This window comes from Heterodontus francisci, chromosome 28 (genome assembly GCF_036365525.1).
Source record: "Heterodontus francisci isolate sHetFra1 chromosome 28, sHetFra1.hap1, whole genome shotgun sequence".
Taxonomy (NCBI): domain Eukaryota; kingdom Metazoa; phylum Chordata; class Chondrichthyes; order Heterodontiformes; family Heterodontidae; genus Heterodontus; species Heterodontus francisci.
In genome coordinates this window covers 6,752,024-6,896,202 of record NC_090398.1, presented here as the reverse complement: position 1 = coordinate 6,896,202, position 144,179 = coordinate 6,752,024, and the positions used below count along the sequence as shown (strand labels likewise).

General features: G+C 45.8%; 1 protein-coding gene across 1 annotated transcript; it reads left to right on the top strand.

Moving 5' to 3' along the window:
* Nucleotides 1-30,964: 30,964 nt before the first annotated feature.
* p2rx3b (purinergic receptor P2X, ligand-gated ion channel, 3b) lies at nt 30,965-139,018 on the top strand. The gene is given in 12 exon segments (XM_068008755.1): nt 30,965-31,083; nt 81,929-82,079; nt 96,529-96,600; nt 96,763-96,838; nt 99,087-99,192; nt 101,090-101,167; nt 104,578-104,719; nt 106,095-106,231; nt 106,801-106,894; nt 127,791-127,856; nt 135,759-135,836; nt 138,847-139,018. Coding segments are annotated over 12 exon segments (1,245 nt in total). The 3' UTR covers nt 138,973-139,018.
* The last annotated feature ends 5,161 nt before the right edge of the window (nt 139,019-144,179 follow it).

Below are 144,179 nucleotides of genomic sequence, written 5' to 3'. Positions count from 1 at the left end.
GTCTCTCCGTCTCTCCCAGCTGCAGCCTCTACAAACTCCTCTCGCATCTGATTTTTGAAAGAGTTTTTATTCTGTGATGCCTGCCCATCCCACGTTCTCTCTCTCCCTGTCATTCAGCTCTTGGGCTGCCTCTCTTTATCCCACAGTCATAGTCATAGAGTCATAGAGTTATACAGTACAGAAACAGGCCCTTCGGCCCATCGTGTCCGTGCAGGCCATCAAGCACCTATCTATTCGAATCCCATTTTCCAGCACTTGGCCCGTAGCTTTGTATACTGTGGCATTTCAAGTGCTCATCTAAATACTTCTTAAATGTTGTGAGGGTTCCTGCCTCTACCACCCCTTCAGGCAGTGCGTTCCAGATTCCAACCACCCTCTGGGTGAAAAATTCTTCCTCAAATCCCCTCTAAACCTCCTGCCCCTTACCTTAAATCTATGCCCCCTGGTTATTGACCCCTCCGCTAAGGGAAAAAGTTTCTTCCTATCTAACCTATCAATGCCCCTCATAATTTTGTATACCTCAATCATGTCTCCCCTCAGCCTTCTCAGCTCTAAGGAAAACAACCCTAGCCTATCCAGTCTCTCTTCATAGCTGAAATGCTCCAGCCCAGGCAACATCCTGGTGAATCTCCTCTGCACCCTCTCCAGTGCAATCACATCCTTCCTATAGTGTGGTGCCCAGAACTGTACACAGTATTCCAGCTGTGGCCTAACTAGTGTTTTATACAGCTCCATCATAACCTCCCTGCTCTTATATTCTATGCCTCGGCTAATAAAGGCAAGTATCCCATATGCCTTCCTAACCACCTTATCTACCTGTGCTGCTGCCTTCAGTGATCTATGGACAAGTACACCAAGGTCCCTCTGACCCTCTGTACTTCCGAGGGTCCTACCATCCATTGTATATTCCCTTGCCTTGCTAGTCCTCCCAAAATGCATCACCTCACACTTCTCAGGATTAAATTCCATTTGCCATAGCTCCACCCATCTTACCAGCCCATCTATATCGTCCTGTAATCTAAGGCTTTCCTCCTCACTATTTACGACACCACCAATTTTCGTGTCAGTCCTAGTCTTCACACCAGTATCCCAGTGCCAGTATCCCAGTATCAGAATTCCAGTGCCAATTTCCCAGTGTCAGAATCCCAGGATCAGAATCCCACTGTCAGAATCCCAGTGCCCATATCCCAATGCCTGTATCCCTGTGCCTGTATCCCTGTGCCAATTTCCCAGTGTCAGTATCACAGTGCTGTATCCCTGTGCCAGTATCCCAGTGTCAGAATCCCAGGATCAGAATCCCACTGTCAGAATCCCACTGTCAGTATGCCAGTGTCATAGAAACATAGAAAATTGGAGCAGGAGTAGGCCATTCGGCCCTTCGAGCCTGCTCCGCCATTCATTATGATCATGGCTGATCATCCAACTCAGTAACCTGTTCCCGCTTTCCCCACCCCCTTATCCTTTGATCTCTTTAGACCCAAGAGCTATATCTAACTCCTTCTTGAAAACATACAATGTTTTGGCCTCAACTGCTTTCTGTGGTAGCGAATTCCACAGGCTCACCACTCTCTGGGTGAAGAAATTTCTCATCTCAGTCCTGAAAGGTTTACCCGTATCCTTAGACTATGACCCCTGGTTCTGGACTCCCCCACCATCGGGAACATCCTTCCTGCATCTATCCTGTCAAGTCCTGTTAGAATTTTATAGGTTTCTATGAGATCCCCCCTCACTCTTCTGAACTCCAGCGAATATAATCCTAACCGACTCAATCTCTCCTCATACGTCAGTCCCGCCATCCCAGGAATCAGTCTGGTAAACCTTCGATGCACTCCCTCTATAGCAGGAACATCCTTCCTCAGATAAGGAGACCAAAACTGCACACAATATTCCAGGTGTGGCCTCACCAAGGCCCTGTATAATTGCAGCAAGACAGCCCTGCTCCTGTACTCGAATCCTCTCGCTATGAAGGCCAACATACCATTTGTCTTTTTTTCACTGCTTGTTGCACCTGCATGTTTACCTTCAGCGACTGGTGTATGAGAACACCCAGGTCTCGGTGCATATTCCCCTCTCTCAGTTTATAGCCGTTCAGATAATAATCTGCCTTCCTGTTTTTGCTACCAAAGTGGATAACCTCACATTTATCCACATTATACTGCATCTGCCATGCATTAGCCCACTCACTCAACTTGTCCAAATCACCCTGAAGCCTCTCTGCATCCTCATCACAACTCACCCTCCCACCCAGTTTTTAAAAAATTCATTCATGGGATGTGGGCGTCGCTGGCCAGGCCAGCATTTATTGCCCATCTCTAATTGCCCTTGAGAAGGTGGTCTTGAGCTGCCTTCTTGAACCGCTGCAGTCCATGTGGGGTAGGTACACCCGCAGTGCAGTTAGGAAGGGAGTTCCAGGATTTTGACCCAGCGACAGTGAAGGAACGGTGATATAGTTCCAAGTCAGGATGGTGTGTGACTTGGAGGGGAACTTTCAGGTGGTGGTGTTCCCATGCACCTGCTGCCCTTGTCCTTCTAGTTGGTACAGGTCACAGGTTTGGAAGGTGCTGTCTATGGAGCCTTGGTGCATTGCTGCAGTGCATCTTGTGGATGGTACACACTGCTGCCACTGTGCGTCGGTGGTGGAGGGAGTGAATGTTTGTAGATGCGGTGCCAATCAAGCGGGCTGCTTTGTCCTGGATGGTGTCGAGCTTCTTGAGTGTTGTTGGAGCTGCACCCATCCAGGGAAGTGGAGAGTATTCCATCACACTCCTGACTTGTGCCTTGTAGATGGTCAACAGGCTTTGGAGAGTCAGGAGGTGAGTTACTCACCGCAGGATTCCTAGCCTCTGACCTGCTCTTGTAGCCACGGTATTTATATGGCTACTCCAGTTCAGTTTCTGGTCAATGGTAGCCCTTCGGATGTTGATAGTGGGGGATTCAGTGATGGTGATGCCGTTGAATGTCAAGGGGAGATGGTTAGATTCTCTCTTGTCATTGCCTGGCACTTGTGTGGTGCAAATGTTACTTGCCACTTATCAGCCCAAGCCTGGATATTGTCCAGGTCTTGCTGCATTTCTACACGGACTGCTTCAGTATCTGAGGAGTCACGAATGGTGCTGAACCATTTGTGTCATCTGCAAATTTGGAGATATTACATTTATTTCCCGCATCTAAATCATTAATATATATTGTGACTAGCTGGGGTCCTAGCACCGATCCCTGTGATACCCCACTAGTCACTGCCTGCCATTCGGAAAAAGACCCATTTGTTCCTACTCTTTGTTTCCTGTCCACCAACCAATTTTCTATCCATCACAATACACTACCCCCAATCCCATGCGCTTTAATTTTACATTCTAATCTCTTATTTAGGACTTTGTCGAAATCCTTCTGAAAGTCCAAATAAACCACATCCACTGGCTCCCTGTCATCAACTCTACTAGTTACATCCTCGAAGAATTCTAGTAGATTTGTCAAGCATGATTTCCCTTTTGTAAATCCATGCTGACTCTGCTCGATTCTACCACTGTTCTCCAAGTGCTCTGCTATAAAATCTTTGATAATGGACTCTAGAATTTTCCCCACTACCGACGTCAGGCTGACTGGTCTATAATTCCCTGATTTCTCTCCACCTCCCCTTTTAAATAGTGGGGTTACATTAGCTACCCTCCAAACTGTAGGAACTGTTCCAGAGTCTATAGAATCTTGGAAGATGACCACCAATGCATCCACTATTCCTGGGGCCACTTCCTTAAGTACTCTGGGATGCAGACCATCAGGCCCTGGGGATTTATCAGCCTTCAATCCCATCAATTTCCCCAACACCATTTCTCTACTAATACTGATTTCTTTCAGTTCCTCTCTCTCACTAAGCCCTGTGTTCCCCAACATTTCTGCTATGATATTTGTGTCCTCCTTTGTGAAGACAGAACCAAAGTATGCATTTAGTTGGTCAGCCATTTCTTTGTTCCCCATAATAAATTCCCCTGTTTCTGACTGTAAGGGACCTACATTTGTCTTCACCAATCTTTTTCTATTCACATACCTATAGAAACTTTTAGTCAGTTTTTACGTTCCCCACAAGCTTGCTCTCGTACTCTATTTTCCCCTTCTTAATCAATCCCATGATCCTCCTTTGCTGAATTCTAAACTGCTCCCAATCCTCAGGTCTGTTGTTTTTTCTGGCGAATTTATATGCCTTTTCATTGGATCTAATGCTATCTCTAATTTCCCTTGTAAGCCATGGTTTGGCTACCTTTCCCGTTTTACTTTTGCGCCAGACAGGGATAAACAATTGTTGCAGTTCATCCATGCGCTCTTTGAATGTTTTCCATTGCCTATCCACCGTCACCCCTTGGAATAACATTTCCCAATCTGTCATCGCCAACTCGCGCCTCATACCTTTGTAGTTTCCTTTACTGAGATTCAGGGACCTTGTCTCAGAATCAAGTACATCACTCTCCATCTTGATGAAGAATTCTATCATATTATGGTCGCTCGTTCCCAAGGGGTCTCGCACCACTAGATTGTCAATTAATCCTCTCTCATTACACAATACCCAGTCTAGGATGGCCTGTTCTCTAGTTGGTCAGAATCCCAGTGTCAGAATCCCAGTGTCAGTATCCCAATGTCAGTATCCCAGTGTCAGAATCCCAGTGTCAGTATCCCTGTGTCAGAATCTCAGTGTCAGTATCCCAATGTCAGTATCCCAGTGTCAGAATCCCAGTGTCAGTATCCCAATGTCAGAATCTCAGTGTCAGAATCCCAGTGTCAGTATCCCAATGTCAGTATCCCAGTGTCAGAATCCCAGTGTCAGTATCCCTGTGTCAGAATCTCAGTGTCAGAATCTCAGTGTCAGAATCACAGTGTCAGAATCTCAGTGTCAGAATCTCAGTGTCAGTATCCCAGTGTCAGTATCCCTGTGTCAGAATCTCAGTGTCAGAATCTCAGTGTCAGTATCCCAGTGTCAGTATCCCTGTGTCAGAATCTCAGTGTCAGAATCTCAGTGTCAGTATCCCAATGTCAGTATCCCAGTGTCAGAATCCCAGTGTCAGAATCTCAGTGTCAGAATCTCAGTGTCAGTATCCCAGTGTCAGTATCCCTGTGTCAGCATCTCAGTGTCAGAATCTCAGTGTCAGTATCCCAGTGTCAGTATCCCTGTGTCAGAATCTCAGTGTCAGAATCTCAGTGTCAGTATCCCAATGTCAGTATCCCAGTGTCAGAATCCCAGTGTCAGAATCTCAGTGTCAGAATCTCAGTGTCAGTATCCCAGTGTCAGTATCCCTGTGTCAGCATCTCAGTGTCAGAATCTCAGTGTCAGTATCCCAGTGTCAGTATCCCTGTGTCAGAATCTCAGTGTCAGAATCTCAGTGTCAGTATCCCAATGTCAGTATCCCAGTGTCAGAATCCCAGTGTCAGAATCTCAGTGTCAGAATCTCAGTGTCAGTATCCCAGTGTCAGTATCCCTGTGTCAGCATCTCAGTGTCAGAATCTCAGTGTCAGTATCCCAGTGTCAGAATCCCAATGTCAGTATCCCAGTGTCAGTATCCCAGTGTCAGAATCCCAGTGTCAGTATCCCAGTGTCAGTATCCCAGTGTCAGAATCCCAATGTCAGTATCCCTGTGTCAGAATCCCAGTGTCAGAATCCCAGTGTCAGAATCCCAGTGTCAGTATCCCAGTGTCAGAATCTCAGTGTCAGTATCCCAGTGTCAGAATCCCAATGTCAGTATCCCAGTGTCAGAATCTCACTGTCAGAATCCCAGTGTCAGAATCCCAGTGTCAGAATCTCAGTGTCAGTATCCCAGTGTCAGAATCCCAATGTCAGTATCCCTGTGTCAGCATCCCAGTGTCAGTATCCCAGTGTCAGAATCCCAATGTCAGTATCCCTGTGTCAGAATCTCAGTGTCAGAATCCCAGTGTCAGTATCCCAGTGTCAGAATCTCAGTGTCAGTATCCCAGTGTCAGTATCCCAATGTCAGTATCCCAGTGTCAGAATCTCACTGTCAGAATCCCAGTGCCCGTATCCCAGTGTCAGAATCTCAGTTTCAGTATCCCTGTGTCAGAATCTCAGTGTCAGAATCTCAGTGTCAGTATCCCAGTGTCAGAATCCCAGTGTCAGTATCCCTGTGTCAAAATCTCAGTGTCAGAATCTCAGTGTCAGTATCCCAGTGTCAGAATCTCAGTGTCAGTATCCCAGTGTCAGTATCCCAATGTCAGTATCCCAGTGTCAGAATCCCAGTGTCAGAATCCCAGTGTCAGAATCCCAGTGTCAGAATCTCAGTGTCAGAATCCCAGTGTCAGAATCCCAGTGTCAGAATCTCAGTGTCAGAATCTCAGTGTCAGTATCCCTGTGTCAGAATCTCAGTGTCAGAATCTCAGTGTCAGTATCCCAGTGTCAGAATCCCAGTGTCAGTATCCCTGTGTCAGAATCTCAGTGTCAGAATCTCAGTGTCAGTATCCCAGTGTCAGAATCTCAGTGTCAGAATCCCAGTGTCAGAATCCCAGTGCCCGTATCCCAGTGTCAGAATCTCAGTGTCAGAATCCCAGTGTCAGTATCCCAATGTCAGTATCCCAGTGTCAGAATCTCACTGTCAGAATCCCAGTGTCAGTATCCCAGTGTCAGAATCTCAGTGTCAGAATCTCACTGTCAGAATCTCAGTGTCAGAATCCCAATGTCAGAATCTCAGTGTCAGAATCTCACTGTCAGAATCCCAGTGTCAGTATCCCAGTGTCAGAATCCCAGTGCCCATATCCCAGTGTCAGAATCCCAGTGCCTGTATCCCAGCGTCAGAATCCCAGCATCAGAATCCCAGTGTCAGTATCCCGGTGTCAGAATCCCAGTGTCAGAATCCCAGTGCCCGTATCCCAGTGTCAGAATCCCAGTGTCAGAATCCCAGTGTCAGAATCCCAGTGCCCGTATCCCAGTGTCAGACTCCCAGTGTCAGAATCCCAGTGCCCGTATCCCAGTGTCAGAATCCCAGTGTCAGAATCCCTGTGTCAGAATCCCAGTCTCATAATCCCGGTGCCCGTATCCCAGTGTCAGAATCCCAGTGTCAGAATCCCAGTGTCAGAATCTCAGTGCCTGTATCCCCATGTCAGAATCCCAGTGCCCATATCCCAGTGTCAGAATCCCAGTGCCCATATCCCTGTGTCAGAATCCCAGTGTCAGAATCCCAGTGCTCGTATCCCAGTGTCAGAATCCCAGTGCCCATATCCCAGTGCCCGTATGCCAATGTCAGAATCCCAGTGCCCGTACCCCAGTGTCAATATCCCCATGTCGCAATTCCAGTGCCTGTATTCCAGTGTCAGTATCCCAGTGTCAGAATCCCAGTGCCCGATTCCCAGTGTCAGAATCCCAGTGCCCGTATCCCAGTGTCAGTATCCCCATGTCAGAATCCCAGTGTCAGTATGCCAGTGTTAGAATCCCAGTGCCCGTACCCCAGTGTCAGTATCCCAGTGTCAGAATTCCAGTGCCTGTATCCCAGTGTCAGTATCCCAGTGTCAGAATTCTAGTGCCCATATCCCAGTGTCAGTATCCCAGTGTCAGAATTCCAGTGACTGTATCCCAGTGTCAATATCCCTGTGCCCATATACCAGTGTTAGTATCCCAGTATCAGTATCCCAGTGCCCATACTCCAGTGCCCGTATCCCAGTGTCAGTATCCCAGTGTCAGAATTCCAGTGCCTGTATCCCAGTGTCAGTATCCCAGTACCCGTATCCCAGTGTCAGTATCCCAGTGTCAGAATTCCAGTTCTTGTATCCCAGTGTCAGTATCCCAGTGTCAGAATTCCAGTGCCAGTATCCTAGTGCCTGTATCCCAGTGTCAGAATCCCAGTGCCAATTTCCCAATGTCAGTATCCCAGTGCCAATTTCCCAGTGCCTGTATCCCAGTGTCAGAATCCCAGTGCCAATTTCCCAGTGTCATGATCCCAGTGCCAGTTTCCCAGTGCCTGTATCCCAGTGCCTGTATCCCAGTGTCAGTATCCCAGTACCCATACCCCAGTGTCAGTATCCCAGTGTCAGTATCCCAGTGTCAGAATTCCAGTGCCTGCATTCCAGTGTCAGTATCCCAGTGCCCGTATCCCAGTGTCAGTATCCCAGTGTCAGAATTCCAGTGCCAGTATCCTAGTGCCTGTATCCCAGTGTCAGAATCCCAGTGCCAAATTTCCAGTGCCTGTATCCCAGTGTCAGAATCCCAGTGCCAATTTCCCAGTGTCAGTATCCCAGTGCCAATTTCCCAGTGTCAGTATCCCAGTGCTAGTTTCCCAGTGCCTGTATCCCAGTGACTATATCCCAGTGCCTGTATCCCAGTGTCAGTATCCCAGTGCCTGTGCTCTGGTGCCAATTTCCCAGTGCCTGTATCCTAGTACCTGTACTCCAGTGTCAGTATCCCAGTGTCTGTTTTCCTGTGTCAGTAACCCAGTGCCTGTACTCCAGTGCCAGTTTCCCAGTGCCTGTATCCCAGTACCTGTACTCCAGTGTCTGTATCCCAGTGTCAGTTTTCCTGTGTCAGTAACCCAGTGTCTGTATCCCAGTGTCAGTATCCCAGTTTCAGAATTCCATTGCCTGTATCCCAGTGTCAGTATCCCAGTGTCAGACTTCCAGTGCCAGTATCCTAGTGCCTGTATCCCAGTGTCAGTATCCCAGTGCCAAATTTCCAGTGCCTGTATCCCAGTGTCAGAATACCAGTGCCAATTTCCCAGTGTCATGATCCCAGTGCCAGTTTCCCAGTGCCAGTTTCCCATTGCCTGTATCCCAGTACCCATACCGCAGTGCCCGTATCCCAGTGCCCGTATCCCAGTGCCCGTATCCCAGTGTCAGTATCCCAGTGTCAGAATTCCAGTGCCTGCATCCCAGTGTCAGTATCCCAGTGCCCGTATCCCAGTGTCAGTATCCCAGTGTCAGAATTCCAGTGCCCGTATCCCAGTGTCAGAATTCCAGTGCCTGTATCCCAGTTTCAGTATCCCAGTGCCCATATCCCAGTGTCAGTATCCCAATGTCAGTATCCCAGTGTCAGAATTCCAGTGCCAATTTCCCAGTGTCAGTATCCCAGTGTCAGTATCACAGTATCAGAATTCCAGTGCCAGTATCCTAGTGCCTGTATCCCAGTGTCAGAATCCCAGTGCCAATTTCCCAGTGTCAGTATCCCAGTGCCAATTTCCAAGTGTCAGTATCCCAGTGTCAGTATCCCAGTGCCTGTATCCCAGTGCCTGTATCCCAGTGTCAGTATCCCAGTGCCTGTACTCCAGTGCCTGTATACCAGTGCCTGTATCCCAGTGTCAGTATCCCAGTGCCTGTACCCCAGTGCCAATTTCCCAGTGCCTGTATCCCAGTACCTGTACTCCAGTGCCTGTATCCCAGTGCTTGTATCCCAGTGTCAGTATCCCAGTGCCAGTTTCCCAGTGCCTGTACTCCAGTGCTGTACTCCAGTGCCAGTTTCCCAGTGCCTGTATCCCAGTGCCCGTATCCCAGTGTCAGAATTCCAGTACCTGTACTCCAGTGTCTGTATCCCAGTGTCAGTTTTCCTGTGTCAGTAACCCAGTGCCTGTACTCCAGTGCCAGTATAGGAACATAGGAATATAGGAAGTTAGGAACATGAGTAGGCCATTCAGCCCATCAAGCCTGCTCTTTCTTTCAATGAGATCATGGCTGATCATCTACCTCAATGCCACTTTCCCATGCTATCCCAATATGATGTCATTCATATCCAGATATCTATCGATTTCTGTCTCGAACATTCTGAATGACTGAGCTTCCACGGCTCTCTGAGGTAGAGAATTCCAAAGATTCACCACCCTCGGAATGAAGAAATTCCGACTCATCTCGTTTATACATGGCCTATCCCTTATTTTGAGACTGTGTCCCCTGGTTCTAGACTCACCAGCCAGGGGAAACATCCTCTCCACATCTACCCTGTCACACCCTGTATGATTTTGTAAGTTTCAATGAGATCGCATCTCATTCTTTGAAACTCTAGAGAATACAGTATCCCAGTGCCAGTATCTCACTGTCAGAATTCCAGTGTCTGTCTTCCAGCATTAGTATCCCTGTGCCAGTATTCCAGTGCCTGATCCCCAAACCCAGGAAAGCACTGCCATTTTCGCAGTGTTTGTATCCCACTGCCAGTATCTCCATGTCAGTATCCTAGTGTCTGTATCCCGGTGTCAGAATCCCAGTGTCAGTTTTTCAGTGTCAATATAACAGTGTCTAACTCATCGTGCCAGTACCCCAGTTCCACGGTTTCTCCGTTCTGCCGGTGTCCTTGTGTCTCTCCAAGTTGCGCGGTCAGTTGAAGCCTCGTCCACACACAGAACTCATGTATGGATTCTCCTCACTGGGAGCAGTGCAGTATATTTTAAAAAATTGGCAAGTCATGCTGCAGCGGTACAGAACTTTAGTTAGGCCACACTTAGAATATTGCGTGCAATTCTGGTCGCCACACTACCAGAAGGACGTGGAGGCTTTGGAGAGGGTACAGAAGAGGTTTACCAGGATATTGCCTGGTCTGGAGGGCATTAGCTATGAGGAGAGGTTGGATAAACTCGGATTGTTTTCACTGGAACAACGGAGGTGGAGGGGCGACATGATAGAGGTTTACAAAGTTATGAGCGGCATGGACAGAGTGGATAGTCAGAAGCTTTTTCCCAGGGTGGAAGAGTCAGTTACTCGGGGACATAGGTTTCAGGTGCGAGGGGCAAAGTTTAGAGGGGATGTGCGAGGCAAGTTCTTCACACAGAGGGCGGTGAGTGCCTGGAACTTGCTGCCAGGGGAGGTGGTGGAAGCAGGTACCATAGAGACGTTTAAGAGGCATCTTGACAAAGACATGAATAGGATGGGAATAGAGGGATATGGGCCCCGGGAGTGCAGAAGGTTTTAGTTTAGGCAGGCATCAAGATCGGCGCAGGCTTGGAGGGCCGAATGGCCTGTTCCTGTGCTGTACTGTTCTTTGTTCTTTGACTCCCAGGGCAACTCTCTCCTGACTGTATACCACTGTGCCGCCACCTCTGCTGGGTCTGTCCTGCCGGTGGGACAGGATATTGCTTCAGCAGAACAGGAGGAGGCCATTCAAGCCTATTCCCCATTCAGTTAGATCATGACTGATCTGTATCTTAACTCCATTTCCCCGCCTTGGTTTCACAGCCCTTAACCCCCTTACCCAACATCAAAATCTACCGATCTCAAGTTTGAAACTTCCAGTTGACTTCCCCCCGAAGCCTCAACAGCTCCAGGGGCGGCACAGTGGCGCAGTGGTTAGCACCGCAGCCTCACAGCTCCAGGGACCCGGGTTCGATTCTGGGTACTGCCTGTGTGGAGTTTGCAAGTTCTCCCTGTGTCTGCGTGGGTTTTCTCGGGGTTCTCCGGTTTCCTCCCACAGCCAAAAGACTTGCAGGTTGGTAGGTAAATTGGCCATTATAAATTGTCACTAGTATAGGTAGGTGGTAGGGAAATATAGGGAGAGGTGGAGATGTGGTAGGAATATGGGATTCGTGTAGGATTAGTACAAATGGGTGGTTGATGGTCGGCACAGACTCGGTGGGCCGAAGGGCCTGTTTCAGTGCTGTATATCTAAAAAATCTAAAGCTCTTTGGGAGAGAGAGTTCCAGATTTCCACTCCCCTTTGTCTGAAGAAGTGTTTCCTGACATCATCCTTGAACGGCCTGGCTCAAATTTTAAGGTTCTGCCCCCTAATTCTGGACTCCCCCCTCCTCGCTGTCTGTTTCTCGACATCTTTCTCTCTCTCTCTGGCCGTCTTTCTCACTCTGGCCGTCTTTCTCCGTCTCTCTCTCTCTCTCTCTCTGTCTTTATCTCTCTGGCCGTCTTTCTCCATCTCTCTCTCTCTCTGGCCGTCTTTCTCCGTCTTTCTCTCTCGCTCTCAATCTCTGTAGCATTCTCTGTCACTTGCCCTGTATGTCATTATCACTCGCTTTCTCTCTTTCTTTCTCTCTCTCTCCACTCTCTGTCTCTCTCAATCTGTTTTTTTCTCTCTCAGACTCTTGCTATGTCTCTCTCTCTGTCTGTCTCTGTCAGTCTCGCTGTCTCTCTCTTTCCCTCTGTCTCTCCCTGCCACTGTATATCTCTCTCTGCATGTGTATGTTTCTCTTTCAGTCTCTCTGTCTCTCTGTCTCTCTCTCTCTCTCTCTCTCTGTCTCTCTCTCTCTGTCTCTCTCTATCTCTCTCTCTGTCTCTCTATACCTCCCTCTCTGTCTCACTCTATCTCTCATCTCTCCTTCACTGTGTCTCTTTCTCTCTCAGTGTATCACACACCACTTCGCTGTGTGACTCCGTTGTACTCTTTCTCATTCTTTCTCTCTCACTCACTCTCACTTTGTCCTCAGAAGATCATAGGAGTACACCTCCCCTCTCAGAGAAACATGATCTGCTTCTATCACCTGCACATGTGAGCTACAAGTACAGCCCCAGAACAACAGACTGATTGAGGACACAGGGATTTCAATGTGTTCAAAGTAAAATCGATGGAATTGAGCTGAAAACCCACTCAGTCATTCCACAGCACAAGACAGAGTCTCTCTGACTGAATGAGAAAACAATTGCCTCATAGAAATTTGAGGGCGTCGTGAGCCCGGGTGTGAAGGAACACTCCTTTAATAGTGATTTCAGTGTTTGTGTGTGAGCCCGGGTGTGAAGGAACACTCCTTTAATAGTGATTTCACTGTGTGTGAGCCCGGGTGTGAAGGAACACTCCTTTAATAGTGATTTCAGTGTGTGTGTGAGCCTGGGTGCGAAGGAACACTCCTTTAATAGTGATTTCAGTGTGTGTGTGAGCCCGGGTGTGAAGGAACACTCCTTTAATAGTGATTTCAGTGTGTGTGTGAGCCCGGGTGTGAAGGAACACTCCTTTAATAGTGATTTCAGTGTGTGTGTGAGCCCGGGTGTGAAGGAACACTCCTTTAATAGTGATTTCAGTGTGTGTGAGCCCGGGTGCGAAGGAACACTCCTTTAATAGTGATTTCAGTGTGTGTGTGAGCCCGGGTGTGAAGGAACACTCCTTTAATAGTGATTTCAGTGTGTGTGTGAGCCCGGGTGTGAAGGAACACTCCTTTAATAAGGATTTCAGTGTGTGTGTGAGCCCGGGTGTGAAGGAACACTCCTTTAATAGTGATTTCAGTGTGTGTGTGAGCCCGGGTGTGAAGGAACACTCCTTTAATAAGGATTTCAGTGCGTGTGTGAGCCCGGGTGTGAAGGAACACTCCTTTAATAGTGATTTCAGTGTGTGTGTGAGCCCGGGTGTGAAGGAACACTCCTTTAATAGTGATTTCAGTGTGTGAGAGCCCGGGCGTGAAGGAACACTCCTTTAATAGTGATTTCAGTGTCTGTGAGCCCGGGTGTGAAGGAACTCTCCTTTTATAGTGATTTCAGTGTGTGTGAGCCCCGGTGTGAAGGAACACTCCTTTAATAGTGATTTCAGTGTGTGTGAGAGCCCGGGCGTGAAGGAACACTCCTTTAATAGTGATTTCAGTGTCTGTGAGCCTGGGTGTGAAGGAACTCTCCTTTAATAGTGATTTCAGTGTGTGAGAGCCCGGGCGTGAAGGAACACTCCTTTACTAGTGATTTCAGTGTGTGAGAGCCCGGGCGTGAAGGAACACTCCTTTAATAGTGATTTCAGTGTCTGTGAGCCCGGGTGTGAAGGAACACTCCTTTAATAGTGATTTCAGTGCGTGTGAGAGCCCAGGCGTGAAGGAACACTCCTTTAATAGTGATTTCAGTGTGTGTGAGCCCGGGTGTGAAGGAACACTCCTTTAATAGTGATTTCAGTGTGTGTGAGCCCGGGTGTGAAGGAACACTCCTTTAATAGTGATTTCAGTGTGTGTGAGAGCCCGAGCGTGACGGAACACTCCTTTAATAGTGATTTCAGTGTGTGTGAGCCCGGGTGTGAAGGAACACTCCTTTAATAGTGATTTCAGTGTGTGTGAGCCTGGGTGTGAAGGAACACTCCTTTAATAGTGATTTCAGTGTGTGTGAGAGCCCGGGCGTGAAGGAACACTCCTTTAATAGTGATTTCAGTGTGTGTGAGCCCGGGTGTGAAGGAACACTCCTTTAATAGTGATTTCAGTGTGTGTGAGCCCGGGTGTGAAGGAACACTCCTTTAAGAGTGATTTCAGTGTGTGTGTGCCCGGGTGTGAAGGAACACTCCTTTAATAGTGATTTCAGTGTGTGTGTGAGCCCGGGTGTGAAGGAACACTCCTTTAATAGTGATTTCAGTGTGTGTGTGAGCCCGGTGTGAAGGAACACTCCTTTAATAGTGATTTCAGTGTGTGTGTGAGTCCGGGTGTGAAGGAACACTCCTTTAATAGTGATTTCAGTGTGTGTGTGGTCCCGGGTGTGAAGGAACACTCCTTTAATAGTGATTTCAGTGTGTGTGGAGCCCGGGTGTGAAGGAACACTCCTTCAATAGTGATTTCAGTGTGTGTGAGAGCCCGGGCGTGAACGAACACTCCTTTAATAGTGATTTCAGTGCGTGTGAGAGCCCGGGTGTGAAGGAAAATTCCTTTCATAGTGATTTCAGTGTGTGTGTGAGCCCGGGTGTGAAGGAACACTCCTTTGATAGTGATTTCAGTGTGTGTGAGAGCCCGGGTGTGAAGGAACACTCCTTCAATAGTGATTTCAGTGTGTGGGAGAGCCCGGGTGTGAAGGAACAATCCTTTAATCGTGATTTCAGTGTGTGGGAGAGCCCGGGTGTGAAGGAGCATTCCTTTTATCGTGATTTCAGTGTGTGTGTGAGCCTGGGTGTGAAGGAACAATCCTTTCATAGTGATTTCAGTGTGTGTGAGCCCGGGTGTGAAGGAACACTCCTTTAATAGTAATTTCAGTGTGTGTGAGCCCGGGTGTGAAGGAACACTCCTTTAATAGTGATTTCAGTGTGTGTGTGTGTGAGCCCGGGTGTGAAGGAACACTCCTTTAACAGTGATTTCAGTGTGTGTGAGCCCGGGTGTGAAGGAACCCTCCTTTAATAGTGATTTCAGTGTGTGTGTGAGCCCGGGTGTGAAGGAACACTCCTTTAATAGTGATTTCAGTGTGTGTGTGAGCCCGGGTGTGAAGGAACACTCCTTCAATAGTGATTTCAGTGTGTGGGAGAGCCCGGGTGTGAAGGAACAATCCTTTAATCGTGATTTCAGTGTGTGGGAGAGCCCGGGTGTGAAGGAGCACTCCTTTTATCGTGATTTCAGTGTGTGTGTGAGCCTGGGTGTGAAGGAACAATCCTTTCATAGTGATTTCAGTGTGTGTGAGCCCGGGTGTGAAGGAACACTCCTTTAATAGTGATTTCAGTGTGTGTGTGTGAGCCTGGATGTGAAGGAACACTCTTTTAACAGTGATTTCAGTGTGTGTGAGAGAGCCCAGGTGTGAAGGAACTCTCCTTTAATAGTGATTTCAGTGTGTGTGTGAGCCCGGGTTTGAAGGAACACTCCTTTAATAGTGATTTCAGTGTGTGTGAGAGCCCGGGTGTGAAGGAACACTCCTTTAATAGTGATTTCAGTGTGTGTGAGCCCGTGTATGAAGGAACACTCCTTTAATAGTGATTTCAGTGTGTGTGTGTGCCCGGGCGTGAAGGAACACTCCTTTAATAGTGATTTCAGTGTGTGTGTGTGCCCGGGCGTGAAGGAACACTCCTTTAATAGTGATTTCAGTGTGTGTGTGTGAGCCCGGTGTGAAGGAATACTCCTTCAATAGTGATTTCACTGTGTGTGAGAGAGCCCGGGTGCGAAGGAACACTCCTTTAATAGTGATTTCAGTGTGTGTGAGAGCCCGGGTGTGAAGGAACACTCCTTTAATAGTGATTTCAGTGCGTGTGTGAGCCCGGTGTGAAGGAACACTCCTTTAATCGTGATTTCAGTGTGTGTGTGAGCCCGGGTGTGAAGGAACACTCCTTTAATAGTGATGTCAGTGTGTGTGAGCCCGGGTGTGAAGGAACACTCCTTTTATAGTGATTTCAGTGTGTGTGAGCCCGGGTGTGAAGGAACACTCCTTTAATCGTGATTTCAGTGTGTGTGTGAGACCGGTGTGAAGGAATACTCCTTTAATAGTGGTTTCAGTATGTGTGAGAGCCTGGGTGTGAAGGAACACTCCTTTAATATTGATTTCAGTGTGTGTGTGAGAGCCCGGGTGTGAAGGAACACTCCTTTAATCGTGATTTCACTGTGTGTGAGCCTGGGTGTGAAGGAACACTCCTTTAATACTGATTTCAGTGTGTGTGAGAGCCCGGGTGTGAAGGAACACTCCTTTAATAGTGATTTCAGTGTGTGTGAGCCCAGGTGTGAAGGAACACTCCTTTAATAGTGATTTCAGTGTGTGTGAGAGCCCGGGTGTGAAGGAACACTCCTTTAATAGTGATTTCAGTGTGTGTGTGAGTCCGGGTGTGAAGGAACACTCCTTTAATAGTGATTTCAGTGTGTGAGAGCCCGGGCGTGAAGGAACACTCCTTTAATAGTGATTTCAGTGTCTGTGAGCCCGGGTGTGAAGGAACTCTCCTTTTATAGTGATTTCAGTGTGTGTGAGCCCCGGTGTGAAGGAACACTCCTTTAATAGTGATTTCAGTGTGTGTGAGAGCCCGGGCGTGAAGGAACACTCCTTTAATAGTGATTTCAGTGTCTGTGAGCCTGGGTGTGAAGGAACTCTCCTTTAATAGTGATTTCAGTGTGTGAGAGCCCGGGCGTGAAGGAACACTCCTTTACTAGTGATTTCAGTGTGTGAGAGCCCGGGCGTGAAGGAACACTCCTTTAATAGTGATTTCAGTGTCTGTGAGCCCGGGTGTGAAGGAACACTCCTTTAATAGTGATTTCAGTGTGTGTGAGCCCGGGTGTGAAGGAACACTCCTTTAATAGTGATTTCAGTGCGTGTGAGAGCCCAGGCGTGAAGGAACACTCCTTTAATAGTGATTTCAGTGTGTGTGAGCCCGGGTGTGAAGGAACACTCCTTTAATAGTGATTTCAGTGTGTGTGAGCCCGGGTGTGAAGGAACACTCCTTTAATAGTGATTTCAGTGTGTGTGAGAGCCCGAGCGTGACGGAACACTCCTTTAATAGTGATTTCAGTGTGTGTGAGCCCGGGTGTGAAGGAACACTCCTTTAATAGTGATTTCAGTGTGTGTGAGCCTGGGTGTGAAGGAACACTCCTTTAATAGTGATTTCAGTGTGTGTGAGAGCCCGGGCGTGAAGGAACACTCCTTTAATAGTGATTTCAGTGTGTGTGAGCCCGGGTGTGAAGGAACACTCCTTTAATAGTGATTTCAGTGTGTGTGAGCCCGGGTGTGAAGGAACACTCCTTTAAGAGTGATTTCAGTGTGTGTGTGCCCGGGTGTGAAGGAACACTCCTTTAATAGTGATTTCAGTGTGTGTGTGAGCCCGGGTGTGAAGGAACACTCCTTTAATAGTGATTTCAGTGTGTGTGTGAGCCCGGTGTGAAGGAACACTCCTTTAATAGTGATTTCAGTGTGTGTGTGAGTCCGGGTGTGAAGGAACACTCCTTTAATAGTGATTTCAGTGTGTGTGTGGTCCCGGGTGTGAAGGAACACTCCTTTAATAGTGATTTCAGTGTGTGTGGAGCCCGGGTGTGAAGGAACACTCCTTCAATAGTGATTTCAGTGTGTGTGAGAGCCCGGGCGTGAACGAACACTCCTTTAATAGTGATTTCAGTGCGTGTGAGAGCCCGGGTGTGAAGGAAAATTCCTTTCATAGTGATTTCAGTGTGTGTGTGAGCCCGGGTGTGAAGGAACACTCCTTTGATAGTGATTTCAGTGTGTGTGAGAGCCCGGGTGTGAAGGAACACTCCTTCAATAGTGATTTCAGTGTGTGGGAGAGCCCGGGTGTGAAGGAACAATCCTTTAATCGTGATTTCAGTGTGTGGGAGAGCCCGGGTGTGAAGGAGCATTCCTTTTATCGTGATTTCAGTGTGTGTGTGAGCCTGGGTGTGAAGGAACAATCCTTTCATAGTGATTTCAGTGTGTGTGAGCCCGGGTGTGAAGGAACACTCCTTTAATAGTAATTTCAGTGTGTGTGAGCCCGGGTGTGAAGGAACACTCCTTTAATAGTGATTTCAGTGTGTGTGTGTGTGAGCCCGGGTGTGAAGGAACACTCCTTTAACAGTGATTTCAGTGTGTGTGAGCCCGGGTGTGAAGGAACCCTCCTTTAATAGTGATTTCAGTGTGTGTGTGAGCCCGGGTGTGAAGGAACACTCCTTTAATAGTGATTTCAGTGTGTGTGTGAGCCCGGGTGTGAAGGAACACTCCTTCAATAGTGATTTCAGTGTGTGGGAGAGCCCGGGTGTGAAGGAACAATCCTTTAATCGTGATTTCAGTGTGTGGGAGAGCCCGGGTGTGAAGGAGCACTCCTTTTATCGTGATTTCAGTGTGTGTGTGAGCCTGGGTGTGAAGGAACAATCCTTTCATAGTGATTTCAGTGTGTGTGAGCCCGGGTGTGAAGGAACACTCCTTTAATAGTGATTTCAGTGTGTGTGTGTGAGCCTGGATGTGAAGGAACACTCTTTTAACAGTGATTTCAGTGTGTGTGAGAGAGCCCAGGTGTGAAGGAACTCTCCTTTAATAGTGATTTCAGTGTGTGTGTGAGCCCGGGTTTGAAGGAACACTCCTTTAATAGTGATTTCAGTGTGTGTGAGAGCCCGGGTGTGAAGGAACACTCCTTTAATAGTGATTTCAGTGTGTGTGAGCCCGTGTATGAAGGAACACTCCTTTAATAGTGATTTCAGTGTGTGTGTGTGCCCGGGCGTGAAGGAACACTCCTTTAATAGTGATTTCAGTGTGTGTGTGTGCCCGGGCGTGAAGGAACACTCCTTTAATAGTGATTTCAGTGTGTGTGTGTGAGCCCGGTGTGAAGGAATACTCCTTCAATAGTGATTTCACTGTGTGTGAGAGAGCCCGGGTGCGAAGGAACACTCCTTTAATAGTGATTTCAGTGTGTGTGAGAGCCCGGGTGTGAAGGAACACTCCTTTAATAGTGATTTCAGTGCGTGTGTGAGCCCGGTGTGAAGGAACACTCCTTTAATCGTGATTTCAGTGTGTGTGTGAGCCCGGGTGTGAAGGAACACTCCTTTAATAGTGATGTCAGTGTGTGTGAGCCCGGGTGTGAAGGAACACTCCTTTTATAGTGATTTCAGTGTGTGTGAGCCCGGGTGTGAAGGAACACTCCTTTAATCGTGATTTCAGTGTGTGTGTGAGACCGGTGTGAAGGAATACTCCTTTAATAGTGGTTTCAGTATGTGTGAGAGCCTGGGTGTGAAGGAACACTCCTTTAATATTGATTTCAGTGTGTGTGTGAGAGCCCGGGTGTGAAGGAACACTCCTTTAATCGTGATTTCACTGTGTGTGAGCCTGGGTGTGAAGGAACACTCCTTTAATACTGATTTCAGTGTGTGTGAGAGCCCGGGTGTGAAGGAACACTCCTTTAATAGTGATTTCAGTGTGTGTGAGCCCAGGTGTGAAGGAACACTCCTTTAATAGTGATTTCAGTGTGTGTGAGAGCCCGGGTGTGAAGGAACACTCCTTTAATAGTGATTTCAGTGTGTGTGTGAGTCCGGGTGTGAAGGAACACTCCTTTAATAGTGATTTCAGTGTGTGAGAGCCCGGGCGTGAAGGAACACTCCTTTAATAGTGATTTCAGTGTCTGTGAGCCCGGGTGTGAAGGAACTCTCCTTTTATAGTGATTTCAGTGTGTGTGAGCCCCGGTGTGAAGGAACACTCCTTTAATAGTGATTTCAGTGTGTGTGAGAGCCCGGGCGTGAAGGAACACTCCTTTAATAGTGATTTCAGTGTCTGTGAGCCTGGGTGTGAAGGAACTCTCCTTTAATAGTGATTTCAGTGTGTGAGAGCCCGGGCGTGAAGGAACACTCCTTTACTAGTGATTTCAGTGTGTGAGAGCCCGGGCGTGAAGGAACACTCCTTTAATAGTGATTTCAGTGTCTGTGAGCCCGGGTGTGAAGGAACACTCCTTTAATAGTGATTTCAGTGCGTGTGAGAGCCCAGGCGTGAAGGAACACTCCTTTAATAGTGATTTCAGTGTGTGTGAGCCCGGGTGTGAAGGAACACTCCTTTAATAGTGATTTCAGTGTGTGTGAGCCCGGGTGTGAAGGAACACTCCTTTAATAGTGATTTCAGTGTGTGTGAGAGCCCGAGCGTGACGGAACACTCCTTTAATAGTGATTTCAGTGTGTGTGAGCCCGGGTGTGAAGGAACACTCCTTTAATAGTGATTTCAGTGTGTGTGAGCCTGGGTGTGAAGGAACACTCCTTTAATAGTGATTTCAGTGTGTGTGAGAGCCCGGGCGTGAAGGAACACTCCTTTAATAGTGATTTCAGTGTGTGTGAGCCCGGGTGTGAAGGAACACTCCTTTAATAGTGATTTCAGTGTGTGTGAGCCCGGGTGTGAAGGAACACTCCTTTAAGAGTGATTTCAGTGTGTGTGTGCCCGGGTGTGAAGGAACACTCCTTTAATAGTGATTTCAGTGTGTGTGTGAGCCCGGGTGTGAAGGAACACTCCTTTAATAGTGATTTCAGTGTGTGTGTGAGCCCGGTGTGAAGGAACACTCCTTTAATAGTGATTTCAGTGTGTGTGTGAGTCCGGGTGTGAAGGAACACTCCTTTAATAGTGATTTCAGTGTGTGTGTGGTCCCGGGTGTGAAGGAACACTCCTTTAATAGTGATTTCAGTGTGTGTGGAGCCCGGGTGTGAAGGAACACTCCTTCAATAGTGATTTCAGTGTGTGTGAGAGCCCGGGCGTGAACGAACACTCCTTTAATAGTGATTTCAGTGCGTGTGAGAGCCCGGGTGTGAAGGAAAATTCCTTTCATAGTGATTTCAGTGTGTGTGTGAGCCCGGGTGTGAAGGAACACTCCTTTGATAGTGATTTCAGTGTGTGTGAGAGCCCGGGTGTGAAGGAACACTCCTTCAATAGTGATTTCAGTGTGTGGGAGAGCCCGGGTGTGAAGGAACAATCCTTTAATCGTGATTTCAGTGTGTGGGAGAGCCCGGGTGTGAAGGAGCATTCCTTTTATCGTGATTTCAGTGTGTGTGTGAGCCTGGGTGTGAAGGAACAATCCTTTCATAGTGATTTCAGTGTGTGTGAGCCCGGGTGTGAAGGAACACTCCTTTAATAGTAATTTCAGTGTGTGTGAGCCCGGGTGTGAAGGAACACTCCTTTAATAGTGATTTCAGTGTGTGTGTGTGTGAGCCCGGGTGTGAAGGAACACTCCTTTAACAGTGATTTCAGTGTGTGTGAGCCCGGGTGTGAAGGAACCCTCCTTTAATAGTGATTTCAGTGTGTGTGTGAGCCCGGGTGTGAAGGAACACTCCTTTAATAGTGATTTCAGTGTGTGTGTGAGCCCGGGTGTGAAGGAACACTCCTTCAATAGTGATTTCAGTGTGTGGGAGAGCCCGGGTGTGAAGGAACAATCCTTTAATCGTGATTTCAGTGTGTGGGAGAGCCCGGGTGTGAAGGAGCACTCCTTTTATCGTGATTTCAGTGTGTGTGTGAGCCTGGGTGTGAAGGAACAATCCTTTCATAGTGATTTCAGTGTGTGTGAGCCCGGGTGTGAAGGAACACTCCTTTAATAGTGATTTCAGTGTGTGTGTGTGAGCCTGGATGTGAAGGAACACTCTTTTAACAGTGATTTCAGTGTGTGTGAGAGAGCCCAGGTGTGAAGGAACTCTCCTTTAATAGTGATTTCAGTGTGTGTGTGAGCCCGGGTTTGAAGGAACACTCCTTTAATAGTGATTTCAGTGTGTGTGAGAGCCCGGGTGTGAAGGAACACTCCTTTAATAGTGATTTCAGTGTGTGTGAGCCCGTGTATGAAGGAACACTCCTTTAATAGTGATTTCAGTGTGTGTGTGTGCCCGGGCGTGAAGGAACACTCCTTTAATAGTGATTTCAGTGTGTGTGTGTGCCCGGGCGTGAAGGAACACTCCTTTAATAGTGATTTCAGTGTGTGTGTGTGAGCCCGGTGTGAAGGAATACTCCTTCAATAGTGATTTCACTGTGTGTGAGAGAGCCCGGGTGCGAAGGAACACTCCTTTAATAGTGATTTCAGTGTGTGTGAGAGCCCGGGTGTGAAGGAACACTCCTTTAATAGTGATTTCAGTGCGTGTGTGAGCCCGGTGTGAAGGAACACTCCTTTAATCGTGATTTCAGTGTGTGTGTGAGCCCGGGTGTGAAGGAACACTCCTTTAATAGTGATGTCAGTGTGTGTGAGCCCGGGTGTGAAGGAACACTCCTTTTATAGTGATTTCAGTGTGTGTGAGCCCGGGTGTGAAGGAACACTCCTTTAATCGTGATTTCAGTGTGTGTGTGAGACCGGTGTGAAGGAATACTCCTTTAATAGTGGTTTCAGTATGTGTGAGAGCCTGGGTGTGAAGGAACACTCCTTTAATATTGATTTCAGTGTGTGTGTGAGAGCCCGGGTGTGAAGGAACACTCCTTTAATCGTGATTTCACTGTGTGTGAGCCTGGGTGTGAAGGAACACTCCTTTAATACTGATTTCAGTGTGTGTGAGAGCCCGGGTGTGAAGGAACACTCCTTTAATAGTGATTTCAGTGTGTGTGAGCCCAGGTGTGAAGGAACACTCCTTTAATAGTGATTTCAGTGTGTGTGAGAGCCCGGGTGTGAAGGAACACTCCTTTAATAGTGATTTCAGTGTGTGTGTGAGTCCGGGTGTGAAGGAACACTCCTTTAATAGTAATTTCAGTGTGTGTCGGAGCCCGGGTGTGAAGGAATACTCCTTCAATAGTGATTTCAGTGTGTGTGAGAGCCCGGGTGTGAAGGAACACTCCTTAAATAATTATTTCAGTGTGTGTGTGATCCCGGGTGTGAAGGAACACTCCTTCAATAGTGATTTCACTGTGTGTGAGCCCCGGAGTGAAGGAACACTCCTTTAATAGTGATTTCAGTGTGTGTGACCCCGGGTGTGAAGGAACACTCCTTTAATAGTGATTTCAGTGTGTGAGAGAGCCCGGGTGTGAAGGAACACTCCTTTAATAGTGATTTCAGTGTGTGTGAGCCCGGGTGCAATGGAACACTCCTTTAATAGTGATTTCAGTGTGTGAGAGAGCCCGGGTGTGAAGGAACACTCCTTTAATAGTGATTTCAGTGTGTGTGAGCCCGGGTGCAAAGGAACACTCCTTTAATAGTGATTTCAGTGTGTGTGAGCCCCGGAGTGAAGGAACACTCCTTTAATAGTGATTTCAGTGTGTGTGAGCCCGGGTGTGAAGGAACACTCCTTTAATAGTGATTTCAGTGTGTGAGAGAGCCCGGGAGTGAAGGAACACTCCTTTAATAGTGATTTCAGTGTGTGTGTGACCCCAGGTGTGAAGGAACTCTCCTTTAATAGTGACTACAGTGTGTGCGAGAGGCCGGGTGTGAAGGAACACTCCTTTAATAGTGATTTCACAGTGTGTGAGCCCGGGAGTGAAGGAACACTCCTTTAACAGTGATTTCAGTGTGTGTGAGAGCCCGGTTGTGAAGGAACACTCCTTCAATAGTGATTTCAGTGTGTGTGAGCCCGGGTGTGAAGGAACACTCCTTTAATAGTGATTTCACAGTGTGTGAGCCCGGGTGCAAAGGAACACTCCTTTAATAGTGATTTCAGTGTGTGAGAGAGCCCGGGTGTGAAGGAACACTCCTTTAATAGTGATTTCAGTGTGTGTGTGACCCCAGGTGTGAAGGAACTCTCCTTTAATAGTGACTACAGTGTGTGCGAGAGCCCGGGTGTGAAGGAACACTCCTTTAATAGTGATTTCACAGTGTGTGAGCCCGGGAGTGAAGGAACACTCCTTTAACAGTGATTTCAGTGTGTGTGAGAGCCCGGTTGTGAAGGAACACTCCTTTAATAGTGATTACAGTGTGTGCGAGAGCCCGGGTGTGAAGGAACACTCCTTAAATAGTGATTTCAGTGTGTGTGTGAGAGCCCGGGTGTGAAGGAACACTCCTTTAATAGTGATTTCAGTGTGTGTGACGCCAGGTGTGAAGGAACACTCCTTTAATAGTGATTTCAGCGTGTGTGTGAGCCCGGGAGTGAAGGAACACTCCTTTGATAGTGATTTCAGCGTGTGTGTGAGCCCGGGAGTGAAGGAACACTCGTTTAATAGTGATTTCAGCGTGTGTGTGAGCCCGGGAGTGAAGGAACACTCCTTTAATAGTGATTTCAGCGTGTGTGTGAGCCCGGGAGTGAAGGAACACTCCTTTAATAGTGATTTCAGTATGTGTGACGCCAGGTGTGAAGGAACACTCCTTTAATAGTGATTTCAGCGTGTGTGTGAGCCCGGGAGTGAAGGAACACTCCTTTAATAGTGATTTCAGTATGTGTGACGCCAGGTGTGAAGGAACACTCCTTTAATAGTGATTTCAGTGTGTGTGAGCCTGGGAGTGAAGGAACACTCCTTTCATTGTGATTTCAGCGTGTGTGTGAGCCCGGGAGTGAAGGAACACTCCTTCAATCGTGTTTTCAGTGTGTGTGAGAGCCCGGGTGTGAAGGAACACTCCTTTAATAGTGATTTCAGTGTGTGTGAGCCTGGGTGTGAAGGAACACTCCTTTAATAGTGATTTCAGTGTGTGTGTGAGCCCGGGTGTGAAGGAACACTCCTTTAATAGTGATTTCAGTGTGTGTGTGACCCCAGGTGTGAAGGAACTCTCCTTTAATAGTGACTACAGTGTGTGCGAGAGCCCGGGTGTGAAGGAACACTCCTTTAATAATGATTTCACAGTGTGTGAGCCCGGGAGTGAAGGAACACTCCTTTAATAGTGATTTCAGCGTGTGTGTGAGCCCGGGAGTGAAGGAACACTCCTTTCATTGTGATTTCAGTGTGTGTGTGAGCCCGGGAGTGAAGGAACACTCCTTTAATAGTGTTTTCAGTGTGTGTGAGAGCCCGGGTGTGAAGGAACACTCCTTTAATAGTGATTTCAGTGTGTGAGAGCCCGGGTGTGAAGGAACACTCCTTAAATAATGATTTCAGTGTGTGTGTGATCCCGGGTGTGAAGGAACTCTCCTTCAATAGTGATTTCACTGTGTGTGAGCCCCGGTGTGAAGGAACACTCCTTTAATAGTGATTTCAGTGTGTGTGAGAGCCCGGGTGTGAAGGAACACTCCTTTAATAGTGATTTCAGTGTGTGTGAGCCCGGGTGTGAAGGAACACTCCTTTAATAGTGATTTCAGTGTGAGAGAGCCCGGGTGTGAAGGAACACTCCTTTAATAGTGATTTCAGTGTGTGTGAGAGCCCGGGTGTGAAGGAACACTCCTTTAATAGTGATTTCAGTGTGTGTGTGAGCCCGGGTGTGAAGGAACACTCCTTTAATAGTGATTTCAGTGTGTGAGAGAGCCGGGTGTGAAGGAACACTCCTTTAATAGTGATTTCAGTGTGTGAGAGAGCCCGGGTGTGAAGGAACACTCCTTTAATAGTGATTTCAGTGTGTGTGTGAGCCCGGGTGTGAAGGAACTCTCCTTTAATAGTGATTTCAGTGTGTGTGAGAGCCCGGGTGTGAAGGAACACTCCTTTAATAGTGATTTCAGTGTGTGTGTGAGCCCGGGTGTGAAGGAACTCTCCTTTAATAAGGATTTCAGTGTGTGTGTGAGCCCCGGTGTGAAGGAACACTCCTTTAATAGTGATTTCAGTGTGTGTGAGCCTGGGTGTGAAGGAACACTCCTTTAATAGTGATTTCAGTGTGTGTGTGAGCCCGGGTGTGAAGGAACACTCCTTTAATAGTGATTTCAGTGTGTGTGTGAGCCCGGGTGTGAAGGAACTCTCCTTTAATAGTGATTTCAGTGTGTGTGAGAGCCCGGGTGTGAAGGAACACTCCTTTAATAGTGATTTCAGTGTGTGTGTGAGCCCGGGTGTGAAGGAACTCTCCTTTAATAAGGATTTCAGTGTGTGTGTGAGCCCCGGTGTGAAGGAACACTCCTTTAATAGTGATTTCAGTGTGTGTGAGCCTGGGTGTGAAGGAACACTCCTTTAATAGTGAGTCACCCCATCTGCAATCGGCACTGTCCCCGGACTGTGCACTAACCCAATTTGTTCCCATAACCTGGAATCAATAATCTATCCAGGATAAGTGGTTAGCTTAGCGAATATCTCCCAGCTGAACAGGCTGATTTAATTGAGCGGCCATTAGTGTTTGGGTCTTCAGCAGTTCCAATTGTATTTGGTGGATAACACGAGACATCAGTGAGATCTTTCCGCTCCCTGTCATACCCTCTCACCATAGTTAATGACTCCTCCTGCCCACAAAGTACTCAGTCGAACCACTTCAGTACAAAGACAATCCTATTTCCATCACTTTATCAGCAGTAATGGATTCCACTCCCCAAAGAAATCTTGGTCAAAATGTTCATTCCTGCACAAATTTACTCTTTCTGTTAACAGTCTGTTTGCTGGATATCGGGAGCATCAGTGAAAACTGGGTTGGAGAGAGAGAGGGAAATCAGCCAAGGTTCCTGCTCCTGATCACTGTCCAGTGATCCCTGGGTTAGAGAGAGAGGGAAATCAGCCAGGGTTCCTGCTCCTGATCACTGTCCAGTGACCCCTGGGTTAGAGAGAGAGGGGAAATCAGCCAGGGTTCCTGCTCCTGATCACTGTCCAGTGACTCCTGGGTGAGAGAGAGAGCGGGAAATCAGCCAGGGTTCCTGCTCCTGATCACTGTCCAGTGACTCCTGGGTTAGAGAGAGAGGGGAAATCAGCCAGGGTTCCTGTTCCTGATCACTGTCCAGTGACCCCTGGGTTAGAGAGAGAGGGGAAATCAGCCAGGGTTCCTGCACCTGATCACTGTCCAGTGACTCCTGGTTTAGTGAGAGCGGGAAATCAGCCAGGGTTCCTGTTCCTGATCACTGTCCAGTGACCCCTGGGTTAGAGAGAGAGGGAAATCAGCCAGGGTTCCTGTTCCTGATCACTGTCCAGTGACCCCTGGGTTAGAGAGAGAGGGAAATCAGCCAGGGTTCCTGTTCCTGATCACTGTCCAGTGACCCCTGGGTTAGAGAGAGAGAGGGGGGAAATCAGCCAGGGTTCCTGCTCCTGATCACTGTCCAGTGACCCCTGGGTTAGAGAGAGAGGGAAATCAGCCAGGGTTCCTGTTCCTGATCACTGTCCAGTGACCCCTGGGTTAGAGAGAGAGGGAAATCAGCCAGGGTTCCTGCTCCTGATCACTGTCCAGTGACCCCTGGGTTAGAGAGAGGGGGAAATCAGCCAGGGTTCCTGTTCCTGATCACTGTCCAGTGACCCCTGGGTTAGAGAGAGGGGGAAATCAGCCAGGGTTCCTGCTCCTGATCACTGTCCAGTGACCCCTGGGTTAGAGAGAGAGGGAAATCAGCCAGGGTTCCTGTTCCTGATCACTGTCCAGTGACCCCTGGGTTAGAGAGAGAGAGGGGGGAAATCAGCCAGGGTTCCTGCTCCTGATCACTGTCCAGTGACCCCTGGGTTAGAGAGAGAGGGAAATCAGCCAGGGTTCCTGTTCCTGATCACTGTCCAGTGACCCCTGGGTTAGAGAGAGAGAGGAAATCAGCCAGGGTTCCTGTTCCTGATCACTGTCCAGTGATCCCTGGGTTAGAGAGAGAGGGAAATCAGCCAGGGTTCCTGCTCCTGATCACTGTCCAGTGACCCCTGGGTTAGAGAGAGAGGGAAATCAGCCAGGGTTCCTGTTCCTGATCACTGTCCAGTGACCCCTGGGTTAGAGAGAGAGAGGGGGGAAATCAGCCAGGGTTCCTGCTCCTGATCACTGTCCAGTGACCCCTGGGTTAGAGAGAGAGGGAAATCAGCCAGGGTTCCTGTTCCTGATCACTGTCCAGTGACCCCTGGGTTAGAGAGAGAGAGGAAATCAGCCAGGGTTCCTGTTCCTGATCACTGTCCAGTGACCCCTGGGTTAGAGAGAGAGAGGGGGGAAATCAGCCAGGGTTCCTGCTCCTGATCACTGTCCAGTGACCCCTGGGTTAGAGAGAGAGAGGAAATCAGCCAGGGTTCCTGCTCCTGATCACTGTCCAGTGACCCCTGGGTTAGAGAGAGAGGGAAATCAGCCAGGGTTCCTGCTCCTGATCACTGTCCAGTGACTCCTGGGTTAGAGAGAGAGGGGAAATCAGCCAGAGTTCCTGCTCCTGATCACTGTCCAGTGACCCCTGGGTTAGAGAGAGGGAAATCAGCCAGGGTTCCTGTTCCTGATCACTGTCCAGTGATCCCTGGGTTAGAGAGAGAGGGAAATCAGCCAGGGTTCCTGCTCCTGATCACTGTCCAGTGACCCCTGGGTTAGAGAGAGAGAGGAAATCAGCCAGGGTTCCTGTTCCTGATCACTGTCCAGTGACTCCTGGGTTAGAGAGAGAGCGGGAAATCAGCCAGGGTTCCTGCTCCTGATCACTGTCCAGTGACCCCTGGGTTAGAGAGAGAGGGGGAAATCAGCCTTCTAATAATATGGTGCTGTCTGATGCAAGATATTTGGATTTTCTGAAGGCCCTCTGTCAGTTACTGCAATGTAACTTCACACTTCATGCCCCAGCCTTTGTAGTCTGCAGAATAGAGACCGAGTAAACAGTAAACAGCCATTCCTGGATACTCGGGTGGAGGGTGCAGTGTGCTTTTCCACTCGGACTATTGCGGGTTACCCCCTCGTTCACCATTCACAGAAGTGGTTTTCATTCTGGAACCAAGAAACAATTTCAAAATTCGCAGATGGCATCAAACTTGGGAGAGAGTTCATAACCTACAGGAATACAATGTTAAAGTGACAGAATGAGTGGGTAATTAGCATATGAATGTGAAGATGGGGTAGTGTGAGAGCTTGTATTTTGTTAAAACAAATAATCAGGATGCAATTTGCTTGGATAAACGGAGTTTAAATTGGATTGAGGAGCAGTAGGATCTGGGGTTACATCACTGAACGTAATGCCGTACGTTAATTAGAGCATTTAAAGAAAGCAAACCAAACACTGGGGTTAATTTCTATAGGGATAGAAAAGCAGAGCAGTCATGTTCAACTTGTATAGAACCTCGGTTAGACCACACTCGGAGCACTCTGTACTGTTCCAGTCTCCATATCCCTCAGTTAGACCACACTCGGAGCACTCTGTACTGTTCCAGTCTCCATATCCCTCAGTTAGACCACACTCGGAGCACTGTGCACAGTTCCGGTCTCCATCTCCCTCAGTTAGACCACACTCGGAGCACTGTGCACAGTTTCAGTCTCCATATCCCTCAGTTAGACCACACTCGGAGCACTGTGCACAGTTCCAGTCTCCATATCCCTCAGTTCGACCACACTCGGAGCACTGTGCACAGTTCCGGTCTCCATATCCCTCGGTTAGACCACACTCGGAGCACTGTGCACAGTTCCGGTCTCCATATCCCTCTGTTAGACCACACTCGGAGCACTGTGCACAGTTCCAGTCTCCATATCCCTCAGTTAGACCACACTCGGAGCACTGTGCACAGTTCCGGTCTCCATATCCCTCAGTTCGACCACACTCGGAGCACTGTGCACAGTTCCGGTCTCCATATCCCTCGGTTAGACCACACTCGGAGCACTGTGCACAGTTCCAGTCTCCATATCCCTCCGTTAGACCACACTTGGAGCACTGTGCACAGTTCCAGTCTCCATATCCCTCGGTTAGACCACACTTGGAGCACTGTGCACAGTTCCAGTCTCCATATCCCTCTGTTAGACCACACTCGGAGCAATGTGCACAGTTCCAGTCTCCATATCCCTCTGTTAGACCACACTCGGAGCACTGTGCACAGTTCCAGTCTCCATATCCCTCGGTTAGACCACACTCGGAGCACTGTGTACAGTTCCAGTCTCCGTATCGCTCGATTAGACCACACTCGGAGCACTGTGTACAGTTCCAGTCTCCATATCCCTCTGTTAGACCACACTCGGAGCACTGTGCACAGTTCCAGTCTCCATATCCCTCGGTTAGACCACACTCGGAGCACTGTGCACAGTTCCAGTCTCCATATCCCTCGGTTAGACCACACTCGGAGCACTGTGCACAGTTCCAGTCTCCATATCCCTCGGTTAGACCACAATCGGAGCACTGTGCCACTGTGTTTTGATAGGGCCGACGGAGAGATGATATTTCCATTTGTGGGCCAGTCCAGAACTAGGGGCCCATCAATATAAGACAGTCACTAATAAATCCAATGGGGAATTGAGGAGAAACCTCTTTCCCCAGAGAGTGGGGAGGATGTGGAACTCACTACCACAGGGAGTGGTTGAGATGAACAGCGTCGATGTATTTAAGGGGGAAGCTGGATAAACACAGGAGGGAGAAAGGAATGGAAGGATATGGTGATGGGGGGGTGGGGGAGAGATGGAGAGGGGGTTGGGAGGAGGCTCGTGCAGAGCAGGAACACCAGCACGGAGCGGATGGACCGAATGGCCTGTTTCTGCGCTGTGTATGTTTGGAAGTTGTTGTGGTATCACAGAGTGAGTGCAACAGCTACATGATAGCTGGTCGATTGAGTGTGAGAGACAGAGAGAGAGAGAGAGAGACAGAGACAGAGACAGAGATTGTGCCTGCGGGTGCCTTGGCTGTGAATCGGAGCCTGTCCATCCACTGGGAGTCGCAATTCTGCCCTGGTATTCCCGCAAGTGTGCGTGGAGGTCTCCAGATTCCAGCACAGATGTCTCCAACCTGACAACCACCTAATCTCACAGAGTCACAATTCCAGGAAGTAGATAAAGCCTGGGATAATTCCCACAGCTCGGACACAAATCGAAGGGGTTCAGAGCAGGCTTTCAAGCTATTTAATTATAGATAGCAGTGTCCGCAGAGACAGCTGTTAAATTGCACAGTCCATTTGTGACTAAATTGAATTAGAGCACGACCTCTCCAACACATTCGCAACTCCAACCCAGTCCTGACTACACATGTCAGAGTGAACATTTCCATCTCTCTCTCTCTCTATCTCTATCTGTTCTGTCTCTCTTCATCCGCCTCAATATTTTTAGCTGCTCTGAGGGAAAAAGCAAAGGAAGGAGATAATGGGCTTTGTGCAGGACTTCTTCACCTACGAAACGCCGAAATCGGTGGTTGTCAAAAGCTGGACGGTGGGAATTCTGAACCGGGTGATGCAGCTGCTCATCATTCTGTATTTCGTGGGGTGAGTGGCAGGCGGTTCTCAATGTCACCATTTCATCTCTCCAGTACCTTTCCCAATCTCAGCATATTCCCAAAATCTTTCACAGCCAATCAGCTGCTGTTGGAGTGTGGTGAATAATGTCATGTAGAAAAGGTGGTTGTGAAACCGCACACAGCAAGATCCCAGAATCGGCAAAGAGACAAACAGGCAGTGTGTTATCAAGATTACTGGCAGCATGGTTAATATAATATATAGAGTATTATCGCAAATAATGCACGGTCTGTTATTATAGAATATATATAGTGTTAGCAATGCACAGTGTACTGGATAATATATATAGTGTTATACCCCGTGACAAGCGGTGTGTTATTATAGAATATATATAGTGTTAGCAATGCACAGTGTACTAGATAATATATACAGTGTTACACCCGGTGACAAGCGGTGTGTTATTATAGAATATATACAGTGTTAGCGATGCACAGTGTACTAGATAATATATACAGTGTTATACCCGGTGACGAGCGGTGTGTTATTATAGAATATATACAGTGTTAGCGATGCACAGTGTACTAGATAATATATACAGTGTTATACCCGGTGACAAGCGGTGTGTTATTATAGAATATATATAGTGTTAGCAATGCACAGTGTACTAGATAATATATACAGTGTTATACCCGGTGACAAGCGGTGTGTTATTATAGAATATATATAGTGTTAGCAATGCACAGTGTACTAGATAATATATATAGTGTTATACCCGGTGACAAGCGGTGTGTTATTATAGAATATATACAGTGTTAGCAATGCACAGTGTACTAGATAATATATACAGTGTTATACCCGGTGACAAGCGGTGTGTTATTATAGAATATATATAGTGTTAGCAATGCACAGTGTACTAGATAATATACATAGTGTTATACCCGGTGACAAGCGGTGTGTTATTATAGAATATATATAGTGTTAGCAATGCACAGTGTACTAGATAATATATATAGTGTTATACCCGGTGACAAGCGGTCTGTTATTATAGAATATATATAGTGTTAGCAATGCACAGTGCACTAGATAATATATATAGTGTTATACCCGGTGACAAGCGGTGTGTTATTATAGAATATATATAGTGTTAGCAATGCACAGTGTACTAGATAATATATATAGTGTTATACCCGGTGACAAGCGGTGTGTTATTATAGAATATATATAGTGTTAGCAATGCACAGTGTACTAGATAATATATATAGTGTTATACCCGGTGACAAGCGGTGTGTTATTATAGAATATATATAGTGCTAGCAATGCACAGTGCACTGGATAATATATATAGTGTTATACCCCGTGACAAGCGGTGTGTTATTATAGAATATATACAGTGTTAGCAATGCACAGTGTACTAGATAATATATATAGTGTTATACCCCGTGACAAGCGGTGTGTTATTATAGAATATATATAGTGTTAGCAATGCACAGTGTACTAGATAATATATACAGTGTTATACCCCATGACAAGCGGTGTGTTATTATAGAATATATATAGTGTTAGCAATGCACAGTGTACTAGATAATATATATAGTGTTATACCCGGTGACAAGCGGTGTGTTATTATAGAATATCTACAGTGTTAGCAATGCACAGTGTACTAGATAATATATATAGTGTTATAATCGGTGACAAGCGGTGTGTTATTATAGAATATATATAGTGTTAGCAATGCACAGTGCACTGGATAATATATACAGTGTTATACCCGGTGACAAGCGGTGTGTTATTATAGAATATATATAGTGTTAGCAATGCACAGTCTACTAGATAATATATATAGTGTTATACCCGGTGACAAGCGAAGTGTTATTATAGAATATATATAGTGTTAGCAAGGCACAGTGTACTAGATAATATATATAGTGTTATACCCGGTGACAAGCGGTCTGTTATTATAGAATATATATAGTGTTAGCAATGCACAGTGTACTAGATAATATATATAGTGTTATACCCGGTGACAAGCGGTGTGTTATTATAGAATATATATAGTGTTAGCAATGCACAGTGTACGAGATAATATATACAGTGTTATACCCAGTGACAAGCGGTGTGTTATTATTGAATATATACAGTGTTAGCAATGCACAGTGTACTAGATAATATATATAGTGTTATACCCGGTGACAAGCGGTGTGTTATTATAGAATATATATAGTGTTAGCAATGCACAGTGTACTAGATAATACATACAGTGTTATACCCAGTGACAAACGGTGTTTTATTATAGAATATATATAGTGTTAGCAATGCACAGTGTACTGGATAATATATATAGTGTTATACCCGGTGACAAGCGGTGTGTTATTATAGAATATATATAGTGTTAGCAATGCACAGTGCACTGGTTAATATATATACTGTTATACCCGGTGACGAGCGGTGTGTTATTATAGAATATACACAGAGTTAGCAATGCACAGTGTACTAGATAATATATATAGTGATATACCCGGTGACAAGCGCTGTGTTATTATAGAATATACACAGAGTTAGCAATGCACAGTGTACTAGATAATATATATAGTGATATACCCGGTGACACGCGGTGTGTTATTATAGAATATATATAGTGCTATACCCAGTGACAAGCGGTGTGTTATTATAGAATATATACAGTGTTAGCAATGCACTGTGCACTAGATAATATATATAGTGTTATACCCGGTGACAAGCGGTGTGTTATTATAGAATATATATAGTGTTAGCAATGCACAGTGTACTAGATAATATATATAGTGTTATACCCGGTGACAAGCGGTGTGTTATTATAGAATATATATAGTGTTAGCAATGCACAGTGTACTAGATAATATATATAGTGTTATACCCGGTGACAAGCGGTGTGTTATTATAGAATATATATAGTGCTAGCAATGCACAGTGCACTGGATAATATATATAGTGTTATACCCCGTGACAAGCGGTGTGTTATTATAGAATATATACAGTGTTAGCAATGCACAGTGTACTAGATAAAATATATAGTGTTATACCCCGTGACAAGCGGTGTGTTATTATAGAATATATATAGTGTTAGCAATGCACAGTGTACTAGATAATATATACAGTGTTATACCCCGTGACAAGCGGTGTGTTATTATAGAATATATATAGTGTTAGCAATGCACAGTGTACTAGATAATATATATAGTGTTATACCCGGTGACAAGCGGTGTGTTATTATAGAATATCTACAGTGTTAGCAATGCACAGTGTACTAGATAATATATATAGTGTTATAATCGGTGAGAAGCGGTGTGTTATTATAGAATATATATAGTGTTAGCAATGCACAGTGCACTGGATAATATATACAGTGTTATACCCGGTGACAAGAGGTGTGTTATTATAGAATATATATAGTGTTAGCAATGCACAGTGTACTAGATAATATACATAGTGTTATACCCGGTGACAAGCGGTGTGTTATTATAGAATATATATAGTGTTAGCAATGCACAGTGTACTCGATAATATATATAGTGTTATACCCGGTGACAAGCGATCTGTTATTATAGAATATATATAGTGTTAGCAATGCACAGTGTACTAGATAATATATATAGTGTTATACCCGGTGACAAGCGGTGTGTTATTATAGAATATATATAGTGTTAGCAATGCACAGTGTACGAGATAATATATACAGTGTTATACCCGGTGACAAGCGGTGTGTTATTATTGAATATATACAGTGTTAGCAATGCACAGTGTACTAGATAATATATATAGTGTTATACCCGGTGACAAGCGGTGTGTTATTATAGAATATATATAGTGTTAGCAATGCACAGTGTACTAGATAATACATACAGTGTTATACCCAGTGACAAACGGTGTGTTATTATAGAATATATATAGTGTTAGCAATGCACAGTGTACTGGATAATATATATAGTGTTATACCCGGTGACAAGCGGTGTGTTATTATAGAATATATATAGTGTTAGCAATGCACAGTGCACTGGTTAATATATATACTGTTATACCCGGTGACGAGCGGTGTGTTATTATAGAATATACACAGAGTTAGCAATGCACAGTGTACTAGATAATATATATAGTGATATACCCGGTGACAAGCGGTGTGTTATTATAGAATATACACAGAGTTAGGAATGCACAGTGTACTAGATAATATATATAGTGATATACCCGGTGACACGCGGTGTGTTATTATAGAATATATATAGTGCTATACCCAGTGACAAGCGGTGTGTTATTATAGAATATATACAGTGTTAGCAATGCACATTGTTCTAGATAATATATATAGTGTTATACCCGGTGACAAGCGGTGTGTTATTATAGAATATATACAGTGTTATACCCAGTGACAAGCGGTGTGTTATTATAGAATATATACAGTGTTAGCAATGCACAGTGTACTAGATAATATATACAGTGTTATACCCGGTGACAAGCGGTGTGTTATTATAGAATATATATAGTGTTAGCAATGCACAGTGTACTAGATAATATATATAGTGTTATACCCGGTGACAAGCGGTGTGTTATTATAGAATATATATAGAGTTTGCAATGCACAGTGTACTAGATAATATATACAGTGTTATACCCGGTGACACGCGGTGTGTTATTATAGAATATATATAGTGTTATACCCAGTGACAAGCGGTGTGTTATTATAGAATATATACAGTGTTAGCAATGCACATTGTTCTAGATAATATATATAGTGTTATACCCGGTGACAAGCGGTGTGTTCTTATAGAATATACATAGTGTTAGCAATGCGCAGTGTACTAGATAATATATACAGTGTTATACCCGGTGACAAGCGGAGTGTTATTATAGAATATATATAGTGCTAGCAATGCACAGTGTACTAGAAAATATATATAGTGTTATACCCGGTGACAAGCGGTGTGTTATTATATAATATACACCTTGTTAGCAATGCACAGTGTACGAGATAATATATACAGTGTTATACCCGGTGACAGGCGGTGTGTTATTATAGAATATATATAGTGTTAGCAATGCACAGTGTACTAGATAATATATATAGTGTTATACCCGGTGACACACGGTGTGTTATTATAGAATATATATAGTGTTATACCCGGTGACAAGCGGTGTGTTATTATAGAATATATACAGTGTTAGCAATGCACAGTGTACTAGATAATATATATGGTGTTATACCTGGTGACAAGCGGTGTGTTCTTATAGAATATATATAGTGTTAGCAATGCACAGTGCACTAGATAATATATATAGTGTTATACCCGGTGACAAGCGGTGTGTTATTATAGAATATATATCGTGTTATACCCGGTGACAAGTGGTGTGTTATTATAGAATATATATAGTGTTAGCAATGCACAGTGCACTAGATAATATATATAGTGTTATACCCGGTGACAAGCGGTGTGTTATTATAGAATATATATCGTGTTATACCCGGTGACAAGTGGTGTGTTATTATAGAATATATATAGTGTTAGCAATGCACAGTGCACTAGATAATATATATAGTGTTATACCCGGTGACAAGCGGAGTGTTATTAGAGAATATTTATAGTGTTAGCAATTCACAGTGTACTGGATAATATATACAGTGTTATACCCGGTGACAAGCGGTGTGTTATTATAGAATATATATAGTGTTAGCAATGCACAGTGTACAAGATAATATATACAGTGTTATACCCGGTGACAAGCGGTGTGTTGTTATAGAATATATATAGTTTTAGCAATGCACAGTGGACTGGATAATATATATAGTGTTATACCCAGTGACAAGCGGTGTGTTCTTATAGAATATACATAGTGTTAGCAATGCACAGTGTACCAGATAATATATACAGTGTTATACCCGGTGACAAGCGGTGTGTTATTATAGAATATATATAGTGCTAGAAATGCACAGTGTACTAGATAATATATACAGTGTTATACCCGGTGACAAGCGGTGTGTTATTATATAATATACACCGTGTTAGCAATGCACAGTGTACGAGATAATATATACAGTGTTGTACCCAGTGACAAGCGGTGTGTTATTATAGAATATATACAGTGTTAGCAATGCACAGTGTACTAGATAATATATATAGTGTTATACCCAGTGACAAGCGGTGTGTTATTATAGAATATATATAGTGTTAGCAACGCACAGTGTACTAGATAATACATGCAGTGTTATACCCAGTGACAAACGGTGTGTTATTACAGAATATATATAGTGTTAGCAATGCACAGTGTACTGGATAATATATATAGTGTTATACCCGGTGACGAGCGGTGTGTTATTATAGAATATACACAGAGTTAGCAATGCACAGTGTACTAGATAATATATATAGTGTTATACCCGGTGACAAGCGGTGTATTATTATAGAAATAATATAGTGTTAGCAATGCACAGTGTACTGGATAATATATACAGTGTTATACCCGGTGACAAGCGGTGTGCTATTATAGAATATATATAGTGTTAGCAATGCACAGTGTACTAGATAGTATATACAGTGTTATACCCGGTGACAAGCGGTGTGTTATTATAGAATATATACAGTGTTAGCAGTGCACAGTGTACTAGATAATATATATAGTGTTATACCCGGTGACACGCGGTGTGTTATTATAGAATATATATAGTGTTATATCCAGTGACAAGCGGTGTGTTATTATAGAATATATATAGTGTTAGCAATGCACAGTGTACTAGATAATATATATAGTGTTATACCCAGTGACAAGCGGTGTGTTATTATAGAATATATATAGTGTTAGCAATGCACAGTGTACAAGTTAATATATACAGTGTTATACCCAGTGTCAAGCGGTGTCTTATTATAGAATATATATAGTGTTAGCAATGCACAGTGTACTAGATAATATATATAGTGTTATACGCGGTGACAAGCGGTGTGTTATTATAGAATATATATATAGTGTTAGCAATGCACAGTGTACTAGATAATATATATCGTGTTAAACCCAGTGACGAGCGGTGTGTTATTATAGAATATATATAGTGTTAGCAATGCACACCGTACTAGATAATATAGAAAGTGTTATACCCGGTGACAAGCGGTGTGTTATTATAGAATATACACAGTGTTAGCAATGCACAGTGTACTAGATAATATATATAGTGTTATACCCGGTGACAAGCGGCGTGTTATTATAGAATATATACAGTGTTAGCAATGCACAGTGTGCTGGATAATATATACAGTGTTGTACCCGGTGACAAGCGGTGTGTTATTATAGAATATATATAGTGTTAGCAATGCACAGTGTACTAGATAATATATACAGTGTTATACCCAGTGACAAGCGGTGTGTTATTATAGAATATATACAGTGTTAGCAATGCACAGTGTACGAGATAATATATATAGTGTTATACCCGGTGACAAGCGGTGTGTTATTATAGAATATATATAGTGTTAGCAATGCACAGTGTACTAGATAACATATACAGTGTTATACCCAGTGACAAGCGGTGTGTTATTATAGAATATATACAGTGTTAGCAATGCACAGTGTACTAGATAATATATATAGTGTTATACCTGGTGACAAGCGGTGTGTTATTATAGAATATATATAGTGTTATACCCAGTGAAAAGCGGTGTGTTATTATAGAATATATACAGTGTTAGCAATGCACAGTGTACCAGATAATATATATAGTGTTATACCCAGTGACAACAGGTGTGTTATCATAGAATATATATAGTGTTAGCAATGCACATTGTACTAGATAATATATATAGTGTTATACCCAGTGACAAGCGGTGTGTTATTATAGAATATATACAGTGTTAGCAATGCGCTTTGTACTAGATAATATATATAGTGTTTACCCGGTGACAAGCGGTCTGTTATTATCGAATATATACAGTGTTAGCAATGCACAGTGTACTAGATAATATATATAGTCTTATCCCCGGTGACAAGCGGTGTGTTATTATAGGATATATATAGTGTTAGCAATGCACAGTGTACTAGATAATATATATAGTGTTATACCCGGTGACAAGCGGTGTTTTATTATAGAATATATACAGTGTTAGCAATGCACAGTGTACTAGATAATATATATAGTGTTATACCCAGTGACAAGCGGTGTGTTATTATAGAATATGTGTAGTGTTAGCAATGCACAGTGTACTAGATTATATATATAGTGTTATACCCGGTGACAAGCGGTGTGTTATTATAGAATATGTGTAGTGTTAGCAATGCACAGTGTACAATATAATATATACAGTGTTATACCCGGTGACAAGCGGTGTGTTATTATAGAATATATAAAGTGTTAGCAATGCACAGTGTACCGGATAATATATATAGTGTTATACCCGGTGACAAGCGGTGTGTTATTATAGAATATATACAGTGTTAGCAATGCACAGTGTACTGGATAATGTATACTGTGTTATACCCGGTGACAAGCGGTGTGTTATTATAGAATATATATAGTGTTAGCAATGCACAGTGTACAAGATAATATATATAGTGTTATACCCGGTGACAAGCGGTGTGTTATTATAGAATATATGTAGTGTTAGCAATGCACAGTGTACAAGATAATATATACAGTGTTATACCCGGTGACAAGCGGTGTGTTATTATAGAATATATATAGTGTTAGCAATGCACAGTGTACCGGATAATATATATAGTGTTATACCCGGTGACAAGCGGTGTGTTATTATAGAATATATATAGTGTTAGCAATGCACAGTGTACTAGATAATACATACAGTGTTATACCCAGTGACAAACGGTGTGTTATTATAGAATATATATAGTGTTAGCAATGCACAGTGTACTGGATAATATATATAGTGTTATACCCGGTGACAAGCGGTGTGTTATTATAGAATATATATAGTGTTAGCAATGCACAGTGCACTGGTTAATATATATACTGTTATACCCGGTGACGAGCGGTGTGTTATTATAGAATATACACAGAGTTAGCAATGCACAGTGTACTAGATAATATATATAGTGATATACCCGGTGACAAGCGGTGTGTTATTATAGAATATACACAGAGTTAGCAATGCACAGTGTACTAGATAATATATATAGTGATATACCCGGTGACACGCGGTGTGTTATTATAGAATATATATAGTGCTATAACAAGTGACAAGCGGTGTGTTATTATAGAATAAAAACAGTGTTAGCAATGCACAGTGCACTAGATAATATATATAGTGTTATACCCGGTGACAAGCGGTGTGTTATTATAGAATATATATAGTGTTAGCAATGCACAGTGTACTAGATAATATATATAGTGTTATACCCGGTGACAAGCGGTGTGTTATTATAGAATATATATAGTGTTAGCAATGCACAGTGTACTAGATAATATATATAGTGTTATACCCGGTGACAAGCGGTGTGTTATTATAGAATATATATAGTGCTAGCAATGCACAGTGCACTGGATAATATATATAGTGTTATACCCCGTGAGAAGCGGTGTGTTATTATAGAATATATACAGTGTTAGCAATGCACAGTGTACTAGATAATATATATACTGTTATACCCCGTGACAAGCGGTGTGTTATTATAGAATATATATAGTGTTAGCAATGCACAGTGTACTAGATAATATATACAGTGTTATACCCCGTGACAAGCGGTGTGTTATTATAGAATATATATAGTGTTAGCAATGCACAGTGTACGAGATAATATATATAGTGTTATACCCGGTGACAAGCGGTGTGTTATTATAGAATATCTACAGTGTTAGCAATGCACAGTGTACTAGATAATATATATAGTGTTATAATCGGTGACAAGCGGTGTGTTATTATAGAATATATATAGTGTTAGCAATGCACAGTGTACGAGATAATATATACAGTGTTATACCCGGTGACAAGAGGTGTGTTATTATTGAATATATACAGTGTTAGCAATGCACAGTGTACTAGATAATATATATAGTGTTATACCCGGTGACAAGCGGTGTGTTATTATAGAATATATATAGTGTTAGCAATGCACAGTGTACTAGATAATACATACAGTGTTATACCCAGTGACAAACGGTGTGTTATTATAGAATATATATAGTGTTAGCAATGCACAGTGTACTGGATGATATATATAGTGTTATACCCGGTGACAAGCGGTGTGTTATTATAGAATATATATAGTGTTAGCAATGCACAGTGCACTGGTTAATATATATACTGTTATACCCGGTGACGAGCGGTGTGTTATTATAGAATATACACAGAGTTAGCAATGCACAGTGTACTAGATAATATATATAGTGATATACCCGGTGACAAGCGGTGTGTTATTATAGAATATACACAGAGTTAGCAATGCACAGTGTACTAGATAATATATATAGTGATATACCCGGTGACACGCGGTGTGTTATTATAGAATATATATAGTGCTATACCCAGTGACAAGCGGTGTGTTATTATAGAATATATACAGTGTTAGCAATGCACATTGTTCTAGATAATATATATAGTGTTATACCCGGTGACAAACGGTGTGTTATTATAGAATATATACAGTGATAGCAATGCACAGTGTACTAGATAATATATACAGTGTTACACCCGGTGACAAGGGGTGTGTTATTATAGAATATATATAGTGTTAGCAATGCACAGTGTACTAGATAATATATATAGTGTTATACCCGGTGACAAGCGGTGTGTTATTATAGAATATATATAGAGTTTGCAATGCACAGTGTACTAGATAATATATACAGTGTTATACCCGGTGACACGCGGTGTGTTATTATAGAATATATATAGTGTTATACCCAGTGACAAGCGGTGTGTTATTATAGAATATATACAGTGTTAGCAATGCACATTGTTCTAGATAATATATATAGTGTTATACCCGGTGACAAGCGGTGTGTTCTTATAGAATATACATAGAGTTAGCAATGCGCAGTGTACTAGATAATATATACAGTGTTATACCCGGTGACAAGCGGAGTGTTATTATAGAATATATATAGTGCTAGCAATGCACAGTGTACTAGAAAATATATATAGTGTTATACCCGGTGACAAGCGGTGTGTTATTATATAATATACACCTTGTTAGCAATGCACAGTGTACGAGATAATATATACAGTGTTATACCCGGTGACAAGCGGTGTGTTATTACAGAATATATATAGTGTTAGCAATGCACAGTGTACTAGATAATATATATAGTGTTATACCCGGTGACACACGGTGTGTTATTATAGAATATATATAGTGTTAGCAATGCACGGTGTACTAGATTATATATATAGTGTTATACCCGGTGACAAGCGGTGTGTTATTATAGAATATGTGTAGTGTTAGCAATGCACAGTGTACAATATAATATATACAGTGTTATACCCGGTGACAAGCGGTGTGTTATTATAGAATATATAAAGTGTTAGCAATGCACAGTGTACCGGATAATATATATAGTGTTATAGCCGGTGACAAGCGGTGTGTTATTATAGAATATATATAGTGTTAGCAATGCACAGTGTACTGGATAATATATACAGTGTTATACCCGGTGACAAGCGGTGTGTTATTATAGAATATATATAGTGTTAGCAATGCACAGTGTACAAGATAATATATATAGTGTTATACCCGGTGACAAGCGGTGTGTTATTATAGAATATATGTAGTGTTAGCAATGCACAGTGTACAAGATAATATATACAGTGTTATACCCGGTGACAAGCGGTGTGTTATTATAGAATATATATAGTGTTAGCAATGCACAGTGTACCGGATAATATATATAGTGTTATACCCGGTGACAAGCGGTGTGTTATTATAGAATATATATAGTGTTAGCAATGCACAGTGTACTAGATAATACATACAGTGTTATACCCAGTGACAAACGGTGTGTTATTATAGAATATATATAGTGTTAGCAATGCACAGTGTACTGGATAATATATATAGTGTTATACCCGGTGACAAGCGGTGTGTTATTATAGAATATATATAGTGTTGGCAATGCACAGTGCACTGGTTAATATATATACTGTTATACCCGGTGACGAGCGGTGTGTTATTATAGAATATACACAGAGTTAGCAATGCACAGTGTACTAGATAATATATATAGTGATATACCCGGTGACAAGCGGTGTGTTATTATAGAATATACACGGAGTTAGCAATGCACAGTGTACTAGATAATATATATAGTGATATACCCGGTGACACGCGGTGTGTTATTATAGAATTTATATAGTGCTATACCCAGTGACAAGCGGTGTGTTATTATAGAATATATACAGTGTTAGCAATGCACAGTGCACTAGATAATATATATAGTGTTATACCCGGTGACAAGCGGTGTGTTATTATAGAATATATATAGTGTTAGCAATGCACAGTGTACTAGATAATATATATAGTGTTATACCCGGTGACAAGCGGTGTGTTATTATAGAATATATATAGTGTTAGCAATGCACAGTGTACTAGATAATATATATAGTGTTATACCCGGTGACAAGCGGTGTGTTATTATAGAATATATATAGAGTTTGCAATGCACAGTGTACTAGATAATATATACAGTGTTATACCCGGTGACACGCGGTGTGTTATTATAGAATATATATAGTGTTATACCCAGTGACAAGCGGTGTGTTATTATAGAATATATACAGTGTTAGCAATGCACATTGTTCTAGATAATATATATAGTGTTATACCCGGTGACAAGCGGTGTGTTCTTATAGAATATACATAGTGTTAGCAATGCGCAGTGTACTAGATAATATATACAGTGTTATACCCGGTGACAAGCGGAGTGTTATTATAGAATATATATAGTGCTAGCAATGCACAGTGTACTAGAAAATATATATAGTGTTATACCCGGTGACAAGCGGTGTGTTATTATATAATATACACCTTGTTAGCAATGCACAGTGTACGAGATAATATATACAGTGTTATACCCGGTGACAAGCGGTGTGTTATTATAGAATATATATAGTGTTAGCAATGCACAGTGTACTAGATAATATATATAGTGTTATACCCGGTGACACACGGTGTGTTATTATAGAATATATATAGTGTTATACCCGGTGACAAGCGGTGTGTTATTATAGAATATATCCAGTGTTAGCAATGCACAGTGTACTAGATAATATATATGGTGTTATACCTGGTGACAAGCGGTGTGTTCTTATAGAATATATATAGTGTTAGCAATGCACAGTGCACTAGATAATATATATAGTGTTGTACCCAGTGACAAGCGGTGTGTTATTATAGAATATATATCGTGTTATACCCGGTGACAAGTGGTGTGTTATTATAGAATATATATAGTGTTAGCAATGCACAGTGCACTAGATAATATATATAGTGTTATACCCGGTGACAAGCGGAGTGTTATTAGAGAATATTTATAGTGTTAGCAATTCACAGTGTACTGGATAATATATACAGTGTTATACCCGGTGACAAGCGGTGTGTTATTATAGAATATATATAGTGTTAGCAATGCACAGTGTACAAGATAATATATACAGTGTTATACCCGGTGACAAGCGGTGTGTTGTTATAGAATATATATAGTTTTAGCAATGCACAGTGTACTGGATAATATATATAGTGTTATACCCAGTGACAAGCGGTGTGTTCTTATAGAATATACATAGTGTTAGCAATGCACAGTGTACCAGATAATATATACAGTGTTATACCCGGTGACAAGCGGTGTGTTATTATAGAATATATATAGTGCTAGCAATGCACAGTGTACTAGATAATATATACAGTGTTATACCCGGTGACAAGCGGTGTGTTATTATATAATATACACCGTGTTAGCAATGCACAGTGTACGAGATAATATATACAGTGTTGTACCCAGTGACAAGCGGTGTGTTATTATAGAATATATACAGTGTTAGCAATGCACAGTGTACTAGATAATATATATAGTGTTATACCCAGTGACAAGCGGTGTGTTATTATAGAATATATATAGTGTTAGCAACGCACAGTGTACTAGATAATACATACAGTGTTATACCCGGTGACAAGCGGTGTGTTATTATAGAATATATATAGTGTTAGCAATGCACAGTGTACCGGATAATATATATAGTGTTATACCCAGTGACAAGCGGTGTGTTATTTTAGAATATACATAGTGTTAGCAATGCACAGTGTACTAGATAATATATACAGTGTTATACCCGGTGACAAGCGGTGTGTTATTATAGAATATATATAGTGCTAGCAATGCACAGTGTACTGGATAATATATATAGTGTTATACCCGGTGACAAGCGGTGTGTTATTATAGAATATATATAGTGTTAGCAATGCACAGTGTACTAGATAATATATATAGTGTTATACCCGGTGACGAGCGGTGTGTTATTATAGAATATATGTAGTGTTAGCAATGCACAGTGTACAAGATAATATATATAGTGTTATACCCAGTGACAAGCGGTGTGTTCTTATAGAATATACATAGTGTTAGCAATGCACAGTGTACCAGATAATATATACAGTGTTATACCCGGTGACAAGCGGTGTGTTATTATAGAATATATATAGTGCTAGCAATGCACAGTGTACTAGATAATATATACAGTGTTATACCCGGTGACAAGCGGTGTGTTATTATAGAATATATATAGTGTTAGCAATGCACAGTGTACTGGATAATATATATAGTGTTATACCCGGTGACGAGCGGTGTGTTATTATAGAATATACACAGAGTTAGCAATGCACAGTGTACTAGATAATATATATAGTGTTATACCCGGTGACAAGACGAGTATTATTATAGAAATAATATAGTGTTAGCAATGCACAGTGTACTGGATAATATATACAGTGTTATACCCGGTGACAAGCGGTGTGCTATTATAGAATATATATAGTGTTAGCAATGCACAGTGTACTAGATAGTATATACAGTGTTATACCCGGTGACAAGCGGTGTGTTATTATAGAATATATACAGTGTTAGCAGTGCACAGTGTACTAGATAATATATATAGTGTTATACCCGGTGACACGCGGTGTGTTATTATAGAATATATATAGTGTTATATCCAGTGACAAGCGGTGTGTTATTATAGAATATATATAGTGTTAGCAATGCACAGTGTACTAGATTATATATATAGTGTTATACCCAGTGACAAGCGGTGTGTTATTATAGAATATATATAGTGTTAGCAATGCACAGTGTACAAGTTAATATATACAGTGTTATACCCAGTGTCAAGCGGTGTCTTATTATAGAATATATATAGTGTTAGCAATGCACAGTGTACTAGATAATATATATAGTGTTATACGCGGTGACAAGCGGTGTGTTATTATAGAATATATATATAGTGTTAGCAATGCACAGTGTACTAGATAATATATATTGTGTTAAACCCAGTGACGAGCGGTGTGTTATTATAGAATATATATAGTGTTAGCAATGCACACCGTATGAGATAATATATATAGTGTTATACCCGGTGACAAGCGGTGTGTTATTATAGAATATACACAGTGTTAGCAATGCACAGTGTACTAGATAATATATATAGTGTTATACCCGGTGACAAGCGGTGTGTTATTATAGAATATATACAGTGTTAGCAATGCACAGTGTGCTGGATAATATATACAGTGTTGTACCCGGTGACAAGCGGTGTGTTATTATAGAATATATATAGTGTTAGCAATGCACAGTGTACTAGATAATATATACAGTGTTATACCCAGTGACAAGCGGTGTGTTATTATAGAATATATACAGTGTTAGCAATGCACAGTGTACGAGATAATATATATAGTGTTATACCCGGTGACAAGCGGTGTGTTATTATAGAATATATATAGTGTTAGCAATGCACAGTGTACTAGATAACATATACAGTGTTATACCCAGTGACAAGCGGTGTGTTATTATAGAATATATACAGTGTTAGCAATGCACAGTGTACTAGATAATATATATAGTGTTATACCTGGTGACAAGCGGTGTGTTATTATAGAATATATATAGTGTTATACCCAGTGAAAAGCGGTGTGTTATTATAGAATATATACAGTGTTAGCAATGCACAGTGTACCAGATAATATATATAGTGTTATACCCAGTGACAACCGGTGTGTTATCATAGAATATATATAGTGTTAGCAATGCACATTGTACTAGATAATATATATAGTGTTATACCCAGTGACAAGCGGTGTGTTATTATAGAATATATACAGTGTTAGCAATGCGCTTTGTACTAGATAATATATATAGTGTTTACCCGGTGACAAGCGGTCTGTTATTATCGAATATATACAGTGTTAGCAATGCACAGTGTACTAGATAATATATATAGTCTTATCCCCGGTGACAAGCGGTGTGTTATTATAGGATATATATAGTGTTAGCAATGCACAGTGTACTAGATAATATATATAGTGTTATACCCGGTGACAAGCGGTGTGTTATTATAGAATATATACAGTGTTAGCAATGCACCGTGTACTAGATAATATATATAGTGTTATACCCAGTGACAAGCGGTGTGTTATTATAGAATATGTGTAGTGTTAGCAATGCACAGTGTACTAGATTATATATATAGTGTTATACCCGGTGACAAGCGGTGTGTTATTATAGAATATGTGTAGTGTTAGCAATGCACAGTGTACAATATAATATATACAGTGTTATACCCGGTGACAAGCGGTGTGTTATTATAGAATATATAAAGTGTTAGCAATGCACAGTGTACCGGATAATATATATAGTGTTATACCCGGTGACAAGCGGTGTGTTATTATAGAATATATATAGTGTTAGCAATGCACAGTGTACTGGATAATATATACAGTGTTATACCCGGTGACAAGCGGTGTGTTATTATAGAATATATATAGTGTTAGCAATGCACAGTGTACAAGATAATATATATAGTGTTATACCCGGTGACAAGCGGTGTGTTATTATAGAAGATATGTAGTGTTAGCAATGCACAGTGTACAAGATAATATATACAGTGTTATACCCGGTGACAAGCGGTGTGTTATTATAGAATATATATAGTGTTAGCAATGCACAGTGTACCGGATAATATATATAGTGTTACACCCGGTGACAAGCGGTGTGTTATTAGAGAATATTTATAGTGTTAGCAGTGCGCAGTGTACTAGATAATATATACAGTGTTATACCCCGTGACAAGCGGTGTGTTATTATAGAATATATATAGTGTTAGCAATGCACAGTGTACAAGATAATATATACAGTGTTATACCCGGTGACAAGCGGTGTGTAATTATAGAATATATATAGTGTTAGCATTGCACAGTGTACAAGATAATATATACAGTGTTATACCCGGTGACAAGCGGTGTGTTATTATAGAATATATATAGTGTTAGCAATGCACAGTGTACTAGATAATATATATAGTGTTATACCCAGTGACAAGCGGTGTGTTATTATAGAATATGTGTAGTGTTAGCAATGCACAGTGTACTAGATTATATATATAGTGTTATACCCGGTGACAAGCGGTGTGTTATTATAGAATATGTGTAGTGTTAGCAATGCACAGTGTACAATATAATATATACAGTGTTATACCCGGTGACAAGCGGTGTGTTATTATAGAATATATAAAGTGTTAGCAATGCACAGTGTACCGGATAATATATATAGTGTTATACCCGGTGACAAGCGGTGTGTTATTATAGAATATATATAGTGTTAGCAATGCACAGTGTACTGGATAATATACACAGTGTTATACCCGGTGACAAGCGGTGTGTTATTATAGAATATATATAGTGTTAGCAATGCACAGTGTACAAGATAATATATATAGTGTTATACCCGGTGACAAGCGGTGTGTTATTATAGAATATATGTAGTGTTAGCAATGCACAGTGTACAAGATAATATATACAGTGTTATACCCGGTGACAAGCGGTGTGTTATTATAGAATATATATAGTGTTAGCAATGCACAGTGTACCGGATAATATATATAGTGTTATACCCAGTGACAAGCGGTGTGTTATTTTAGAATATACATAGTGTTAGCAATGCACAGTGTACTAGATAATATATACAGTGTTATACCCGGTGACAAGCTGTGTGTTATTATAGAATATATATAGTGCTAGCAATGCACAGTGTACTGGATAATATATATAGTGTTATACCCGGTGACAAGCGGTGTGTTATTATAGAATATATGTAGTGTTAGCAATGCACAGTGTACTAGATAATATATATAGTGTTATACCCGGTGACGAGCGGTGTGTTATTATAGAATATATGTAGTGTTAGCAATGCACAGTGTACAAGATAATATATACAGTGTTATACCCGGTGACAAGCGGTGTGTTATTATAGAATATATATAGTGTTAGCAATGCACAGTGTACCGGATAATATATATAGTGTTATACCCAGTGACAAGCGGTGTGTTATTTTAGAATATACATAGTGTTAGCAATGCACAGTGTACTAGATAATATATACAGTGTTATACCCGGTGACAAGCGGTGTGTTATTATTTCATATCCACCGTGTTAGCAATACACAGTGTACGAGATAATATATACAGTGTTATACCCAGTGACAAGCGGTGTGTTATTATAGAATATATACAGTGTTAGCAATGCGCATTGTACTAGATAATACATATAGTGTTTACCCGGTGACAAGCGGTGTGTTATTATAGAATATATATAGTGTTAGCAATGCACAGTGTACTAGATAATATATATAGTGTTATACCCGGTGACAAGCGGTGTGTTATTATAGAATATATATAGTGTTAGCAATGCACAGTGTACTAGATAATATATATAGTGTTAACCCGGTGACAAGCGGTGTGTTATTATAGAATATATACAGTGTTAGCAATGCACAGTGTACTAGATAATATATATAGTGTTACACCCGGTGACAAGCGGTGTGTTATTAGAGAATATTTATAGTGTTAGCAATGCGCAGTGTACTAGATAATATATACAGTGTTATACCCAGTGACAAGCGGTGTGTTATTATAGAATATATATAGTGTTAGCAATGCACAGTGTACAAGATAATATATACAGTGTTATACCCGGTGACAAGCGGTGTGTAATTATAGAATATATATAGTGTTAGCATTGCACAGTGTACAAGATAATATATACAGTGTTATACCCGGTGACAAGCGGTGTGTTATTATAGAATATATACAGTGTTAGCAATGCACAGTGTACTGGATAATATATATAGTGTTATACCCAATGACAAGCGGTGTGTTCTTATAGAATATACATAGTGTCAGCAATGCACAGTGTACTAGATAATATATACAGGGTTATATCCGGTGACAAGTGGTGTGTTATTATAGAATATATATAGTGTTAGCAATGCACAGTGTACTGGATAATATATATAGTGTTATACCCAGTGACAAGCGGTGTGTTATTATAGAATATACATAGTGTTAGCAATGCACAGTGTACTGGATAATATATACAGTGTTATAGCTGGTGACAAGCTGTGTGTTATTATAGAATATATATAGTGCTAGCAATGCACAGTGTACTAGATAATATATATAGTGTTATACCCGGTGACAAGCGGTGTGTTATTATATAATATACACCGTGTTAGCAATGCACAGTCTACTAGATAATATATACAGTGTTATACCCATTGACAAGCGGTGTGTTATTATAGAATATATGCAGTGTCAGCAATGCACAGTGTACTAGACAATATATATAGTGATATACCCAGTGACAAGCGGTGTGTTATTATAGAATATATATAGTGTTCGCAATGCACAGTGCACTAGATATTACATACAGTGTTATACCCAGTGACAAACGGTGTGTTATTATAGAATATATATAGTGTTAGCAAAGCACAATGTACTGGATAATATATATAGTGTTATACCCGGTGACAAGCGGTGTGTTATTATAGAATATATATAGTGTTAGCAATGCACAGTGTACTAGATAATATATATAGTGTTATACCCAGTGACAAACGGTGTGTTATTATAGAATATCTTTAGTGTTAGCAATGCACATCGTACTGGATAATATATATAGTGTTATCCCCGGTGACAAGCGGTGTGTTATTATAGAATATATATAGTGTTAGCAATGCACAGTGTACTGGATAATATATTTAGTGTTATACCCGGTGACGAGCGGTGTGTTATTATAGAATATACACAGAGTTAGCAATGCACAGTGTACTGGATAATATATATAGTGTTATACCCGGTGACAAGCGGTGTGTTATTATAGAATATATATAGTGCTAGCAATGCACAGTGTACTGGATAATATATATAGTGTTATACCCAGTGACAAGCGGTGTGTTATTATAGAATATACATAGTGTTAGCAATGCACAGTGTACTGGATAATATATACAGTGTTATATCTGGTGACAAGCTGTGTGTTATTATAGAATATATATAGTGCTAGCAATGCACAGTGTACTAGATAATATATATAGTGTTATACCCGGTGACAAGCGGTGTGTTATTATATAATATACACCGTGTTAGCAATGCACAGTGTACGAGATAATATATACAGTGTTATACCCATTGACAAGCGGTGTGTTATTATAGAATATATGCAGTGTCAGCAATGCACAGTGTACTAGACAATATATATAGTGTTATACCCAGTGACAAGCGGTGTGTTATTATAGAATATATATAGTGTTCGCAATGCACAGTGCACTAGATATTACATACAGTGTTATACCCAGTGACAAACGGTGTGTTATTATAGAATATATATAGTGTTAGCAATGCACAATGTACTGGATAATATATATAGTGTTATACCCGGTGACAAGCGGTGTGTTATTATAGAATATATACAGTGTTAGCAATGCACAGTGTAATAGATAATATATATAGTGTTATACCTGGTGACAAGCGGTGTGTTATTATAGAATATATATAGTGTTAGCAATGCACAGTGCACTGGATAATATATACAGTGTTATACCCGGTGACAAGCGGTGTGTTATTATAGAATATATATAGTGTTAGCAATGCACAGTGTACCAGATAATATATACAGTGTTATGCCAGGTGACAAGCGGTGTGTTATTATAGCATATATGTAGTGTTATACCCAGTGACAAGCGGTGTGTTATTATAGAATATATACAGTGTTAGCAATGCACATTGTACTCGATAATATATATAGTGTTATACCCGGTGACAAGCGGTGTGTTATTATAGAATATATATAGTGTTAGCAATGCACAGTGTACTAGATAATATATATAGTATTATACCCGGTGAAAAGCGGTGTGTTCTTATAGAATATATATAGTGTTAGCAATGCACAGAGTACTAGATAATATATATCGTGTTATACCCAGTGACAAGCGGTGTGTTATTATAGAATATATATCATGTTAGCAATGCACAGTGTACTAGATAATATATATAGTGTTATACCCATTGACAAGCGGTGTGTTATTATTGAATATATACATTGTTCGCAATGTACAGTGTGCAAGATAATATATATAGTGTTATACCAAGTGACAAGCGGTGTGTTATTATAGAATATATATAGTGTTAGCAATGCACAGTGTACTAGATAATATATACAGTGTTATACCCGGTGACAAGCGGTGTGTTATTATAGAATATATATATAGTGTTAGCAATGCACAGTGTACTAGATAATATATATAGTGTTATACCCGGTGTCAAGCGGTGTGTTATTATAGAATATATATATAGTGTTAGCAATGCACAGTGTACTAGATAATATATACAGTGTTATATCCGGTGACAAGCTGTGTGTTATTATAGAATATATATAGTGCTAGCAATGCACCGTGTACTGGATAATATATATAGTGTTATACCCAGTGACAAGCGGTGTGTTATTATAGAATATACATAGTGTTAGCAATGCACAGTGTACTGGATAATATATATAGTGTTATACCCGGTGACAAGCGGTGTGTTATTATAGAATATATATAGTGTTAGCAATGCACAGTGTACTGGATAATATATTTAGTGTTATACCCGGTGACGAGCGGTGTGTTATTATAGAATATACACAGAGTTAGCAATGCACAGTGTACTGGATAATATATACAGTGTTATACCCGGTGACAAGCGGTGTGTTATTATAGAATATATACAGTGTTAGCAATGCACAGTGTAATAGATAATATATATAGTGTTATACCTGGTGACAAGCGGTGTATTATTATAGAAAATAGATAGTGTTAGCAATGCACAGTGCACTGGATAATATATACAGTGTTATACCCGGTGACAAGCGGTGTGTTATTATAGAATATATATAGTGTTAGCAATGCACAGTGTACCAGATAATATATACAGTGTTATGCCCGGTGACAAGCGGTGTGTTATTATAGCATATATGTAGTGTTATACCCAGTGACAAGCGGTGTGTTATTATAGAATATATACAGTGTTAGCAATGCACATTGTACTCGATAATATATATAGTGGTATACCCGGTGACAAGCGGTGTGTTATTATAGAATATATACAGTGTTAGCAATGCACAGTGTACTAGATAATATATATAGTATTATACCCGGTGAAAAGCGGTGTGTTCTTATAGAATATATATAGTGTTAGCAATGCACAGTGTACTAGATAATATATATGGTGTTATACCCGGTGACAAGCGGTGTGTTATTATAGAATATATATCATGTTAGCAATGCACAGTGTACTAGATAATATATATAGTGTTATACCCATTGACAAGCGGTGTGTTATTATAGAATATATACATTGTTAGCAATGTACAGTGTGCAAGATAATATATATAGTGTTATACCAAGTGACAAGCGGTGTGTTATTATAGAATATATATAGTGTTAGCAATGCACAGTGTACTAGATAATATATACAGTGTTATACCCGGTGACAAGCGGTGTGTTATTATAGAATATATATATAGTGTTAGCAATGCACAGTGTACTAGATAATATATATAGTGTTATACCCGGTGTCAAGCGGTGTGTTATTATAGAATATATATATAGTGTTAGCAATGCACAGTGCACTAGATAATATATACAGTGTTATATCCGGTGACAAGCTGTGTGTTATTATAGAATATATATAGTGCTAGCAATGCACCGTGTACTGGATAATATATATAGTGTTATACCCAGTGACAAGCGGTGTGTTATTATAGAATATATACAGTGTTAGCAATGCACAGTGTACTAGATAATATATACAGTGTTATATCTGGTGACAAGCTGTGTGTTATTATAGAATATATATAGTGCTAGCAATGCACAGTGTACTAGATAATATATATAGTGTTATACCCGGTGACAAGCGGTGTGTTATTATAGAATATATATAGTGTTAGCAATGCACCGTGTACTAGATAATATATACAGTGTTATACCCAGTGACAAGCGGTGTGTTATTATAGAATATATACAGTGTTAGCAATGCACAGTGTACTAGATAATACATATAGTGTTATATCCAGTGACAAGCGGTGTGTTATTATAGTATATATACAGTGTTAGCAATGCACATTGTACTAGATAATATATACAGTGTTATACCCGGTGACAAGCGGTGTGTTATTATAGAATATATACAGTGTTAGCAATGCACAGTGTACTAGATAATATATATAGTGTTATACCCAGTGACAAGCGGTGTGTTATTATAGTATATATACAGTGTTAGCAATGCACATTGTACTAGATAATATATCTAGTGTTTACCCGGTGACAAGCGGTGTGTTATTATAGAATATACAAAGTGTTAGCAATGCACAGTGCACTAGATAATACATATAGTGTTATACCTGGTGACAAGCGGTGTGTTATTATAGAATATATATAGTGTTAGCAATGCACAGTGTGCTGGATAATATATACAGTGTTGTACCAGGTGACAAGCGGTGTGATATTATAGAATATATATAGTGTTAGCAATGCACAGTGTACTAGATAATATATACAGTGTTATACCCACTGACAAGCGGTGTGTTATTATAGAATATATACAGGGTTAGCAATGCACATTGTACTAGATAATATATATAGTATTTACCCGGTGACAAGCGGTGTGTTATTATAGAATATATACAGTGTTAGCAATGCACAGTGTACTAGATAATATATATAGTGTTATACCCGGTGACAAGCGGTGTGTTATTATAGAATATATATAGTGTTAGCAATGCACCGTGTACTAGATAATATATACAGTGTTATACCCAGTGACAAGCGGTGTGTTATTATAGAATATATACAGTATTAGCAATGCACAGTGTACCAGATAATATATATAGTGTTATACCCGGTGACAAGCGGTGTGTTATTATAGAATATATATAGTGTTATACCCAGTGACAAGCGGTGTGTTATTATAGAATATATACAGTGTTAGCAATGCACATTGTACTAGATAATATATATAGTGTTATACCCAGTGTCAAGCGGTGTGTTATTATAGAATATATATATAGTGTTAGCAATGCACAGTGTACTAGATAATATATATAGTGTTATACCCAGTGTCAAGCGGTGTGTTATTATAGAATATATATATAGTGTTAGCAATGCACAGTGTACTAGATAATATATATCGTGTTAAAGCCAGTGACGAGCGGCGTGTTATTATAGAATATATATAGTGTTCGCATTGCACAGTGTAGGAGATAATATATATAGTGTTATACCCGGTGACAAGCGGTGTGTTATTATAGAATATACACAGTGTTAGCAATGCACAGTGTAGTAGATAATATATATAGTGTTATACCTGGTGACAAGCGGTGTGTTATTATAGAATATATATAGTGTTAGCAATGCACAGTGTGCTGGATAATATATACAGTGTTGTACCCGGTGACAAGCGGTGTGATATTATAGAATATATATAGTGTTAGCCATGCACAGTGTACTAGATAATATATACAGTGTTATACCCAGTGACAAGCGGTGTGTTATTATAGAATATATACAGTGTTAGCAATGCACAGTGTACTAGATAATATACTTAGTGTTATACCCGGTGACAAGCGGTGTGTTATTATAGAATATATATAGTCTTAGCAATGCACCGTGTACTAGATAATATATACAGTGTTATACCCAGTGACAAGCGGTGTGTTATTATAGAATATATACAGTGTTAGCAATGCACAGTGTACTAGATAATATATACAGTGTTGTACCCGGTGACAAGCGGTGTGATATTATAGAATATATATAGTGTTAGCAATGCACAGTGTACTAGATAATATATATAGTGTTATACCCAGTGACAAGCGGTGTGTTATTAAAGTATATATACAGTGTTAGCAATGCACATTGTACTAGATAATATATCTAGTGTTTACCCGGTGACAAGCGGTGTGTTATTATAGAATATACAAAGTGTTAGCAATGCACAGTGTACTAGATAATATATATAGTATTATACCCGGTGAAAAGCGGTGTGTTCTTATAGAATATATATAGTGTTAGCAATGCACAGAGTACTAGATAATATATATCGTGTTATACCCAGTGACAAGCGGTGTGTTATTATAGAATATATATCATGTTAGCAATGCACAGTGTACTAGATAATATATATAGTGTTATACCCATTGACAAGCGGTGTGTTATTATTGAATATATACATTGTTCGCAATGTACAGTGTGCAAGATAATATATATAGTGTTATACCAAGTGACAAGCGGTGTGTTATTATAGAATATATATAGTGTTAGCAATGCACAGTGTACTAGATAATATATACAGTGTTATACCCGGTGACAAGCGGTGTGTTATTATAGAATATATATATAGTGTTAGCAATGCACAGTGTACTAGATAATATATATAGTGTTATACCCGGTGTCAAGCGGTGTGTTATTATAGAATATATATATAGTGTTAGCAATGCACAGTGTACTAGATAATATATACAGTGTTATATCCGGTGACAAGCTGTGTGTTATTATAGAATATATATAGTGCTAGCAATGCACCGTGTACTGGATAATATATATAGTGTTATACCCAGTGACAAGCGGTGTGTTATTATAGAATATACATAGTGTTAGCAATGCACAGTGTACTGGATAATATATATAGTGTTATACCCGGTGACAAGCGGTGTGTTATTATAGAATATATATAGTGTTAGCAATGCACAGTGTACTGGATAATATATTTAGTGTTATACCCGGTGACGAGCGGTGTGTTATTATAGAATATACACAGAGTTAGCAATGCACAGTGTACTGGATAATATATACAGTGTTATACCCGGTGACAAGCGGTGTGTTATTATAGAATATATACAGTGTTAGCAATGCACAGTGTAATAGATAATATATATAGTGTTATACCTGGTGACAAGCGGTGTATTATTATAGAAAATAGATAGTGTTAGCAATGCACAGTGCACTGGATAATATATACAGTGTTATACCCGGTGACAAGCGGTGTGTTATTATAGAATATATATAGTGTTAGCAATGCACAGTGTACCAGATAATATATACAGTGTTATGCCCGGTGACAAGCGGTGTGTTATTATAGCATATATGTAGTGTTATACCCAGTGACAAGCGGTGTGTTATTATAGAATATATACAGTGTTAGCAATGCACATTGTACTCGATAATATATATAGTGGTATACCCGGTGACAAGCGGTGTGTTATTATAGAATATATACAGTGTTAGCAATGCACAGTGTACTAGATAATATATATAGTATTATACCCGGTGAAAAGCGGTGTGTTCTTATAGAATATATATAGTGTTAGCAATGCACAGTGTACTAGATAATATATATGGTGTTATACCCGGTGACAAGCGGTGTGTTATTATAGAATATATATCATGTTAGCAATGCACAGTGTACTAGATAATATATATAGTGTTATACCCATTGACAAGCGGTGTGTTATTATAGAATATATACATTGTTAGCAATGTACAGTGTGCAAGATAATATATATAGTGTTATACCAAGTGACAAGCGGTGTGTTATTATAGAATATATATAGTGTTAGCAATGCACAGTGTACTAGATAATATATACAGTGTTATACCCGGTGACAAGCGGTGTGTTATTATAGAATATATATATAGTGTTAGCAATGCACAGTGTACTAGATAATATATATAGTGTTATACCCGGTGTCAAGCGGTGTGTTATTATAGAATATATATATAGTGTTAGCAATGCACAGTGCACTAGATAATATATACAGTGTTATATCCGGTGACAAGCTGTGTGTTATTATAGAATATATATAGTGCTAGCAATGCACCGTGTACTGGATAATATATATAGTGTTATACCCAGTGACAAGCGGTGTGTTATTATAGAATATATACAGTGTTAGCAATGCACAGTGTACTAGATAATATATACAGTGTTATATCTGGTGACAAGCTGTGTGTTATTATAGAATATATATAGTGCTAGCAATGCACAGTGTACTAGATAATATATATAGTGTTATACCCGGTGACAAGCGGTGTGTTATTATAGAATATATATAGTGTTAGCAATGCACCGTGTACTAGATAATATATACAGTGTTATACCCAGTGACAAGCGGTGTGTTATTATAGAATATATACAGTGTTAGCAATGCACAGTGTACTAGATAATACATATAGTGTTATATCCAGTGACAAGCGGTGTGTTATTATAGTATATATACAGTGTTAGCAATGCACATTGTACTAGATAATATATACAGTGTTATACCCGGTGACAAGCGGTGTGTTATTATAGAATATATACAGTGTTAGCAATGCACAGTGTACTAGATAATATATATAGTGTTATACCCAGTGACAAGCGGTGTGTTATTATAGTATATATACAGTGTTAGCAATGCACATTGTACTAGATAATATATCTAGTGTTTACCCGGTGACAAGCGGTGTGTTATTATAGAATATACAAAGTGTTAGCAATGCACAGTGCACTAGATAATACATATAGTGTTATACCTGGTGACAAGCGGTGTGTTATTATAGAATATATATAGTGTTAGCAATGCACAGTGTGCTGGATAATATATACAGTGTTGTACCAGGTGACAAGCGGTGTGATATTATAGAATATATATAGTGTTAGCAATGCACAGTGTACTAGATAATATATACAGTGTTATACCCACTGACAAGCGGTGTGTTATTATAGAATATATACAGGGTTAGCAATGCACATTGTACTAGATAATATATATAGTATTTACCCGGTGACAAGCGGTGTGTTATTATAGAATATATACAGTGTTAGCAATGCACAGTGTACTAGATAATATATATAGTGTTATACCCGGTGACAAGCGGTGTGTTATTATAGAATATATATAGTGTTAGCAATGCACCGTGTACTAGATAATATATACAGTGTTATACCCAGTGACAAGCGGTGTGTTATTATAGAATATATACAGTATTAGCAATGCACAGTGTACCAGATAATATATATAGTGTTATACCCGGTGACAAGCGGTGTGTTATTATAGAATATATATAGTGTTATACCCAGTGACAAGCGGTGTGTTATTATAGAATATATACAGTGTTAGCAATGCACATTGTACTAGATAATATATATAGTGTTATACCCAGTGTCAAGCGGTGTGTTATTATAGAATATATATATAGTGTTAGCAATGCACAGTGTACTAGATAATATATATAGTGTTATACCCAGTGTCAAGCGGTGTGTTATTATAGAATATATATATAGTGTTAGCAATGCACAGTGTACTAGATAATATATATCGTGTTAAAGCCAGTGACGAGCGGCGTGTTATTATAGAATATATATAGTGTTCGCATTGCACAGTGTAGGAGATAATATATATAGTGTTATACCCGGTGACAAGCGGTGTGTTATTATAGAATATACACAGTGTTAGCAATGCACAGTGTAGTAGATAATATATATAGTGTTATACCTGGTGACAAGCGGTGTGTTATTATAGAATATATATAGTGTTAGCAATGCACAGTGTGCTGGATAATATATACAGTGTTGTACCCGGTGACAAGCGGTGTGATATTATAGAATATATATAGTGTTAGCCATGCACAGTGTACTAGATAATATATACAGTGTTATACCCAGTGACAAGCGGTGTGTTATTATAGAATATATACAGTGTTAGCAATGCACAGTGTACTAGATAATATACTTAGTGTTATACCCGGTGACAAGCGGTGTGTTATTATAGAATATATATAGTCTTAGCAATGCACCGTGTACTAGATAATATATACAGTGTTATACCCAGTGACAAGCGGTGTGTTATTATAGAATATATACAGTGTTAGCAATGCACAGTGTACTAGATAATATATACAGTGTTGTACCCGGTGACAAGCGGTGTGATATTATAGAATATATATAGTGTTAGCAATGCACAGTGTACTAGATAATATATATAGTGTTATACCCAGTGACAAGCGGTGTGTTATTAAAGTATATATACAGTGTTAGCAATGCACAGTGCACTAGATAATACATATAGTGTTATACCTGGTGACAAGCGGTGTGTTATTATAGAATATATATAGTGTTAGCAATGCACAGTGTGCTGGATAATATATACAGTGTTGTACCAGGTGACAAGCGGTGTGATATTATAGAATATATATAGTGTTAGCAATGCACAGTGTACTAGATAATATATACAGTGTTATACCCACTGACAAGCGGTGTGTTATTATAGAATATATACAGGGTTAGCAATGCACATTGTACTAGATAATATATATAGTATTTACCCGGTGACAAGCGGTGTGTTATTATAGAATATATACAGTGTTAGCAATGCACAGTGTACTAGATAATATATATAGTGTTATACCCGGTGACAAGCGGTGTGTTATTATAGAATATATATAGTGTTAGCAATGCACCGTGTACTAGATAATATATACAGTGTTATACCCAGTGACAAGCGGTGTGTTATTATAGAATATATACAGTATTAGCAATGCACAGTGTACCAGATAATATATATAGTGTTATACCCGGTGACAAGCGGTGTGTTATTATAGAATATATATAGTGTTATACCCAGTGACAAGCGGTGTGTTATTATAGAATATATACAGTGTTAGCAATGCACATTGTACTAGATAATATATATAGTGTTATACCCAGTGTCAAGCGGTGTGTTATTATAGAATATATATATAGTGTTAGCAATGCACAGTGTACTAGATAATATATATAGTGTTATACCCAGTGTCAAGCGGTGTGTTATTATAGAATATATATATAGTGTTAGCAATGCACAGTGTACTAGATAATATATATCGTGTTAAAGCCAGTGACGAGCGGCGTGTTATTATAGAATATATATAGTGTTCGCATTGCACAGTGTAGGAGATAATATATATAGTGTTATACCCGGTGACAAGCGGTGTGTTATTATAGAATATACACAGTGTTAGCAATGCACAGTGTAGTAGATAATATATATAGTGTTATACCTGGTGACAAGCGGTGTGTTATTATAGAATATATATAGTGTTAGCAATGCACAGTGTGCTGGATAATATATACAGTGTTGTACCCGGTGACAAGCGGTGTGATATTATAGAATATATATAGTGTTAGCCATGCACAGTGTACTAGATAATATATACAGTGTTATACCCAGTGACAAGCGGTGTGTTATTATAGAATATATACAGTGTTAGCAATGCACAGTGTACTAGATAATATACTTAGTGTTATACCCGGTGACAAGCGGTGTGTTATTATAGAATATATATAGTCTTAGCAATGCACCGTGTACTAGATAATATATACAGTGTTATACCCAGTGACAAGCGGTGTGTTATTATAGAATATATACAGTGTTAGCAATGCACAGTGTACTAGATAATATATACAGTGTTGTACCCGGTGACAAGCGGTGTGATATTATAGAATATATATAGTGTTAGCAATGCACAGTGTACTAGATAATATATATAGTGTTATACCCAGTGACAAGCGGTGTGTTATTAAAGTATATATACAGTGTTAGCAATGCACATTGTACTAGATAATATATCTAGTGTTTACCCGGTGACAAGCGGTGTGTTATTATAGAATATACAAAGTGTTAGCAATGCACAGTGTACTAGATAATATATATAGTATTATACCCGGTGAAAAGCGGTGTGTTCTTATAGAATATATATAGTGTTAGCAATGCACAGAGTACTAGATAATATATATCGTGTTATACCCAGTGACAAGCGGTGTGTTATTATAGAATATATATCATGTTAGCAATGCACAGTGTACTAGATAATATATATAGTGTTATACCCATTGACAAGCGGTGTGTTATTATTGAATATATACATTGTTCGCAATGTACAGTGTGCAAGATAATATATATAGTGTTATACCAAGTGACAAGCGGTGTGTTATTATAGAATATATATAGTGTTAGCAATGCACAGTGTACTAGATAATATATACAGTGTTATACCCGGTGACAAGCGGTGTGTTATTATAGAATATATATATAGTGTTAGCAATGCACAGTGTACTAGATAATATATATAGTGTTATACCCGGTGTCAAGCGGTGTGTTATTATAGAATATATATATAGTGTTAGCAATGCACAGTGTACTAGATAATATATACAGTGTTATATCCGGTGACAAGCTGTGTGTTATTATAGAATATATATAGTGCTAGCAATGCACCGTGTACTGGATAATATATATAGTGTTATACCCAGTGACAAGCGGTGTGTTATTATAGAATATACATAGTGTTAGCAATGCACAGTGTACTGGATAATATATATAGTGTTATACCCGGTGACAAGCGGTGTGTTATTATAGAATATATATAGTGTTAGCAATGCACAGTGTACTGGATAATATATTTAGTGTTATACCCGGTGACGAGCGGTGTGTTATTATAGAATATACACAGAGTTAGCAATGCACAGTGTACTGGATAATATATACAGTGTTATACCCGGTGACAAGCGGTGTGTTATTATAGAATATATACAGTGTTAGCAATGCACAGTGTAATAGATAATATATATAGTGTTATACCTGGTGACAAGCGGTGTATTATTATAGAAAATAGATAGTGTTAGCAATGCACAGTGCACTGGATAATATATACAGTGTTATACCCGGTGACAAGCGGTGTGTTATTATAGAATATATATAGTGTTAGCAATGCACAGTGTACCAGATAATATATACAGTGTTATGCCCGGTGACAAGCGGTGTGTTATTATAGCATATATGTAGTGTTATACCCAGTGACAAGCGGTGTGTTATTATAGAATATATACAGTGTTAGCAATGCACATTGTACTCGATAATATATATAGTGGTATACCCGGTGACAAGCGGTGTGTTATTATAGAATATATACAGTGTTAGCAATGCACAGTGTACTAGATAATATATATAGTATTATACCCGGTGAAAAGCGGTGTGTTCTTATAGAATATATATAGTGTTAGCAATGCACAGTGTACTAGATAATATATATGGTGTTATACCCGGTGACAAGCGGTGTGTTATTATAGAATATATATCATGTTAGCAATGCACAGTGTACTAGATAATATATATAGTGTTATACCCATTGACAAGCGGTGTGTTATTATAGAATATATACATTGTTAGCAATGTACAGTGTGCAAGATAATATATATAGTGTTATACCAAGTGACAAGCGGTGTGTTATTATAGAATATATATAGTGTTAGCAATGCACAGTGTACTAGATAATATATACAGTGTTATACCCGGTGACAAGCGGTGTGTTATTATAGAATATATATATAGTGTTAGCAATGCACAGTGTACTAGATAATATATATAGTGTTATACCCGGTGTCAAGCGGTGTGTTATTATAGAATATATATATAGTGTTAGCAATGCACAGTGCACTAGATAATATATACAGTGTTATATCCGGTGACAAGCTGTGTGTTATTATAGAATATATATAGTGCTAGCAATGCACCGTGTACTGGATAATATATATAGTGTTATACCCAGTGACAAGCGGTGTGTTATTATAGAATATATACAGTGTTAGCAATGCACAGTGTACTAGATAATATATACAGTGTTATATCTGGTGACAAGCTGTGTGTTATTATAGAATATATATAGTGCTAGCAATGCACAGTGTACTAGATAATATATATAGTGTTATACCCGGTGACAAGCGGTGTGTTATTATAGAATATATATAGTGTTAGCAATGCACCGTGTACTAGATAATATATACAGTGTTATACCCAGTGACAAGCGGTGTGTTATTATAGAATATATACAGTGTTAGCAATGCACAGTGTACTAGATAATACATATAGTGTTATATCCAGTGACAAGCGGTGTGTTATTATAGTATATATACAGTGTTAGCAATGCACATTGTACTAGATAATATATACAGTGTTATACCCGGTGACAAGCGGTGTGTTATTATAGAATATATACAGTGTTAGCAATGCACAGTGTACTAGATAATATATATAGTGTTATACCCAGTGACAAGCGGTGTGTTATTATAGTATATATACAGTGTTAGCAATGCACATTGTACTAGATAATATATCTAGTGTTTACCCGGTGACAAGCGGTGTGTTATTATAGAATATACAAAGTGTTAGCAATGCACAGTGCACTAGATAATACATATAGTGTTATACCTGGTGACAAGCGGTGTGTTATTATAGAATATATATAGTGTTAGCAATGCACAGTGTGCTGGATAATATATACAGTGTTGTACCAGGTGACAAGCGGTGTGATATTATAGAATATATATAGTGTTAGCAATGCACAGTGTACTAGATAATATATACAGTGTTATACCCACTGACAAGCGGTGTGTTATTATAGAATATATACAGGGTTAGCAATGCACATTGTACTAGATAATATATATAGTATTTACCCGGTGACAAGCGGTGTGTTATTATAGAATATATACAGTGTTAGCAATGCACAGTGTACTAGATAATATATATAGTGTTATACCCGGTGACAAGCGGTGTGTTATTATAGAATATATATAGTGTTAGCAATGCACCGTGTACTAGATAATATATACAGTGTTATACCCAGTGACAAGCGGTGTGTTATTATAGAATATATACAGTATTAGCAATGCACAGTGTACCAGATAATATATATAGTGTTATACCCGGTGACAAGCGGTGTGTTATTATAGAATATATATAGTGTTATACCCAGTGACAAGCGGTGTGTTATTATAGAATATATACAGTGTTAGCAATGCACATTGTACTAGATAATATATATAGTGTTATACCCAGTGTCAAGCGGTGTGTTATTATAGAATATATATATAGTGTTAGCAATGCACAGTGTACTAGATAATATATATAGTGTTATACCCAGTGTCAAGCGGTGTGTTATTATAGAATATATATATAGTGTTAGCAATGCACAGTGTACTAGATAATATATATCGTGTTAAAGCCAGTGACGAGCGGCGTGTTATTATAGAATATATATAGTGTTCGCATTGCACAGTGTAGGAGATAATATATATAGTGTTATACCCGGTGACAAGCGGTGTGTTATTATAGAATATACACAGTGTTAGCAATGCACAGTGTAGTAGATAATATATATAGTGTTATACCTGGTGACAAGCGGTGTGTTATTATAGAATATATATAGTGTTAGCAATGCACAGTGTGCTGGATAATATATACAGTGTTGTACCCGGTGACAAGCGGTGTGATATTATAGAATATATATAGTGTTAGCCATGCACAGTGTACTAGATAATATATACAGTGTTATACCCAGTGACAAGCGGTGTGTTATTATAGAATATATACAGTGTTAGCAATGCACAGTGTACTAGATAATATACTTAGTGTTATACCCGGTGACAAGCGGTGTGTTATTATAGAATATATATAGTCTTAGCAATGCACCGTGTACTAGATAATATATACAGTGTTATACCCAGTGACAAGCGGTGTGTTATTATAGAATATATACAGTGTTAGCAATGCACAGTGTACTAGATAATATATACAGTGTTGTACCCGGTGACAAGCGGTGTGATATTATAGAATATATATAGTGTTAGCAATGCACAGTGTACTAGATAATATATATAGTGTTATACCCAGTGACAAGCGGTGTGTTATTAAAGTATATATACAGTGTTAGCAATGCACATTGTACTAGATAATATATCTAGTGTTTACCCGGTGACAAGCGGTGTGTTATTATAGAATATACAAAGTGTTAGCAATGCACAGTGCACTAGATAATACATATAGTGTTATACCTGGTGACAAGCGGTGTGTTATTATAGAATATATATAGTGTTAGCAATGCACAGTGTGCTGGATAATATATACAGTGTTGTACCCGGTGACAAGCGGTGTGATATTATAGAATATATATAGTGTTAGCAATGCACAGTGTACTAGATAATATATATAGTGTTATACCCAGTGACAAGCGGTGTGTTATTATAGAATATATACAGTGTGAGCAATGCACATTGTACTAGATAATATATATAGTATTTACCCGGTGACAAGCGGTGTGTTATTATAGAATATATACAGTGTTAGCAATGCACAGTGTACTAGATAATATATATAGTGTTATACCCGGTGACAAGCGGTGTGTTATTATAGAATATATATGGTGTTAGCAATGCACCGTGTACTAGATAATATATACACTGTTATACCCAGTGACAAGCGGTGTGTTATTATAGAATATATACATTGTTAGCAATGCACAGTGTACCAGATAATATATATAGTGTTATACCCGGTGAAGTGGTTCAAGAGTTCACCTACCTAGGCTCAACTATCACCAGTAACCTGTCTCTAGATGCAGAAATCAACAAGCGCATGGGAAAGGCTTCCACTGCTATGTCCAGACTGGCCAAGAGAGTGTGGGAAAATGGCGCACTGACACGGAACACAAAAGTCCGAGTGTATCAGGCCTGTGTCCTCAGTACCTTGCTCTACGGCTGCGAGGCTTGGACAACGTGTGCCAGCCAAGAGCGACGTCTCAATTCATTCCATCTTCGCTGCCTTCGGAGAATACTTGGCATCAGGTGGCAGGACTATATCTCCAACACAGAAGTCCTTGAAGCGGCCAACATCCCCAGCTTATACACACTACTGAGTCAGCGGCGCTTGAGATGGCTTGGCCATGTGAGCCGCATGGAAGATGGCAGGATCCCCAAAGACACATTGTACAGCGAGCTCGCCACTGGTATCAGACCCACCGGCCGTCCATGTCTCCGTTATAAAGACGTCTGCAAACGCGACATGAAATCGTGTGACATTGATCACAAGTCGTGGGAGTCAGTTGCCAGCATTCGCCAGAGCTGGCGGGCAGCCATAAAGACAGGGCTAAATTGTGGCGAGTCGAAGAGACTTAGTAGTTGGCAGGAAAAAAGACAGAGGCGCAAGGGGAGAGCCAACTGTGCAACAGCCCCAACAAACAAATTTCTCTGCAGCACCTGTGGAAGAGCCTGTCACTCCAGAATTGGCCTTTAGAGCCACTCCAGGCGCTGCTTCACAAACCACTGACCACCTCCAGGCGCGTATCCATTGTCTCTCGAGATAATGAGGCCCAAAAGAATATACCCGGTGACAAGCGGTGTGTTATTATAGAATATATATAGTGTTATACCCAGTGACAAGCGGTGTGTTATTATAGAATATATACAGTGTTAGCAATGCACAGTGTACTAGATAATATATACAGTGTTATACCCAGTGACAAGCGGTGTGTTATTATAGAATATATACAGTCTTAGCAATGCACAGTGTACCAGATAATATATATAGTGTTATACCCGGTGACAAGCGGTGTGTTATTATAGAATATATATAGTGTTATACCCAGTGACAAGCGGTGTGTTATTATAGAATATATATAGTGTTAGCAATGCACCGTGTACTAGATAATATATACAGTGTTATACCCAGTGACAAGCGGTGTGTTATTATAGAATATATACAGTGTTAGCAATGCACAGTGTACCAGATAATATATATAGTGTTATACCCGGTGACAAGCGGTGTGTTATTATAGAATTTATATAGTGTTATACCCAGTGACAAGCGGTGTGTTATTATAGAATATATACAGTGTTAGCAATGCACAGTGTACTAGATAATATATATAGTGTTATACCCGGTGACAAGCTGTGTGTTATTATAGAATATATATATTGTTAGCAATGCACAGTGTACTAGATAATATATATAGTGTTATACCCGGTGACAAGCGGTGTGTTATTATAGAATATATATAGTGTTAGCAATGCACAGTGTACTAGATAATACATACAGTGTTATACCCAGTGACAAGCGGTGTGTTATTATAGAATATATATAGTGTTAGCAATGCACAGTGTACTAGATAATATATATAGTGTTATACCTGGTGACAAGCGGTGTGTTATTATAGAATATATATAGTGTTAGCAATGCACAGTGTACTGGATAATATATATAGTGTTATACCCGGTGACGAGCGGTGTGTTATTATAGAATATACACAGTGTTAGCAATGCACAGTGTACTAAATAATATATATAGTGTTATACCCGGTGACAAGCGGTGTGTTATTATAGAATATATATAGTGTTAGCAATGCACAGTGTACTGGATAATATATACAGTGTTTTACCCGGTGACAAGCGGTGTGTTATTATAGAATATATATAGTGTTAGCAATGCACAGTGTACCAGATAATTTATACAGTGTTACACCCGGTGACAAGCGGTGTGTTATTATAGAATATATACAGTGTTAGCAATGCACTGTATACTAGATAATATATATAGTGTTATACCCGGTGACAAGTGGTGTGTTATTATAGAATATATATAGTGTTATACCCAGTGACAAGCGGTGTGTTATTATAGAATATATACAGTGTTAGCAATGCACATTGTACTAGATAATATATATAATGTTATACCCGGTGACAAGCGGTGTGTTATTATAGAATATATACAGTCTTAGCAATGCACAGTGTACCAGATAATATATATAGTGTTATGCCCGGTGACAAGCGGTGTGTTATTATAGAATATATATAGTGTTATACCCAGTGACAAGCGGTGTGTTATTATAGAATATATATAGTGTTAGCAATGCACCGTGTACTAGATAATATATACAGTGTTATACCCAGTGACAAGCGGTGTGTTATTATAGAATATATACAGTGTTAGCAATGCACAGTGTACCAGATAATATATATAGTGTTATACCCGGTGACAAGCGGTGTGTTATTATAGAATTTATATAGTGTTATACCCAGTGACAAGTGGTGTGTTATTATAGAATATATACAGTGTTAGCAATGCACAGTGTACTAGATAATATATATAGTGTTATACCCGGTGACAAGCGGTGTGTTATTATAGAATATATATAGTGTTATACCCAGTGACAAGTGGTGTGTTATTATAGAATATATACAGTGTTAGCAATGCACAGTGTACCAGATAATATATATAGTGTTGACCCGGTGACAAGTGGTGTGTTAATATAGAATATATATAGTGTTAGCAATGCACAGTGTACTAGATAATATATACAGTGTTATACCCGGTGACAAGCGGTGTGTTATTATAGAATATATACAGTGTTAGCAATGCACAGTGTACTAGATAATATATATAGTGTTATACCCGGTGACAAGCGGTGTGTTATTATAGAATATATATAGTGTTATACCCAGTGACAAGCGGTGTGTTATTATAGAATATATATAGTGTTAGCAATGCACCGTGTACTAGATAATATATACAGTGTTATACCCAGTGACAAGCGGTGTGTTATTATAGAATATATACAGTGTTAGCAATGCACAGTGTACCAGATAATATATATAGTGTTATACCCGGTGACAAGCGGTGTGTTATTATAGAATTTATATAGTGTTATACCCAGTGACAAGCGGTGTGTTATTATAGAATATATACAGTGTTAGCAATGCACAGTGTACTAGATAATATATATAGTGTTATACCCGGTGACAAGCGGTGTGTTATTATAGAATATATATAGTGTTATACCCAGTGACAAGTGGTGTGTTATTATAGAATATATACAGTGTTAGCAATGCACAGTGTACCAGATAATATATATAGTGTTGACCCGGTGACAAGTGGTGTGTTAATATAGAATATATATAGTGTTAGCAATGCACAGTGTACTAGATAATATATACAGTGTTATACCCGGTGACAAGCGGTGTGTTATTATAGAATATATACAGTGTTAGCAATGCACAGTGTACTAGATAATATATATAGTGTTATACCCGGTGACAAGCGGTGTGTTATTATAGAATATATATAGTGTTATACCCAGTGACAAGCGGTGTGTTATTATAGAATATATACAGTGTTAGCAATGCACAGTGTACCAGATAATATATATAGTGTTTACCCGGTGACAAGCGGTGTGTTATTATAGAATATATATAGTGTTAGCAATGCACAGTGTACTAGATAATATATACAGTGTTATACCCGGTGACAAGCGGTGTGTTATTATAGAATATATATAGTGTTAGCAATGCACAGTGTACTAGATAATATATATAGTGTTATACCCGGTGACAAGCGGTGTGTTATTATAGAATATATATAGTGTTAGCAATGCACAGTGTACGAGATAATATATACAGTGTTATACCCAGTGACAAGCGGTGTGTTATTATAGAATATATACAGTGTTAGCAATGCACAGTGTACTAGACAATATATATAGTGTTAAACCCGGTGACAAGCGGTGGGTTATTATAGAATATATATAGTGTTAGCAATGCACAATGTGCTGGATAATATATATAGTGTTATACCCGGTGACAAGCGGTGTGTTATTATAGAATATATATAATGTTAGCAATGCACAGTGTACTGGATAAAAAATATCGTGTTATACCCGGTGACAAGCGGTGTGTTATTTTAGAATATATATATTGTTAGCAATGCACAGTGTACTGGATAATATATATAGTGTTATACCCGGTGACAAGCTGTGTGTTATTATAGAATATATATATTGTTAGCAATGCACAGTGTACTAGATAATATATATAGTGTTATACCCGGTGACAAGCGGTGTGTTATTATAGAATATATATAGTGTTAGCAATGCACAGTGTACTAGATAATACATACAGTGTTATACCCAGTGACAAGCGGTGTGTTATTATAGAATATATATAGTGTTAGCAATGCACAGTGTACTAGATAATATATATAGTGTTATACCTGGTGACAAGCGGTGTGTTATTATAGAATATATATAGTGTTAGCAATGCACAGTGTACTGGATAATATATATAGTGTTATACCCGGTGACGAGCGGTGTGTTATTATAGAATATACACAGTGTTAGCAATGCACAGTGTACTAAATAATATATATAGTGTTATACCCGGTGACAAGCGGTGTGTTATTATAGAATATATATAGTGTTAGCAATGCACAGTGTACTGGATAATATATACAGTGTTTTACCCGGTGACAAGCGGTGTGTTATTATAGAATATATATAGTGTTAGCAATGCACAGTGTACTAGATAATTTATACAGTGTTACACCCGGTGACAAGCGGTGTGTTATTATAGAATATATACAGTGTTAGCAATGCACTGTATACTAGATAATATATATAGTGTTATACCCGGTGACAAGTGGTGTGTTATTATAGAATATATATAGTGTTATACCCAGTGACAAGCGGTGTGTTATTATAGAATATATACAGTGTTAGCAATGCACATTGTACTAGATAATATATATAATGTTATACCCGGTGACAAGCGGTGTGTTATTATAGAATATATACAGTCTTAGCAATGCACAGTGTACCAGATAATATATATAGTGTTATACCCGGTGACAAGCGGTGTGTTATTATAGAATATATATAGTGTTATACCCAGTGACAAGCGGTGTGTTATTATAGAATATATATAGTGTTAGCAATGCACCGTGTACTAGATAATATATACAGTGTTATACCCAGTGACAAGCGGTGTGTTATTATAGAATATATACAGTGTTAGCAATGCACATTGTACTAGATAATATATATAATGTTATACCCGGTGACAAGCGGTGTGTTATTATAGAATATATACAGTGTTAGGAATGCACAGTGTACTAGATCATATATATAGTGTTATACACGGTGACAAGCGGTGTGTTCTTATCGAATATATATAGTGTTAGCAATGCACAGTGTACTAGATAATATATATAGTGTTATACCCGGTGACAAGCGGTGTGTTATTATAGAATATATATAGTGTTAGCAATGCACAGTGTAGTGGATAATATATATAGTGTTATACCCATTGACAATCGGTGTGTTCTTATAGAATATATATAGTGTTAGCAATGCACAGTGTACTAGATAATATATATAGTGTTATACCCGGTGACAAGCGGTGTGTTATTATAGAATATATACAGTGTTAGCAATGCACAGTGTACCAGATAATATATACAGTGTTATACCCGGTGACAAGCGGTGTGTTATTATAGAATATATACAGAGTTAGCAATGCACAGTGTACTAGATAATATATATAGTGTTACACCCGGTGACAAGCGGTGTGTTATTATAGAATATATACAGTGTTAGCAATGCACAGTGTACCAGATAATATATACAGTGTTATACCCGGTGACAAGCGGTGTGTTATTATAGAATATATACAGAGTTAGCAATGCACAGTGTACTAGATAATATATATAGTGTTACACCCGGTGACAAGCGGAGTGTTATTATAGAATATATACAGCGTTAGCAATGCACAGTGTACCAGATAATATATACAGTGTTATACCCGGTGACAAGCGGTGTGTTATTATAGAATATATACAGTGTTAGCAATGCACAGTGTACTAGATCATATATATAGTGTTATACACGGTGACAAGCGGTGTGTTCTTATCGAATATATATAGTGTTAGCAATGCACAGTGTACTAGATAATATATATAGTGTTATACCCGGTGACAAGCGGTGTGTTATTATAGAATATATATAGTGTTAGCAATGCACAGTGTAGTGGATAATATATATAGTGTTATACCCAGTGACAAGCGCTGTGTTCTTATAGAATATATATAGTGTTAGCAATGCACAGTGTACCAGATAATATATACAGTGTTATACCCGGTGACAAGCGGTGTGTTATTATAGAATATATACAGAGTTAGCAATGCACAGTGTACTAGATAATATATATAGTGTTACTCCCGGTGACAAGCGGTGTGTTATTATAGAATAGATACAGTGTTAGCAATGCACAGTGTACCAGATAATATATACAGTGTTATACCCGGTGACAAGCGGTGTGTTATTATAGAATATATACAGAGTTAGCAATGCACAGTGTACTAGATAATATATATAGTGTTACACCCGGTGACAAGCGGAGTGTTATTATAGAATATATACAGCGTTAGCAATGCACAGTGTACCAGATAATATATACAGTGTTATACCCGGTGACAAGCGGTGTGTTATTATAGAATATATACAGAGTTAGCAATGCACAGTGTACTAGATAATATATATCGTGTTATACCCGGTGACGAGCGGTGTGTTATTATAGAATATACACAGTGTTAGCAATGCCCAGTGCACTAGATAATATATATAGTGTTATAACCGGTGACAAGCGGTGTGTTATTATAGAATATATATAGTGTTAGCAATGCACAGTGTACTGGATAATATATACAGTGTTGTACCCGGTGACAAGCGGTGTGTTATTATAGAATATATATAGTGCTAGCAATGCACAGTGTACTAGATAATATATATAGTGTTATACCCGGCGACAAGCGGTGTGTTATTATAGAATATATATAGTGTTAGCAATGCACAGTGTACGAGATAATACATACAGTGTTATACCCGGTGACAAGCGGTGTGTTATTATAGAATATATATAATGTTAGCAATGCACAGTGTACTGGATAATATATATAGTGTTATACCCGGTGACAAGCGGTGTGTTATTACAGAATATATATATTGTTAGCAATGCACAGTGTACTGGATAATATATATAGTGTTATACCCGGTGACAAGCGGTGTGTTATTCTAGAATATATATATTGTTAGCAATGCACAGTGTACTAGATAATATATATAGTGTTATACCCAGTGACAAGCGGTGTGTTATTATAGAATATATACAGTGTTAGCAATGCACATTGTACTAGATAATATATATAGTTTTGTCCCCGGTGACAAGCGGTGTGTTATTATAGAATATATACAGTGTTAGCAATGCACAGTGTACTAGATAATATATATAGTGTTATACCCGGTGACAAGCGGTGTGTTATTATAGAATATATACAGTGTTAGCAATGCACAGTGCACTATATAATATATATAGTGTTATACCCGGTGACAAGCGGTGTGTTATTATAGAATATATATAGTGTTAGCAATGCACAGTGTACTAGATAATATATACAGTGTTATACCCGGTGACAAGCGGTGTGTTCTTATAGAATATATATAGTGTTAGCAATGCACAGTGTACTAGATAATATATATAGTGTTTACCCGGTGACAAGCGGTGTGTTATTATAGAATATATACAGTGTTAGCAATGCACAGTGTACCAGATAATATATACAGTGTTATACCCGGTGACAAGCGGTGTGTTATTACAGAATATATACAGTGTTAGCAATGCACAGTGTACTAGATAATATATATAGTGTTACACCCGGTGACAAGCGGTGTGTTATTATAGAATATATATAGTGTTAGCAATGCACAGTGTACTAGATAATATATACAGTGTTATACCCAGTGACAAGCGGTGTGTTATTATAGAATATATACAGTGTTAGCAATGCACAGTGTACTAGATAATATATATAGTGTTATACCCGGTGACAAGCGGTTTGTTATTGTAGAATATATATAGTGTTAGCAATGCACAGTGTACTAGATAATATATACAGTGTTATACCCAGTGACAAGCGCTGTGTTATTATAGAATATATACAGGGTTAGCCATGCACAGTGTACTAGATAATATATATAGTGTTATACCCGGTGACAAGCGGTGTGTTATTATAGAATATATATAGTGTTATACCCAGTGACAAGCGGTGTGTTGTTATAGAATATATACAGTGTTAGCAATGCACAGTGTACTAGATAATATATATAGTGTTTACCCGGTGACAAACGGTGTGTTATTATAGAATATATATATAGTGTTAGCAATGCACAGTGAACTAGATAATATATAGTGTTATACCCGGTGACAAGCGCTGTGTTATTATAGAATATATATAGTGTTAGCAATGCACAGTGTACTAGATAATATATATAGTGTTATACCCAGTGACAAGCGGTGTGTTATTATAGAATATATATAGTGTTAGCAATGCACAGTGTACTAGATAATATATATAGTGTTATGCCCAGTGACAAGCGGTGTGTTATTATAGAATATATATAGTGTTAGCAATGCACAGTGTACTAGATAATATATATAGTGTTATACCCGGTGACAAGCGGTGTGCTATTATAGAATATATATCGTGTTAGCAATGCACAGTGTACTAGATAATGTATACAGTGTTATACCCGTGACAAACGGTGTGTTATTATAGAATATATATAGTGTGATACCCAGTGACAAGCGGTGTGTTATTATAGAATATATACAGTGTTAGCAATGCACAGTGCACTAGATAATATATATAGTGTTTACGCGGTGACAAGCGGTGTGTTATTATAGAATAAAAACAGTGTTAGCAATGCACAGTGTACCAGATAATATATACAGTGTTATACCCGGTGACAAGCGGTGTGTTATTACAGAATATATACAGTGTTAGCAATGCACAGTGTACTACATAATATAAATTGTGTTATACCCAGTGACAAGCGGTGTGTTATTATAGAATATATACAGTGTTAGCAATGCACAGTGTACTGGATAATATATACAGTGTTATACCCAGTGACAAGCGGTGTTGTATTATAGAATATATATAGTGTTAGCAATGCGCAGTGTTCTGGATAATATATACAGTGTTATACCCGGTGACAAGCGGTGTGTTATTATAGAATATATATAGTGTTAGCAATGCACAGTGTACTAGATAATATATATATTGTTATACCCAGTGACAAGCGGTGTGTTATTATAGAATATATACACTGTTAGCAATGCACAGTGTACTAGATAATATATATAGTGTTATACCCGGTGACAAGCGGTGTGTTATTATAGAATATATATAGTGTTATACCCAGTGACAAGCGGTGTGTTATTATAGAATATATACAGTGTTAGCAATGCACATTGTACTAGATAATATATATAGTGTTTACCCGGTGACAAGCGGTGTGTTATCATAGAATATATGCAGTGTTAGCAATGCACAGTGTACTAGATAATATATACAGTGTTATATCCAGTGATAAGCGGTGTGTTATTAAAGAATATATACAGTGCTAGCAATGCACAGTGTACTAGATAATATATATTGTGTTATACCCGGTGACAAGCAGTGTGTTATTATAGAATATATATAGTGTTATACCAAGTGACAAGTGGTGTGTTATTATAGAATATATACAGTGTTAGCAATGCACAGTGTACCAGATAATATATATAGTGTTATACCCGGTGACAAGTGGTGTGTTATTATAGAATATATATAGTGTTAGCAATGCACAGTGTACTAGATAATATATATAGTGTTATGCCCAGTGACAAGCGGTGCGTTATTATAGAATATATATAGTGTTAGCAATGCACAGTGTACTAGATAATATATATAGTGTTATACCCGGTGACAAGCGGTGTGTTATTATAGAATATATATAGTGTTAGCAATGCACAGTGTACTAGATAATATATACAGTGTTATACCCAGTGACGAGCGGTGTGTTATTATAGAATATATATCGTGTTAGCAATGCACAGTGTACTAGATATTATATATAGTGTTATACCCGGTGACAAGCGGTGTGTTATTATAGAATATATACAGTGTTAGCAATGCACAGTGTACCAGATAATATATACAGTGTTATACCCGGTGACAAGCGGTGTGTTATTCCAGAATATATACCAGTGTTAGCAATGCACAGTGTACTAGATAATATAATTAGTGTTATACCCGGTGACAAGCGGTGTGTTATTATAGAATATATACAGTGTTAGCAATGCACAGTGTACTAGATAATATATATAGTGTTATACCCAGTGACAAGAGGTGTGTTATTATTGAATATATATAGTGTTAGCAATGCACAGTGTACTGGATAATATATACAGTGTTATACCCAGTGACAAGCGGTGTTGTGTTATAGAATATATATAGTGTTAGCAATGCACAGTGTACTGGATAATATATATAGTGTTATACCAAGTGACAAGCGGTGTGTTATTATAGAATATATATAGAGTTAGCAATGCACAGTGTACTAGATAATATATATAGTGTTATACCAAGTGACAAGTGGTGTGTTATTATAGAATATATATAGTGTTAGCAATGCACAGTGTACTGGATAATATACACAGTGTTATACCCGGTGACAAGCGGTGTGTTGTTATAGAATATATACAGTGTTAGCAATGCACAGTGTACTAGATAATATATATAGTGTTATACCCAGTGACAAGCGGTATGTTATTATAAAATATATACAGTGTTATACCCAGTGACAAGCGGTGTGTTATTATAGAATATATACAGTGTTAGCAATGCACATTGTACTAGATAATATATACATTGTTATACCCGGTGACAAGCGGTGTGTTATTATAGAATATATATAGTGTTAGCAATGCACAGTGTACTATATAATATATACAGTGTTATACCCAGTGACAAGCGGTGTGTTATTATAGAATGTATACAGTGTTAGCAATGCACATTGTACTAGATAATATATACATTGTTATACCCGGTGACAAGCGGTGTGTTATTATAGAATATATATAGTGTTAGCAATGCACAGTGTACTGGATAATATATATAGTGTTATACCCGGTGACAAGCGGTGTGTTATTATAGAATATATCTTGTGTTAGCAATGCACAGTGTACTAGATAATATATATAGTGTTATACCCGGTGACGAGCGGTGTGTTATTATAGAATATATATAGTGTTAGCAATGCACAGTGTATTAGATAATATATATAGTGTTATACCCAGTGACAAGCGGTGTGTTATTAAAGAATGTATACAGTGTTAGCAATGCACAGTGTACTATATAATATATACAGTGTTATACCCGGTGACAAGCGGTGTGTTATTATAGAATATATACAGAGTTAGCAATGCACAGTGTACTAGATAATATATATAGTGTTATACCCGGTGACAAGCGGTGTGTTATTATAGAATATATATAGTGTTAGCAATGCACAGTGTACTGGATAATATATATAGTGTTATACCCGGTGACAAGCGGTGTGTTATTATAGAATATATATAGTGTTAGCAATGCACAGTGTACTAGATAATATATATAGTGTTATACCCAGTGACAAGCGGTGTGTTATTATAGAATATATATAGTGTTAGCAATGCACAGTGTACTAGATTATATACATAGTGTTATACCCGGTGACAAGCGGTGTGTTATTATAGAATATATATAGTGTTAGCAATGCACAGTGTACTAGATTATATATATAGTGTTATACCCGGTGACAAGCGGTGTGTTATTATAGAATATATATAGTGTTAGCAATGCACAGTGTACTCGATAATATATATAGTGTTATACCCAGTGACGAGCGGTGTGTTATTATAAAATTTATTCAGTGTTATATCCAGTAACAGACTGTGCGTTATTATACAATACATACAGTGCTATACTGAGTGACGCGCAGTGTGTTATTATATGATATACACAGTGTTATATTCAGTAACGCTCGCGGAGTTTTGTGGGAGGACCTGCCGCAGGTCATCCCGGAGGGCGCCGGAGAATTGAAGGCTCCGCTCACGTTGGCGGAGCTGACTGGCGCCCTCCACCACCTCTTGAGGGGCAAATCCCCAGGGCTGGATGGGTTGACCGTGGAGTTCCTCAGGGCGTTCTGGGACGTCCTGGGGGACGATTACGCGCGGGTCCTGGGGTAAAGCCTGGCGACCAGGGAGATGCCCCTCTCGTGGCGCAGGGCGGTCATCGTCCTGCTGCCGAAGTGGGGCGATCTCCGCCTACTTAAAAACTGACGTCCGGTCTCCCTCCTCAGCACGGATTATAAGATCTTTGCCCGGGCTATGTCTACCCGCCTGGGCTCCGTGCTGGCCCACATGATCCACCCCGACCAGTCCTACACGGTCCCGGGCCGGTCCATCCAGGACAACATCCACCTGGTCCGGGACCTGATCCATCTTTCCCAGAGGACTGGTCAGTCGGTCGCCTTTCTCTCCCTCGATCAGGAGAAGGCGTTCGACAGGGTGGATCACGATTACCTTTTCGGGACTCTGCGCGCTTTCGGACTCGGGCCGCATTTTGTGTCCCGGGTCCGACTTTTATACGCCGCCGCAGAGTGTCTAGTCAAAGTTAACGGGTCCTTGACGGCGTCCCTTCGCTTTGGGAGAGGAGTGCGTCAGGGATGCCCCATGTCCGGCCAATTGTATACCATCTGCGTGGAGCCCTTCCTGTGCCTGCTTCGCAGGAGGTTGACGGGATTGGCTCTGCGCGAGCCGGCCATGCGGGTCGTCCTCTCGGCTTACGCCGACGACGTGCTCCTCACAATCACAGATCCCGTTGACTTGCGGAGGATGCGCGACTGCCAGCAGACCTTTTCTGCCGCGTCCTCCGCGAGGATCAATTGGGAGAAATGTTCCGGACTCCTGGTTGGTCAGTGGCGGGTGGACTCCCTGCCGGAGGAGATGACACCTTTTGCGTGGAGCACCACGCACCTCCTCTATCTGGGAGTCCATCCTTGGCCACGCTGAGGAAGCCTGGCCGGCAAACTGGCAGGAGTTGGAGGCGAAAGTCACCGCTCGGCTGGGGCGCTGGACAGGACTGCTCCGAGTGCTTTCCTACAGGGGCCGAGCATTGGTCATAAACCAACTGGTGGCCTCCATGCTGTGGTACCGGTTGGTCACTTTGGCCCCGCCCCCTGTTTTTGCCACCAAGATCCAGAAGAAACTCGTCGATTTCTTCTGGGGCAAGAGGAAACACTGGGTCTCTGCCGCGGTCCTGAGTCTCCCGATTGAGGAGGGCGGTCAGTCGCTGGTGTGCGTCCGCACCCAGGCTGCGACTCTCCGCCTTCAGACCCTGCAGAGATACCTGTACGTCGAGCGTCCTCCCAGATGGTGTGCGCTGGCGACGTATTTTTTCCGCCAGTGTCACTGCCTTCAAGATGACACGCAGCTCCCGGTGGAGTCCGTTAGCCGCGCTTCTCTGAGGGAGTTGCCTGTCTTTTACCGGGATCTATTCCGAGTCTGGAACATGGTCGCCTCCAGTCAGGGCGCTCCCCCGCCGGCGGAGGAGAGCGCCTCGGCTGTCTGGGCGGCCGACTCCGGGGACAGTCCGGCGGGCGGAGGAGTAGCCGAAACCCCCGGGACGCCCCTCACTGCGGGTGGCGAGGGGGCTCGGGAGTGCGGAACGCTCCCGGCCGAGCTGACCGCCGCTCGGCCGGAACTGCTCATCGGACCCAGGCCCCGAAACCCTCCTCGGGAGCCGGTCCCGCACAACCCGAGCCGCCTCTCGGAAATGCCCTCCGTGCCATTCCAATCGGCGCGGAGGGGTTTCCTGTACGGGCTGCTCCTGCACACTCTCCACTTTCTCGCCCTCGTCAGCCGGCCGGACACGCCCTGGCGGTCCGCGTTGCCATCTGGCGGCGAGAGGAAACCCCGATGGAGGTCTCTCTACGCGGGAGTCTTCCCCCTTTACATCGGGGACCTGGGGTGGAGGGTGCTGCACAGAGCAGTCCCGTGCAATAGGCTTTTAAGTAGGTTCACGGACTCCCAGGCCAGCTGTACTTTCTGCGGCCTGGACGAGTCCGTGTTCCACGTTTATACGTTGTGTGCGAGGTTGCAGCCCCTATTTGAGTATCTGAAGGGGCTGCTCCTCAAATTCTGGCTGCACTTCAGTCCCACGCTCCTGATCTTTGGGCACCCGGGGCGGAGGGGCTTGGGCCGGGATGAGGATCTCCTCGTCGGTCTGCTCCTGGGCCTGGCCAAGGTGACAATTCACAGGTCCAGGTTGCGGGCCGTCGGGGGGTCCGTCCTCCCCGATTGCCTGCCCCTCTTCCGCGGTTACGTTCGCGCCTGGGTGTCCCTGGAGAAGGAGCGTGCGGTGTCCGCCGGTACGCTTGAGGCCTTCCGCGACCGGTGGGCACCGCAGGAACTGGAGTGCATTGTCGACGCCGAGAATGGCATTTTAATTTGAGTTTTTTGTTTATTTATCTGGTTTTAATAACGTTATTTTAAAAATATAAGTGTGTATATAAAGGGGGCCTGAGGAATAAAGGCCCCCTCGACATAAAAAATATATAAAGGGGGCCTGAGGAATAAAGGCCCCCTCGCTGTGAAAAATATAAAAGGGGCCTGGGGTATGAAGGCCACCTTTAAAATAAAAATTTTTTTAAAAACGGGGTTAGATACAGAGTAAAGCTCCCTCTACTCTGTCCCCCAGTGTAAAGTCTTGCTGAGTGTGTGTGTTTTTTTTGTTCCAGTTGGGTGTTCCTCCATGAGAAAGCATATCAAACAAAGGAAACAAGAATTGAATCCACTGTGATCAGCAAGGTGAAGGGTTTTGGTCAATCGGAGCTGCCCAGTGGGTTTGTGAAAGTGATGGATGTGGCAGACTATGTGATACCTCCCCAGGTACCTCAACTAATTTCTGTGGTCTCTAAGGGTCTTGTGTCCAATTCTGGGCAGTACACACTTTCAGAGTGATGTCGGGGACTTGGAGAGGGTGTGGAGGAGATTGACCAGAATGTGTGAGGGATGAGGGACTTCAGTTAATGTGGGGAGACTGGGGAAGCTGGGATTGTTCTCCTTAGAGCAGAGAAGGTTAAGAGGTGATTTAATCGGGACGTTCAGAATGACGAGGGGGTTTCGATGGAGTAAATCAGGAGAAACTGTTTCCAGTGACAGGAGGGTCGGTAACCAGAGGGACACAGATTTAAGATAATGGGTAAAAGAAGCAGAGGGGGGAGATGAGGGGAAATGTTTTTTCACACAGTGAGTTGTTGTGATCTGTCTCTCTCTTTGATCTCTCGCATTCTCTCTCTCTCTCTTTTCCTGTTTCTCCCATTGTCTTTCTATTTGTCTCTATCGTACGTCTTTCCAGTCCCTCTCTCTCTGTTTCTTTATTTCTCTCTCTCTATCACTTTTTCTTTGTATCTCAATTTCTGCAATTATCTATAACCTATCTCTGTCTCTCTCTCATTCTGTCTGCAATCTCTCTTTCTCACTCTCCCTCTCTCTCTCTGTCTCCTTCTCTCTGTATATTTCTCTCTCTGTCCCTCTCCACCTCCTCTGCTTCTGTCCATCTCTGTAGCTCTCTCTATCTCTGGGGAGATACAAATATTGCATTAAAATTATAGCTTAACTAGCTTGGCCAATTGAAATAACTACAGATAATTGTTGCATTATATTTCTAAAACTAATGAGTTAAATAAAACACAACGGAGATGACAGGGCAGGTGATGTGTTGCAGCTGCAGCATGTGGGAGCTGGTGGACACCAGTGTGATCCACAATAACCACATCTGCAGTAAGTGTCTGCAACTCGAGGAGCTTCGGCTAAGAGTTGAAGAGCTGGAGTCCGAGATTCGGACTCAGCGATGCATCAGGGAGGAGTGTGTCCCAAAGGCTGTGTTGCCTGCCCAGTGCCAGGGTTAAAGACATCGCCTCGGGACTCGAGAGGAATTTTTCCTGGGAGGGATCAGAAAGATAATAATCTCCGGATTACTACCTGAGCCAGGAGCAAATTGGCATAGGGTAAATCAGATTAGAGAGTTGAATGCGTGCCTCAAAGATTGGTGTGGGAGAAATGGGTTTCGTTTCCTGGGGCAGTGGCACCAGTACTGGGGAAAGTGGGAGCTGTACCACTGGGACGGTCTTCGCCTGAACCGCGCTGGGACCAGTGTCCTGGTGAATTATATAACTAGGGCAGTAGAGAGGGCTTTAAACTAAATAGTTGCGGGGGGAAGGTTCAGGTGAGGAGAGATTTGGAAAGTTCATGAGAAAGGATCAAGGCACGAGCGCAGGGTAGGGATACGAGTAATGATAACCAGAATGTGACAGGAAGGGACAGAGCATACTGTCATGCAAGCACCCACCTGACAAGAATGAGGCACATTAATTTTGCCACATGGGCATGAAATTTCAAATTGTTGCTGGGAAGAAGAGAAGGCCTGTTACAAGGAATTGCCAGGGCCCCCGGCCGGAAAGACATTTTTGCATTTTAGCAGACAGTGTTGGAACAAAGGACCATTCCCTGACTCACCACCCAATACACAAAGCCAGAAGTGGTTGTACCAGTCATGTGACTACCCTGCTGGCCAACTTGGGGAGTCTTAAATTGTAGAGACGGTGTTTGAACTGGCAGAAAGCTCTTGGCTCCTGGATTGAAAAGAGCCTGTCCTGTCTGCTCCCATCACTTTCTCACCAGCTTCGGAATCCACTGAAGACACATGAACCCCAAGAGAGAAAAGTCTCCTACAGTGAACAGGGTTTAAGAAGAATACTGGGCCCCAGTGAAAAGCAAGCCTACCGACTAGCAAGAAGTTTACAATGAGCTTGAAGACCCATAACAAAAAAACACTTCGGTTATTGCCTCAGCCTTTTCCACTTTATTTTTCTTCTGCTCTTTGCTGTCTCTATCTGCATGTGTGTATCCCGTATGCATGCTAGTGTGGGCACATCGTGTATCCATAGGCGTTCACCAAATTAGAGTTTAAGTTTAAGTTTGAGTAAATTTCACTTTTCTTCTTTAAACCTAAGAAAGCCTGTTTGTGCTAGTTTCTTTGCCTTATAATTGGAAAGCGGTGAACAAGGATTCACCAAAGGGGGAGCTCAAAACACGGTGTGTTTAAAATTAAACCCTGTTACAGTAAGACCAGGTGAAGGCTGAGAGGGAACCCCTATACTCCTTTCTTACCAGGTTGTAACAGAAATTTGGGTGCGAGCATTCGGAATCTTACCCACAGACAAACGAGAGAAATTGGAAGTGGGAAGACAAATCGTTCCCAATCCAAAAAGAACAAGATTAATACAGGTTTTCTTGTGGTTAAATGTGATTGAATACTAACATGTCTGTGACTGAAGCTAGCAGCTCTCCAAGCCAGTGAGAAGTAACTTGGGATAAGTTAAAAACGCTGTCTATGGAGGAGTTGAGGAAAATGGCTGAGTAGTGTGGGATCACTGTATGTGGCAAGGCTAGGAAGTCTGAACTCCTAAGGTTAGTGGCTAACCATTTTTCCTTAGAATCTGAAGAAGCAGAAGCAGTGTTAGAAGCAGACCCAGACTGGGTACTGCTAGCAAAGATTCAACTGGAACAGAGGAAACTTGAATTAGAAGACAGGGAAAGAGAAAGAGAGAGGCGGGAGAGGGAGAAAGAAAGACAGGAGAAGGAACGAGAGAGAGAGGAGAGAGGGAGAGGAAGAATATTCCGGAAGGAATTCGAAGAGAGAGAGTTGAAGCAGCTTGAGTTAACTAGGGGGCGACAGAGTAACCTCAGTGAAAGCATGGCCAATAATGGAAGAGCAGAATTCAGGGATGGGTACAAGATTGCTAAAACCCGCTCAACTAATTCGAAAATTCAATGAGGAAGATGTGGAGGAGTTTTTTTGTGTCTTTTGAGAAACTGGCAAGGCAGCTAAAATGGCCAGCTGAGACCTGGTCTCTTTTACTACAAAGCAAATTAACAGGAAAAGCCCATGAGGTTTATTCCTTGTTGCCAGATGAGAGTTCATCAAATTATGAACTGACCAAAAATGCTATCCTCGGGGCATGTGAATTAGTATCCAAAGCCTATCGCCAAAAGTTTAGAACCCTCAAGAAGCAAGCTAATCAAACTTATCTGGAATTTGAAAGAAGTAAGCAGCTGGCTTTTGACCAATGGCTGAGGGCTCCTAAAGTACAGCTCAGCTATGAGAATCTCAGAGAAATAATTCTGTTAGAGAAATTTAAAAACTCTCTCCTATTCTCAATAAAGACCCATGTAGAGGAGCAGCGGTTTCAGGGAGCCCAGCAAGCGGCCGTTCGGGCCGATGAGTTTGCTTTAATTTCTGAGTCGGTTTCCCCGGGGAGAACCTTTCCTGGTCACCCCTCACAAATCTGAAAAGATCAAAGGGTGGGAAAGGGATAGGAGCCCAGTCAATCCTGGGAGAGAAAGGAAAGCAGGAGACACAGGGGGCCCTCCTTCAGCCAAAAAGGGAAGGTGCTGTGAGCAAGAGTGAGACCCGGAGACCTGTGTGCTTCCATTAAATAAAGCAGGGCATTTAAAAGCTGACTGCTGGAAACTAAAGGGGAAACCGATCGGGTTAATCAGGGCACACCCGCTCAGTGACGAAGTGAACCCAATGGAAAGCACAGCAGAACAAGCTGTGGATTTAACTGCAGTAACAGTGAGACCCAGGAAGCTTACTACTGCAAGTGCAGGAAAATTTAATAGGATTCCTGAAGGTTATCAAGGTTTTGTATCTGAAGGGAGAGTAACCCCATACCCCTCGAGTGGGGCAAGCAAGCCCATAGTGATTCTCAGGGACACAGGAGCCACTAGATCCCTTTTACTGGGAAAAGACCTGACCTTTCCCCCAGAGAGTGCAGTGAACACCAGAACGGTGGTGAATGGTATTGGAGGGCAGTGTACGCCTGTCCCTGTACACAGGGTGCACCTGGAGTGCGACCTAGTTTCAGGACCGGTGACCGGAGGGATTGTCCCCAGTTTGTCTGTGGACGGGGTTGACCTGCTCCGAGGTAATGATCTAGCGGGGGTGAAGATGGTAGCTTCCTCAGTAGTGAATGAAAGACCGCAGGAGGGCAGAGAGACAGGGCAGTGGCGGGAGACAGACCCCTGCAGTTTCCCCGAATGTGTAGTGGATCAGGCCATGATCAAACCAGCTCCCGCAGAGGAGACTGCATTGGCACTGCAGGCAGATGACCAGGTCTGTCTGTCTGAGACTTTCTTTGGGAAGTTTGGAGACGCAGAGAATTAATTAAATGGATTTTCCCTAGCTGAGGCTCAGTGAGCCGACCCAGTATTGTGAGAGTTAGCACAGGCTGCCCAGTCTGAAAGTGAAGCAGAGGGTGTCCCTGATTGCTACTATTTAAAGAATGAGGTACTGATGAGGAAATGGAGTTCTCCTCACAGACCTGAGAGCAAGGAGTAGACAGTGATTCACCAGTTAGTGGTGCCGTAGAGGTACCAGAGAGAAATATTAAGTCGGGCCCACGAGACTACAGTGGCTGTACATGCCGGTATACGAAAGACCAAAGTCCACATAAGACAGCAGTTTGACTGGTCAAAACTCCACAAAGATGTGATGGAGTACTGCAGGAGTAGCCACATGTGCCAGGTTGAGGGGAAACCCCAACTTACAGTGAAACCTACACCCCTAAGTCCTGGACCAGTGTTAGGAGGACCCTCCAGCAGAGGGCTGGTGAACTGTAAGGGACCCCCGCCGAGAACAAAAGGGGACAGGCAGGCACATGGCTGGCAAAAGTTTAGAAAGAGAAAGGGAAAAAGTGACCAAGAGGGCAGGTTAAAGGAAGTCCGGGAGGAATCCCAGTTGAAAACCCCTACTGTCCGGTCAGCCAACCCTGAAAAATGTGAAAAGCTAGACCCCACATCCTCCTACGTAAATGTAGGCTCTAGAAGCACCCCCACCAGAGTTGCTAACAGCATTTACAGGAACCTGCAGAGACAAAGAGAGGCCTCTAGGGGGCAGAGAAACCGTGAGAGTGATGCCACACCTAGTCGAAGTGCCGTAGGGGAGTGCAGTAGAGTCTGCACAAATACCTGCAGGCAGGAGTGTCCCAAAAAACAAAGGGGAGATTAGCAAAGAATCCTCCCCCCACAGTCTGAGAAAAAAGGAACCACCCATCTCCTGAAGTCAAAAGCCTTTGCATGACTCAGCAAAGCACTGAAAGAGAGTTCAGGATAGACCTGTCCACTACTGACTGTCCTGAGCAAAAAATTCCAACTTAGGGCTAATTAAAACGAACCCCCCCCCCCCCCCACCCCCAAACCTCAGCAGGAACAAAGACCCTCAGCAGTCACGGCAATGGGCAAACTGAAGAAAAACCTCCCCAAAGAACCACATGTTTACTGGGATGCCAAAAAGGGAACAATAAAAGCAGCACAGGCACCAAGAAAAGACAGTTTTAGGATTCATGAATTAATGGAAAGGAATGAGAGAAATACATGGTTTTCTGTATCTTATTTTTCTCTCAACCCTTTTAATGAAATGTGCCTTTCCTCAAATCGCATTTCATTCCCCTGGTTGTGAAGGTGTCGTACCAAGTGTTATGGTCCTGTAGTTTTTTTTTTCTCCGGGGAATATGTGGTGTGCCTTTAAGGTTTGCAAAAGATCAGTACTGCTTTAAGAACCAGCAAGCCTCAGGAGTTGGAGAAAGTGCATGTTTGGTTACCTTGGATACAGCCCCTTGATGAGCATCAAGCGATACATTTGTTACAATTCAATTTTGAACTGGCTTGTGAGTTGAAGACAGTCTGTTCTAACAAAACACAGACAGACAGCTGGTGTTAGCACCTGAAAGAAGATCTCTCAGCCATTTAAACTGAAGGAAGAGAATTTAGTCTGTTTAATTATTATTATCTCTCAAAATTCTAAAAGAAGTCAAGCCAAAACAGAGATCTCTGGTCATTTAAACTGACGGAAGGGAAGTTAGACTGTGACAATCTTTTATCCCTCAAAAATTCTAAAGTCAGATTGATTCTATTGAAAGTGTTTGCAAGTTGTTAATTGTTAAAATTCATTGCTGAAGAAGGAAAGCATCATTTACTGCTGGAATTAGACTGTGGACTGTTCTACTGTTGAAGAACCTTTTTCCCCCATCAGACAGCTGTGAGGACTTCAAGCAACATTGGACTGTAAATTTGCAAGAACTCTAATTTTTTTCAATTTTAAATGTTGTTTATATCTTCATAGCATTTTAGAATTCAGTTTTTCTAATTAAACAGTTAATTTGTTGATTTAAAAACATCTGGTTTGGTTAGCCTCATTCGGGGGTTAATAGATGGTACAATTTGGCTGGGTCTTTCTTTAATTTGGAAAGTTTAAAATGATATGTTAGGGAATCTGTGGAGGGACAGGATTGAATTAACAGTGCGTTAACCACCACAATCAGAATCATATATTTTGACTGGGGGCTTTGACTGGAGCAGTTGGTCATAACATCAAGAATGAGGCACATTAATTTTGCCACATGGGCATGAAATTTCAAATTGTTGCTGGGAAGAAGAGAAGGCCTGTTACAAGGAATTGCCAGGGCCCTGGCCGGAAAGACATTTTTACATTTTAGCAGACAGTGTTGGAACAAAGGACCATTCCCTGACCCACCACCCAATACACAAAGCCAGAAGTGGTTGCACCAGTCACGTGACTGCCCTGCTGGCCAACTTGGAGAGTTTGAAATTGTAGAGACAGTGTTTGAACTGGCAGAAAGCTCTTGGCTCCTGGATTGAAAAGAGCCTCTCCTGTCTGCTCCCATCTCTTTCTTACCAGCTTTGGAATCCACTGAAGACACATGGACCCCAAGATAGAAAGGTCTCCTACAGTGAACAAGGTTTAAGAAGAATACTGGGCCCCAATGAAAAGCAAATCTACTGACCAGCAAGGAGACTACAGTGAGCTGGAAGACCTGTATCAAAACAACTCTTCAGATATTGCCTCAATCTTTTCCACTTTATTTCTTCTGCTCTTTTCTGTCTCTATCTGCATGTGTGCATGCTAGCGTGTATCTGCAGGTGTTAACCGAATTATAGTTTAAGTTTTAATAAATTTCACTTTTCTTCTTTAAACTTGAGAAAGCCTGTTTATGCTGGTTTCTTTGCCTTGTAATCGGAAAGCGGTGAACAAGGATTCACCAAGGGGAAGCTCAAAACATGGTGTGTTTAAAATTGAACATTGTCACAGTAAGACCAGGTGAAGGCCGAGAGGGACCCTGAGACAGCTTTCCCATCTGCTCGTAACAGTACAATCGTAACAGCGCGCCAGAAAATAAGGTCAGAGTAGGGAAAAATTGTAAAAATACCGAATTAAAGGATCTTTATCTGAATGCATGCAGAGTTTGTAATATGATGGATACATTGATTGCACAAATAGGTATGCTATGATAACCATTAGATAGATGTGGTTGCAAGGTGACCAAGGCTGGGGACTAAATATTCAAGGGTGTTTGACATTTTGGAAAGATTGAAAGTAAGGGAAGGGAGGTGGGTAACTCAGTTAACAAAGGATGATATCAGTGCAGTAGTGAGAAATGAGCTTAGCTCAGAAGATCAAGATGTAGAATCAGTTTGGCTGGAGATGAGAAATAGCAAAGGAAAGAAGTCAAAGAACAAAGAACAAAGAAAATTACAGCACAGGAACAGGCCCTTCGGCCCTCCAAGCCTGCGCCGATCCAGATCCTCTATCTAAACATGTCGCCTATTTTCTAAGGGTCTGTATCTCTTTTCTTCCTGCCCATTCATGTATCTGTCCAGTTACATCTTAAAAGACGCTATCGTGCCCGCGTCTACCACCTCCGCTGGCAACGCGTTCCAGGCACCCACCACCCTCTGCGTAAAGAACTTTCCACGCATATCCCCCCTAAACTTTTCCCCTCTCACTTTGAACTCGTGACCCCTAGTAATTGAATCCCCCACTCTGGGAAAAAGCTTCTTGCTATCCACCCTGTCTCTACCTCTCATGATTTTGTACACCTCAATCAGGTCCCCCCTCAACCTCCGTCTTTCTAATGAAAATAATCCTAATCTACTCAACCTCTCTTCATAGCTAGCGCCCTCCATACCAGGCAACATCCTGTTGAACCTCCTCTGCACCCTCTCCAAAGCATCCACATCCTTTTGGTAATGTGGCGACCAGAACTGCACGCAGTATTCCAAATGTGGCTGAACCAAAGTCCTATACAACTGTAACATGACCTGCCAACTCTTGTACTCAATACCCCGTCCGATGAAGGAAAGCATGCCGTATGCCTTCTTGACCACTCTATTGACCTGCGTTGCCACCTTCAGGGAACAGTGGACCTGAACACCCAAATCTCTCTGTACACCAATTTTCCCCAGGACTTTTCCATTTACTGTATAGTTCACTCTTGAATTGGATCTTCCAAAATGCATCACCTCGCATTTGCCCTGATTGAACTCCATCTGCCATTTCTCTGCCCAACTCTCCAATCTATCTATATTCTGCTGTATTCTCTGACAGTCCCCTTCACTATCTGCTACTCCACCAATCTTAGTGTCGTCTGCAAACTTGCTAATCAGACCACCTATACTTTCCTCCAAATCATTTATGTATATCACAAACAACAGTGGTCCCAGCACGGATCCCTGTGGAACACCACTGGTCACACGTCTCCATTTTGAGAAACTCCCTTCCACTGCTACTCTCTGTCTCCTGTTGCCCAGCCAGTTCTTTATCCATCTGGCTAGTACACCCTGGACCCCATGCGACTTCACTTTCTCCATCAGCCTACCATGGGGAACCTTATCAAATGCCTTACTGAAGTCCATGTATATGACATCTACAGCCCTTCCCTCATCATTCAACTTTGTCACTTCCTCAAAGAATTCTATTAAGTTGGTAAGACATGACCTTCCCTGCACAAAACCATGTTGCCTATCACTGATAAGCCCATTTTCTTCCAGATGGGAATAGATCCTATCCCTCAGTATCTTCTCCAGCAGCTTCCCTACCACTGACGTCAGGCTCACCGGTCTATAATTACCTGGATTATCCAGGTGCAGTGTTATGGGCGGCACAGTGGCGCAGTGGTTAGCACCGCAGCCTCACAGCTCCAGCGACCCGGGTTCAATTCTGGGTACTGCCTGTGTGGAGTTTGCAAGTTCTCCCTGTGTCTGCGTGGGTTTCCTCCGGGTGCTCCGGTTTCCTCCCACATGCCAAAGACTTGCAGGTTGATAGGTTAATTGGCCATTATAAATTGCCCCTAGTATAGGTAGGTGGTAGGGAAATATAGGGACAGGTGGGGATGTGGTAGGAATGTGGGATTAGTGTAGGATTAGTATAAATGGGTGGTTGATGGTCGGCACAGACTCGGTGGGCCGAAGGGCCTGTTTCAGTGCTGTATCTCTAAAACTAAAAACTAAAACTAAAAACTAAATCCCTGCTACCCTTCTTAAACAAGGGGACAACATTAGCAATTCTCCAGTCCTCCGGGACCTCACCCGTGTTTAAGGATGCTGCAAAGATATCTGTTAAGGCCCCAGCTATTTCCTCTCTCACTTCCCTCAGTAACCTGGGATAGATCCCATCCGGACCTGGGGACTTGTCCACCTTAATGCCCTTTAGAATACCCAACACTTCCTCCCTCCTTATGCCGACTTGACCTAGAGTAATCAAACATATGTCCCTAACCTCAACATCCGTCATGTCCCTCTCCTCGGTGAATACCGATGCAAAGTACTCATTTAGAATCTCACCCATTTTCTCTGACTCCACGCATAACTTTCCTCCTTTGTCCTTGAGTGGGCCAATCCTTTCTCTAGTTACCCTCTTGCTCCTTATATATGAATAAAAGGCTTTGGGATTTTCCTTAACCCTGTTTGCTAAAGATATTTCATGACCCCTTTTAGCCCTCTTAATTCCTCGTTTCAGATTGGTCCTACATTCCCGATATTCTTTCAAAGCTTCGTCTTTCTTCAGCCGCCTAGACCTTATGTATGCTTTCTTTTTCCTCTTAGCTAGTCTCACAATTTCACCTGTCATCCATGGTTCCCTAATCTTGCCATTTCTATCCCTCATTTTCACAGGAACATGTCTCTCCTGCACGCTAATCAACCTCTCTTTAAAAGCCTCCCACATATCACATGTGGATTTACCTTCAAACAGCTGCTCCCAATCTACATTCCCCAGCTCCTGCCGAATTTTGGTATGGTTGGCCTTCCCCCAATTTAGCACTCTTCCTTTAGGACCACTCTCGTCTTTGTCCATGAGTATTCTAAAACTTACGGAATTGTGATCACTATTCCCAAAGTAGTCCCCTACTGAAACTTCAACCACCTGGCCCGGCTCATTCCCCAGCACCAGGTCCAGTATGGCCCCTTCCCGAGTTGGACTATTTACATACTGCTCTAGAAAACCCTCCTGGATGCTCCTTACAAATTCTGCTCCATCCAGACCTCTAACACTAAGTGAATCCCAGTCAATGTTGGGAAAATTAAAATCTCCGATCACCACCACCCTGTTGCTCCTACATCTTTCCATAATCTGTTTCCATATTTGTACCTCTATCTCACGCTCGCTGTTGGGAGGCCTGTAGTACAGCCCCAACATTGTTACCGCACCCTTCCTAAGACACTGGTGGGAGTAGTTTAGAGGCCCCATAGCAATAGCTACACTATAGGACACAATATAAATCAAGAAATAATAAGGGCTTGTAGAAAAGATACTGGAATAATTGTAAGTGATTTTAATCTTCATATAGATTGGACTAATCAAATTGGCAAAGGTAGCCTGGAGGACGAGTTCATAGAGTGTTTCTAGAGCAATGCATTCTGGAACCAACTCAGCTATTTGGGATCCAGTGATGTGTAAGGAGGCAAGATTAATTAAAGATCTCATAGTAAAGTATCCCCGAGGCAAGAGTGATCATAATATGATAGCATTTAACGTTCAGTTTGAGGCAGAGAAATGTGGGTCCATAACGAGTGTCTTAAACTTAAATAAAGGCAATTACTAAGGAATGAAGACAGAGTCGGCTAGTGGACTGGGAAAACAGGTTAAAAGGTGAGACGGTGGAGGAACAGTGGCAGACCTTTAAGGAGATATTTCCTAAATCTCAACAAAGATATATTCCATTGAGAAAGGAAGACTATGAGAAGGATGCACCATCCGTGCTTAACAACGGAAGTTAGGGATGGTATTAAATTGAAAGAAAAGGCAAACAATGCTGTAAAGATTTGTGGTAGGCCGAAAGATTGGGACAGTTTTAGATACCAGCAGAGGAAGACTTTTTTTAAAAAAAGGGAGAAATTGGAGTATGAGACAAAGCTAGCAAGAAATTTAAAAACAGACAGTAAAAGCTTCTACAAATATATAAAAAGTAAGGGAGTAGCTAAAGTCAGTGTTGGTCCCTTGGAGGAAAAGACTGGGGAATTAATACTGAGAAACAAGGAAATGGCAGAGATTTTGAACAAGTATTTTATATCTGTCTTCACAGTAGAAGACGCAAAAATATCCCAAGAATAGTAGAAAATCAAGAGGCAAAAGGGAGGGAGGAACTTAAAACAATCACCATCACTGGAGAAAAATTATTAGGAAAACGAATGGGACGAAAGGGTGACAATTCCCCTGGACCTGATGGCCTGCATCCCAGGGTCTTAAAAGAAGTGGCTGCAGTGATAATGGGTGCATTGGTAGTAATCTTCCAAAATATCCAAGATTCAGAAAAGGTCCTCGCGGATTGTAAAACTGCAAATGTCACACCACTATTCAAGAAAAGAATGAGACAGAAAGCAGGAAACTATAGGCCAGTGAGCCTAAGATCTGTCATTGGGAAAATGACGGAATCCATTATTAAGGATGTAGTAGCAGGACATTTAGAAAATCATAATGTAATCAGGCAGAATTAACGTGGTTTTATGAGAGGGAAATCGTGTTTGACAAAATTATTAGAGTTCTTTGAGGATGTAACAATCAGGGTGGATAAAGGGGAACCAGTAGATGTAGTGTATTTGGATTTCCAAATGGCATTCGATAAGGTGCCACAGAAAAGGTTATTACACAAGATAAGAGTTCATGGTGTTGGGGATGATCTATTAGCGAGGATAGAGGATTGACTAACTAACAGGAGAGTCGGGATAAATGGGGCATTTTCAGGTTGGCAAACTGTAACTAGTGGGGTGCCACAGGGGTCAGTGCTGGGGCCTCAACTTCTTACAATTTATGGAAATGAATTGAATGAAGGGACCGAAGGTAGGGTTGCTCAATTTGCTGATGACACAAAGATAGGTAGGAAAGTAACTTGTGAAGAGGACATAAGAAGGCTACAAAGGGATATAGATAGGTTAAGTGAGTGGGCAAAGATCTGGCAAATGGAGTATAATGTGGGAAAATGTGAAATTGTCCACTTTGGCAGGAAGAATAAAAAAGAAGCATATTATCTAAATGGCGAGAGATTGCAGAGCTCTGAGGTGCAGAGGGATCTGGGTGTCCGAGTGCATGAATCACAAAAGGTTAGTATGCAGGTACAGCATGTAATTAGGAAAGCTAATATAATGTTATTGTTTATCACGAGGGGAATTGAATACAAAAGTAGGGCGGTTATGCTTCAGCTATACAGGGCATTGGTGAGACCACATCTGGAATACTGTATACCAGTACTGGTCTCCTTATTTAAGGAAGGATGTAAATGTGTTGGAGACAGTACAGAGCAGGTTTACTAGACTAATACCTGGAATGGGCGGGTTGTCTTACGAGGAAAGATTGGACAGGCTCGGCTTGTATCCACTGGAATTTAGAAGAGTAAGAGGCGACTTGATTGAAACATAAAGATCCTGAGGGGTCTTGACAGGGTGGATGTGGAAAGGATGTTTCCCCTTGTGGGAGAATCTAGAACTAGGGGTCACTGTTTAAAAATAAGGGGTCGCCCATTTAAGACAGAGGTGAGGAGAAATTTTTCTCTCGGAGGGTGGTGAGTCTTTGGAATTCTCTTCCTCAAAGGGTGGTGGAAGCAGAGTCTTTGAATATTTTTAAGGCAGAGGTAGATAGATTCTTGATAAGAAAGGGGGTGAAAGGTTATCGGGGGTAGGTGGGAATGTGGAGTTGAGGTTACAGTCAGACTAGTCACGATCTTACTGAATGGGGGAGCAGGCCCGAGGGGCCGAGTGGCCTCCTCCTGCTCCTAATTCTGCCAGCCCGCTGATTGGCTGGCAGCCCTTGAATGTGGGGCGCCCTGCCTCAGAGGGACAGAAGTCCGGCCCGAGGCCAATTAAGCTTCTGGGCCACGTGAAATCCCGGCCTAGCTCCCAGGCCCGGCAGAGGCGGGCTTGATCCCCCGACACTCTGGTTAGAGGGTGGGGCCTCCTCACCAACATCAAATTACAGCCATAAAGTGAGCAATGGATGCAGTCGAATGTGGGAAACGATGAGGACGTCCACTTTGGCAGGAAGAATAGAAAAGCAGAATATTATTTACATGGAGAGAGACTGCGGAATGCTGCGGTACAGAGGGATCTGGGTGTCCTTGTACATGAATCACACAAAGTTAGCAAGTAGGTACAGCAAATAATTAGGAAGGCAAATGGGATGTTGGCCTTTATTGCAAAGGGGGATGGAGTATAAAAGTGGGGAAGTCTTGCTACAACTGTACAGGGTGTGGGTGAGACCGCACCTGGAGGACGGTGTACAGTTTTAGTCTCCTTACTTAATGAGGGATATACTTGCATTGGAGGCAGTTCAGAGAAGGTTCACTAGGTTGATTCCTGGGATGAAGGGTTTGTCTTATGAGGAAAGGTTGAACAGGTTGGGCCTATACTCATTGGAGTTTAGAAGAATGAGAGGTGATTTTATTGAAACACAATAGATTCTGAGGGAGGTTTGACAGGGTGGGCACTGAGAGGATGTTTCCCCTCGAGGGGGAATCTAGAACTAGGGGACACAGTTTCAAAATAAGGGGTCTCCCAGTTAAGACGGAGATGAGGAGGAATTTCTTCTCTCAGAGGATGGTTAATCTGTGGAATTCACTTCCTCAGAGAGCAGTGGATGCTGGAACAGTGAAAATGCCAAGCTGAGTTAGTCAAATTTTTCATCTACAAGGGAGACGAGGGTTATGGGGGGGCAGGCAGGAAGGTGGAGTTAAGGCCACAATCAGATCAGCCGTGATGGTAATGACTGGAGGGACAGGCCCGAAGGGCCGAATGGCCTACTCTTGCTCCTATTTCTGATGTTCTTCTGTTCTCTCTCACATCCTCTCTGTTTCTCTCCCGATCTATTTCTCTATCTTGCTTTCAAATTTCCACCCTACCTCTTTCTCTCTCTCAATCTCGCTCTCTCTCTCTCTCATTCACTCACCTTCTCGATCTCTCACCGTCTCTCTCTCTCTCTCTTTTACAGGGAGGAGCTGTTTTTAGCATCATTACATCTACACGGATCACAGAGAAGCAGATTCAGGGCACCTGTCCAGAGGTGAGAACAGTAATCTTCTGGGATCTTGCAGTGCACAATATGGAACACCACAGCAAGAAAACTGACCGTCGCCGCAGACGGGAACCTCTCAGACGGCGGTTACTGACCATTCCCAGAGACAGGAATCTTTATTTTAATCCCTTCTCTTTCATTCCCACTCAGGATCCAGACCATAGAGAACTGATCTGTGTCAACGATACTACTTGTGGCGTGCAGCACACACACCAAGTGGGTAGTGGTGAGTTTCAGATGCTCCAGTTGTCCCTCTCTATCTATCTATCTGTCTCTCCACTTCTTTCTCTCTCTCTCTCTCTCCAGTTCACTCTCTCTCTCTCTCCAGTTGTCTCTCTCTCTCTCTCTCCAGTTCACTCTCTCTCTCTCTCTCCGGTTGTCGTCTCTCTCTCTGGTTGTCTCTCTCTCTAGCTGTCTCTCTCTCTCTCTCTCTCTCTCCAGTTGTCTCTCTCTCTCTCTCTCCAGTTGTCTCTCTCTCTCTCTCTAGCTGTCTCTCTCTCTCTCCAGTTGTCTCTCTCTCTCTCTAGCTGTCTCTCTCTCTCTCTCTCTCTCTCTCCAGTTCACTCTCTCTCTCTCCGGTTGTCTCTCTCTCTCCGGTTGTGGTCTCACTCTCTCTCTAGCTGTCTCTCTCTCTCTCTCTCTCTCTCTCTCCTGTTGTCTGTCTCTCCAATTGTCTCTCTCCCTCTCTCTCTCCAGTTGTCTCTCTCTCTCTCTCTCTCTCCTGTTGTCTGTCTCTCTCCAGTCGTCTCTCTCTCTCTCCGGTTGTCGTCTCTCTCTCTCTGGTTGTCTCTCTCTCTCTCTCTCCAGTTGTCTCTCTCTCCAGTTGTCTCTCTCTCTCTCTCTCCAGTTGTCTCTCTCTCTAGCTGTCTCTCTCCCTCTCTCTCCAGTTGTCTCTCTCTCTAGCTGTCTCTCTCTCTCTCTCTCTCTCTCTCCAGTTGTCTCTCTCTCTCTCCACTTCACTCTCTCTCTCTCCGGTCGTCTCTCTCTCTCCGGTTGTGGTCTCACTCTTTCTCTAGTGGTCTCTCTCTCTCTCTCTCTCTCTCTCTCCTGTTGTCTGTCTCTCTAATTGTCTCTCTCCCACTCTCTCTCCAGTTGTCTCTCTCTCCCTCTCTCTCTCCTGTTGTCTGTCTCTCCAATTGTCTCTCTCCCTCTCTCTCTCCAGTTCACTCTCTCTCTCCGGTTGTCTCTCTCTCTCCAGTCATCTCTCTCTCTCTCCGGTTGTCGTCTCTCTCTCTCTCTGGTTGTCTCTCTCTCTCTCTCTCTCTCTCTAACCGTCTCTCTCTCTCTCTCTCCAGTTGTCTCTCTCTCTCTCTAGCTGTCTCTCTCTCTCTCTAGCTGTCTCTCTCTCTCTCTAGCTGTCTCTCTCCAGTTGTCTCTCTCTCTCTCCAGCTGTCTCTCTCTCTCTCTCTCCAGTTGTCTGTCTCTCTCTCTCCACTTCACTCTCTCTCTCTCCGGTCGTCTCTCTCTTTCCGGTTGTGGTCTCACTCTCTCTCTAGCTGTCTCTCTCTCTCTCTCTCTCTCTCTCTCCTGTTGTCTGTCTCTCCAATTGTCTCTCTCCCTCTCTCTCTCCGGTTGTCTCTCTCTCTCTCTCTCTCCTGTTGTCTGTCTCTCCAATTGTCTCTCTCCTTCTCTCTCTCCAGTTCACTCTCTCCGGTTGTCTCTCTCTCTCTCCGGTTGTCGTCTCTCTCTCTCTCCAGTTGTCTCTCTCTTTCTCCACTTCACTCTCTCTCTCTCTCTGGTCGTCTCTTTCTCTCTGGTTGTGGTCTCACTCTTTCTCTAGCTGTCTCTCTCTCTCTCTCTCGTTGTCTGTCTCTCCAATTGTCTCTCTCCCTCTCTCTCTCCAGTTCACTCTCTCTCCGGTTGTCTCTCTCTCTCCAGTGGTCTCTCTCTCTCTCCGGTCGTCTCTCTCTCTCCGGTTGTGGTCTCACTCTTTCTCTAGCTGTCTCTCTCTCTCTCTCTCTCTCTATCTCTCTCTCTCCTGTTGTCTGTCTCTCCAATTATCTCTCTGGCTCTCTCTCCAGTTGTCTCTCTCTCTCGTTGTCTGTCCCTCCAATTGTCTCTCTCCCTCTCTCTCTCCAGTTCACTCTCTCTCTCCGGTTGTCTCTCTCTCTCTCCAGTCGTCTCTCTCTCTCTCTCCGGTTGTCTCACTCTCTATCTCTAGCTGTCTCTCTCTCTCTCTCTCTCCAGTTGTCTCTCTCTCTCTCTCTAGCTGTCTCTCTCTCTTTCTCTCCAGTTGTCTCTCTCTCTCTCTCTCTCCAATTGTCTCTCTCCCTCTCTCTCTCCAATTGTCTCTCTCTTTCTCCAGTAGTCTTTTTCTGTCCAATTGTCTGTCTCCCTCTCGCCAGTTGTCTTTCGTTCCAGTTGTCTCTCTCCCTCTCTCTCTCTCTCCAGTTCCCCTTCTTTCTCCCTCTCTCGTTCTCTCCAGTTGTTCGTCACTTTGGTCTGATATTTCGACAATTCTTTGTTGTTCACAGGGATTCTTACCGGCCGCTGTGTGAACTTCAATTCAACTCTGAAGACATGCGAGATCAGAGGATGGTGTCCTGCAGAACAGGACGATAAACCCAAGTAGGTCAAAACGTTACCGACAAACACTTTGTACATTTACAAATTAAATAACAAACAACAGCGAATGTTTCTCTTGAGTCGCATTCACCAGAGCTGGGCACAGTACTCAAGGTGCACTCTAACCAGAACTGGAAGCAGAACATGAAAGTAGGGATGCACTATCGGAGGGTCAGTACTGAGGGAGTGCTGCACTATCGGAGGGTCAGTACTGAGGGAGTGCTGCACTATCGGAGGGTCAGTACTGAGGGAGTGCTGCACTATCGGAGGGTCAGTACTGAGGGAGTGCTGCACTGTCAGAGGGTCAGTACTGAGGGAGTGCTGCACTATCGGAGGGTCAGTACTGAGGGAGTGCTGCACTATCGGAGGGTCAGTACTGAGGGAGTGCTGCACTGTCGGAGGGTCAGAACTGAGGGAGTGCTGCACTGTCGGAGTGTCAGTACTGAGGGAGTGCTGCACTGTCGGAGGGTCAGTACTGAGGGAGTGCCGCACTGTCGGAGTGTCAGTACTGAGGGAGTGCTGCACTATCGGAGGGTCAGTACTGAGGGAGTGCTGCACTGTCGGAGTGTCAGTACTGAGGGAGTGCTGCACTGTCGGAGGGTCAGTACTGAGGGAGTGCTGCACTATCGGAGGGTCAGTACTGAGGGAGTGCTGCACTGTCGGAGGGTCAGTACTGAGGGAATGCTGCACTGTCGGAGTGTCAGTACTGAGGGAGTGCTGCACTATCGGAGGGTCAGTACTGAGGGAGTGCTGCACTAACGGAGGGTCAGTACTGAGGGAGTGCTGCACTGATGGGAGGTGAGTAATGAGGGAGTACTGTACGGTCGGAGGGTCAGTACCGATGGAGTGCCGGATGGTTGGAGGGTCTGCAGTGAGGGAGTGCTGCACTGTCGGAGGATCAGAACTGAGGGAGTGCTGCACTGTCGGCGGGTCAGTACTGAGGGAGTGCTGCACTGTCGGAGGGTCAGTACTGAGGGAGTGCTGCACTGTCGGAGGGTCAGTACTGAGGGAGTGCTGCACTGTCAGAGGGTCAGTACTGAGGGAGTGCTGCACTGATGGGAGGTGAGTAATGAGGGAGTACTGTACGGTCGGAGTGTCAGTAATGAGGGAGTGCTGCACTGTCGGAGGGTCAGTACTGAGGGAGTGCTGCACTGTCGGACGGTCAGTACTGAGGGAGTGCCGCCCTGTCGGAGGGTCAGTACTGAGGGAGTGCTGCACTGTCGGAGGGTCAGTACTGAAGGAGAGCTGCACTGATGGGGGGTCAGTACTGAGGGAGAGCTGCACTGATGGGGGGTCAGTATTGAGGGAGAGCTGCACTGTCGGATGATCAGTGCTGAGGGAGTGCTGCATTGTTGGATGGTCAGTACTGAGGGAGTGCTGCATTGTCGGTTGGTCAGTACTGAGGGAGTGCTGCACTGTCGGAGGGTCAGTATTGAGGGAGTGCTGCACTGTCGGAGGGTCAGTATTGAGGGAGAGCTGCACTGTCGGATGGTCAGTACTGAGGGAGTGCTGCACTGTCGGAGGGTCAGTACTGAGGGAGTGCTGCATTGTCGGTTGGTCAGTACTGAGGGAGTGCTGCACTGTCGGACGGTCAGTACTGAGGGAGTGCTGCATTGTCGGTTGGTCAGTACTGAGGGAGTGCTGCATTGTCAGATGGTCAGTACTGAGGGAGTGCTGCATTGTCGGATGGTCAGTACTGAAGGAGTGCTGCATTGTCAGAGGGTCAGTACTGAGGGAGTGCTGCACTGTCAGAGGGTCAGTAATTAGGGAGTGCTGCAATGTCGGAGGGTTAGTACTGAGGGAGTGCTGCACTCTCGGTCGGTCAGTAATGAGGGAGTCCCGCACCTTCGCAGGGTCACTTCTGTATTACTCTATTAAATTGTTTTTCATATTTTTATCTTCCATTTCGCAGGATTCGAATCACAGGTGCAGAAAACTTCACAATTTTTATAAAGAACAGCATAAGATTTCCGTTGTTCAAATTCTCAAAGTGAGTCCCGTATTTAATTCAAGTTTAGATTTCAAATGGTCCTCTCCGCAACAATTTCCCCCGTGCGATATTGGTGCTGACTCTCACTGGGATACAGTTCCTGAAGGTGCTGACTCTCACTGGGGGACAGTTCCTTAAGGTGCTGACTCTCACTGGGATACATTTCCTGAAGGTGCTGACTCTCACTGGGGGACAGTTCCTTAAGGTGCTGACTCTCACTGGGATACAGTTCCTGAAGGTGCTGACTCTCACTGGGATACAATTCCTGAAGGTGCTGACTCTCACTGGGATACAGTTCCTGAAGGTGCTGACTCTCACTGGGATACAGTTCCTGAAGGTGCTGACTCTCACTGGGATACAGTTCCTGAAGGTGCTGACTCTCACTGGGATACAGTTCCTGAAGGTGCTGACTCTCACTGGGATACAGTTCCTGAAGGTGCTGACTCTCACTGGGGGACAGTTCCTTAAGGTGCTGACTCTCACTGGGATACAGTTCCTGAAGGTGCTGACTCTCACTGGGGGACAGTTCCTGAAGGTGCTGACTCTCACTGGGATACAGTTCCTGAAGGTGCTGACTCTCACTGGGATACAATTCCTGAAGGTGCTGACTCTCACTGGGATACAATTCCTGAAGGTGCTGACTCTCACTGGGATACAGTTCCTGAAGGTGCTGACTCTCACTGGGGGACAGTTCCTGAAGGTGCTGACTCTCACTGGGGGACAGTTCCTGAAGGTGCTGACTCTCACTGGGATACAGTTCCTGAAGGTGCTGGCTCTCACTGGGATACAGTTCCTGAAGGTGCTGACTCTCACTGGGATACAGTTCCTGAAGGTGCTGACTCTCACTGGGATACAGTTCCTGAAGGTGCTGACTCTCACTGGGATACAGTTCCTGAAGGTGCTGGCTCTCACTGGGATACAGTTCCTGAAGGTGCTGACTCTCACTGGGATACAGTTCCTGAAGGTGCTGACTCTCACTGGGATACAGTTCCTGAAGGTGCTGACTCTCACTGGGATACAGTTCCTGAAGGTGCTGACTCTCACTGGGATACAGTTCCTGAAGGTGCTGACTCTCACTGGGATACAGTTCCTGAAGGTGCTGACTCTCACTGGGATACAGTTCCTGAAGGTGCTGACTCTCACTGGGATACAGTTCCTGAAGGTGCTGACTCTCACTGGGATACAGTTCCTGAAGGTGCTGACTCTCACTGGGATCCAGTTCCTGAAGGTGCTGACTCTCACTGGGATACAGTTCCTGAAGGTGCTGACTCTCACTGGGATCCAGTTCCTGAAGGTGCTGACTCTCACTGGGATACAGTTCCTGAAGGTGCTGACTCTCACTGGGATCCAGTTCCTGAAGGTGCTGACTCTCACTGGGATACAGTTCCTGAAGGTGCTGACTCTCACTGGGATCCAGTTCCTGAAGGTGCTGACTCTCACTGGGATACAGTTCCTGAAGGTGCTGACTCTCACTGGGATCCAGTTCCTGAAGGTGCTGACTCTCACTGGGATACAGTTCCTGAAGGTGCTGACTCTCACTGGGATACAGTTCCTGAAGGTGCTGACTCTCACTGGGATACAGTTCCTGAAGGTGCTGACACTCACTGGGATACAGTTCCTGAAGGTGCTGACTCTCACTGGGATACAGTTCCTGAAGGTGCTGACTCTCACTGGGATACAGTTCCTGAAGGTGCTGACACTCACTGGGATACAGTTCCTGAAGGTGCTGACTCTCACTGGGATCCAGTTCCTGAAGGTGCTGACTCTCACTGGGATACAGTTCCTGAAGGTGCTGATTCTCACTGGGATACAGTTCCTGAAGGTGCTGACTCTCACTGGGATACAGGTCCTGAAGGTGCTGACTCTCACTGGGATACAGTTCCTGAAGGTGCTGACACTCACTGGGATACAGTTCCTGAAGGTGCTGACTCTCACTGGGATCCAGTTCCTGAAGGTGCTGACTCTCACTGGGATACAGTTCCTGAAGGTGCTGACTCTCACTGGGATACAGTTCCTGAAGGTGCTGACTCTCACTGGGATACAGTTCCTGAAGGTGCTGACTCTCCCTGGGATACAGTTCCTGAGGGTGCTGACTCTCACTGGGATACAGTTCCTGAAGGTGCTGACTCTCACTGGGATACAGTTCCTGAAGGTGCTGACTCTCACTGGGATACAGTTCCTGAAGGTGCTGACTCTCACTGGGATACAGTTCCTGAAGGTGCTGACTCTCACTGGGATACAGTTCCTGAAGGTGCTGACTCTCACTGGGATACAGTTCCTGAAGGTGCTGATTCTCACTGGGATACAGTTCCTGAAGGTGCTGACTCTCACTGGGATACAGTTCCTGAAGGTGCTGACTCTCACTGGGATACAGTTCCTGAAGGTGCTGACTCTCACTGGGATACAGTTCCTGAAGGTGCTGACTCTCACTGGGATACAGTTCCTGAAGGTGCTGACTCTCACTGGGATCCAGTTCCTGAAGGTGCTGACTCTCACTGGGATCCAGTTCCTGAAGGTGCTGACTCTCACTGGGATACAGTTCCTGAAGGTGCTGACTCTCACTGGGATACAGTTCCTGAAGGTGCTGACTCTCACTGGGATACAGTTCCTGAAGGTGCTGACACTCACTGGGATACAGTTCCTGAAGGTGCTGACTCTCACTGGGATACAGTTCCTGAAGGTGCTGACTCTCACTGGGATACAGTTCCTGAAGGTGCTGACACTCACTGGGATACAGTTCCTGAAGGTGCTGGCTCTCACTGGGATCCAGTTCCTGAAGGTGCTGACTCTCACTGGGATACAGTTCCTGAAGGTGCTGACTCTCACTGGGATACAGTTTCTGAATGTGCTGACTCTCACTGGGATACAGTTCCTGAAGGTGCTGATTCTCACTGGGATACAGTTCCTGAAGGTGCTGACTCTCACTGGGATACAGTTCCTGAAGGTGCTGACTCTCACTGGGATACAGTTCCTGAAGGTGATGATTCTCACTGGGATACAGTTCCTGAAGGTGCTGATTCTCACTGGGATACAGTTCCTGAAGGTGCTGACTCTCACTGGGATACAGTTCCTGAAGGTGCTGACTCTCACTGGGATACAGTTCCTGAAGGTGATGATTCTCACTGGGATACAGTTCCTGAAGGTGCTGACTCTCACTGCGATACAGTTCCTGAAGGTGCTGACTCTCACTGGGATACAGTTCCTGAAGGTGCTGACTCTCACTGGGATACAGTTCCTGAAGGTGCTGACTCTCACTGGGATACAGTTCCTGAAGGTGCTGACTCTCACTGGGATACAGTTCCTGAAGGTGCTGGCTCTACACTGTGTGACAGTTCTGCCGCTGCCCTGTGAATGTTAATCTATACTCACTGCTTACAGACTGACGTGCTTTTTCTATTGCTCCTGTTTAGGGGGAACATGCTGCCCAGTATTTCCAAGCAGTATATGCGTTCGTGCACCTACCACCATTTGAACCATCTGTTCTGTCCCATCTTCCGTCTCAGTGACATTGTTTCCTGGGCCAACCAAGATTTTGAGTCCCTCACAAAGAAGGTTGGTCATTGTCAGACTGCAGAACAGCGGATCTCCCCCAGTTGTGTTCAGAATTTTACCTCCATGCCTTTGTTTAACCTTTCACCCCAGTGGCTTGGCAATTTCCCTGGCAACACAAACAACCTGTTACACAGGAACAGGAGGAGGCCATTCAGCCCCTCGAGACCGCTCCACCATTCGACAAGATCTCGGCTGATCTCCCCCAACTCCATCTTCCCACCCGATCCCCATCCCTTAATTCCCTTCCTACCCCAAAAATCTCCCTCCCTCAGTCTGAATCTACTCAATGACTGAACATCCCCAGCTCTGTCCGGGGTAGAGAATTCCAAAGGGTCACAACCCTCGGAGTGAAGACATTTCTCATCATCTCAGTGTGAAATGTCCGAGCCCATATCCTGAGACTGTGTCCCTGTGTTCTAGACTCTCCAGTCCGGGGGGGTTGGGGATGGGGGGGAAACAGTCTCTCAGTATCTACCCTGTCAAACCCCTTCAGAATTTTACACATTTCAATGTGATCACCTCCCATTCTTCTAAACTCCAGGGAATATCGGCCCAGTCTACTCAACCTCTCCTCATCGGACACTCCCCTCATCCCAGGAACCTGTCTGGTGAACCTTCATTGTCTCCCTCGAGGGCAGCTCTGTCCTTCCTTAGATAAGGAGAACAAACTGTACCCAGTACTCTGGGTGTGGTCTCACCAATGCCCTTTTGAATTGTAGTGAGATGTCTTAAATTTTATAGTTTTGGTCCCCTTACCTTAGGAAGGATATTATGACCACAGAGGGAGTGCAACGAAGGTTCACCAGACTTGTTGCCGGAATGACGGGACTGTCCTATGGAGAGATATTGGGGAAACTGGCCCTATATTCTCTCGAGTTTCGAAGAATGAGAGGTGATCTCATTGAAACCCCCAACAAAATACTGAAAGCGATAGACAGGGTAGATGTATCTAAGATGTTTCCCCCTGGTTGGGGAGTCTAGAACCAGGGGACACAATTTCAAAATAAAGGGGAAGCCACTCAGGACAGAGATGCGGAGAAATTTCTTTACTCAGGGTTGTGAATCTTTGGAATTCTCTACTCCAGAGGGCTGTGGAAGCTCAGTCATTGAGTATGTTTAAAGCAGAGATTGACAGATTTCTAAATACAAATGATATAAAGGGAAATGAGGAGGATAGTGTAGGGAAAAAGGTATTGAAGTCGATGATCAGTCATGATCATATTGAATGGTGGTGCAGGCTCGATGGGCCGAATGGCCTACTCTTCCTATATTCCCATACTTCAAACCCTTTGCAACAAAAGCGAACATTCTCTTCCTAATTGCTTGTTGTACCTTTCCGTTACCTCTCTGTGAATTGCTGCCTTTCTCTCTCCAGGGTGGTGTACTGGGGGTTCGCATTGAATGGAACTGCAATCTGGATAAAGCAGCTGACCAGTGCATCCCTCGGTATTCCTTCCAACGGCTGGACAGAGTGTCGGAGACTAACAGCGTGTCACAAGGATACAACTTCAGGTTTGATAGGGAATGGGCACAGGGATTCAGGGCGACTGCCGGGCAGCCTCCTTCCCATGTGAACCCACAAGTGGTTCAGACACTACATCCACACCGACAGCTCCTCCTGACCCGGAATGGTATCATTCATCCCTATCCCAACACTAAACGCCCACAGGAAAGTGGGCTACCTCCTTAACAACTGAGTGGTTTGCTGGACCATTTTAGAGCCAACCACATTGCTGTGGGTCTGCACTAACATGTAGGCCAGGCCAGGTAAGGACAGCAGATTTCCTTGCCTGAAGGACATTAGGGAACCAGATGGGTTTCTATAAAAACCCAGTCTCCATTATTGAATTCAGAATTGGAATCCATTAATTGAATTTAAATTCCCCGCCCCCCCACCCGACCCACCTCCCCAGCTGTGGTTCGTCACCAGAGCAGTTATCTGGGCCTCGAGATAACTAGTCCAGTAACTTTACCACAATGCTATCATTGCCCTGATAGACAGGGTGCAGAGACAATGTTCAGGCAGAAACACCTGGTTCCAATTCACATTCCAGTTATTTGTCACTTTCCTACTTTTTCAGATATGCCAGGTTCTATCAGGATAACAATGGGACAGAATATCGGACTTTACTCAAAGCTTACGGGATCCGTATTGACATCATGGTTTGTGGACAGGTACTCTCCTAATTCTCCCATTGAAGACCATCTCTCTACTCCCCTAACTCTCCCATCGAAGACCATCCCTCTACTCCCCTAACTCTCCCATTGATGACCATCTCTCTACTCCCCTAACACTCCCATCCAAGTCCATCCCTCTAGTCCCCTAACTCTCCCATTGAAGACCATCCCTCTACTCTCCTAATTCTCCCATTGAAGACCATCTCTCTACTCCCCTAACTCTCCCATCCAAGTCCATCCCTCTAGTCCCCTAACTCTCCCATCGAAGACCATCCCTCTAGTCCCCTAACTCTCCCATTGAAGACCATCCCTCTAGTCCCCTAACCCTCCCATCGAAGACCATCCCTCTAGTCCCCTAACTCTTCCATTGAAGACCATCCCTCTAGTCCCCTAACTCTCCCATTGAAGACCATCCCTCTAGTCCCCTAACCCTCCCATCGAAGACCATCCCTCTAGTCCCCTAACTCTCCCATCGAAGACCATCCCTCTAGTCCCCTAACTCTCCCATTGAAGACCATCCCTCTAGTCCCCTAACTCTCCCATTGAAGACGATCTCTCTACTCCCCTAACTCTCCCATCCAAGACCATCCCTCTAGTCCCCTAACTCTCCCATTGAAGACCATCCCTCTAGTCCCCTAACTCTCCCATCGAAGACCATCCCTCTAGTCCCCTAACTCTTCCATCGAAGACCATCCCTCTAGTCCCCTAACTCTCCCATCGAAGACCATCCCTCTAGTCCCCTAACTCTCCCATTGAAGACCATCCCTCTAGTCCCCTAACTCTCCCATTGAAGACGATCTCTCTACTCCCCAACTCTCCCATCGAAGACCATCCCTCGAGTCCCCTAACTCTTCCATTGAAGACAATCTCTCTACTCCCCTAACTCTCCCATTCCTCTAGTCCCCTAACTCTCCCATTGAAGACCATCCCTCTAGTTCCCTAACTCTCCCATCGAAGACCATCCCTCTAGTGCCCTCACTCTCCCATCCAAGACCATTCCTCGAGCAACCTCGTTCAGTTTCTCTGTCACACTGTGTCTGTCTGCCTCGCTCTGTCCTCTGTTTCTCTCACTCTCTCACTCTCTCACTCTCTCACTCTCTCACTCTCTCAGGTGCCTTAGACATTCTTAAACTTGACAATGGGTTTCCTTTTGTATCTTACACTCCACTGTGTCCAGAAGGAATATTTTCCCTCTCCCTCGGGTCGCAGCCTGGTTAGAAAACAGGAAGCAGAGAATTGGGAAAAACTGTGGGAGTGATTTTGCACAGGGACCAGTGCTAGGACTCGCTGCTTCACCATTTCCATAAACAAATTAGACTCAGGAATCAAAGGACAATTTCAAAATTTGAGGACGACACTGAATCAGGGTGTAGTTAATTCGGACGAGGACTGTGACAACATAAAGGGAGAAATTAGTAAACTTGACAAATGGGTGCGTAATTAGAAAATAAACATCAATACAGAGAAGTGGGTGGTGATCTACTTTGGTAGGAAAGTTAATCAGGCTGTAAATTGCTTGGATAATCCGAGTCTAAATAGGATTGAGGAGCAGTGGGATCTGAGGTACCAGACACACACATCACTGAACAGAATGCCACACATTCATTACAGCATTTAAAAAAAGCAAACCAAGCAACGGGGTTAATTTCGAGAGGGATAGAAAAGCAGAGCAGTTATGTTCAACTTGTATAGAACCTCAGTTAGACCACACTCGGAGCACTGTGCACAGTTCCAATCTCCATATCCCTTGGTTAGACCACACTCGGAGCACTGTGCACAGTTCCAGTCTCCATATCCCTCGGTTAGACCACACTCGGAGCACTGTGCACAGTTCCAGTCTCCATATCCCTCGGTTAGACCACACTCGGAGCACTCTGTACTGTTCCAGAATCCATATCCCTCAGTTAGACCACACTCGGAGCACTGTGCACAGTTCCAGTCTCCATATCCCTCAGTTAGACCACACTCGGAGCACTGTGCACAGTTCCGGTCTCCACATCCCTCGGTTAGACCACACTCGGAGCACTGTGCACAGTTCCAGTCTCCATATCCCTCAGTTAGACCACACTCGGAGCACTGTGCACAGTTCCGGTCTCCATATCCCTCGGTTAGACCACACTCGGAGCACTGTGCACAGTTCCAGTCTCCATATCCCTCGGTTAGACCACACTTGGAGCACTGTGCACAGTTCCAATCTCCATATCCCTTGGTTAGACCACACTCGGAGCACTGTGCACAGTTCCAGTCTCCATATCCCTCGGTTAGACCACACTCGGAGCACTGTGCACAGTTCCAGTCTCCATATCCCTCGGTTAGACCACACTCGGAGCACTGTGCACAGTTCCAGTCTCCATATCCCTCGGTTAGACCACACTCGGAGCACTGTGCACAGTTCCGGTCTCCATATCCCTCGGTTAGACCACACTCGGAGCACTGTGCACAGTTCCAGTCTCCATATCCCTCGGTTAGACCACACTCGGAGCACTGTGCACAGTTCCGGTCTCCATATCCCTCGGTTAGACCACACTCTGAGCACTGTGCACAGTTCCACTCTCCATATCCCTCGGTTAGACCACACTCGGAGCACTGTGCACAGTTCCAGTCTCCATATCCCTTGGTTAGACCACACTCGGAGCACTGTGCACAGTTCCAGTCTCCATATCCCTTGGTTAGACCACACTCGGAGCACTGTGCACAGTTCCAGTCTCCATATCCCTCGGTTAGACCACACTCGGAGCACTGTGCACAGTTCCAGTCTCCATATCCCTCGGTTAGACCACACTCGGAGCACTGTGCACAGTTCCAGTCTCCATATCCCTCAGTTAGACCACACTTGGAGCACTGTGCACAGTTCCAGTCTCCATATACCTTGGTTAGACCACACTCGGAGCACTGTGCACAGTTCCAGTCTCCATATCCCTCTGTTCGACCACACTCGGAGCACTGTGCACAGTTCCAGTCTCCATATCCCTCTGTTAGACCACACTCGGAGCACTGTGCACAGTTCCAGTCTCCATATCCCTCAGTTAGACCACACTCGGAACACTGTGCACAGTTCCAGTCTCCATATCCCTCGGTTAGACCACACTCGGAGCACTGTGCACAGTTCCAGTCTCCATATCCCTCGTTTAGACCACACTCGGAGCACTGTGCACAGTTCCAGTCTCCATATCCCTCGGTTAGACCACACTCGGAGCACTGTGCACAGTTCCAATCTCCATATCCCTTGGTTAGACCACACTCGGAGCACTGTGCACAGTTCCAGTCTCCATATCCCTCGGTTAGACCACACTTGGAGCACTGTGCACAGTTCCAATCTCCATATCCCTTGGTTAGACCACACTCGGAGCACTGTGCACAGTTCCAGTCTCCATATCCCTCGGTTAGACCACACTCGGAGCACTGTACACATTTCCAGTCTCCATATCCCTCAGTTAGACCACACTCGGAGCACTGTGCACAGTTCCAGTCTCCATATCCCTCAGTTAGACCACACTTGGAGCACTGTGCACAGTTCCAGTCTCCATATCCCTCGGTTAGACCACACTCGGAGCACTGTGCACAGTTCCAGTCTCCATATCCCTCGGTTAGACCACACTCGGAGCACTGTGCACAGTTCCAGTCTCCATATCCCTCAGTTAGACCACACTTGGAGCACTGTGCACAGTTCCAGTCTCCATATCCCTCGGTTAGACCACACTCGGAGCCCTGTGCACAGTTCCGGTCTCCATATCCCTCGGTTAGACCACACTCGGAGCACTGTGCACAGTTCCAGTCTCCATATCCCTCGGTTAGACCACACTCGGAGCACTGTGCACAGTTCCATTCTCCATATCACTCGGTTAGACCACACTCGGAGCACTGTGCACAGTTCCAGTCTCCATATCCCTCGGTTAGACCACACTCGGAGCACTGTGCACAGTTCCAGTCTCCATATCCCTCGTTTAGACCACACTCGGAGCCCTGTGCACAGTTCCAGTCTCCATATCCCTCGGTTAGACCACACTCGGAGCACTGTGCACAGTTCCATTCTCCATATCCCTTGGTTAGACCACACTCGGAGCACTGTGCACAGTTCCAATCTCCATATCCCTTGGTTAGACCACACTCGGAGCACTGTGCACAGTTCCAGTCTCCATATCCCTCGGTTAGACCACACTTGGAGCACTGTGCACAGTTCCAATCTCCATATCCCTTGGTTAGACCACACTCGGAGCACTGTGCACAGTTCCAGTCTCCATATCCCTCGGTTAGACCACACTCGGAGCACTGTGCACAGTTCCAGAATCCATATCCCTCAGTTAGACCACACTCGGAGCACTGTGCACAGTTCCAGTCGCCATATCCCTCTGTTAGACCACACTCGGAGCACTGTGCACAGTTCCAGTCTCCGTATCCCTCGATTAGACCACACTCGGAGCACTGTGCACAGTTCCAGTCTCCATATCCCTCGGTTAGACCACACTCGGAGCACTGTGCACAGTTCCAGTCTCCATATCCCTCGGTTTGACCACACTCGGAGCACTGTGCACAGTTCCAGTCTCCATATCCCTCAGTTAGACCACACTCGGAGCACTGTGCACAGTTCCAGTCTCCATATCCCTCGGTTTGACCACACTCGGAGCACTGTGCACAGTTCCAGTCTCCATATCCCTCAGTTAGACCACACTCGGAGCACTGTGCACAGTTCCAGTCTCCATATCCCTTGGTTAGACCACACTCGGAGCACTGTGCACAGTTCCACTCTCCATATCCCTCGGTTAGACCACACTCGGAGCACTGTGCACAGTTCCAGTCTCCATATCCCTCAGTTAGACCACACTCGGAACAATCCAAGGTTACGAGGTGATCTAATAGAGGGTTTCAAGATAATTAAAGAATCCGATGGGGTTGATAGAGAGAAAATATTTTCTCTAGTTGGGGGGGTGGGGGGGGCGGTGGGTGGCGGTTCCAGAACAGGGGTGAGGAACGTTAAAATTTGAGCCAGGCCATTCAGGGGTAATGTCAGGAATCTCTTCTTCAGACAAAGGGGAGTGGAAATCTGGAACTCTCTCCCCTAAAAAACTGTGGAGGCTTCGGGGGAAGTCAACTGGAAGTTTCAAACCTGAGATTGGTAGATTGTTTTGGGTCAGGGGGTTAAGAGTTACAGAACACAGAATAAGGTTTTATATAAATGTCGGAGACCCATATTGGGACAGGCGACCAAAAGCTCGGTCAAAGAGGGAGGTTTTTCGGGAGAGTCTTAAAGGAGGAGAGAGAGAGAGAGGCGGAGAGGTTTAGGGAGGGAATTCCAGAGCTTAGGGCCCCAGGCAGCTGAAGGCACGGCCGCCAATGGTGGAGCGATGGGAATCGTGGGATGGGCAAGGGGCTGGAATTGGAGGAGCACAGAGATCTCGGAGGGGAGTAGGGGCTGGAGGAGGTTACAGAGATAGGGAGGGGTGTAGGGGCTGGAGGAGGATACAGAGATAGGGAGGGGTGTAGGGACCGGAAGAGGTTACAGAGATAGGGAGGGGTGTAGGGGCTGGAGGTGGTTACAGAGATAGGGAGGGGTGTAGGGGCTGGAGGAGGTTACAGAGATAGGGAGGGGTGTAGGGGCTGGAGGAGGATACAGAGATAGGGAGGGGTGTAGGGACCGGAAGAGGTTACAGAGATAGGGAGGGGTGTAGGGGCTGGAGGTGGTTACAGAGATAGGGAGGGGTGTAGGGGCTGGAGGAGGTTACAGAGATAGGGAGGGGTGTAGGGGCTGGAGGAGGTTACAGAGATAGGGAGGGGTGTAGGGGCTGGAGGGGTTTACAGAGATAGGGAGGGGTGTAGGGGCTGGAGGAGGTTACAGAGATAGGGAGGGGTGTAGGGGCTGGAGGAGTTTACAGAGATAGGGAGGGGTGTAGGGGCTGGAGGAGGTTACAGAGATAGGGAGGGGTGTAGGGGCTGGAGGTGGTTACAGAGATAGGGAGGGGTGTAGGGGCTGGAGGAGGTTACAGAGACAGGGAGTGGTGTAGGGGCTGGAGGAGTTTACAGAGATAGGGAGGGGTGTAGGGGCTGGAGGAGGTTACAGAGATAGGGAGGGGTGTAGGGGCTGGAGGAGGTTACAGAGATAGGGAGGGGTGTAGGGGCTGGAGGTGGTTACAGAGATAGGGAGGGGTGTAGGGGCTGGAGGAGGTTACAGAGATAGGGACTGGTGTAGGGGCTGGAGGAGTTTACAGAGATAGGGAGGGGTGTAGGGGCTGGAGCAGGTTACAGAGATAGGGAGGGGTGTAGGGTCTGGATGAGGTTCCAGAGATAGGGAGGGGTGTAGGGGCTGGAGGAGGTTACAGAGATAGGGAGGGGTGTAGGGGCTGGAGCTGGTTACAGAGATAGGGAGGGGTGTAGGGGCTGGAGGAGGTTACAGAGATAGGGACTGGTGTAGGGGCTGGAGGAGTTTACAGAGATAGGGAGGGGTGTAGGGGCTGGAGCAGGTTACAGAGATAGGGAGGGATGTAGGGTCTGGATGAGGTTCCAGAGATAGGGAGGGGTGTAGGGGCTGGAGAAGGTTACAGAGATAGGGAGGGGTGTAGGGGCTGGAGGAGGTTACAGAGATAGGGAGTGGTGCAGGGGCTGGAGGAGGTTACAGAGATAGGGAGTGGTGCAGGGGCTGGAGGACGTTACAGAGATCGGGAGGGGTGTAGGGGTTGGAGGTGTTTACAGAGATCGGGAGGGGTGTAGGGGCTGGAGGAGGTTACAGAGATCGGGAGGGGTGTAGGGGCTGGAGGAGGTTACAGAGATCGGGAGGGGTGTAGGGGCTGGAGGAGGTTACAGAGATCGGGAGGGGTGTAGGGGCTGGAGGAGGTTACAGAGATCGGGAGGGGTGTAGGGGCTGGAGGAGGTTACAGAGATCGGGAGGGGTGTAGGGGCTGGAGGAGGTTACAGAGCTCGGGAGGGGTGTAGGGGTTGGAGGTGGTTACAGAGATCGGGAGGGGTGTAGGGGCTGGAGGAGGTTACAAAGATCGAGAGGGGTTTAGGGGCTGGAGGAGGTTACAGAGATAGGGAGTGGTGTAGGGGCTGGAGGAGGTTACAGAGATCGGGAGGGGTGTAGGGGCTGGAGGAGGTTACAGAGATCGGGAGGGGTGTAGGGGCTGGAGGAGGTTACAGAGATCGGGAGGGGTGTAGGGGCTGGAGGTGGTTACAGAGATCGGGAGGGGTGTAGGGGCTGGAGGTGGTTACAGAGAACGGGAGGGGTGTAGGGGCTGGAGGAGGTTACAGAGATCGGGAGGGGTGTAGGGGCTGGAGGAGGTTACAGAGATAGAGAGTGGTGTAGGGGCTGGAGGAGGTTACAGAGATCGGGAGGGGTGTCGGGGCTGGAGGAGGTTACAGAGATCGGGAGGGGTGTCGGGGCTGGAGGAGGTTACAGAGATAGGGAGTGGTGTAGGGGCTGGAGGAGGTTACAGAGATCGGGAGGGGTGCAGGGGCTGGAGGTGGTTACAGAAATCGGGAGGGTTGTAGGGGCTGGTGGAGGTTACAGAGATCGGGAGGGGTGTCGGGGCTGGAGGTGGTTACAGAGATAGGGACGGGTGTAGGGGCTGGAGGAGGTTACAGAGATAGGGACGGGTGTAGGGGCTGGAGGAGGTTACAGAGATAGGGACGGGTGTAGGGGCTGGAGGTGGTTACAGAGATAGGGAGGGGTGTAGGGGCTGGAGGAGGTTACAGAGATAGGGAGGGGTGTAGGGGCTGGAGGAGGTTACAGAGATCGGGAGGGGTGTAGGGGCTGGAGGAGGTTACAGAGATCGGGAGGGGTGTAGGGGCTGGAGGTGGTTACAGAGATAGGGAGGGTGTAGGGGCTGGAGGTGGTTACAGAGATTGGGAGGGGTGTAGGGGCTGGAGGAGGTTACAGAGATCGGGAGGGGTGTAGGGGCTGGAGGTGGTTACAGAGATCGGGAGGGGTGTAGGGGCTGGAGGTGGTTACAGAGATCGGGAGGGGTGTAGGGGCTGGAGGTGGTTACAGAGATCGGGAGGGATGTAGGGGCTGGAGGAGGTTACAGAGATTGGGAGGGGTGTAGGGGCTGGAGGTGGTTACAGAGATCGGGAGGGGTGTAGGGGCTGGAGGAGGTTACAGAGATAGGGAAGGGTGTAGGGGCTGGAGGTGTTTACAGAGATAGGGAGGGGTGTAGAGGCTGGAGGTGTTTACAGAGATAGGGAGGGGTGTAGGGGCTGGAGGAGGTTACAGAGATCGGGAGGGGTGTAGGGGCTGGAGGTGGTTACAGAGATCGGGAGGGGTGTAGGGGCTGGAGGTGGTTACAGAGATCGGGAGGGGTGTAGGGGCTGGAGGTGGTTACAGAGATCGGGAGGGATGTAGGGGCTGGAGGAGGTTACAGAGATTGGGAGGGGTGTAGGGGCTGGAGGTGGTTACAGAGATCGGGAGGGGTGTAGGGGCTGGAGGAGGTTACAGAGATAGGGAAGGGTGTAGGGGCTGGAGGTGGTTACAGAGATAGGGAGGGGTGTAGGGGCTGGAGGTGGTTACAGAGATCGGGAGGGGTGTAGCGGCTGGAGGTGGTTACAGAGATAGGGAGGGGTGTAGGGGCTGGAGGAGGTTACAGAGATCGGGAGGGGTGTAGGGGCTGGAGGAGGTTACAGTGATCGGGAGGGTTGTAGGGGCTGGAGGTGGTTACAGAGATCGGGAGGGGTGTAAAAACTGGAGGAGGTTACAGACATCGGGAGTGGTGTAGGGGCTGGAGGTGGTTACAGAGATCGGGAGGGGTGTAGGGGCTGGAGGTGGTTACAGAGATCGGGAGGGGTGTAGGGGCTGGAGGTGGTTACAGAGATCGGGAGGGGTGTAGGGGCTGGAGGAGTTTACAGAGATCGGGAGGGGTGTAGGGGCTGGAGGTGGTTACAGAGATCGGGAGGGATGTAGGGGCTGGAGGAGGTTACAGAGATAGGGGGGGGTGTAGGGGCTGGAGGTGGTTACAGAGATAGGGAGGGGTGTAGGGGCTGGAGGAGGTTACAGAGATTGGGAGGGGTGTAGGGGCTGGAGGTGGTTACAGAGATCGGGAGGGGTGTAGGGGCTGGAGGAGGTTACAGAGATAGGGAAGGGTGTAGGGGCTGGAGGTGTTTACAGAGATAGGGAGGGGTGTAGAGGCTGGAGGTGTTTACAGAGATAGGGAGGGGTGTAGGGGCTGGAGGAGGTTACAGAGATCGGGAGGGGTGTAGGGGCTGGAGGTGGTTACAGAGATCGGGAGGGGTGTAGGGGCTGGAGGTGGTTACAGAGATCGGGAGGGGTGTAGGGGCTGGAGGTGGTTACAGAGATCGGGAGGGATGTAGGGGCTGGAGGAGGTTACAGAGATTGGGAGGGGTGTAGGGGCTGGAGGTGGTTACAGAGATCGGGAGGGGTGTAGGGGCTGGAGGAGGTTACAGAGATAGGGAAGGGTGTAGGGGCTGGAGGTGGTTACAGAGATAGGGAGGGGTGTAGGGGCTGGAGGTGGTTACAGAGATCGGGAGGGGTGTAGCGGCTGGAGGTGGTTACAGAGATAGGGAGGGGTGTAGGGGCTGGAGGAGGTTACAGAGATCGGGAGGGGTGTAGGGGCTGGAGGAGGTTACAGTGATCGGGAGGGTTGTAGGGGCTGGAGGTGGTTACAGAGATCGGGAGGGGTGTAAAAACTGGAGGAGGTTACAGACATCGGGAGTGGTGTAGGGGCTGGAGGTGGTTACAGAGATCGGGAGGGGTGTAGGGGCTGGAGGTGGTTACAGAGATCGGGAGGGGTGTAGGGGCTGGAGGTGGTTACAGAGATCGGGAGGGGTGTAGGGGCTGGAGGAGTTTACAGAGATCGGGAGGGGTGTAGGGGCTGGAGGTGGTTACAGAGATCGGGAGGGATGTAGGGGCTGGAGGAGGTTACAGAGATAGGGGGGGGTGTAGGGGCTGGAGGTGGTTACAGAGATAGGGAGGGGTGTAGGGGCTGGAGGAGGTTACAGAGATAGGGAGGGGTGTAGGGGCTGGAGCCGGTTACAGAGATCGGGAGGGGTGTAGGGGCTGGAGGTGGTTACAGAGATCGGGAGGGGTGTAGGGGCTGGAGGTGGTTACAGAGATCGGGAGGGGTGTAGGGGCTGGAGGAGTTTACAGAGATAGGGAGGGGTGTCGGGGCTGGAGGAGGTTACAGAGATAGGGAGGGGTGTAGGGGCTGGAGGTGGTTACAGAGATAGGGAGGGGTGTAGGGGCTGGAGGTGGTTACAGAGATCGGGAGGGGTGTAGGGGCTGGAGGAGGTTACAGAGATAGGGAGGGGTGTAGGGGCTGGAGGTGGTTACAGAGATCGGGAGGGGTGTCGGGGCTGGAGGTGGTTACAGAGATCGGGAGGGGTGTAGGGGCTGGAGGAGGTTACAGAGATAGGGAGGGGTGTAGGGGCTGGAGGAGGTTACAGAGATCGGGAGGGGTGTAGGGGCTGGAGGTGGTTACAGAGATCGGGAGGGGTGTAGGGGCTGGAGGTGGTTACAGAGATAGGGAGGGTGTAGGGGCTGGAGGTGGTTACAGAGATCGGGAGGGGTGTAGGGGCTGGAGGTGGTTACAGAGATCGGGAGGGGTGTAGGGGCTGGAGGTGGTTACAGAGATCGGGAGGGGTGTAGCTGCTGGAGGAGGTTACAGAGATAGGGAAGGGTGTAGGGGCTGGAGGTGTTTACAGAGATCGGGAGGGGTGTAGGGGCCGGAGGAGGTTACAGAGAGCGGGAGGGGTGTAGGGACTGGAGGTGGTTACAGAGATCGGGAGGGATGTAGGGGCTGGAGGAGGTTACAGAGATAGGGAGGGGTGTAGGGGCTGGAGGAGGTTACAGAGATCGGGAGGGGTGTAGGGACTGGAGGTGGTTACAGAGATAGGGAGGGGTGTAGGGGCTGGAGGAGGTTACAGAGATCGGGAGGGGTGTAGGGACTGGAGGTGGTTACAGAGATAGGGGGGGTGTAGGGGCTGGAGGAGTTTACAGAGATCGGGAGGGGTGTAGGGGCTGGAGGTGGTTACAGAGATCGGGAGGGATGTAGGGGCTGGAGGAGGTTACAGAGATAGGGGGGGTGTAGGGGCTGGAGGTGGTTACAGAGATCGGGAGGGGTGTAGGGGCTTGAGGTGGTTACAGAGATCGGGAGGGGTGTAGGGGCTGGAGGAGGTTACAGAGATAGGGAGGGGTGTCGGGGCTGGAGGAGGTTACAGAGATAGGGAGGGGTGTAGGGGCTGGAGGTGGTTACAGAGATAGGGAGGGGTGTAGGGGCTGGAGGTGGTTACAGAGATCGGGAGGGGTGTAGGGGCTGGAGGAGGTTACAGAGATAGGGAGGGGTGTAGGGGCTGGAGGTGGTTACAGAGATCGGGAGGGGTGTCGGGGCTGGAGGTGGTTACAGAGATCGGGAGGGGTGTAGGGGCTGGAGGAGGTTACAGAGATAGGGAGGGGTGTAGGGGCTGGAGGTGGTTACAGAGATCGGGAGGGGTGTAGGGGCTGGAGGAGGTTACAGAGATAGGGAGGGGTGTCGGGGCTGGAGGAGGTTACAGAGATAGGGAGGGGTGTAGGGGCTGGAGGTGGTTACAGAGATAGGGAGGGGTGTAGGGGCTGGAGGTGGTTACAGAGATCGGGAGGGGTGTAGGGGCTGGAGGAGGTTACAGAGATAGGGAGGGGTGTAGGGGCTGGAGGTGGTTACAGAGATCGGGAGGGGTGTCGGGGCTGGAGGTGGTTACAGAGATCGGGAGGGGTGTAGGGGCTGGAGGAGGTTACAGAGATAGGGAGGGGTGTAGGGGCTGGAGGAGGTTACAGAGATCGGGAGGGGTGTAGGGGCTGGAGGAGGTTACAGAGATAGGGAGGGGTGTAGGGGCTGGAGGTGGTTACAGAGATAGGGAGGGTGTAGGGGCTAGAGGTGGTTACAGAGATTGGGAGGGGTGTAGGGGCTGGAGGAGGTTACAGAGATTGGGAGGGGTGTAGGGGCTGGAGGTGGTGACAGAGATCGGGAGGGGTGTAGGGGCTGGAGGAGGTTACAGAGATCGGGAGGGGTGTAGGGGCTGGAGGAGGTTACAGAGATAGGGAGGGGTGTAGGGGCTGGAGGAGGTTACAGAGATCGGGAGGGGTGTAGGGGCTGGAGGAGGTTACAGAGATAGGGAGGGGTGTAGGGGCTGGAGGTGGTTACAGAGATAGGGAGGGTGTAGGGGCTAGAGGTGGTTACAGAGATTGGGAGGGGTGTAGGGGCTGGAGGAGGTTACAGAGATTGGGAGGGGTGTAGGGGCTGGAGGTGGTGACAGAGATCGGGAGGGGTGTAGGGGCTGGAGGTGGTTACAGAGATCGGGAGGGGTGTAGGGGCTGGAGGAGGTTACAGAGATAGGGAAGGGTGTAGAGGCTGGAGGTGTTTACAGAGATCGGGAGGGGTGTAGGGGCTGGAGGAGGTTACAGAGATCGGGAGGGGTGTAGGGGCTGGAGGTGGTTACAGAGATAGGGAAGGGTGTAGAGGCTGGAGGTGTTTACAGAGATCGGGAGGGGTGTAGGGGCTGGAGGAGGTTACAGAGATCGGGAGGGGTGTAGGGGCTGGAGGTGGTTACAGAGATAGGGAAAGGTGTAGAGGCTGGAGGTGTTTACAGAGATCGGGAGGGGTGTAGGGGCTGGAGGAGATTACAGAGATAGGGAAGGGTGTAGAGGCTGGAGGTGTTTACAGAGATCGGGAGGGGTGTAGGGGCTGGAGGAGGTTACAGAGATCGGGAGGGGTGTAGGGGCTGGAGGAGGTTACAGAGATAGGGAGGGGTGTAGGGGCTGGAGGAGGTTACAGAGATCGGGAGGGGTGTAGGGGCTGGAGGAGGTTACAGAGATAGGGAGGGGTGTAGGGGCTGGAGGTGGTTACAGAGATAGGGAGGGGTGTAGAGGCTGGAGGTGTTTACAGAGATAGGGAGGGGTGTAGGGGCTGGAGGAGGTTACAGAGATCGGGAGGGGTGTAGGGGCTGGAGGTGGTTACAGAGATCGGGAGGGGTGTAGGGGCTGGAGGTGGTTACAGAGATCGGGAGGGGTGTAGGGGCTGGAGGTGGTTACAGAGATCGGGAGGGATGTAGGGGCTGGAGGAGGTTACAGAGATTGGGAGGGGTGTAGGGGCTGGAGGTGGTTACAGAGATCGGGAGGGGTGTAGGGGCTGGAGGAGGTTACAGAGATAGGGAAGGGTGTAGGGGCTGGAGGTGGTTACAGAGATAGGGAGGGGTGTAGGGGCTGGAGGTGGTTACAGAGATCGGGAGGGGTGTAGCGGCTGGAGGTGGTTACAGAGATAGGGAGGGGTGTAGGGGCTGGAGGAGGTTACAGAGATCGGGAGGGGTGTAGGGGCTGGAGGAGGTTACAGTGATCGGGAGGGTTGTAGGGGCTGGAGGTGGTTACAGAGATCGGGAGGGGTGTAAAAACTGGAGGAGGTTACAGACATCGGGAGTGGTGTAGGGGCTGGAGGTGGTTACAGAGATCGGGAGGGGTGTAGGGGCTGGAGGTGGTTACAGAGATCGGGAGGGGTGTAGGGGCTGGAGGTGGTTACAGAGATCGGGAGGGGTGTAGGGGCTGGAGGAGTTTACAGAGATCGGGAGGGGTGTAGGGGCTGGAGGTGGTTACAGAGATCGGGAGGGATGTAGGGGCTGGAGGAGGTTACAGAGATAGGGGGGGGTGTAGGGGCTGGAGGTGGTTACAGAGATAGGGAGGGGTGTAGGGGCTGGAGGAGGTTACAGAGATAGGGAGGGGTGTAGGGGCTGGAGCCGGTTACAGAGATCGGGAGGGGTGTAGGGGCTGGAGGTGGTTACAGAGATCGGGAGGGGTGTAGGGGCTGGAGGTGGTTACAGAGATCGGGAGGGGTGTAGGGGCTGGAGGAGTTTACAGAGATAGGGAGGGGTGTCGGGGCTGGAGGAGGTTACAGAGATAGGGAGGGGTGTAGGGGCTGGAGGTGGTTACAGAGATAGGGAGGGGTGTAGGGGCTGGAGGTGGTTACAGAGATCGGGAGGGGTGTAGGGGCTGGAGGAGGTTACAGAGATAGGGAGGGGTGTAGGGGCTGGAGGTGGTTACAGAGATCGGGAGGGGTGTCGGGGCTGGAGGTGGTTACAGAGATCGGGAGGGGTGTAGGGGCTGGAGGAGGTTACAGAGATAGGGAGGGGTGTAGGGGCTGGAGGAGGTTACAGAGATCGGGAGGGGTGTAGGGGCTGGAGGTGGTTACAGAGATCGGGAGGGGTGTAGGGGCTGGAGGTGGTTACAGAGATAGGGAGGGTGTAGGGGCTGGAGGTGGTTACAGAGATCGGGAGGGGTGTAGGGGCTGGAGGTGGTTACAGAGATCGGGAGGGGTGTAGGGGCTGGAGGTGGTTACAGAGATCGGGAGGGGTGTAGCTGCTGGAGGAGGTTACAGAGATAGGGAAGGGTGTAGGGGCTGGAGGTGTTTACAGAGATCGGGAGGGGTGTAGGGGCCGGAGGAGGTTACAGAGAGCGGGAGGGGTGTAGGGACTGGAGGTGGTTACAGAGATCGGGAGGGATGTAGGGGCTGGAGGAGGTTACAGAGATAGGGAGGGGTGTAGGGGCTGGAGGAGGTTACAGAGATCGGGAGGGGTGTAGGGACTGGAGGTGGTTACAGAGATAGGGAGGGGTGTAGGGGCTGGAGGAGGTTACAGAGATCGGGAGGGGTGTAGGGACTGGAGGTGGTTACAGAGATAGGGGGGGTGTAGGGGCTGGAGGAGTTTACAGAGATCGGGAGGGGTGTAGGGGCTGGAGGTGGTTACAGAGATCGGGAGGGATGTAGGGGCTGGAGGAGGTTACAGAGATAGGGGGGGTGTAGGGGCTGGAGGTGGTTACAGAGATCGGGAGGGGTGTAGGGGCTTGAGGTGGTTACAGAGATCGGGAGGGGTGTAGGGGCTGGAGGAGGTTACAGAGATAGGGAGGGGTGTCGGGGCTGGAGGAGGTTACAGAGATAGGGAGGGCTGTAGGGGCTGGAGGTGGTTACAGAGATAGGGAGGGGTGTAGGGGCTGGTGGTGGTTACAGAGATCGGGAGGGGTGTAGGGGCTGGAGGAGGTTACAGAGATAGGGAGGGGTGTAGGGGCTGGAGGTGGTTACAGAGATCGGGAGGGGTGTCGGGGCTGGAGGTGGTTACAGAGATCGGGAGGGGTGTAGGGGCTGGAGGAGGTTACAGAGATAGGGAGGGGTGTAGGGGCTGGAGGTGGTTACAGAGATCGGGAGGGGTGTAGGGGCTGGAGGAGGTTACAGAGATAGGGAGGGGTGTCGGGGCTGGAGGAGGTTACAGAGATAGGGAGGGGTGTAGGGGCTGGAGGTGGTTACAGAGATAGGGAGGGGTGTAGGGGCTGGAGGTGGTTACAGAGATCGGGAGGGGTGTAGGGGCTGGAGGAGGTTACAGAGATAGGGAGGGGTGTAGGGGCTGGAGGTGGTTACAGAGATCGGGAGGGGTGTCGGGGCTGGAGGTGGTTACAGAGATCGGGAGGGGTGTAGGGGCTGGAGGAGGTTACAGAGATAGGGAGGGGTGTAGGGGCTGGAGGAGGTTACAGAGATCGGGAGGGGTGTAGGGGCTGGAGGAGGTTACAGAGATAGGGAGGGGTGTAGGGGCTGGAGGTGGTTACAGAGATAGGGAGGGTGTAGGGGCTAGAGGTGGTTACAGAGATTGGGAGGGGTGTAGGGGCTGGAGGAGGTTACAGAGATTGGGAGGGGTGTAGGGGCTGGAGGTGGTGACAGAGATCGGGAGGGGTGTAGGGGCTGGAGGAGGTTACAGAGATCGGGAGGGGTGTAGGGGCTGGAGGAGGTTACAGAGATAGGGAGGGGTGTAGGGGCTGGAGGAGGTTACAGAGATCGGGAGGGGTGTAGGGGCTGGAGGAGGTTACAGAGATAGGGAGGGGTGTAGGGGCTGGAGGTGGTTACAGAGATAGGGAGGGTGTAGGGGCTAGAGGTGGTTACAGAGATTGGGAGGGGTGTAGGGGCTGGAGGAGGTTACAGAGATTGGGAGGGGTGTAGGGGCTGGAGGTGGTGACAGAGATCGGGAGGGGTGTAGGGGCTGGAGGTGGTTACAGAGATCGGGAGGGGTGTAGGGGCTGGAGGAGGTTACAGAGATAGGGAAGGGTGTAGAGGCTGGAGGTGTTTACAGAGATCGGGAGGGGTGTAGGGGCTGGAGGAGGTTACAGAGATCGGGAGGGGTGTAGGGGCTGGAGGTGGTTACAGAGATAGGGAAGGGTGTAGAGGCTGGAGGTGTTTACAGAGATCGGGAGGGGTGTAGGGGCTGGAGGAGGTTACAGAGATCGGGAGGGGTGTAGGGGCTGGAGGTGGTTACAGAGATAGGGAAAGGTGTAGAGGCTGGAGGTGTTTACAGAGATCGGGAGGGGTGTAGGGGCTGGAGGAGATTACAGAGATAGGGAAGGGTGTAGAGGCTGGAGGTGTTTACAGAGATCGGGAGGGGTGTAGGGGCTGGAGGAGGTTACAGAGATCGGGAGGGGTGTAGGGGCTGGAGGAGGTTACAGAGATAGGGAGGGGTGTAGGGGCTGGAGGAGGTTACAGAGATCGGGAGGGGTGTAGGGGCTGGAGGAGGTTACAGAGATAGGGAGGGGTGTAGGGGCTGGAGGTGGTTACAGAGATAGGGAGGGTGTAGGGGCTAGAGGTGGTTACAGAGATTGGGAGGGGTGTAGGGGCTGGAGGAGGTTACAGAGATTGGGTGGGGTGTAGGGGCTGGAGGTGGTGACAGAGATCGGGAGGGGTGTAGGGGCTGGAGGTGGTTACAGAGATCGGGAGGGGTGTAGGGGCTGGAGGAGGTTACAGAGATAGGGAAGGGTGTAGAGGCTGGAGGTGTTTACAGAGATCGGGAGGGGTGTAGGGGCTGGAGGAGGTTACAGAGATCGGGAGGGGTGTAGGGGCTGGAGGTGGTTACAGAGATAGGGAAGGGTGTAGAGGCTGGAGGTGTTTACAGAGATCGGGAGGGGTGTAGGGGCTGGAGGAGGTTACAGAGATCGGGAGGGGTGTAGGGGCTGGAGGTGGTTACAGAGATAGGGAAAGGTGTAGAGGCTGGAGGTGTTTACAGAGATCGGGAGGGGTGTAGGGGCTGGAGGAGATTACAGAGATAGGGAAGGGTGTAGAGGCTGGAGGTGTTTACAGAGATCGGGAGGGGTGTAGGGGCTGGAGGAGGTTACAGAGATCGGGAGGGGTGTAGGGGCTGGAGGTGGTTACAGAGATCGGGAGGGGTGTAGGGGCTGGAGGTGGTTACAGAGATCGGGAGGGGTGTAGCTGCTGGAGGAGGTTACAGAGATAGGGAAGGGTGTAGGGGCTGGAGGTGTTTACAGAGATCGGGAGGGGTGTAGGGGCCGGAGGAGGTTACAGAGAGCGGGAGGGGTGTAGGGACTGGAGGTGGTTACAGAGATCGGGAGGGATGTAGGGGCTGGAGGAGGTTACAGAGATAGGGAGGGGTGTAGGGGCTGGAGGAGGTTACAGAGATCGGGAGGGGTGTAGGGACTGGAGGTGGTTACAGAGATAGGGAGGGGTGTAGGGGCTGGAGGAGGTTACAGAGATCGGGAGGGGTGTAGGGACTGGAGGTGGTTACAGAGATAGGGGGGGTGTAGGGGCTGGAGGAGTTTACAGAGATCGGGAGGGGTGTAGGGGCTGGAGGTGGTTACAGAGATCGGGAGGGATGTAGGGGCTGGAGGAGGTTACAGAGATAGGGGGGGTGTAGGGGCTGGAGGTGGTTACAGAGATCGGGAGGGGTGTAGGGGCTTGAGGTGGTTACAGAGATCGGGAGGGGTGTAGGGGCTGGAGGAGGTTACAGAGATAGGGAGGGGTGTCGGGGCTGGAGGAGGTTACAGAGATAGGGAGGGGTGTAGGGGCTGGAGGTGGTTACAGAGATAGGGAGGGGTGTAGGGGCTGGAGGTGGTTACAGAGATCGGGAGGGGTGTAGGGGCTGGAGGAGGTTACAGAGATAGGGAGGGGTGTAGGGGCTGGAGGTGGTTACAGAGATCGGGAGGGGTGTCGGGGCTGGAGGTGGTTACAGAGATCGGGAGGGGTGTAGGGGCTGGAGGAGGTTACAGAGATAGGGAGGGGTGTAGGGGCTGGAGGTGGTTACAGAGATCGGGAGGGGTGTAGGGGCTGGAGGAGGTTACAGAGATAGGGAGGGGTGTCGGGGCTGGAGGAGGTTACAGAGATAGGGAGGGGTGTAGGGGCTGGAGGTGGTTACAGAGATAGGGAGGGGTGTAGGGGCTGGAGGTGGTTACAGAGATCGGGAGGGGTGTAGGGGCTGGAGGAGGTTACAGAGATAGGGAGGGGTGTAGGGGCTGGAGGTGGTTACAGAGATCGGGAGGGGTGTCGGGGCTGGAGGTGGTTACAGAGATCGGGAGGGGTGTAGGGGCTGGAGGAGGTTACAGAGATAGGGAGGGGTGTAGGGGCTGGAGGAGGTTACAGAGATCGGGAGGGGTGTAGGGGCTGGAGGAGGTTACAGAGATAGGGAGGGGTGTAGGGGCTGGAGGTGGTTACAGAGATAGGGAGGGTGTAGGGGCTAGAGGTGGTTACAGAGATTGGGAGGGGTGTAGGGGCTGGAGGAGGTTACAGAGATTGGGAGGGGTGTAGGGGCTGGAGGTGGTGACAGAGATCGGGAGGGGTGTAGGGGCTGGAGGAGGTTACAGAGATCGGGAGGGGTGTAGGGGCTGGAGGAGGTTACAGAGATAGGGAGGGGTGTAGGGGCTGGAGGAGGTTACAGAGATCGGGAGGGGTGTAGGGGCTGGAGGAGGTTACAGAGATAGGGAGGGGTGTAGGGGCTGGAGGTGGTTACAGAGATAGGGAGGGTGTAGGGGCTAGAGGTGGTTACAGAGATTGGGAGGGGTGTAGGGGCTGGAGGAGGTTACAGAGATTGGGAGGGGTGTAGGGGCTGGAGGTGGTGACAGAGATCGGGAGGGGTGTAGGGGCTGGAGGTGGTTACAGAGATCGGGAGGGGTGTAGGGGCTGGAGGAGGTTACAGAGATAGGGAAGGGTGTAGAGGCTGGAGGTGTTTACAGAGATCGGGAGGGGTGTAGGGGCTGGAGGAGGTTACAGAGATCGGGAGGGGTGTAGGGGCTGGAGGTGGTTACAGAGATAGGGAAGGGTGTAGAGGCTGGAGGTGTTTACAGAGATCGGGAGGGGTGTAGGGGCTGGAGGAGGTTACAGAGATCGGGAGGGGTGTAGGGGCTGGAGGTGGTTACAGAGATAGGGAAAGGTGTAGAGGCTGGAGGTGTTTACAGAGATCGGGAGGGGTGTAGGGGCTGGAGGAGATTACAGAGATAGGGAAGGGTGTAGAGGCTGGAGGTGTTTACAGAGATCGGGAGGGGTGTAGGGGCTGGAGGAGGTTACAGAGATCGGGAGGGGTGTAGGGGCTGGAGGAGGTTACAGAGATAGGGAGGGGTGTAGGCGCTGGAGGAGGTTACAGAGATCGGGAGGGGTGTAGGGGCTGGAGGAGGTTACAGAGATAGGGAGGGGTGTAGGGGCTGGAGGTGGTTACAGAGATAGGGAGGGTGTAGGGGCTAGAGGTGGTTACAGAGATTGGGAGGGGTGTAGGGGCTGGAGGAGGTTACAGAGATTGGGAGGGGTGTAGGGGCTGGAGGTGGTGACAGAGATCGGGAGGGGTGTAGGGGCTGGAGGTGGTTACAGAGATCGGGAGGGGTGTAGGGGCTGGAGGAGGTTACAGAGATAGGGAAGGGTGTAGAGGCTGGAGGTGTTTACAGAGATCGGGAGGGGTGTAGGGGCTGGAGGAGGTTACAGAGATCGGGAGGGGTGTAGGGGCTGGAGGTGGTTACAGAGATAGGGAAGGGTGTAGAGGCTGGAGGTGTTTACAGAGATCGGGAGGGGTGTAGGGGCTGGAGGAGGTTACAGAGATCGGGAGGGGTGTAGGGGCTGGAGGTGGTTACAGAGATAGGGAAAGGTGTAGAGGCTGGAGGTGTTTACAGAGATCGGGAGGGGTGTAGGGGCTGGAGGAGATTACAGAGATAGGGAAGGGTGTAGAGGCTGGAGGTGTTTACAGAGATCGGGAGGGGTGTAGGGGCTGGAGGAGGTTACAGAGATCGGGAGGGGTGTAGGGGCTGGAGGTGGTTACAGAGATCGGGAGGGGTGTAGGGGCTGGAGGAGGTTACAGAGATCGGGAGGGATGTAGGGGCTGGAGGAGGTGACAGAGATAGGGAGGGGTATAGGGGCTGGAGGTGGTTACAGAGATCGGGAGGGGTGTAGGGGCTGGAAGTGGTTACAGAGATCGGGAGGGGTGTAGGGGCTGGAGGAGGTTACAGAGATAGGGACGGGTGTAGGGGCTGGAGGTGGTTACAGAGATCGGGAGGGGTGTAGGGGCTGGAAGTGGTTACAGAGATCGGGAGGGGTGTAGGGGCTGGAGGAGGTTACAGAGATCAGGAGGGGTGTAGGGGCTGGAGGTGGTTACAGAGATCGGGAGGGGTGTAGGGGCTGGAGGAGGTTACAGAGATTGGGAGGGGTGTAGGGGCTGGAGGTGTTTACAGAGATCGGGAGGGGTGTAGGGGCTGGAGGAGGTTACAGAGATCGGGAGGGGTGTAGGGGCTGGAGGAGGTTACAGAGATCGGGAGGGGTGTAGGGGCTGGAGGAGGTTACAGAGATAGGGAGTGGTGTAGGGGCTGGAGGTGTTTACAGAGATCGGGAGGGGTGTAGGGGCTGGAGGAGGTTACAGAGATCGGGAGGGGTGTAGGGGCTGGAGGAGGTTACAGAGATCGGGAGGGGTGTAGGGGCTGGAGGTGTTTACAGAGATCGGGAGGGGTGTAGGGGCTGGAGGAGGTTACAGAGATAGGGAGTGTTGGACGGATTTGAAGCCGAGGGTGAGAATTTTCAAGCTGGAGTTGAGACTGAAATCAACCAGGATCCAAATGAAAGGCAGAACAGGCTTGAGGGGCCGAATGGCCTAACTCCTGCTCTCGATGTTGATGTTGACATTCTGCCCTCTTCTCCAGGCTGCCAAGTTTGACATCATCCCAACTGTCATCAACATTGTGGCTGCTTTCACATCCATTGGACTGGTGAGTGTCCGCTATCAGTGACTGTGAACCTCAGATCTCAAGGTCTCCCAAAGGCACAGCAAGAGCCCAAAAGGCAGCAAGTGTCTTCATTTGGGAGAGCTCTTCCTAAAGGAATGTCGATGGTTGTGAGTGCTGCTTGTGGGATAGGCAGGGAATGTGTGGAGTGGAACCTGCCGATTACTGCTTACTGTCAGTTACATTACAGAGAGTGATGTCACATTGGGCTGGATTTGCAATCCGGGACAGGTACAGCACAGGGAAAAGGCCATTCTGCCCATCATCCCCATGCTGGCTCTGTGAAAGAGTTATCCAATTAGTCCCACACTCCCCCCTCTGCTCTTTCCACCCCCCCCCCCCGTATCCCGGTAAGATTTCCCCCCTTCGAGTATTTCTCCAATTCTCCTTTTGAAATTCCTATTGAATCTGTTTCCACCGCCCTTTCAGGCAGCGCGTTCCAGATCACAACTCACTGTGTGAAAAAACATTTCCCCTCATCTCCCCCTCTGCTTCTTTTACCCATTATCTTAAATCTGTGTCCCTCGGGTTACCGACCCTCCTGTCACTGGAAACAGTTTCTCCTGATTTACTCCATCGAAACCCCCTCGTCATTCTGAACGTCCCGATTAAATCACCTCTTAACCTTCTCTGCTCTAAGGAGAATAATCCCAGCTTCTCCAGTCTCTCCACATTAACTGAAATCCTTCATCCCTGCTGTTGGTCACAAGGTGAACTGCAATGATGAAACAAAGCCACTGCTGAGGACAGTGTAAGCAGTTATTGACCATCTGAAGGGGTGTTAGGCAGGTGAGCCTCACAGAGATGGGACTTTACTCTGTATCTAAACCCCTCTTTTTTTAAATGAAGGGCACCAGGCCTTCATAGCCCAGGCCCCTTTTCTATATGTCATGTCGAGGGGGCCTCAAGTGTACCGGCGGACACCGCATGCTCCTTTTCCAGGGACACCCAGGCGCGAACGTAACCGCGGAAGAGGGGCAGGCAATCGGGGAGGACGGACCCCCCGACGGCCCGCAACCTGGACCTGTGAATTGCCACCTTGGTCAGGCCCAGGAGCAGTCCGACGAGGAGATCCTCTTCCCGGCCCACGCCCCTCCGCCCCGGGTGCCCAAAGATCAGGAGCGTGGGACTGAAGTGCAGCCAGAATTTGAGGAGCAGCCCCTTCAGATACTCAAATAGGGGCTGCAACCTCGCACACTCCGTATAAACGTGGAACACGGACTCGTCCAGGCCGCAGAAATTACAGGCGGCCTGGGAGTCCGTGAACCTACTTAAAAGCCTATTGCACGGGACTGCTCTGTGCAGCACCCTCCACCCCAGGTCCCCGATGTAAAGGGGGAAGACTCCCGCGTAGAGAGACCTCCATCGGGGTTTCCCCTCGCCGCCAGATGGCAACGCAGACCGCCAGGGCGTGTCCGGCCGGCTGACGAGGGCGAGGAAGTGGAGAGTGTGCAGGAGCAGCCCGTACAGGAAACCCCTCCGCGCCGATTGGAATGGCACGGAGGGCATTTCCGAGAGGCGGCTCGGGTTGTGCGGGACCGGCTCCCGAGGAGGGTTTCAGGGCCTGGGTCCAATGAGCAGTTCCGGCCGAGCGGGTGTCAGCTCGGCCGGGATCGCTCCGCACTCCCGAGCCCCCTCGCCACCCGCAGTGAGGGGCGTCCCGGGGGTTTCGGCTACTCCTCCGCCCGCCGGACTGTCCCCGGAGTCGGCCGCCCGGACAGCCGAGACGCTCTCCTCCGCCGGTGGGGGAGCAGCCTGACTGGAGGCGACCATGTTCCAGACTCGGAATAGATCCCGGTAAAAGACAGGCAACTCCCTCAGAGAGGCGCGGCTAACGGACTCCACCGGGAGCTGCGTGTCGTCTTGAAGGCAGTGACACTGGCGGAAAAAATACGTCGCCAGCGCACACCATCTGGGAGGACGCTCGACGTACAGGTATCTCTGCAGGGTCCGAAGGCGGAGAGTCGCAGCCTGGGTGCGGACGCACACCAGCGACTGACCGCCCTCCTCGATCGGGAGACTCAGGACCGCGGCAGAGACCCAGTGTTTCCTCTTGCCCCAGAAGAAATCGACAAGTTTCTTCTGGATCTTGGTGGCAAATGCAGGGGGCGGGGCCAAAGTGACCAACCGGTACCACAGCATGGAGGCCACCAGTTGGTTTATGACCAGCGCTCGGCCCCTGTAGGAAAGCACTCGGAGCAGTCCTGTCCAGCGCCCCAGCCAAGCAGTGACTTTCGCCTCCAACTCCTGCCAGTTTGCCGGCCAGGCTTCCTCAGCGGGGCTAAGATGGACACCCAGATAGAGGAGGTGCGTGGTGCTCCACGCAAAAGGTGTCAACTCCTCCGGCAGGGAGTCCACCCGCCCCTGACCCACCAGGAGCCGGGAACATTTCTCCCAATTGATCCTCGCGGAGGACGCGGCAGAAAAGGTCTGCTGGCAGTCGCGCATCCTCCGCAAGTCAACGGGATCTGTGATTGCGAGGAGCACGTCGTCGGCGTAAGCCGAGAGGACGACCCGCATGGCCGGCTTGCGCAGAGCCAATCCCGTCAACCTCCTGCGAAGCAGGCACAGGAAGGGCTCCACGCAGATGGTATACAATTGGCCGGACATGGGGCACCCCTGACGCACTCCTCTCCCAAATCGAAGGGCGCCGTCAAGGACCCGTTAACTTTGACTAGACACTCTGTGGCGGCATATAAAAGTCGGACCCGGGCCACGAAATGCAGACCGAGTCTGAAATCGCGCAGAGTCCCGAAAAGGTCATCGTGATCCACCCTGTCGAACGCCCTCTCCTGATCGAGGGAGAGAAAGGCAACCGACTGACCAGTCCTCTGGGAAAGATGGATCAGGTCCCGGACCAGGTGGATGTTGTCCTGGATGGACCGGCCCGGGACCGTGAAGGACTGGTCGGGGTGGATCATGTGGGCCAGCACGGAGCACAGGCGGGTAGACATAGCCCGGGCAAAGATCTTATAATCCGTGCTGAGGAGGGAGACCGGACGCCAGTTTTTAAGCAGGCGGAGATCGCCCCTCTTCGGCAGCAGGACGATGACCGCCCTGCGCCACGAGAGGGGCATCTCCCCGGTCGCCAGGCTTTCCCCCAGGACCCGCGCGTAATCGTCCCCCAGGACGTCCCAGAACGCCCTGAGGAACTCCACGGTCAACCCATCCAGCCCTGGGGATTTGCCCCTCGAGCCTCCAATCCTTCGGCGCCCTCCGGGCTGACCTGCGGCAGGTCCTCCCACAAAACTCTGCGCGCATCCTCGCTGGACGGATCCGGAGAGAACAACGCACTGTAATACGTCCGGACCAGGAGGCCCATTCCCTCCGGATCCGTGATGGAGGATCCGTCGTCGGCCAGCAGCTCGACGAGCTGCTTACGGACCCCCCGCCATTTTTCCAGCGAGTAGAAGAAGGGTGAGGCGCGGTCCAAATCTTCCAGGATCTGGATCCGCGACCTCACGTACGCGCCTCGGGACCCTATGAGCTGCAGGTTCCTCAGCGCGCCCTTCTCTTTGTACGCCTGACACAGGGCCGGGTCCGCGACGGCATGACCGAGGCGGGATTCCAAGTCGAGCACCTCCCTCTCAAGGCGCCCGACCTCGGCTTCCCGCCTCTTGGTCGACCCCTTCGCGTACTCCTGACAGAAGACGCGGATGTGAGTCTTGCCCACATCCCACCATAGCCTCAAGGAGGGGAAGCCCCCCTGCTTCCTTCTCCAGTCGGCCCAGAATCGACAGAACGAGTCCCGAAATCGCACGTCCTCCAGCAGCCGGTTGTTAAAGTGCCAGTACGCGGACCCCGCCCGCGTGCGGAGCGGAGTAAACTCCACCCACACCAGGCGGTGGTCCGAGCACGGCACCAGCCGCATGGAGGCCGCCGAAATGCGGGAGACGTACGCCTGCGAAATGTAGAGGCGGTCGATTCGCGACCCCCCTCCTCCAGACCTCCACGTGAAGGCGCTGGAGTCGGGATGGAGATTCCGCCAGACGTCCACCAAGTTAAGGGAGCTGATCAGTCCCCTCAACTTCTCCACCGACGCTTGGCCGCGCTGGGGACCGGAGCGATCCCCCACCTCGAGGGTGCAGTTAAAATCCCCCCCGAGGATGATGCACTCGCCGCTATCGATGGAGCTCAAGAGAGCGGACACTTCTTCAAAGAAGCGCGCTTGCAACGCGCCGGGCCTGGGCGCGTACACGTTCACAAAGTGGAGCGGCACGCTACCCAGGCGAACGGCGAGGTGGAGCAAGCGGCCCGGCACTAGCTCCTTGACCCCCAAGATCTCCAGCTGAAAAGTCGGGGCCAACAAGATAGCCACCCCACTAGAAATAGGGGTGAGGTGACTCATGTAGACCCCACCCTGCCACTCCAGGAGCCAGGTGGCTTCGTCTCCCGGAACGGTGTGGGTTTCCTGCAGAAAGCTCACCGCGTATCTCCCTTCCCTGAGGACTGAGAGATTGTGAAATCTGCGGTGAGCCCCTCTGCTGCCGTTGATGTTGAGGCTGGCTATGGTTATCTTCATGTCAAAGGTAATTAAAACCCGTCACAAACACCTCACTGTGAGGAGGGAGTGGAAGTGCACCTGCCCCTCCACTCCCCCAGCAACCCATTGAGGAACACATTAAAACGGCGCCTCTCAACCAGTTTCACGTCCGCACGCTTGCCCGCTATCTTAAGGGTGGCACGGACGGACTGTATGATCAGCGCCAGATTCGACCAACGGTCGAGGGCCAGCTGAACTTTATTGCGGCAACCCCTGCAAGCCGCGAGGAAATCCCGGAGTTCCGCCGTGGGGATGAGAGGAGATTCGGTGGGAGGCACGAGGGACTCCACCACCTCACTGGCGATGGAATCAAGATCATCCTCCGTGCCCCGCACCGAATCCCCATCCTCCTCCGGGTCGTCACCGCCAGCGGCCGACACATCTACCACACACTGTGGGGCGGACGTCCCGGCCGCGCCAGCTGGTCCCGCCTCCGTCACGATCCCACCCCCAGGATCGATGGCGGAGGAGTCCTCTCTGGGTTCTATTGTGAAACTGGAGCCTGTAGGCACCAGCGGTTCAGGACCCCCCTCCACCTCCGTCCCCAGGGCAATGAGTGGTCCAGGGGAGACAGAAGTTCCCGACTCCGGGAAACCAGCCGGAGCCGAGACTGGAGGCGGAGGGAGGAGGCTATCTCCCGCTCCGCCAGCACCCACAGGCCCAGCAGATGGGGCAGCATTCTCAGTTATAACTGGGTCGGGTGTCTCCTGGTTGGTGGTGGACTCCAGCAGGGAGGCCCAACCCTCTGGGGCCTCGCCCTCCCCTTCATTCAGGACACCCGACCCAGTAGCAGTGGCGGAATGGGCGGCTTCCCCAGGCTCCCCCACTACAAGCAGGGCCCCACTTACTCCTTCAGGAGGGGCCTCACGTACCGGGGCCATCCCCTCCCCTCCATCCTGAGGAATAGGGAGCACCTGCCCGGACTTTGTAGCCTTGGTGGTGGCGGTAGGGGGCACCTGAGGACCAGAAACAGGAGGCAGCTCCCCTCCAACAGATGGGCCCTGCACCTCAGGGCCCTGTGTTATTTCTGTGGAGGGGTGCCTTCTCCTCTTTTTCGCACTTGGGCGCGGAGACTCAGAGACCTCCATGTCATCAGAGGCCTCCGCCTCCGCACCCTTATTTCCCTTTTTAGTCACCCTGGGCCTGAGCCCAGCCCTGGGACAGGTGGATTCCATGGGAATGGGCTTTGGGCTGAGCTCAGGCTCGGGTTGAGTCAAAGTGTCCAGGCGACGCGCCTCATGATGTTTCTTTTTTCCCCGCGTCTTCCTTCCGCTCGGACGGACGCTCCCCTCCCCGCCGGAGGCTGTGAAAACCACAGCCTCCGGAACCGACTGAGCGGTGTTTATTGGATGTGTTGGGGGAGTGGGAGGAGGTGCTGTGGAACCACTCTGGGCCGCCGAGGTGGAGTTGGCGGCCGGGAGGTTGGGGCAATTCTTACGAACATGCCCCACCCCCTTGCAGACGTGGCACCGCGCTCCATCCGAGGTCCAGAAGACGCGGTAGGCCGTCCCCTGAAACTCTATGCTGAAGTGGCCCTCCAAGACCTCCTCCCGCGCCAGCTGCATGAATAGCTGGCGGCGGAAGGAGTAGACATGTCGGAGGCTGTGCTCCCGAAGACCGAGCGGGACTGGGGTGATCCCCGACCTCACCTCCCCCAGATGGTGTAGGTGGGGGAGGAGGAGCTCATCAGGAATGAAGGGTGGGACGTTCGACAAGGTTACCCGATGTGCAGTGGCCCCCAGAGGGTCCACTGGCAGGAAAATCCCACCCACTGTGAGCCCCGTACTTAGGCCGAGGGACACAGCCCGCTCGGTCTTCAGGAAGAACACAGCCTTCCCATACATCTTTGAGGCTGCAACAATGGCCGAGGGGCCGACAACCACGGCCATTGCCTTAACACAAGCCTCAATAGTCATATTAGGATGGGTGTAACTCTTCACCCCATGCTTTGATGTTAAGATTTTAAATGGTGACGGGGCCACAGGAGCAGCTGTCGCAGCTGCTGCAGCATAGGAGGGCCCCGCCACCGGAGAGGACTGAGAAGTCATGGGGTAGAAGAGTTACAAGCACTTTGTTGAGAGCAAAAAAAAAAGAAAAGAGCAAATACAATAAATCAAAAATGTAACACTTAAAGGATGTAGCACAGGGGAAGAGGCTGAGGGAGAGGAAGGCCAAGAGGAATCAGTCTTTGTTAGTATTGCACAAGTCTTGTAGCTGGTCTTCCAGTTGGGAGGGTGGGGTGATGTCTTCACCTGGGTCAGCTGTAAGCTGCCCAGGCACACGCCTCCTTTGATGTTCAGATAATAAGTCTCTTCACCTGGGCAGCTCCAGCTGTCCCAGGCTTAATAGTTGGGGTGGGGAGGGAGCTCCCTGTCCAAAGATGTTAAACACAGGAGCTCCCTATTGAACAATACAGCCCCACCCAAGGTCTTCAGGTCTCTTCTTTCCCCACCCCCAACAATCAATGAAAAAGACTTTCAGTACAAAACAAACTCACAAAAGAGCTTCCAGTTCTTCCAGTTCTCTGCCTTCCTTCCTTTGTTGAAATTTGGAAAAAACTTTTGTTTCAGTTTGAATCTCCCTCTTGCAGCAGTCACACAGCCTGCAGCCTCCAACCTCTGCACACAGCCACAGTCAGCTGCACCTCATAGATGCACTCAGGCTCCGAAATCAGAGAGCAGGCAATCCCAGTGCTGTACCTGTCCTGGGAGTGTTTGATGGGGACAGTGCAGAGGGAGCTTTACTCTGTATCTAACCCCCGTACTGTACCTGTCCTGGGAGTGTTTGATGGGGGACAGTGTAGAGGGAGCTTTACTCTGCATCTAACCCCCCGTACTGTACCTGTCCTGGGAGTGTTTGATGGGGACAGTGTAGAGGGAGCTTTACTCTGTATCTAACCCCCGTACTGTACCTGTCCTGGGAGTGTTTGATGGGGACAGTGTAGAGGGAGCTTTACTCTGTATCTAACCCCCCGTACTGTACCTGTCCTGGGAGTGTTTGATGGGGACAGTGTAGAGGGAGCTTTACTCTGTATCTAACCCCCGTACTGTACCTGTCCTGGGAGTGTTTGATGGGGACAGTGTAGAGAGAGCTTTACTCTGTATCTAACCCCCGTACTGTACCTGTCCTGGGAGTGTTTGATGGGGACAGTGTAGAGAGAGCTTTACTCTGTATCTAACCCCCGTACCTGTCCTGGGAGTGTTTGATGGGGACAGTGTAGAGGGAGCTTTACTCTGTATCTAACCCCCGTACTGTACCTTTCCTGGGAGTGTTTGATGGGACACTGGGTATAAATTGGGGGCATATTCTGCGAACAGTAACTCTCACTATGTTCTCCCCTGTAGGGAGCTGTCGTGTGTGATTTGATATTACTGAACTTTCTCAAAGGTGCTGACAAGTACAAGGCGAGGAAATTTGAAGAGGTGAGTGAGGTAATGACCTGATAGAAAGAGTGATGGAGGGAGGAACGAAGAGCTGCGCTGTCGGAGGGTCAGAACTGAGGGAGTGCTGCGCTGTCGGAGGGTCAGTACTGAGGGAGTGCTGCACTGTCGGAGGGTCAGTACTGAGGGAATGACGCACTATCAGAGGGTCAGTACTGAGGGAGTGCTGCACTGTCGGAGGGTCAGTACTGAGGGAGTGCTGCACTATCAGAGGGTCAGTACTGAGGGAATGACGCACTATCAGAGGGTCAGTACTGAGGGAGTGCTGCACTGTCGGAGGGTCAGTACAGAGGGAGTGCTGCGCTGTCGGAGGGTCAGTACTGAGGGAGTGCTGCACTGTCGGAGGGTCAGTACTGAGCGAGTGCTGCACTGTCGGAGGGTCAGTACTGAGGGAGTGCTGCACTGTCGGTGGGTCAGTACTGAGGGAGTGCTGCACTGTCGGAGGGTCAGTACTGAGGGAGTGCTGCACTGTCGGAGGGTCAGTACTGAGGGAGTGCTGCAGTGTCGGAGGGTCAGTACTGAGGGAGTGCTGCAGTGTCGGAGGGTCAGTACTGAGCGAGTGCTGCACTGTCGGAGGGTCAGTACTGAGGGAGTGCTGCAGTGTCAGAGGGTCAGTACTGAGGGAGTGCTGCAGTGTCGGAGGGTCAGTACTGAGGGAGTGCTGCAGTGTCAGAGGGTCAGTACTGAGGGAGTGCTGCAGTGTCGGAGGGTCAGTTCGGAAGGAGTTCTGCACTGTCGGATGATCAGTACTGAGGGAGTGCAGCACTGTCGGAGGGTCAGTACTGAGGGAGTGCCGCACTGTTGGAGGTTCAGTACTGAGGGTGTGCCGCACTGTTGGAGGTTCAGTACTGAGGGAGTGCTGCACTGTCGGAGGGTCAGTACTGAGGGAGTGCTGCACTGTCGGAGGGTCAGTACTGAGGGGGTGCTGCACTGTCGGAGAGTCAGTACTGAGGGAGTGCCGCACTGTCGGAGGTTCAGTACTGAGGGAGTACTGCACTGTCGGAGAGTCAGTACTGAGGGAGTGCCGCACTGTTGGAGGTTCAGTACTGAGGGAGTGCTGCACTGTCGGAGAGTCAGTACTGAGGGAGTGCCACACTGTTGGAGGTTCAGTACTGAGGGAGTGCTGCACTGTCGGAGAGTCAGTACTGAGGGAGTGCTGCACTGTTGGAGGTTCAGTACTGAGGGAGTGCTGCACTGTCGGATGGTCACTACTGAGGGAGCACTGCACTGTCGGAGGGTCAGTACTGAGGGAGTGCTGCACTGTCGGAGAGTCAGTACTGAGGGAGTGCCGCACTGTTGGAGGTTCAGTCCTGAGGGAGTGCTGCATTGTCGGATGGTCAGCACTGAGGGAGCGCTGCACTGTCGGAGGGTCAGTACTGAGGGAGTGCCGCACTGTCGGAGAGTCAGTACTGAGGGAGCACTGCACTGTCGGAGGGTCAGTACTGAGGGAGTGCTGCACTGTCGGAGAGTCAGTACTGAGGGAGTGCTGCACTGTCGGAGAGTCAGTACTGAGGGAGTGCTGCACTGTCGGAGAGTCAGTACTGAGGGAGTGCTGCACTGTCGGAGAGTCAGTACTGAGGGAGTGCCACACTGTTGGAGGTTCAGTACTGAGGGAGTGCTGCACTGTCGGAGAGTCAGTACTGAGGGAGTACCACACTGTTGGAGGGTCAGTACTGAGGGAGTGCTGCACTGTCGGAGAGTCAGTACTGAGGGAGTGCTGCACTGTCGGAGAGTCAGTACTGAGGGAGTGATGCACTGTCGGAGAGTCAGTACTGAGGGAGTGCTGCACTGTCGGAGAGTCAGTACTGAGGGAGTGCCACACTGTTGGAGGTTCAGTACTGAGGGAGTGCTGCACTGTCGGAGAGTCAGTACTGAGGGAGTGCCACACTGTTGGAGGGTCAGTACTGAGGGAGCACTGCACTGTCGGAGGGTCAGTACTGAGGGAGTGCTGCATTGTCGGATGGTCAGTACTGAGGGAGTGCTGCACTGTTGGAGGTTCAGTACTGAGGGAGTGCTGCACTGTCGGATGGTCAGCACTGAGGGAGCACTGCACTGTCGGAGGGTCAGTACTGAGGGAATGTTGCACTGTCGGAGGGTCAGTACTGAGGGACTGCCACACTGTTGGAGGTTCAGTACTGAGGGAGTGCTGCACTGTCGGATGGTCAGTACTGAGGGAGTGCTGCACTGTCGGAGGGTCAGCACTGAGGGAGCACTGCACTGTCGGAGGGTCAGTACTGAGGGAATGTTGCACTGTCGGATGGTCAGCACTGAGGGAGCGCTGCACTGTCGGAGGGTCAGTACTGAGGGAGTGCTGCACTGTCGGAGGGTCAGTACTGAGGGAATGTTGCACTGTCGGAGGGTCAGTACTGAGGGAGTGCTGCACTGTTGGAGGTTCAGTACTGAGGGAGTGCTGCACTGTTGGAGGTTCAGTACTGAGGGAGTGCTGCATTGTCGGATGGTCAGCACTGAGGGAGCGCTGCACTGTCGGAGGGTCAGTACTGAGGGAATGTTGCACTGTCGGATGGTCACTACTGAGGGAGTGCTGCACTGTCAGAGGGTCAGTTCAGAGGGAGTGCTGCACTGTCAGAGGCACTGTTCTTCAGGATGATACGTTTAATCGAGGCTCTGTCTGCCCTCTAGGGTGGATGTAAAAGATCTCACGGGCACTATTAGAAGAAGATAGGGGACTAGGATGGGGAGCAGTGGGGGAGGGAGTTCTCCCCGGGATTCAGCAGCTGATATTAATCCCTTAACCAACATCACTAAAAGAAATGATCAGGGTGGTTATCACTTCCTGTCTGTGGGATCCTGCTGTGCCTAGTTTACAACAGTGGCCTCGCTTTCATTGGCTGTGAGGCACTTTGGGATCTGCTGTCGTGCTGAGGGGCGATGGAGAAACGGGAGTTTTTTCATCTTCTCTCTCTTTTTTTCTTTCTCTGTCTCCCTTTCACACTTTCACATTCTCTCTTTTTCTCCCTCTCTCTGTCTCCAGGTGGGCGGAGATTACGACAAGCAATCAAAATCCACCCTATCAAGCATCGACCTGTATAAGAGCAAGCAAACCCTATCTCTCAGCCCCGACAACTCCTCCGCACCCTCTGACAGCCCTTGCAAGTAGGCTGGTCAACGCCATCTCCCTGGGCATGGAGAGTCAAGATGTCAATGCTGGGGGAGGAGCAGTCAGGGGAGGAGACAGTGAGCACACGGACCTCCCCGTCACCCCCACCCTTCTTGGAACTCCAACCCACATCACCAAGGACACCGGCATGTAGTGATGACACTGCCAGATAAAATGGGAGAGGCTTGCGTTACAGTATTACAAATCCTGCCCTTTTAAATGGAACCCTGAAACCCTGCATGACCCAGAGGGCACCCGCACTGTGTGTTGTCCTGTGAATGCTCTAACCCACCCCAAGACCCCCACGGACAATACCAGCCGGGGGTTGGACATTCAGCACAATCCTCACCCCCAAACTCTACCTGCTCAACTGTGTCCAGTACTGACAGCAAACCGCAGCATGACATACGGATCAAATCACAATAAAAAGATGCTTTCAAAGAATAGCCTCTTGCCTGTATTGCACAGCAACACTCCTTTAATAATGATTTCAGTGTGTGCGAGAGCCCGGGAATGAAGGAACACTCCTTTAATAATGATTTCAGTGTGTGTGAGAGCCCGGGAGTGAAGATAAACTCCTTTAATAGTGATTTCAGTGTGTGTGTGAGCCCGGGTGTGAAGGGACACTCCTTTAATAGTGATTTCAGTGTGTAAGAGAGCCCCGGAGTGAAGATAAACTCCTTTAATAGTGATTTCAGTGTGTGTGTGAGCCCGGATCTGAAGGAACACTGCTTTAATAGTGATTTCAGTGTGTGAGAGCACAGGTGTGAAAGAACACTCCTTTAATAATGATTTCAGTGTGTGTGAGCCCGGGTGTGAAGGAACACTCCTTTAATCGTGATTTCAGTGTGTGTGAGCCCGGGTGTGAAGGAACACTCCTTTAATAGTGATTTCAGTGTGTGTGAGCCCGGGTGTGAAGGAACACTCCTTTAATCGTGATTTCAGTGTGTGTGAGCCCGGGTGTGAAGGAACACTCCTTTAATAGTGATTTCAGTGTGTGTGTGAGCCCGGTTGTGACGGAACATTCCTTTAATAGTGATTTCAGTGTGTGTGTGAGAGCCCGGATGTGAAGGAACACTCCTTTAATAGTGATTTCAGTGTGTGAGAGCCCGGTAGTGAAGGAACACTCCTTTTATAGTGATTTCAGTGAGTGTGTGAGCCCGGGTGTGAAGGAACACTCCTTTAATAGTGATTTCAGTGTGTGTGATCCCGGGTGTGAAGGAACACTCCTTTATTAGTGATTTCAGTGTGTGTGTGAGCCCAGGTGTGAAGGAACACTCCTTTAATAGTGATTTCAGTGTGTGTGTGAGCCCGGGTGTGAAGGAACACGCCTTTAATATTGATTTCATTGTGTGTGAGAGCCCCGGTGTGAAGGAATACTCCTTTAATAGTGATTTCAGTGTGAGAGAGCCCGGGTGTGAAGGAACACTCCTTTTATAGTGATTTCAGTGTGTGAGAGCCCTGGTGTGAAGGAACATTCCTTCAATAGTGGGTTCAGTGTGTGTGTGTGAGCACGGGTGTGAAGGAACACTGCTCTAGTTGTGATTTCAGTGTGTGGTTGAGCCCGGGTGTGAAGGAACACTCCGTTAATAGTGATTTCAGTGTGTGAGAGCACAGGTTTGAAGGAACACTCCTTTAGTAGTGATTTCAGTGTGTGTGTGAGAGCGGATCTGAAGGAACACTCCTTTAATAGTGATTTCAGTGTGTGAGAGCACAGGTGTGAAGGAACACTCCTTAAATAGTGATTTCAGTGTGTGTGAGAGCCCGGGTGTGAAGGAACACTCCTTTAATAGTGATTTCAGTGTGTGTGAGCCCGGGTGTGAAGGAACACTCCTTTAATAGTGATTTCAGTGTGTGAGAGCACAGGTGTGAAGGAACACTCCTTTAATAGTGATTTCAGTGTGTGTGTGAGCCTGGGTGTGAAGGAACACTCCTTTAATAGTGATTTCAGTGTGTGTGTGAGCCTGGGAGTGAAGGAATACTCCTTTAGTAGTGATTTTAGTGTGTGTGTGAGCCCGGGTGTGAAGGAACACTGCTTTAGTTGTGATTTCTGTATGTGTTTGAGCCCGGGTGCGAAGGAACACTCGTTTAATAGTGATCTTAGTGTGTGTCTGCGCGCCCTGGTGTGAAGGAACACTCCTGTAATAGTGATTTCAGTGTATGTGTGTGCGAGCCCGGGTGTGAAGGAACACTCCTTTAATAGTGATTTCAGTGTTTGTGTGTGCCCGGGTATGAAGGGACACTCCTTTATAATGATCTCAGTGCGTGAGAGAGCCCGGGTGTGAAGGAACACTCCTTTAATAGTGATTTCAGTGAGTGTATGTGCCTGGGTGTGAAGGAATACTCCTTTAATAGTGATTTCAGTGAGTGTGTGAGCCCGGTGTGAAGGAACACTCCTTTAATCGTGATTTCAGTGTGTGAGAGCCCGGTTGTGAAGGAACACTCCTTTTATAGTGATTTCAGTGAGTGTGTAAGCCCGGGTGTGAAGGAACACTCCTTTAATAGTGATTTCAGTGTGTGTGATCCCGGGTGTGAAGGAACACTCCTTTAATAGTGATTTCAGTGTGTGTGTGAGCCCGGGTGTGAAGGAACACTCCTTTAATATTGATTTCAGTGTGTGTGAGAGCCCGGATGTGAAGGAACACTCCTTTAATAGTGATTTCAGTCTGTGTGTGATCCCGGGTGTGAAGGAACTCTCCTTCAATAGTGATTTCAGTGTGTGAGCCCGGATCTGAAGGAACACTCCTTTTATAGTGATTTCAGTGTGTGTGAGAGCCCGGGTGTGAAGGAACACTCCTTTAATAGTGATTTCAGTCTGTGTGTGATCCCGGGTGTGAAGGAACTCTCCTTCAATAGTGATTTCAGTGTGTGAGCCCGGATCTGAAGGAACACTCCTTTTATAGTGATTTCAGTGTGTGAGAGCCCGGGTATGAAGGAACACTCCTTTAATAGTGACTTCAGTGTGTGTGTGATCCCGGATCTGAAGGAACACTCCTTTAATAGTGATTTCAATGCGTGTGTGAGCCCGGGTGTGAAGGAACACTCCTTTAATAGTGATTTCAGTGTGTGTGAGCCCGGGTGTGAAGGAACACTCCTTTATAGTGATCTCAGTGTGTGTGTGAGCCCGGGTGTGAAGGAATACTCCTTTAATAGTGATTTCAGTGAGTGTGTGAGCCTGGGTGTGAAGGAACACTCCTTTAATAGTGATTTCAGTGTGTGTGTGAGCCCGGTGTGAAGGAACACTTCTTTAATAGTGATTTCAGTGAGTTTGAGCCAAGGTGTGAAGGAACACTCCTTTATAGTGATTTCAGTGTGTGTGTGAGCCCGGGTGTGAAGGAACACTCCTTTATAGTGATTTCAGTGTGTGTGTGAGCCCGGGTGTGAAGGAACACTCCCTCAATAGTGATTTCACTGTGTGTGAGCCCGGGTGTGAAGGAACACTCCTTTAATAGTGATTTCAGTGTGTGAGAGCACAGGTGTGAAGGAACACTCCTTTAATAGTGATTTCAGTGTGTGAGAGCCCTGGTGTGAAGGAACACTCCTTTAATAGTGATTTCAGTGTGTGTGTGAGCCCGGGTGTGAAGGAACACTCCTTTAATAGTTATTTCAGTGTGTGTGTGAGCCTGGGTGTGAAGGAATACTCCTTTAGTAGTGATTTTAGTGTGTGTTTGTCAGCCCGGGTGTGAAGGAACACTCCTTTAATAGTGGTTTCAGTGTGTGTGTGTGAGCCCGGGTGTGAAGGAACACTGCTCTAGTTGTGATTTCTGTGTGTGGTTGAGCCTCGGTGTGAAGGAACACTCCGTTAATAGTGATTTCAGTGTGTGAGAGCATAGGTTTGAAGGAACACTCCTTTAATAGTGATTTCAGTGTGTGTGTGTGAGCCCGGGTGTGAAGGAACACTCCGTTAATAGTGATTTCAGTGTGTGAGAGCACAGGTGTGAAGGAACACTCCTTTAATAGTGATTTCAGTGTGTGTGTGATCCCGGGTGTGAAGGAACACTCCTTTAATAGTGATTTCAGTGTGTGTGAGAGCCCGGGTGTGAAGGAACACTCCTTTAATAGTGATTTCAGTCTGTGTGTGATCCCGGGTGTGAAGGAACTCTCCTTCAATAGTGATTTCAGTGTGTGAGCCCGGATCTGAAGGAACACTCATTTTATAGTGATTTCAGTGTGTGTGAGAGCCCGGGTGTGAAGGAACACTCCTTTAATAGTGATTTCAGTCTGTGAGAGATCCCGGGTGTGAAGGAACTCTCCTTCAATAGTGATTTCAGTGTGTGAGCCCGGATCTGAAGGAACACTCCTTTTATAGTGATTTCAGTGTGTGAGAGCACAGGTGTGAAGGAACACTCCTTTGATAGTGATTTCAGTGTGTGTGTGAGCCCGGATCTGAAGGAACACTCCTTTAATAGTGATTTCAGTCTGTGAGAGATCCCGGGTGTGAAGGAACTCTCCTTCAATAGTGATTTCAGTGTGTGAGCCCGGATCTGAAGGAACACTCCTTTTATAGTGATTTCAGTGTGTGAGAGCACAGGTGTGAAGGAACACTCCTTTGATAGTGATTTCAGTGTGTGTGTGAGCCCGGGTGTGAAGGAACACTCCTTTAATAGTGATTTCAGTGTGTGAGAGCACAGGTGTGAAGGAACACTCCTTTAATCGTGATTTCAGTGTGTGTGAGAGCCCGGGTGTGAAGGAACACTCCTTTAATAGTGATTTCAGTGTGTGTGAGCCCGGGTGTGAAGGAACACTCCTTTAATAGTGATTTCAGTGCGTGAGAGCCCGGGTGTGAAGGAACACTCCTTTAATAGTGATTTCAGTGTGTTTGTGAGCCTGGGTGTGAAGGAACACTCCTTTAATAGTGATTTCAGTGTGTGTGTGAGCCTGGGTGTGAAGGAATACTCCTTTAGTAGTGAGTTTAGTGTGTGTGTGAGCCCGAGTGTGAAGGAACACTGCTTTAGTTGTCATTTCTGTATGTGTTTGAGCCCGGGTGCGAAGGAACACTCCTTTCATAGTGATTTCAGTGTGTGAGAGCACAGGTGTGAAGGAACACTCCTTTAATAGTGATTTCAGTGTGTGAGAGCCCGGGTGTGAAGGAACACTCCTTTAATAGTGATTTCAGTGTGTGTATGAGCCTGGGTGTGAAGGAACACTCCTTTAATATTGATTTCAGTGTGTGTGAGAGCCTGGGTGTGAAGGAACACTCCTTTAAT